The sequence below is a fragment of the Furipterus horrens genome, unplaced genomic scaffold, assembly GCF_987537825.1.
Source record: "Furipterus horrens unplaced genomic scaffold, mFurHor1.1.pri manual_scaffold_1, whole genome shotgun sequence".
Taxonomy (NCBI): Eukaryota; Metazoa; Chordata; class Mammalia; order Chiroptera; family Furipteridae; genus Furipterus; species Furipterus horrens.
The window spans coordinates 175,401,400-175,526,808 of NW_028327171.1; the positions used below are offsets into that span (position 1 = coordinate 175,401,400).

The window sequence follows — 125,409 nt, forward strand, 5'->3', positions numbered from 1 at the left end:
GATTAGAAAGGAATTTTTATCCTCCAGCAGTAACAGATTTATATGTGTGGACAAGAGGAGGGTTGGGGATTGAGAAAATTCAGAAGCCAGGCTTATCACTTAAGTCAGTGGTTCTCAACCTTCCTAATGCTGCGACCCTTTAATACAGTTCCTCAAGTTGTGGTAACCCCCAACCATAAAATTATTTTTGTTGTTACTTCATAACTGTAATTTTGCTACTGTTATGAATCATAATGTAAATATCTGATATGCAGGATGTATTTTCATTGTTACAAATTTAACATAATTAAAGCATAGTGACTAATCACAAAAACAATATGTAATTATATATGTGTTTTCCAATGGTCTTAGGTGACCCCTGTGAAAGGGTCGTTCAACCTCCAAAGGAATCGCTACCCACAGGTTGAGAACTGCTGACTTAAGTGATCAAATGGTCCAAATATGTGGACTGAAGCTATGACTTTATTGGAATTGTTTTGTGCTGGATATTGGCATTTGAGTCTTCCTCATTCAAACCATTTTAGAATAATGATTCTATCAATACTTTGGAATACTTTCTATGATTGTTTCCCCAGTTGGAAAAGTCCACAGTTAGAAATTCTATTATTGCTGGATATTCTAATTCTCTGAAGCAAGCATATGAAGTTTGTTGTGTTGGCGCCAACAGGGAAAGAATGATAAAGTAGGGAGAGACCCCATGAGATCATCTGATCCATGCTAAAGTCATTCAAAATAGATGGCTCTTTAGTCAAATGTTTCCAAGGAATCCGTCATACCCACAATTGCAGTATGACTGGGCTCGTAACAATTAAAGAGGCTTGCTTGATTTTCTGATCAAGAAACAATATCAAACAAAGGATAAATTCTTTCCTAAGAAGCTTATGACTAATTCAGGTCTCTACAAGCATTCCAGGAACAGGATTCTTTCTGGTTGGTTACCAAGATCATAAGTGTGATTTTGGCCCAGAGGCTTAAAAACCGAAGCATGTTATGTTGTATCTCATTTGTTCTGTGGGTCGTTTCTTTTTTCCATTCTATGTGCTAGATTTTTTTCTATCCTTATCATATTGAGAAACATCAAGTACAAATATTTTTAGTTGGCTTACCTGAATTTATCTCATATAGCACCAACATTTTTGGACTAACAACTGCAAAATATAATTAACATAGGAAACTTCCCTGCTCTATATTTTCTAGTTCCTTTCCCATTATTATTATTATTATTATTATTATTATTTATCTTTGTGACCATGGAAAGGCCATTTAAATTCTCTGGGCCTCAGTTTCCTCTTCTGTATAAAGTAAGAGACCCTGGCTGGTTTGGCTCAGTGGATTGAGCGTCGGCCTGCGAGCTAAGTGTCGCTGGTTCGATCTTCCAGTCAGGGCACATCAGAGAAGGAAAACTCTGATTCCAAAAAACCTCCGCTGCCTTGCGGCATACCTCTTCAGGGGAAAGGCTAAGGGAGTAAACCCCGACAGAAAATCCGGAGCCGGAGTCCCTAAGGCGGTTTGACGTTGTAGTCAACACCGGCAACTCCTGCGGTGCACCTGAAGCCAAGCTGTATTGACTCCGTCTTTCCCTTGGATCCTTCAGCTGCGAAGAGAGAGGGGGTCTGCTGCATGGGCAACAGCAGACCCTCCATATCACCCTGCCCAGGCTCTGTAGCTTCATCGCAAGATGTCGATTCAACACGGGAGGAGACAGATACCGTGTCACTCCCGAGTCGGACTGCACAGCCATTCTCGGTGGTGCAGATAGACTCTTAAGAAGCTACACCATCGTCTCTGGAGACGGACGGCTGCCGACGACGGTATAAAGTAAGAGAATGAGTCTAGACAACTAGAAGAGTCACTTTTAGCTCCAACAGCCTATAACCAAATCTATCATAAAGCAAAATTGTGACCTTTATTATGAAGAAAAAGACAGTGGGAGGCAAACACGTTAGGAATTTTTTCTCATTTTTTTCTACTCCCATAAATGCTACAAATGACTAAAGTTGGTGACTTGAAACTGTATTAGGTATGTTAATTATTTGGGTAACATTTCACACAAAGATTAAGTATTTGAAGCTGAAAGGGAGAGAGAACCTAAACCATAATCTTATCTTTTCCATGCTTGACCATTTTCAAGACTTGAAACCTGTCCTATTTTAGAATAAAATGCTGAATAACATATCATGTGTTAGTTTCTTAGGAAATAAAAGCTAACTGAAGTTAACATTAGTATTGACATCTTCCTTCTAATTAATAAAATATAACTTTTCACTTTTTCTCCCAGTTTTTTGTGATAAATGTACTTATTCCTGCAAATGTCCAGTATTTCTTTCTAACACTTCTTTTTGAAATCATCCCCAAAAGTTCAAAATTGTCACACTCCGGGGAGAAAATATTGCTAAAGATGTAGTTTTAATGATTTCATTCCATACACACAAACAAATAGAATCTTTGCTTTAGAACTCCAACTCCTTATCTATGACTTTGAGGATGAAGAAAGGAGAAGGTATTTTATTGATAAATTTCTTATTGCTATTCTTGATATTTTCTTAAATTCCAGAAAGAACTGTGATATGAGAAAACTAGTGGAGAGGACTGATAATAAAATATCCAGTTTTGATTAGACAGTGTAATTAACAGACTGGGAAAAGGAGCTAATATATAAAAAACTGGTTGTGTTTCATTTCCTGAATTTTTATGTCAAAAAACAGAAGCATTTGTCCACTTCCCATTTTGTAAAGCTATTGCAAAATTTTTCTGCCAATGAAAATCTTAGAGGTAGTGAGTTTTACTTAAAAGTTGTATGTGGAAAGCCTATTAAATGTATACCAAAGTGCCAAAGTAGACTTGGTTCCCTGTAGGAGATCTAGGAGTATCTTTTCTACTAGATGATTAGAATCAACCTTGGTGACAAGCTGAATTTTTCAAAGATGAAAATATTTCATTTCAATTGTCACCTGATTAGTAGGTCAGGCTGATGTAGATTTGGTTGGGCTCAGTGACACCACTGACCACTGCAAATAATTGCATATGCACAGATAAGAGCTGCAAGAAGAGCTGGTGGCCAATTACGGTCCTCGTGTTTGCATTTTTCTATTGCTACCAAAAAAAAGTAAATTTAATTTTAAAATTTCCACAGAATCTATAAAAACCTGGTGCAAAGTTTGAAAATTTATCCATAGCATTGAAGCAACTTAATGTAAATAGGTTTATACCTTTTGCTAGTAGAATATATAAATTCAGGGAACAATCTAAACCACGCATCTATTGCTTTCAAATTGAGACAAAAAACAAAAAACCCTCATTTTCAAGTTTGCTTTCATGGTAAACTCTATTAAATCTTATTTAAAATTTAAGAGGATATTACAGATCACATTTATCTCAACAGGAGAAAAAAACAATCTAATATTTCATTAGAGTTGCTGGTGGTAACCATAGAGCCAGTAACTTGGAAAATACAATAATGTCTGTGAGAACTACAAATGAAGGACATAATTTTTACAAGATTAACCCATGAGGATAATTTTTAGGCTCTGCTTCTAGGATGTGTCTTTGGGGAATAATTCAAACAATAAGAAAACAAACTTTAAAAAGTTAATTAAGACATTCCAATATATTTGATTTCCTTAAAAATATATTTCACTGGCTTAGTAGATAGTCCAGGTAAGAAGTCACAAGTTGTATACTAGAATTCAGAAATTTTCATGAGTTTAGAGTCTTGATTAAGAAAATATATATCTTGCTGAAGCATTAAGAGTCATAAGATTAAAAACTGTACAATATTATTTTTCTACTTCAGACGATATTATTATCCTGTATTCCAAAACTCCACCTAATTGGTATATCTCATCCATAATACAAGTAATAGCTATTTTAATACTCTGAACTTCAGATGTGTGTCTAAGATAACCTACATTCACAAAGAGAGAAGTACTTTCATTTTTGCATAGAAATGAAGAATGGGGAAATTCAGAAGTTAGATTTCTGAAAAGATAGTTGAAAAGATTCTCATTTAGGTGTTTACCCATGTGTCAGTTGCCTGGTGACCCTAGCCATCCAGTTTGCTCAGAGTTAATTGCCTTGTCCTACCATAGCTGACTGGAAATGCTCTGCTTTTGCCCCTATGCTGGCCCTCACAGAGAGCATGGAAAATAATTTTCTTGTTTCCCTGCTCTGCAAACCCCCATCTTCCTCCCACTTCCCAGTAGATGTGGTGAATGTCAGGGGGTTTGCCCTCCCCACTTCACTCCTCATTCTCAGTTCCTACTACTGCTGAATTATGTCTCTCACATTCTTCCTCTTATAGCTATCCTTTTATCCATTCTGCATGCACCCAAACTTGAAACATATGTATTTTTATTTATTTCCCAAAACAGATCCCCACCAAGCAATTGGGTTAAAGATTTGGGTGCATATCTTGGAATACGAGGACATTGTATTACCACACAGCATGGCAAATAATGGTAAACTGAACATCTGCCATCCTGTTCATCGGCAGTACTTGCCACTAGCCAGCACTTTGCTCAGGACCTAGCTCTTGATGTCTTGCTGGCTCATCTTCCCTACCTCCTGCAGTGCCCCACTGCTTTTTCTGATCTTGAAGCACTTGATTCATCCATCTCTGGCTGGAGCAAAACATTGTTTTCACTGTATTATGCAGGCAATGTTATCTTTGTCCAATGGTTAGCTCATTTTAAACAAGCTCCAAATGCAGAATTAAAGACGGCTCACTGAGCTATTTTTGCTAAATAAGGCAGTTTTTTTCTATGAGGAATTATGCTGCTTACTTAACATAAGTTATCGGCCCACATCCTACCTGCCCACCCCCAACACACACACACAGAGGTCTTGTAGCACACTCTACATTTTGCAAGCCATTTAGACAGCAGAAGATTAGGTTTTGAAGGACCCTGGAAAGACACCTGAGATTCAGTCCCATGTTCTGTAGTCCCTACTGACCATATCCAAATCCCAAGCCCTGATGATTTTGCTTGATATATCTTCCTTCTCTCTGCTGCTAACCTGATCCAAACCAGCGTTGTCTTTTCACCAGGATTAGTGTAACAGCCTACCAACCCATTGCTGGCAGGAAAAACTTATCCTCTACTGATTCAGGTCTGAGTGCCCTGGGAATTGCAATATAACAGTAGAAAGGTCTATTTTCACATGCATGTGGGAACACCCCATGAGAAGTAAACTCCCTGAACAGCTAGGAGTAAGGGTTTCTATACAAGCTTAATAAAGGGGGTGGATGCTTTCAGGGCTTCAAAAGATGGAAGGTTCTGAAGAGGCTTGCTTGTACATTTTGGAATGTCCCCGTTCCCAAGGCCAGTCACCTCCCTGACTTGCATATAGTCCTGCTTTAGTCAGATAAGGAAAGTTCAGAAGAGATTTTTTTCTGCACATGGTTTCATTTTGGAGTAATTTTCATACTGTTTTGCTGAGCTGTTGGTCTTTATACTATCTCTCTACATCTATTCCTGTTCTGACAAATCTGTTCTCCACAATGACATTTCTAAAACACCCCATCATGAGATTCCATTTCTTAAAACCATTTCAGTGGCTTTGCTCTGCCAAGGATTATGATTTATAATCCCAGATTTACCACTTCCTTACTAAAGATTAAAGAACAAAAGAGTAAAATGATACAAACCTGGTTAAATGGCCAGAGATTTACATGGCAGGAAAGATAAGGTAAGATGGGTCAGTTAAGATATATGACAAAATTAGTCTTCAGAGCCATCCTATAATTTGTTTGTTTCTTAGATTTTGCTACTCAAATCAGTGCTCCAGGCCATGTGCCAGGTACCAAAATATTTCTCTCTCCTTTTAATTTTAATTAACATTTCATTCCTTTAGGGCCTCACTGAAATGCCTGACTTAAGTTCATAAGCTTCTTCTTCTGGGTGTTAATAAATTAATGCACTATGCATTTCCACATACAGTGTTTCTATTTTAATAAAGTCTTTTGTGACTTAGTCCACAGGATGACCTATAAAAGTGATTTCAGACCCCGAGGCAACAAGCTGAGGAGAAGGTTTGAGCAAATGGGCTTTGGAACACTCTTAAATGTCAGGCTCTTGCTCTGACTATGAATAGAACTAGTCCTAAAAGGAAGAATGCTATTGCCTTTGTATAATTTGAACCGTTCAGGTAAGGGTTTTTTTTTTTTTTTTTTTTAATTGTTCTATTACAGTTGTTCCATCGTTCCCCAATTCCTCTCCCCTGCCCTGCCCACCTCCACCCTCTCCCACAGTCAATCCCCACCCTGTTGTCCATGTCTATGGGTCATTTACATTAGTTCCTTGACTAGACCCTTCCCCCTTCTTTCCCTCCTTCTCCCTTTCCTCCCTCCCCTTTGGTCAGTGTCTGTTCCTTGTTTCCATGTCTTTGATTCTGTTTTGCTCCTTTGTTTGTTTTGTTCATTAGGTTCCTGTATTAGGTGAGACCATAGAGTATTTTTCTTTCACAGCCAGCTTATTTCACTAAGTATAACATTCTCCAGTTCCATCCATGTTCTTGCAAAAGGTAGGAGTTCCTTCTTTCTTTCCGCTGCATAGTATTCCGTTGTGTAAATGTACCATAGTTTTTTGATCCACTCATCCACTAATGGGCAATTAGGCTGTTTCCAGCACTTGGCTATTGTAAATAGTGCTGCTATGAACACAGGGGTGCATAGGTTCTTCTGAATTGGTGTTTTAGGATTGTTCCAGTGTAATCGTAGCAGTGAACTCACTAGATAAAAAGGCAGTTCCATTTTTAGTATTTGGAGGAAATTCCACACTGTTTTCCACAGTGGCTGCACCAGTCTGCACTCCCACCAACAGTGCACTAAGGTTCCCTTTTCTCCACATCTTCACCAACACTTGTTTGTTGATTTGTTAATGATGGCCATTCTGACCGGTGAGAGACTATCTCATTGTGGTTTTAATTTGCATCTCTGATGGCTAGTGATGTTGAGCATTCTTTCAAATGCCTGCGGGCCATCTGTATATCTTCCTTTGAGAAGTGTTTGTTCAGGCCCTTTGCCCATTTTTTAATTGAATTGTCTGTCTTCTCCATGTTGAGTCATATAAGTTCTTTATATATTTTGGAGATCAAACCCTTGTCCGAGGTATCATTGGCAAATATGTTTTCCCATATGGTTGGTCCCCTTTTCATCTTGCTGATGTTTTCTTTCACTGAGCAGAAACTTTTTAGTTTGATGTAATCCCCTTGATTTAGTCTTTCCTTTATTTCCCTTGCCCTGGGAGATATATTGGCAAAGATACTGCTCCATAGGATATCTGAGATTTTACTACCTATGTTTCCCTCTAGGACTTACATGGTGTCACGGCTTACATTTAAGTCTTTTATTGATTTTGAGTTTATTCTGGTGTATGGTGTAAGGTGGTGGTCTAGTTTCATTTTTTTGCATGTCCTTGTCCAGTTCTCCCAACACCATTTGTAAAAGAGGCTATTTTTACTCCATTTTATGCTCTTTCCCCTTTTGTTAAATATTAATTGAACTTAAAGACCTGGGGTTTATTTCTGAGCTCTCTATTCTATTCCATTGATCTATATGTCTGTTCTTATGCCTGTACCAGACTGTTTTGATTACAGTGGCCTCATAATAAAGTTTGATATCAGGTATTGTGATCCTTCCTACTGTTCTTCTTTCTCAAGATTTCTGGATCTTTTTTGGTTCCATATAAATTTTTGAAGTACCGTATTTTTCACTCCGTAAGACGTACTTTTTTCCCCCCCAAAGCGACACTTTGATGCTGGGTGGTGTCTGTGTCAGTAGAAACACCTCCAATCCCCAAATCACTGTATCTCAAGCTCTGCCAATCATGAGAGGCAGATGGGTGGAGCTGAAGTAACATGTTCTTGGCTGGCTACTGGCTCCATTAGATGCTACAGCTGTCTCATCTACCTCCATATTGTTTCCAGTGCACACCAGATTTCTGTGTGAGGAGACCAGCAGTAACTGGGTGAGCAGCCATAAATGCTGAAGTTTGTAGTATATAAAGGGAGTTATGGTGAGGTCACTATTCTAGTAGTAACACAGGAACTGAGGGGATTAAGGGGAATCACTAGCCATAACAGGCACTGGGGATAGTCTGCCAGCACCTGTAACTAGGATAGTGATACTCTCAGTAACTGTTACAACTAGTTACACCTCTTAACTCCCTCAATGCCTGTTATTAAAGGCTTCCATAAATTCTGACACTAGCGATGATGAGTTCTTGGAGTTCCCCAAAAACTAGAAGAGTACTTGAACCTTAAAGTCTCTCCTCATTTGTTAATGACAGTGATGATGGTTCTTAATACCGCTATTGACTGCTGTTCACTTTACATGGTTGAAATAGTATTCTGTTATATTTTATTAAATATTTTAGTACACTTTGGTTTAGTTTTTTTTTCTTTCCCTGTTTTCCTCCTCTAAACCTAGGTGCATTTTATGGTCAGGTGTGTCTAATAGTGTGAAAAATATGGTATTTGTTCTAGGTCTGTGAAATATGCCATTGTTATTTTAATAGGGTTTGCATTGAATCTATAAATTGCTTTGGGTAGTATGGACATTTTAATGATGTTAATTCTTCCCATCCATGAACGTGGTATATGCTTTCATTTATTTGTATCTTTCTTAATTTCTTTATTCAGTTTTCTATAGTTTTCTGAGTATAGGTCTTTTACCTCCTTGGTTAAGTTTGTTTCTAAGTATTTTATTTTTCTTGTTGCTATAGTAAGTGGGACTTTTTTCTAGTTTCTATCTCTGATATTTCATTGTTGGTATACAGAAATGCCTTCAATTTCTGAATATTGACCTGGTACCTTGCTGTTTTGCCAAATTCACTTGTTAGATCAAGTAATTTTTTCATGGAGTCTATAGGGTTTTCTGTGTACACGATCATGTCATCTGCAAATAATGACAGTTTTACTTCCTCTTTTCCAATTCGGATGCCTTTTATTTCTTTTTCTTGTCTGATCACTGTGGCTAGAACTTCCAAGACTACGTTGAATAGAAGTGGAGAGAGTGGACATCCTTGCTTTGTTCCTGATCTTAGGGGGAAAGTTTTTAGTTTTTGCACATTGAGTATGATGTTGGCAGCAGGTTTCTCATATATGGTATTTATTATGTTGAGGTATGCTCCCTCTATTCCCATTTTGCTGACCATTCGTTTTTTATCATGAATCAGTGCTGAACTTTATCAAATGCTTTTTCAGCGTCTATTGGTATGATCATGTGATTTTTGTCTTTCATTTTGTTTATGTGGTGTATTACGTTTATTGATTTGTTAATATTGTACTATCTTTGCATCCCTAGGATAAATTTCACTTGTTCGTGGTGTATGATCTTTTTAATGTACAGTGTCCCTCTCTATATCGCGGTTCACTTATCGCAGCCTCAATTATCACGGGATTTTTAAAAATATTATATTTAATTATTTATCGCAGACTTTTCACTGTATCATGGGATTTGCATTACTGTATATGTATGTTGTTAAAGTTACGTAGGTTTAAGAGTGTAGAACATGTTTAAGAACATAAGTAGTGTTTATAAAAGTGTGGGAAAGGTTAATAAGGGACTGGGAATGGTTTGTAAGTGTGTGGGAAGGGTTTATAAAGCCTTAAAATATATATAAATACTAAAATAAATATAAGGTTCCTACTTCATGGATTTTCACATATCATGGGGGGGTGTGTCTAGAATGCAATACACACGATAAGTGAGGGATACTGTATTGCTGGATCCAGTTTGCCAATATTTTGTTGAGGATTTTAACATCTATGTTTATCAGCGATATTGGCCTCTAGTTTTCTTTCTTTGTTGTATCTTGACCTGGTTTTGGAAGCAGAATAACACTGGCCTCCTAGAAAAAATTTGGGAGTCTTCCCTCCTCTTGGATTTTTTGGAGTAGTTTGAGAAGGATAGGAGTCAGTTCTTTCCTAAGTGTTTTGTAAAAGTAGACTATGAAGCCATCCAGTTTGGGCCTTTTATGTGCCAGGAGTTTTTTGATTACTGCTTCAATTTCAGTAGCTGTTAGCAGTTTATTTAAGTTTTCTGCTTTTTCTTGATTCAGTTTTAGAAGATTGTATGTTTCCAGAAATTTGTCCATTTCACCAAGGTTGTAGAATGTCTTGTCATATACCTTCTTGTAGTAATTTCTTACAAGCCTTTGTATTTTTGTGGTATCAGTTCTGATTTCTCCTCTTTTGTTTCTGATTTTATTTTTTGAGTCTTCTCTCATTTTTTCTTGATGAGTCTGGTTAAAGGTTTGTCAATTTTATCTTTTCAAAGAATCAGCACCTAGCTTTTTGATTCCTTGAATTGTTCTTTTAGTCTCTATGTCATTTAATTCTGCTCTGATCTTGATTATTTCTTTCCTTCTTCTCACTCTGGGCTTTGTGTGTTGTTGTTCCTCTAGTTCTTGTAGCTGTAGGGTTAGGTTGTTTATTTGAAATTCTTTTATTCTTTTTAGGTGGGTCTGTATTGCTGTGAACTTCCTGCTCAGGACTGCCTTTGCTGTGTCCTATAGGTCTTGGTCTGTTTTGTGTTCATTTTCATTTGTTTCTTGAAACTTTTTGATTTCTTCCTTTATGTCATTGTTAACATATTCATTATCTGAGAGCGTGTTATTCAGTCTCCATGAATTTGAATGTTTTTGAGCTTTTCCCTTGAGGTTGGTTTCTAGTTTCAAAATGTTGTGATATGAAAAGATGCTTTATATAATTTCAATTATCTTGAATTTTTTAGTCTTGTTTTGTTTCCTACTATGTGTTCTAGCTTTGAAAATGTTCCATGTGCATTTGAAAAGAATGTATATTTTGATTCTTTGGGGTGAAAAGTTCTGTATATATCATTAAGTTCACTTGATCTAGAGTTTTGTTCAGTGCCACAATACCATTGGTGTTTCTTTGCTTGGAAGATCTGTCCATTGTTGACAATGGGGTGTTAAAGTTCCCTAGTATGAGTGTGTTGCTGTTGATATCATTCTTGAAGCCCTCTAAGATTTCCCTTATATATTTGGGTGCTTCTATGTTTGGTACATATATGTTTACAAGAGTTATATCTTCTTAATGGATTAGTCCCTTAAGTATTATGAAATGTCCTCCTTTGTCTCTTTTTATGGACTTTGCTGTGAAATCTGTTTTGTCTGATATAAGTATTGCTACCCCAGCTTTTTTTTTTTTTTTTTTTTCATGTCCATTTGCTTGAAGTACTTTTTTCCATTCCTGCACTTTCAGTCTGTGTAGATCTTTTGTTCTGAGCTGGGTCCCTTGTAGACAGCATACATGTAAGTCATATGTATGTCTTTTGATTGGTGCATTTAATCCATTTACATTAAAGATTATTAATAATAGGTAGTTATTCATTGTCATTTTTCCCCTTTGTATCTGTGTTCCTCTCTGTTTCTCTCTGTTTCTTCGTTTTCTTAAAACATTCCCTTTAGCATCTCTTGCAATGCTGTTTTGGTGGAGATGTATTCTTTTAGCCTTCTTTTGTCTGGAAAACTCCTTATTTCACCTTCCATTTTGAATGAGAGGTTTTCTGGGTAGAGTAGTCTTGGTTGTAGGCCTTGTTTTTCATTGTTTGGAATATTTTTTGCCATTCCCTTCTGGCTTGTAGTGTTTCTGTTGAGAAATATATAATAGCCTTATCAGAGCTCCCTTGTATGTTATTAGCTGTTTCTCTCTTGCTGCTTTTAGGATTCTCGCTTTGTCTTTGAGTTTTGCCATTTTAATTATGATGTGTCTTGGAGTGGGCCTGTTTGGGTTCATCTTCACTGGGACCCTCTGTCCTTCCTGGACTTACATAACTTTTTCTCTCATCAAGAAAGCAAAGTTTTCTGTCATTATTTTTCAAACAGGTTTTTATCCCTTACTCCTCTTCTTCTCCTTCTCATATTCCTGTGATATGGATATTATTACATTTCATGTTGTCCTGCAGATCTCTTAAAACATCTTCATTCTTTTTTCAGTCTTTTATCATTTGTTGCACTGTCTGGGAATTATTTTCTATGTTGTCCTCCACCTAGCTGATCTGATCTTCTGCTCAACTAGCCCATGTTTTATTCCTCCTACAGTGTTCTTCAGTTCAGAAATTGTATTCTTCATTTCCTCCTGGCTCTTATTGATAGTTTCTATGTCCTTTTTAATGCTGGTATAGTTCTCAGTAAGTTTCTTATAGCTTCCCTGGAGTTCTTCGTAGTTCCCTTGGAGTTCTCTGTAGTTTTCTTTGAGCTCACTGAGCTCATTGAGCTTACCTACAATTGTAATTTAGAATTCCATGTCTTATAGTTTGTTTGCCTCTATTTCATTTAGCACTTTTTCTGGGGATTCTGCCTTTCTTTTCTATGAGGGTTTTTTTTTTTTTTTTTTGTCTCCCCATTTTTGTGACTGTTCTTATTTGTTTCTGCTTCTTAGATTTTTCTGCTTTGACTTCCTGTATTCATGTTGTGACCTTCTGTGGTAGGAGACCTGTGGGATTCAGTGGTGTGGTCTCCTTGATCTCCTGAACTTGATGCTCTTGGGATGTCATTTATGCCATTTATTTGGGCTGTGTAATTGTACTTGGGTTTTGGTTGTTGTTGTATTTCTCTTTGGTGGATCCTTTCTGCCAGTTAGCCAACCGAGAGTCACTCCTCCCACCACTTCTTATATACTGTTTTAGAGTGCACTTTCATTACTTCCTGGATCTGCCCCTGGTGGCGTCTGATCATGTCCCAGTCTGGGCCTAGGCATCCTACTCGAGACAACCAGAGATCTACTGTCTTTGTCTCCTTTAGTTGTTAATCTCTTTAATCAATGATCAGTTGTCAGGCTTAAGAAACAAGGGTAGGGCAGATTAATTCCTGTGGGCAGGGCTATTGCTTCCCCTCAGGCTGATGCCACTTGGAGGGGAGCAGTCTGCCAGCAGTATGGGGAATGAGTCAGCACTGTGACCCAGTTGGTTGCTCCCTCAGTTCTCTCTTCAAAGCCAATGCCCCAAACTCACCTTAAGTATCTCTGGTCCACTCTGCCCTCCCTTTGCTGGAGCCTAGGGTAAGTGGGTGCCAATGTATTTTTGTATGTGGTCCCTTTAAGGGTGCTTTGTCTCCAGACGTTTCTCTCAGACCAGCAAAAGATGCCATGGCTTTTTGATTTTCACAGCTAGATGCTATTTTACTTTCCGCTCTCTTGCTATAGGCTGGGAGCTAGCGGTTTAGAACCCACCCTTCTTAAGGGGAGCCCCCAGCCACTGAGATGTTTCTCTGTCCCTTCAGCTGCCACCTGTGGGAGCCCAGCCAGCCCTCTTGCATCTCTGCACTTCCTACCACACTCACATTGTGATGAAGCAGCCTTTTCTGTTTGTCTGTGGTTATAAGACTTCTCTCCAGCTAGTGTTCAGTTGGTTATTCCATGTGATTTCCCCACAATTAAGTTGTAATTCCAGACTGGTCCTGGGAGGAGGTTAGTGTAGCTTGCACTTACTCCTCCACTGTCTTGGACCCAGGAGAGGGTTTTGTGCTACTCTTGTATAACCCCGTTATGTAGCACAACTCCAGTATACCAAAGCTGATATTTTGCTGTCCAGCTGTGATTCCTTACTTGAATTATCCATATCACTTTTTAAACAACTTTATTCAGATATAATTTACATTTGTAAAATTGACCACTGTAAAGCATACAATTGAGAGTTGTGCCCCATCACCTCTAATTTTGAAACATTCTCAGCATCCTGTATACATCAGCAATCATTCCCCATTCTCAGCCCACTACCTCAGCCTAACATTAGGTAATAAATAATCTATTTTCTGGCTTTATATATTTGCCTGTTCTGGACCTGGCATACAAATGAAATCACACCACATGTGATCTTTTGTGACTGGCTTTTTTCACCTAGCATCATGTTTTCAAGATTCATCCACGTTGTAGCATGTATTGTAATACTTTATGCCTTTTTATTGCCAAGTGATATTCCATTATATGGTTGTACCACCATTACTTACCCATTTATTAGTTGATGGGCATTTGAGTTATTTCTGCTTTTTGTCTATTATAAGTAATGCCGCTATGAACATTAAAGTACAAGTTTTTGTGTGAACATGTTTTTAATTCTCTTGGGTATACACCTCACTGTGGAATTGCTGGGTCATATGAAAATTCTATGTTTAACATTTTGAGGAACTGCCAAACTGTTTCCAAAATGGCTACACAAACTTATACATCCGCCAACAATGTATGAGTGTTCCAATTTCTCCACATCTTTGCCAATGATTGTTATTGCCATCCTAGTGGGTGTGAAGTGGTATCACATACTTTTGATTTTCCTTTTCCTAGTGACTAATGATATTGATCATCTTTTCATGTGTTTGTTGGCCATTTATATATCTTCTTTAGAGAAATGTTTATTCACATTCTTTGCCCATTTTTAATTGTGCTATTTGTCTTTATTATTGAGTTGTAAGAGTTCTTCTTTTTTTCTAGAAATAGTGATAAAGATTTAGTCAAGAATCTTAGGGTTTGCAAATCAGAACCATAACTAGGTAATACCTAGAGTGTTCTGAAGAAGAAAATAAAGCTAAGCCCATTTAGAGTAAAATGTCCATTATTGCCCCAGGCAGTGTGGTTCAGTTGGTTGGAGCATCATCCCATGGACTGAAAACGTTGTGGGTTTGATTCCCAATCAACGTACGTATGCAGATTGAGGGTTTGATACCCTGTCAGGGTTCATAGGAGGAGGCAGCCAGCCAATTGATCCAGTTGATGTTTTTTTTCTCATATTGATGTTTCTCTCTCTCTCTTTCTCTCTCTCTTGCTCTCTTCCCCTTCCCACCCCCCAACACCCGCCCCCCCTCTTCAAAAGCAATGAAAATATGTCCTTGGGCAAAGATTTAAAAACAAAATTCTTAAAAAGAATCAGACCACTTTTCATCTGAATTTGTCCAAGATAGTAATTCTCTAGAAGACAAGTGCTTTGAATAGTGGATGTTAGTTGGTCTGGATACTTGAACATTCATTCATTTCTTAGTTCTTTAGGAGGTAGTCAGATGATTATCTGTGAATATGTCCATGCTGTGACTATTGAATCTCAAAGAGGGAGGAACCAACCCCACCCCACCTACCAGTCATGATTTCTTCATCGGAGACTATGTGTGACTAAAAATTCACTCTAGTGTCTAGTGACTTTTCCAAATGACAGAAGGTCTGTCTCAAGAGCATTAAATATTTTCACTGCCATGTACTCTTTCTTAGAACCACATGAGGATATAGATCAACCTGTCATAACATCTTTTAGAAGTAGAATAATCAGCTGTGCATATTTCTGAGCTCCTGAATTTCATCTATCAAGTGTTCTTTATATATTTTGAATATAAGTTGTTAGAGACATAATTTACAAATATTTTCTCCCATTCTGTGCTTTGTCTCTTCACTTTTTTTTTTTTAATTAATTATTTATTTATTTACAGAAAGAGGGGAAGGGAGGGAGAAAGAGAAGGAGAGATACATCAATGTGTGGTTGCCTCCTGTGCATCCCCAAATGGGGACCCGGCCCACAACCCAGGCATGTACCCTGATGAAGAATTGATCCAGCGACCCTTTGATTCACAGGCTGGGGCTCAATCCACTGAGCCACTCCAGCCAGGGCTGTCTCCTCACAGTTTTGTTGGTTTTTTTTTAAAACACAGTATTTTTTATTCTAAAGAAGTACTATCTGTCTGCTTTTTTCTTTTGTTGCTTATTTGTTAGGAGTCATATCCAAGAAACATGGCTTAACCCAAGGTCACAAAGGTTTACTCCTATGTTCTTTTTTAAGAGTTTTAGAATTTTAGTTTTTAGTTTTAGGTCTAGGATCCATTTTGGATTAATTTTTGTATATGGTGTGAAATTGATGTCTAACTTCATTCTTTTTTCATGTAGACATTCAGATATCCAGCACCATTTGTTGAAATTGCATGTTTTTAAACTACACTATGAACCTGTTATGTGAGCTATCACTGAATGTCTTAGCAAGCAAATTCAACTCTGAAAAGCTTCAGATATCAGTATTTTGTTCTGTACATTTGTGTATACTTTACATCTCTTCATGCTTCTGAATATTTTCTGAGTTTTGTTCTGTTGAATATCTCAGATGTTGAGATGTATTTCTCTTTTCCAAAACAAATACATCATTTATGATATTTAAGATTAAAGTGGGTGACAGCTGTTACAAGTAATTAATATTGATCTACAAAGAGCTAACAATTCCTCCATTTATTTCCTCAAGAAAAATTTTGAGTGCCTATTAAGAGCTATGGATATAATGGGAATACAGTAATGAAAATATAGTTCATGTTCTCAAGGAACATATTCTAGAGAGAAGAAGCAAAAATAAGTACACAAATAGAGGTACAGTATGTGCGGTGTTGATAACACATTAAGAAGAAAATTAAAGCAGAGTAAGAGGACAGAGAGTGATCCAGAAGAGGCTTTCTAGTTTATATAGAATGGTCAGAGATCTCTGTGATTAAGGGAACATTTAGTTGGAGGTTTCAGGGAACTATCTATGCAAATATCTTCAAGAAAAGTGTTGTGTGCAGTGGGAATAGCAAGTGCAATGACCTGAGGAGAAATGTGCTTAGCTCAGTTCAAATTCTCCCTTTCCCTCTGTATTTCTACCATAAACAGCATAATTTCTTTACACATCTGAATTTCACCAGTTTCTTTTCTAAAAGTATTTTGCCATAGTAGATTATACATTGTACCATACTCAAAAAGATTTACTTTAAGAAAGATCTCAAAATTAGATAAATTAAAAACTAATACTAAAATTTTTTTTACATTACATTTTACATTCTTGCACTATGTCTGATGTTGCAATTTCAATCTAATTCAACAATCTCAATTGAATGCCTATGGTGATAGTTCTCAAATCATAATTTGTGGACCATATTTGTGGCTCAGAACTTTCCCTAGAGACACCAGTCAGGCCTCAGGAATTTATGATACCTATATTTGTATTCTGTCAAGACAGAATGTAATGAACACCACCAAACTGACTTCATTCCAAGATGCTGTATATTGAGGAATTCTGGATGGCTTATGAACAGCCTACCCTAAGCATCATTGGCTATGAATCACCAGGTGTATGTCACTGGGTCAGTTCATCATTTATGCTATATATGGCTGTGGCAGTTCAATGACTCACTGGAATTAATGTTAGAAAATCAGATCTTATAGACTGTATGCCCACGAAATATCAATATCCAAGGAGAAGATAAATTTTCAATGCATTTTATAGCCATTACTTTTCCTAAAACATCATCACTTTTCAGAAATAATGCCCTGAAAATCAATGCTCAACCTTTGTCTGTTTCTTTTTGCTAGTGTTTGTGACCTCTATTTCAGATCGCCTTAGGCAGTTGGAAGATCTTAAGTGGCCTGGATATGTGAATGTGTAAGATGCTCTAATACCTTTAATATTTAAACTTGGAATATTCAGAAGGCCCGGAATATTCAGAAGGCCCTAAACTAATTTAAAATACAATTATGGCATGCCCTCTTGCCTTTTTGCCAAATGTATTTAATTCTTACCCATTGCCTAAAGTAAAATAATTCTTCCTGCCCCTGAACTTACATTAACTCTTTTCTCTTGCCTAGCATTTCTTCTGTTTTATTTTCCACACTGTGTTGTACATACATCTCTTTGTTACCAGGCAGGGGCCTGGCCCTGAACGGATCTGCCTAAGGCCAGCTGTGGTGTATGGGTTCTTGACCCCATACTGTAGGAAAGATTTCACAACATGAGTTCAGGTGACTAGGAAGATACATTTTTTAAGCTGGGGACAATGAAGCAAGCATAGAAGAAGCAACAGGAGAGCCTAGGCTGGGCTGCCTTAGCTCACTGGGAAGTCAGAGAAACGGGGGCTTTAGGATGGGTTCAGAGGATCAGCATGGGACAAGCTGCCAGCTGCTCATTGCCTTAGAGTTTAGGAGACTTGTGCCTGTGAAGAAAACAACAGTGGAGAGAGGGGAGAAGAAGGAAAAGGAGAGGCTACAGCTGCTCCCCCCAGAGGGAGAGCTCCAGCTGGGTGGGTCCTTTGCACTGAGGTCTTTATCTCTTTCTTGCAGGTGGAATTCTTAGGGGAGGTCTCACGGTGAGTTTCAGTAGAATATTTGGTAGTTTTCCAGGTGTGCCCTTTCAGGGTTGTAGTCTCCACTGATTGGTAAGTGACAGGGCAGGGGGTCTTTAGTCATTGCAGTTGGTTTTGGCATTGCCCACCTCTTTGGTTTTGCTGCTTTTCTGGGCCTGGAGCTGAAACACAGCTGGGGCCTAGATGTTATCAGCAGGGAGGAAAGGTCAGGGAAGAAGAGGTTACCCTGGAGGTGAGGTCCTTGTCTTCCCAGTTTTGTCCCTGGCTGGGCACTTGGGGCCTTCCTCCCTGGTAACCATCTATACCTGGCTGTAAAATTGCTCAGCCATTGTGTTCAGCCATCTGTCTCAGTTTCCCTATTCCACTCACCAAGGAATTTTCCTACCTTCTTACTATCCTGTCTCAAATTGACTGCCATCACCTAGGAGCATAACCTAGGGCTGTAAAGAATTCTCAATAAATATTTACTAGTGAATTCTTATTGTGGCTTGAAAGTATTAGGGAGATTAATATTAGAATGATCCCATGGGGTTCAACTGTGTTTCTATTTTGGTTTTTTAGTTTTGTTTGTTTAATTTGCATGGCTTAGAGAGGAGTGAGTTAGAAGAAAAGTGAAAAGTACGTTATTCTTTTAGGGATATTTTTTTCTTTGGTTTTACCTGCCCTGTAGTCAGAAATAGAATTAAACTTAAAACAACAACAACAACAAAACATTGTATTGAAGTATAATGGCTATTTCTTTTAAATGTGGCTAGAATAATGACGTTTAAAGGGTGTTACCAGATTAAATCTTTGCCAAGCAAGGAAGGTGGAGCTGTGTGGGAATGAGGCTTTGTTTAACCAGGTTGTCTAATGTTCTGCTGAGACATGTTAGGAAAAGCAATTCAAAGCAATGTGGACTCAGTATGAAATCACAGTTGGAAGCACACTTTAGAAAATCTAAAGATTTTTCACCATCCTCTTGGAAGTTCATATGCCAGAAAAAACTAGGGAAGTTAACTCTATTTATTATATACATATAGTCCCTTCCCTAACATTTGTGGGACTTGAAAAACTATAAATACATGCCCACATACAATATATCAAGTTATAAATCATGATAACTATCTTTAAATTAAGTGTCCCCTGGGTCCTCTATCCTCCTACATTAAAAAGTATAAATTCAGACAAAGTTCAAATTTAAAATCCTTTGATGTGTTGGAACTTCGTGTTTATAAAGTGGCGATGCTAGTAGAGCCTGTACCAAATCCCACGGCCTAACACCTTTTCTCTTCCCCTCCCACAAAGTAAAAGGTCTCAAGTGTACGCTTGTGGCCACACTCACTCACAGATCCCCTGCAGATACCTGATGGCTTGGGCGTTTCTCAGGCTGTCGTCCGCAGCCGTCCGTCTTGAGAGACGATGGTGTAGCTTCTTAAGAGTCTATCTGCACCGCCGAGAATGGTTGTGCAGTCCGACTTGGGAGTGACACGGTATCTGTCTCCTCCCGTGTTGAATCGACATCTTGCGATGACGCTGGAGTGTCCTCTCCAGTGAAGCTGAAGCTACAGAGCCTGGGCAGGGTGATATGGAGGGTCTGCTGTTGCCCATGCAGCAGACCCCCCCTCTCTTCGCAGCTGAAGGGTCCAAGGGAAAGACGGAGTCAATACAGCTTGGCTTCAGGTGCGCCGCAGGAGTTGCCGGTGTTGACTACAACGTCAAACTGCCTTAGGGACTCCGGCTCCGGATTTTCTGTCGGGGTTTACTCCCTTAGCCTTTCCCCTGAAGAGGTATGCCGCAAGGCAGCGGAGGTTTTTGGGAGTCAGAGTTTTCCTTCTCTGATGTGCCCTGACTGGAAGATCGAACCAGCAACACTTAGCTCACAGGCCGACGCTCAATCCACTGAGCCAAACCAGCCAGGGCCATTCTCAGGCTGTACAGATAAAATAATACTTGCCTGGGAACAGATCTGGGGAAGCAGATGCAGCAGGCTGCTGGCCATCTGGACAGGGTTTCTGGGATGCCTAGTAACCAGAGAAGGCATAGAAGGAAGTATGGCTCAGGGTCTGGGTGGGCACAGTCCTTCAGTTCCTGGTTTAGTTATCTTGTGCACAGGTCTGTAATCAGGGGAAGTGCAACAGTGGGAAATTGTAACCCATCCCACCATTCTTTGGACATTGTGCCTGTAAGTGCTGACTCTGACTAATGTTGCTTATAGATAAACAGCAATTTTGTGTAAGAATCCTAGGAATTAATTGCTCAAAACATACGGACTCAGCCTTCAAGCAGCCCAGTTCCAGGAGATCTGCTGACCTTCAACTGTGACTCCAGGATGAGGTGAAGCCGGATGACTAAGCCAGGATGATGCACAGCGGACATCACTTGCCTTATCAGAATGGACTGTGCTCATCCGCACGTAGAGAACTGTTCAACCCCCTTCTTTGATCTCTTTGCTCTGTTCCCCTCTCTCTCTTGATAAAAACCACTGCCTCCACTGAGAGGAGGAAATGGGCTTTGAGACATGAGTCCCCCATCTCCCAGGTTGCTGGCACCTAAAATTAAACCACTTTTCTTTACATCAGTACATGCCTTTCGAGCACTGTCTCTCCTAGCCAATGGCAGCCCAGACCCACATTTGGTTGCAGAAGATCAGAGAGATTCTCTAAGCATGATGTCAAGAACAGCGGCCCCTGTTGCCCTGATCAAAGAGCTATACTCTGTGAGTGTATATATATGTGTGTGTATGCCAAGCACTATTGCCTATATATGTTTTAAAGATACTTAAAAATTTAGCGTATAATCACACATCAATTATCTTATGTAAAGGAGTGGTATTACCTTATGAATGATCTAAAAGGGTGAGCAATATAACACATCTCTTTGGGTGTACTACAATGATTCATTGACCGCATATCTAAATACCTCAAACAAATAATGATACACTATAAAATAATGAGATTAAAGCCCCTCTCCAAAAGCCTGGAAGGTTGTCAAGTTTCCCTCATTTATGTACAGAAGGATAAACTTCATCTTGTCCCTTGTTACACTGCTCTGCACCGTGGGAAAATGAGGATCATTCTCTCTGCCTGAGTGAAGCCTAGCAGGATGCTGATGGGATGCTCCTTCAGCTGGGTGCCCCATCCTCCTTGGTGCCTTTACATTTTCTTCCCTTGAGTGCCCTTGTTCTTTGTTGGGGACCCCTAACCCACAGAGATTCCCTGGTGTCACAGATGAAATGAAGACTTCCCAGGCAGCTTGCACTAGGGGAGAGAAGGCCAGCAAATGTCTGAGAGACAAATGCTTCGATTGCCTTCCTCCAAGGTCTTGTATTGAGTGCAGTAAACTTAAGGGCACATAGCATGCACGTAAGCTGTGTTAAACAGTGCTAATTACAGAAAACAGATATTGTTCAGGGATAACAATTGAAGGATCATTGAGATCTCCCTCAGGTCAGGGTGTGTTGGACACAAAGACTTCAGATGGCCATAAAATAGGGAGGGTAAGTTAATTCTGAGTTAAAGTTAAAACCTCTGCTGCTGGTATGATAAAGCAATCCAGTGAGGTAAAAGAACAGGGCAAGCTTCAAAGGACATAAAGCATTTTCCCCTGGCCCAATTCCCACCAGGGCCCACTGGCTATAGCATTGAGGTGCGCATATGCACCCAGCTTTCCCAGTTTTCCAGTCAGGTATTACAGGCTTCATTTCCTTCACATGGTCTGCGTGGGGCTCCAAGTCTCAATATTTTCCCAGGGGACCCCGACAGTTCTTGTATGCACTTTGGAAGGAATTTTCTTAAAACCTCATAACCTTTTAACCTCATAAGCTGCCAACTATCTTTGGCAATAGAGAGCTGAAGCTCAATCTTTAGTCTTCTGAACAAAAAACCCTGAAGCCATAACTATATTTACTTTTGTGGTGTTATGATATTGAAAGAACATAATCAACAAAATAAAGCATGTGAATAAGAAAAAACTACTTTTTTGTGTGTTAATATGGCTTTTAATTTTTAAGAGGTAATGTTTCAGCTGGTGTTTGTATTTTGGAAGTGAACAAGTCAAAGACTTGAGGGGAGGGTAAAGAAACCATTGAGGTATATAAGATACAGTAGAGTATTATAATTCTTATTAAAATGAATCAGATGTTTGAATAGATATTACAGATACATGTATGTGAACTACCCAGGTTTGGTACTGTTTAATAATCTTGGATAACTTGAAGTAGTAAATTTAATCTGTTGTGATCTGATTTGCCAGAATTTGTATGAGACAACATATTTTAAGTGTCAACCCCCTGGATCATTATCATAATGACTATTAGTGGGTTTCCTTATCAGCTCAGTATATTCTTATTGTTCTGTGAAGAAGAAAGTGGGTAATTGACATATGTAAACAGAGGAAGTGTGTAAAAATGCAAGCTCCCTGTGGACAAGGACATTTCACTGGCTCAGCACCCTATTTCCATAACCTAGAATCCAGAATGGCCCATAGTACGGTCATTGGTAATTTTTGTTGGCTAACAAAACAATAAGTGAATTAATGTAAGTAATTATATCAAACACTGACTCTGGCCCAGGGATTTGTGTTTTACTTTGACTAGATTTTTTTTTTTTTTTTTTGTATAATGTATGGCATTAAATTTTCTGTTATAGGTGAAGAAAAAATGAGAATCAACAAGGTTATATAACCTGCCCATGACTATACAGCTTGTGAAATGATGGACTTACCTGCCAACTACTGTCATTTTATTATTTCCATTCTCACCAATTTAAATCTTTAAACCTGAGATCCAAGTTCCTCTGCCCTAATGAGGGGCACAATTCCCAGGCAGAATTCTGACTTCTCTCTGGTACCAATGAACAACCAGGGACCTGTCAAGGCCACACATAGCAGGAAGAACAAAGTGTCACCTGTTCTCCAGAACTTTCTTTCCAGCTTGCTCTGACTTCCTGGACTCCAGGCCTTGGTTACTTAGAATGATGGCCTGTGCCAGCTACGCTTGGCCTTACCTGATTTCCCTGGACTCCAGCCAAAAGTATAACAACTTTTTGCCCCACCCAGCCTGTGTCCACCTCCCATGGCCTTCCTGAGGCCCTTGAAGTTTGGTATCTGCTGTAACCTACCTGGCTAGTTTAGACTCCTCTGTGTGTTTTCTTGACTTGCGTAACCTCAAAACCGCCTAAGCAGTGAACTGCAGAAAACCATAGGAGTTTTTAAAAATCATTGGAAAGTAAATTAGATCTTATTCTAAACTTTCTTCTCTGTTACTATAGTATAATACCTATGAAGGTTTACCTCTGTTCAGATAGGCCAGAGTGATGAATCCTCAATAATAGAGTGAGTATTGGGTGACAGTTTTCTCTTCTCTTCAGGTTTCTGATATTTGTAGAAGGGCCGTAGAATACGTGTGTATGGATGAGGAAGGGCAAGTATATGATATGTGGGGGTCTGTCTGGGGGAGGGTGTGTATTGGTTCAAATTTGGGCTATTTTGCTAAGGTGTTGTACATGTTAGCTTGACATGATATAAAATGGTCTTGTGAAAAGTGAAACAAAATCTAAATTGTAAATACTGAGAAAAACCAAATAAACCAACATCAGATATTGTTTCTGCCATTAGCAGAAAGTATCTTTACGTGGGATAACATAGTGATTGCTATGATTTATAGAGAGAGTTAAAAAATTGCCACATATTTTTAATGATTTTAGGGAATTGTTTTCCTTGACATGGACAAAGAGGGAGAGAGAGGGAGAGAGAAAATGTTAATTAGCTTTCTTTAACAAGAACTTGAACTAATATTACTTATACTGTCTTACTGTAAAGTAATGTGTATTCAAAAAGATTTTAGTTTTTAAATTAATCTTTAAAACCTTTTCAAACCTCTTGAGAAAGATAAAGTGTTTTCTAGTGTCTCACCTGTGAAACTAAACAACAAGCAGATAAAAATCTGGGAAGCTGTTCAACCAAACTAATTTGTTTTAAACATCTGATATGAAATATTTGATTGAAATTGTGCTTACCATGACCCAGTTTGGAACAGTAGAAAATGTTCATTCTAGAACGTCTCAGACACTGAAGGGACTTGCAGGTCGTACTACATTGGTTTATATAGAAAAAAAGCTATTTTTAGAATATATCAGGGCTAAAACTATTGGCATCTGGAAGTTCTAGTGTGAAGGTGGTGTGGCTTATATAATAAGCAGGGTTCTGGAAACAAGAATTACATTTGACTTCTTGTTCTAGTTTTGCCAATAACTAGTTTGGTGAGCTTGGATAGGTCATTGGACCTAGCTTGGCCTTAAAGTTTTTCTCTGTAAATGAGGGCCTGGGCTCTGATCTCTAAGGTCAATTAAAGTTATGAAATCCTGTAATATTTCTAGAACTTTCTTTCAAACTGCACCTTCCTTTTTAAATTTATATCTGGGCCTATCCTAAAAGTTTTACTGGACCTTATCCAATCATAGCTTCAGCAAACAATACAGCCACAGAAAATCTACTTGCGTCACTTGATTTTATTTTTTCACACTCAAACAATACCTGGCAAATAAATAAAGGTTCTCGAACTGTGATTGGCATTAATACATGGTCAGCTACATTGAGAATTTAAGCAAATGTTATATGTTGTCAGGGTGCAGAATGAAGGTGAGGGCTGATTTGCAATTACCTGCATTTGTGAACCAAACCAATGTTGTAAATTCTGGGTTGTGGGACAAATGCCAAAAGCCCAACTGTATAACAGTTTCTTTATGCATATATCCAGTTTCGTTATGTTAGCACAATTTCCATCCCCTCCTACTTACTGGCTTTCCCACTAAAATTCACACATACTCAGCAACTTTTCTTAGCCCTCCCGCTCCTAGATCTTTTACTGGATTTACCACCATCGTCTATCCTTTAGACTTTGCATTTTCTCATTTCAGTGACATTACCTGATCTTCTCCCTGGACTCCCACACGTCTCTCCATACCTCAAATTTAGTCATAATGCAAGATATATTTCTAGATCCTTTGCTCTTTTATATTGGATCCCATTCCTTTAGTGTTTTCTTGACTAATTATCACTAATATCTGGATAGCTCCAAAATTAACATCCTTATTTTTTTATCACTTCCATACAGTTTAAAACTAACTGCCCACCTGGCTATATTCTCATCCATTCCCTCATTCACTAGATAGAGCACGTGCCATGAAAGGGCTATTTTAGGACCATTGGAGTATTTGAAGGATTGGTTTTAAAATATGTCATTTCTACAAAGAAGTGTTATGTGATGTATCTCAATAGTTGCTGTATTTAACAAGCACTCCTGGTTTTTCATAGGACTAAGTAAATTAGATGTCCTATTTTTTAAAAGTTAATCACTCATGATTTTTATGATTTAGAAATTACTTAGGAGAAACAGAACTCAAGAATAAGGCTTTGAGTCTTTAGAATATATTAATTTTCAACTTGAATAGTCTTGCTCTTGTACATAAAATATAAGATGCAGACGTACTGCCATTTCGTGAAACATATCTGTAGTCAAATGACTCCTCTTGCTCTTCTTCTCTTGTCCAGCACCCTAAACCACTTTCATGCCTGCTGCCCAAATAAGCTCTCCCCATCTCTGTTATTTTCATCATTTCTTTGGTCACCCAGCCTTAAAATAGAGAAACCCATGGCTTTTCCCTCTCTCTCTTCATGTGGACACCTGTATTCTGTCAGACATTGCATAGCTTCTTGCTTCACGTTATTTTCAGAAGTGCCCCTCTGCATTCTCTCTGCCCCTCCCCAGGTGAGGAAAACACCTGCACCTGCAAAACTACAATAGTCTACTAGGTGCAGTCTCCATTTCCCAACTCCCTTCCAAACTCCCCTGACACCTGCCAGCAGAATCTTTGTGAAGCATTTTCCACCAAACTCATGGACCACCAGTAGCTCTCCAACTTTACATTCAAGATTCATCCCAACTATCTGATCTCTTCAAGAATAGTTACATTACCAACATAATCAATAAAATATACTTAAAAAAAAAAGGATAGTTACATTACTATGTTTTGAAAAAAGAAAGGGGATTATTTAGAATTGAGGATTTTAATGGAAGGGGAGTTTTGATCCTTAGCATAGATTGTCTATCTCCTATCTACAGGTCTTTTGGGAGATAATCTTCCTCTGCAAAAAGAAATATTGTAAGAATCAACAACTTTGGAAATATATTTTTACAACAGACAAAAGGAATAAGAAGGCAGAAAGCAGAGAGGTTTGGCTTCCTGTCTGAGTGAACTTAGGGGCTTCCTAGGCTTTGGAGGCCTAAGGAGGTCATATCTTAAATGAGGGCATTTAGTATCAAGGTCAGACAGCAGTGAAGCAATAATTTAATGTATCTTTGTATTAAGGCCTATGAGAAAGACTTATGAGTTAAAGTGAAAAAACTGTAATTATTCTATTTGATATCGCTCCTTCAATTGGAATAAAATACACATTTTAAGAAGGAATTGTCCAACCTAACAACCAGTGGGTCAAAGAAGAAGTCAAAAGAGAAGCAAGAATACCTTGAGACAAAAGAAAATGGAAATGTAACATCCTAAATTTATGGGATATAGCAGTTCTAAGAGGGAAGTTCATAGACATAAATACAAACCTTTTTGAACCTATACAATTTAGTTTAAATTACTCTAAATAGAAATAAAAAATACTGCCTCATGAGACTTTCTCAAAGCTGAAATTGAATATCCTCAAATACAATATACTTACGCTTTGTAGTAGAATTGGCAACACAATCCAACAATTTGAACCATGATCTAGAAGTTATGAAAGAAAGTGAAATGTGGTATAGAACATATGAATACTCCGGAGTCAGACTGCCCAGGTTCAAATCCTGGTGAAGCCCTTTTTAGCTGGCTAACTGTGGGCAAGTTATTTATCTTTCTATGTTTCCTTTCCTATAAAATATAAAAAATAACACTACCTACCTCATAGGCTTGGGCTGAGGAATAAATGAGATATTGCATGTAAAATGCTTAGAAAGTAGACAAGAGTATATCTATTTTAGAGATGATGAAACCAAGACACAGATTGGGACTTACCTAAAGTAACACCGCCACTAAGCCCTACGGCCTCAGCCAACTCCAGATCCTCACTCTTTCCCTACCGTGCCTCTTTGCTTTTGTACTGCCAGAGATATGGTCATGGATAAGACACTGGCCCTGTCTTTAAGATCAACACATTCTAAAGGAAGAAAAACAAGAAGTCAGTGGACAATTCTGCATAGACACTCCAGGAGCACTGGTTAAGGACATTTAACCCAGGCTGGAAGGCCTGGAATTGGCTTCCATAGAAGTTTACAGCTAAACGAGGTATTGCAGTGTGGGCACGTGGCCTTGGGGTGGAGAGGGTCCCCAGCAGAGGAAACAGCAGGCACAGGAGTGGAGAGGATGCTTTGCATGCAAAGCTGCAGGCCTTTGAGAGGACACAGAACATTTGATACTTACAACAGATGAGCTCAGCTGGAAAGTGGAATTTGGAGTAGGGCAGCGGCCTGGGTGTAAGGGGAAGAAGTTGCTTAGAGACATAGGTCAAAATAGTTTTATTTTCTATATATTTTTTCAAAACCCTTTTAAATATAATGTTTTGCCCATGTCTGCGGAGGTCAGCATGTTTATAGGTGCTGTATATTTTTTAGGGAAAATAACCTTATTAACAATTGAAAGAAATCTCCCCTACTTCCCTCTTCCAGGTATTCTTTCCTAAGGAAACGTATCTACCTTAGATTATACATTCAGATTCTTTTGTTTCTAATGAAAAAGCATCTTGCTGACCTCTTGTGTGAAAAATGCTATTTTTAGTGTTTTAATATAGCTATTGTCATGGTAGTAAATGTACAGAACAAGTTTGTCTCAATGTCCTACTCCTAATGAGAGGTTATCTCAAGACACCAGGGGGTTTCAGTAGTCAGTGCACATTTATTAGTAAAAGCATTTATTGAAAAGTAAGTAAAATGTAAGCTAATTAGGCACCTTAGGAAAGTTCAGCACAGCTCCTTCTTTACTCTATAAGACAGTTTTGTTCCTCTAATGCCTCAGTGAATAGTTTATAGAAAAGTTATTTGCAGGATGCAAGCATGTTGAGAAAACATCTGTCTTAACAATGTTTCCATCGATGACAGTGGAGCTCCTTGCGGTGTAGTCTTTCATTCGACTGAACCAATAACGTGTGACTGAGTGCCAGGGATATTGTGAGTTAAGCACTAGGGATGTTATGAGTAGGATATATCTCCACCCTTAAAGAACTCATTTTATATGTATAAAGATATATGAAATATCCATGGTGTGATGTAAGTACTAATACAGAAGTATGCATCAAATCTATATCTCACTTGAGAATCTAGAGAGAACATCTACCTGCAAACCTGGAGGAAAAAAAATGATAAGCAATTCAGTGACTTTTTTTTTCCTGTGGTAACTGGATGTGGGAGGGTTGAATCATTTTATATAGGTCAGAAAAACATCTGATTAGCACTGACTTGTCTAGTGTTTAATGCTAATTCAGATGAGTGATAATATTAACTGGAATTGTTATCTTTTAATTAAAACATTCTGGTCTCCCTTATAGGTGTCCTAAAATGCAAATTATGGAATATACACCTGCTTCCCTAGAAATGTTTTCTTACATTATGTAATATATCACCAAATATTTTTAAAGTCAAGTCTACCTAAAGTACCATCGTGTTCCTGAGAATACAATGTGGATATCATAATTTAAGACTCTGAAAGTTACAAAACATATTTCTCTAAAACTATAAAGTAATATTTTTGTTGTCTTGAGGCAGAAAAGTTTTTGTGTGAATCTGTGAGCTACTTGTCACTGTAATCTGAATTCTTTAATCTACAATGTATAATTTATTATAGGTAAATCACAGTTTTTAACTGAACCTTCTTTACATTAGAATAATTTAAAGGAACATTTTTTGTCTAGACTGGGTCAGAACATACAGTTCCCAATTTAAATGGGGAATTTCAGGTTTAGTATGTTTAACTTTTCCACATAAAGATGACATCAGCTTCAGTTGTCAACAATGCTGTTACTGTCATTTCTTTAACTGATTTTTTTTCTAACTTCTTTCCCAATAATCATATAGCATGACACTGATTTTACAGTATATTAATGGGATTATTAGATATGGAATATATATTTCATTTAAAAATTTGGTACTTTCCTCTTTTTTAAGTGTAGAAGAGAAAAGAAATAGTGGGGGTTCCACGTATTTGAAATGTCATGTTAAAATACACCAGATTAGTTTCAAACAACTTTCCTGTTTATAATAGAATTCATTATAACAGATATTTCTAAATATCCCTATTAGAAACATGAAATAATTTTCATTCATTATAATATTAGAAAAGGTATTCTGATATGTTTGAAGGTAGACAATGCCCATTTTACATAGAAATATTTGAACATTTTATATTTGTAACCATACTGCCTTTCACGAATACATGAAAATGCTTCTGGCTTTCTTTTCTAGCTTTACTGACATATAGCTGACATAGGTGTATAAGTTTAAAGTGTATGACATGTTAATTTGATGCTCATATATTGCAAATGATAATCACCCATAGTTTAGCTAACAACTCTATCACATTACATAATTACCACTTTTTTTGTGGTGAACATTTAAGATATACTCACTTAGCAACTTGCAAGTATATCGTCGGCAGCCGTCCGTCTCGAGAGACGATGGTGTAGCTTCTTAAGAGTCTATCTGCACCGCCGAGAATGGCTGTGCAGTCCGACTCGGGAGTGACATAGTATCTGTCTCCTCCCGTGTTGAATCGACATCTTGCGATGACGCTGAAGCTACAGAGCCTGGGCAGGGTAATATGGAGGGTCTGCTGTTGCCCATGCAGCAGACCCCCCCTCTCTTCGCAGCTGAAGGGTCCAAGGGAAAGACGGAGTCGATACAGCTTGGGTTCAGGTGCGCCGCAGGAGTTGCCGGTGTTGACTACAACATCAAACCGCCTTAGGGACTCCGGCTCCGGATTTTCTGTCGGGGTTTACTCCCTTAGCCTTTCCTCTGAAGAGGTATGCCGCAAGGCAGCGGAGGTTTTTTGGAGTCAGAGTTTTCCTTCTCTGATGTACCCTGACTGGAAGATCGAACCAGCGACACTTAGCTCGCAGGCCGACGCTCAATCCACTGAGCTAAACCAGCCAGGGCAACTTGCAAGTATATAATCCAGTATTATTAGCTATGATCACCATGCTGTACACTAAACCCCCATAATTTATTCATCTGTAACTGGATGTCTGTGCTCTTTAACCAATACATCTAGATTTCTTATTTATTTTTATTGGAATTTGTTTTTTTAAAACATCCATTGAATTATTGGGGTAACATTAATTAATAAAGTTAATAAAATTATATAGGTTGCAAGCGTACAATTTTATGATCCTTTGTATATTGTACTGTGTTCACCACCCAAAGTCAAGTCCCCTTCCATAATCATTTATTCCCCCTTTACCCTCTTCTACCTCCCTCTTCCCACCTTCTCTCTGGTGATCACCATGGTGCTGGCCTGAGTTTTTTTAATCCCTTCACCTTTTTTACACAGCCCCCAAAACACCCTCCCCTCTGAAACTGAAAGACACACAAAGACATGGACGCTAAATAATATGTGGCTAAACAATGAATGGGGCAACAATGAGTGGGTCAACAAGGTCAAGGAAGACTTCAAAAGTTATTTCTTATTTTGAAAGTGATTTCCCATGTGTTCTTTTTCATCTTCACACATTTCAGTATGTTGTATACTATATTATATTATATATAACAATAAATAATATATAACTTTGCCCTGGCTGGTTTAGCTCAGTGGATTGAGCGTCGGCCTGCGAGCTAAGTGTCGCTGGTTCGATCTTCCAGTCAGGGTACATCAGAGAAGGAAAACTCTGACTCCAAAAAACCTCCACTGCCTTGCGGCATACCTCTTCAGGGGAAAGGCTAAGGGAATAAACCCTGACAGAAAATCCGGATCCGGAGTCCCTAAGGCGGTTTGACGTTGTAGTCAACACCGGCAACTCCTGCGGCGCACCTGAACCCAAGCTGTATCGACTCCGTCTTTCCCTTGGACCCTTCAGCTGCGAAGAGAGGGGGGGTCTCGTCGTCGTCGTCGTCGTCGGCAGCCGTCCGTCTCGAGAGACGATGGCGTAGCTTCTTGAGAGTCTATCTGCACCGCCGAGAATGGCTGTGCAGTCCGACTCGGGAGTGACAATCCCTGCCGCACTTGGTACAGGTGAAGGCAGATGGCTGTTGTTGCTGCTGCTGACGCTGCTTCCGCCTCGATCTTTTCTGGACCGCCTCCTCCTTGCGCGCAGCCTCTGCACGTGACGTACCTTGCCTGACCGCGAGCCTCCAGGCTAGGCAGTCGTCTGCTTGAACTTCCCATGTGTTGAGATTGATGGAGCATTGTGTCATGTCCTTTTTGCAGATGTCTTTGAACCGCAGTTTTGGGCGCCCTGTCATCCTCTTGCCTTCTGCTAGCTCGCCGTAGAGGAGGTCTTTGGGGATACGGCCTGCATCCATTCTTTTGACATGGCCGAGCCACCTGAGGCGTCTCTCGCTAAGAACTGCATGCAAACTGCTCATATTGGCTCGCTTCAGCACCTCGGTGTTGGGGACCTTATCCTGCCAGGCGACATGCAGGACGCGTCGCAGGCACCTCATGTGGAAGCTGTTGAGTTTCCTTTCGTGCCTTGCGTAGGTGGTCCACGTCTCGCTGCCATAGAGGAGAGTGCTTGAGTACGCAGGCTTGGTAGATGCACAGTCTGGTTTTCTCAGTGAGGCTGGAATTGTTCCACGCTCGCCGGTTCAGTCTGGCCATAACTGTGGCTGCCCTGGCGATTCTCCGGTTGACCTCCAAGTCGACTGACAGAGAGCTCGAGATGGTGGACCCGAGGTAAGTGAAGTCGTTGACAACCTCCAGGGTGTGTCCGTCGATGGTGATGCATGGGGGAGTCCCCATGCCTTGAGCCATAACATTCGTCTTCGTCAGGCTGATGGCTAGTCCGAACTCCTTGCATGCGTGGGAAAGGCAAGTGACTAGCTGCTGGAGTCCCTCTTCGGAGTGTGATGTCAAAGCTGCGTCGTCGGCGAAGAGCATCTCACGGATGAGCACCTCTTTGACTTTGGTCTTGGCTCGTAGACGGGCCAGGTTGTAGAGCTTGCCATCGGATCTGGTGTGAATGAAGACACCCTTGCTGCAGTCCTTAAAGGCGTATTGGAGGAGCATGGAGAAGAAGATTCCGAACAGCGTAGGCGTGAGGACGCAGCCCTGCTTTACTCCGCTGCTGACTGGGAAGGCCTCAGAGGTTGCGCCGTTGTAGGACACCGTGCTGTGCATGTTGTCGTGAAAGGACATGACCACAGCAAGCAGATGTGGTGGACAGCCAATCTTCCGTAGCAGGCTGAAGAGTCCGCTTCGACTGACCAGATCAAACGCCTTCGTGAGGTCAATAAAGGCGAGGTAGAGTGGTTTATGCTGCTCGTGACACTTCTCCTGCAGCTGGCGTAGGGAGAAGATCATGTCCACTGTTGATCGGCCAGCTCTGAAGCCACACTGGGACTCTGGGTAGACGCAGGAAGCAAGGGTCTGCAGGCGGGCAAGAGCGACCCGGGCGAATACTTTGCCGACGACGCTGAGGAGAGAGATGCCCCGGTAGTTGTTGCAGTCGCTGCGGTCTCCTTTGTTCTTGTACATGGTGATAATGTTGGCGTCTCTCATATCCTGGGGGATGTAACCCTCCTTCCAGCAGAGACAGAGTAGATGGTGGAGCGGCTGTAGCAGGACTGGTTTCCCGCTCTTTAGGATTTCTGGAGGGATTCCGTCGCTTCCTGGTGCTTTCCCGCAAGCGAGGCGGTCGATGGCTTTGCCGAGCTCTGCCGCAGTAGGTGGGGTGTCTAGCTCCTCCATGACTGGTAGGTCTGGGATGGCGTTAAGAGCAGTGTCTGTTACGGTGTTCTTCGTTGCGTACAGCTCGAGGTAGTGCTCGGTCCACTGCCGCATTTGCTGTTCCTGGTCAGTGATGACCTCACCTGTCTTGGACTTAAGGGGGGCGATCTTGGAGGGGATTGGGCCTGTTGCCTTCTTGATACCCTCATACATTCCTCGTGCGTTGCCTATATCGGCGGCTTCCTGAATGCTTCTGCACAGGTTTAGCCAATAGGTGTTGGCACAGTGGTGGGCGGTCTTCTGGACTTTGTTCCTGGCAGCCCGTAGAGCTTGAAGTGTACTGGGAGTGGGCGTGACCTTGTAAGCCAGTAGGGCCTTCCTCTTAGCCTCGATCACGGGTTCCATTTCTTCCCAGTGAGCCTCGTACCAGTCAGCGTTCTTCCGCTCTTTCTTCCCGTAAGCAATAATGGCGGAGTTGTATATGGCGTCGCGGAGACGTGGCCAATTGGATTCGATAATGTCATCTGCCGCCACTCCCTCACCGAGTGCATCTTCCATCTTGTTGATGAATTGCTGGGTCTTAACTGGGTTGCTGGCACAACTGGTGTTGATGCGTGGGCGACCCTTCATCTTGGAGTGGTGCAACCTCTTCGGCATTATGCGCACCTTGCTTACCACGAGGGCATGGTCCGTGTCACAGTCTGCACTGTGGTAGCTGCGGGTGAGGAGGGTGCTGCCAATATCCGTTCTTCTGGTGATGACGAGGTCAAGCTGGTGCCAATGGCGGGAGCGGGGGTGCCTCCATGACACCTGGTGGATCTCTTTGCACTTGAAGAATGTGTTTGTCACGCACAGGCCGTGGTGACACAAGAGCTCAAGCAGTCGCTGACCATTCTCATTGATCTTTCCTCTGCCAAAGTTTCCAAGGCAGGTGGGCCAGGCCATGTGGTCGGCTCCTACTCTTGCGTTGAAGTCTCCAAGGAGATAGAGAGTGTTACTTCTGGGAATCTTGGATAACGCTTCGTCCAGTGCATGGTAGAACTGTTCTTTCTCTTCGGTGGTGGCGCAGAGGGTTGGGGCATACGCGCTAAGAATGCTGACTGGGCCGAAAGTTGTTGACAATCGGAGGGTAAGTAATCTCTCTGTGCCTCCTGTGGGTGGCTCTATGGAGTTAACAAGCGTGTTCTTCACAGCGAACCCAACACCGTGCTGTCTTGGTTGGTCCGGAGACTTCCCTTGCCAGTAGAAGGTGTAGTTGGTTTCTCTGATAGTTCCGTTGTCGGCCAACCGGGTCTCCTGTAGAGCCGCAATGTCGATGTTTAGTCGTGCCAGTTCCCTATCGATGACAGCGGTTTTCCGTGGGGGGTCCGAGGGGGGGTCTGCTGCATGGGCAACAGCAGACCCTCCATATTACCCTGCCCAGGCTCTGTAGCTTCAGCGTCATCACAAGATGTCGATTCAACACGGGAGGAGACAGATACCATGTCACTCCCGAGTCGGACTGCACAGCCATTCTCGGCGGTGCAGATAGACTCTTAAGAAGCTACACCATCATCTCTCGAGACGGACGGCTGCCGACGACGACGACGAATATATAACTATAGAGAGTAGAAAGTATGGTTCAATCATCTTTGTTAAACAAAGAAAACTTTAAAAGTTTACATGTTTTACAACAATGGTCAGCAAACTATGGCCCAGAGGCCAAATATGACCAAACACCTATTTTGGAAAATTAAATTTTATTGAATGACAGCCCTGTTCATCTATTTACATATTTCCTATGGCTGCTTTTGTGGTACTATAATAGAGCTGAGTAATGACAGAAATCAAATGATGCACAAAGCCCCAAATATTTATTTTCTGGTCTCTTCATAAAAAAGTGTTTTGACCCTGCTCTATAGAAGTTTGTCCTTAAGAACTGTATTTAAATAGCCACATTTAAATAACTTTTACTCACTTAATGATCTCAATTAATAATGTGTGATACATTATAAGTACATTTTCTATGAAAAATCTGCATACTACAAGAAGTGAAATATAGAATTTTACAGCATTTGATGTTGATATTTTATCTCACAGTATAAGAAGCAGAATGTCAAAACATGCATGTTGACAATAAAATAATTAGAAAAATTTTTATTTGTTGATGATGCGATTAGCACGAACTCAGAGAAGTACAAAAAAAGTCTCATCTTAAAGTGAAACTAATATAATTCTAATTTAGTTTGGCATGCAGTACCATTCCTATCAATATTTCAGCTTAGCTTGCCTTAGCTAGCTCTTAATAGAAACAATTATGAAATAACTTTTATATGCACTAAGGCTGTTTTAACCTTACTTCTAGGTATCATTTCCTCTCAGGGACATATACACTTGAGCCCAAATATCTGGCTCCTTAGACAAGATGTGCTATGATTCTACAATATATAATGTAAAACTGTGGCAATGATAATATGTTCTCACAAGTCAAACATTCAAATGAACGACATATAGATTTTATGAAAAGCATATATAACTTCTAATTATTGCATGCCCCTTGTTTTCCTACTCTGAAGATGTTTAGCTTTAGAGACATTGGAAAAAACAGATTCCCCTTTATTATAGCTGGAAATTTGAGGACAATTTAATTGGGAGCATAAAATAGAGAACCAGTGTAGATAAATGAAACACAAATGTATATTAAAGTTAGAAATTACTTTTTAAAAATGAAACTAAAACCTTGTAACTGTAGAATGATTTGCTTTTGGTTTTCATTTTCGTGTATTTACACTATTGGAAAATAATGGGATCTTTTCCTTTAAGATCCCAAAACTCAAAGAAATATGCAATAAACTTCCAAGTGTCTTTTTATGTCTGTACTATACTTCTTGTGGGCCTTATCAATAGCAATTATATTTAACTGCTTGTGAGTGTCATCTATTCCAAAAACATATTCCATATATATATATATATATATATATATATATATATATATATATATATTCTGAACATTACCTTTATTTACTTATTTTTTTCGTAACTTAACAGCTTAATTAAACCACATAAAAACATTGGTCTACTAAATTTAAGGCATGAATACAATTTGAAACTAATTCTTATTTGACATGCTTCATTAGTTTGGTGCTAGACACTTTTCCCTTAAAGAATGATCAATTGAAACAAAGTTGAGTAGGCCAAGATAAAGAACATTATTCTATTTATCCAGTTTCTCGTCCTGCTTATACCTCAGTGGTTTTAATAGCTTTCTAGGTGGGTCCCTTTAAGAAGAAACATAATCTCATAATAGAAATAAAAGCTCAGTTGCTAAGTACTGCATAAATGTTAGTTCCCTTTCTTTCTTATCTTATTTCTTTACCCTCCCTCACTCCCTCAGGCTTTCCCAAGTCAAAAATCACTCTTCTCATCCTTGCCAGACTTTTTCTTTTTTCTTTTTTTAAATTAACAGTGCTTTTAGAGCTGGCTGTGGGGTTCTGCAGGAGGAGGGAGGGAAAGTGTGACCAGGACTCTCTCACTGCTTCTCCAGGCAGAAACTTGCCCTTTGATTCATTTCAGACCTCCTTCACTTTTTAACATTTTTTAAAAGTGATATTTAAAAAACACTTGCCTGTACCATTAAAATGATAATTGCCTTATAATGCGGTTTCTCATTATGGTCCTTATTAGTTTTCAGGTTTTCTGGGTATCAGAAACAAAATCTTAGTACTCAATTCCTATCTGGGTCAAGTAAATCTCCCTGTATAAAAAGCACAATACAACTATTTATTGACTGAATAATGATGTGCATGGACTGAATGATTCCGAAGTTAAGTGTACTTAAAACCTTACATAACTTGTTAGTATTAAGGACACTATGGTAAAATTAAATTTTTAGTAAGTTGTATAAATGCATGGCTGTATTTGCAAAGTTTTATTCACCAGAAATAATTTTAACAATAAATATTTCTAAAATTATATATGTGTACACATATATGTACACATGCATACATACACATAGATAAATTTGTTTTATTGAGATTTTTATATTATAAATTGTTTTTAAATTAAAACTTTTTGGTGAAAAGATTGTAATATCAAAAGTAATTTTGATCAAGCCAAATTGGCAACTAAGGCAGTCTTGTATAAATAGCTGAGTCAAATTTGTCTGATGGGAAAACCAGGAATTCAAAAAAAAAAAAAAACATTACAGACATTGGCAATTATATTTAAGTACTCTATAGTTAAAGACAGCAACAGTTTGTTTAACAGGTTGCTCAGAATCAAGTGGAACTTAGTGTTTTGGTAGTTTGCCTAACTTTTTTCCCCCCTTTACAAATGAATCAGTGTCCTGTAGAAATCGTTTTTAAATGTAGCCAAAATGTAATATCCTAATTGCACTAATACATTTTATTAACTGGAATGATAGTATTCTTTAATGGTATTTGTCTGACACTGGGTTTGTGTATTTCTTCACACATTCTGTTAGATGAACACCAGCCAAAGCAAATACCTGAATGATATTTATACCAGATTGTTTCTATGTAGGAACACAATGTTACACTGCTTGCTTCCTTGAAAGAATACAGGAGATTAGAAGTTGTGAATACTGAATACAAACTAGTTTCTTTTTTTGAAATGCTACCTCAAAGTAGAATTTTAAAAACTAAAATTTACTGATAATAAAAGGTATTCACAAGCCAGAATCTAAATAAACCAAAAAAATTGTTCACACTGTTAATCAACCCTCAGGACTACTTTTTATCACATATTAACTGATTTTTTTCTAAAAAAATAATCTAAAAATATTGGCCCAATAAAATAATAGATCATCAAAATAGTTTAGACATGAATTTTTTTCATTTGTTTTGAGTGCTGCTTGAATTATAAGTCTTTGTAGTTTACATGAATGATCTCTGAAGATCAAGTTCATTGTTTTTAAGGTTGAGGAAAGAGGCCTGTTTGAGTCCCTTGAACAGAGAAAAGACAGCAGAGCCACAGCTAGGCAGAGTTCCTGATCGTTCTGTAAAGTGCCTTGAGAATTCCTCCAAGGAGCCACAGGAGCTACTGCTGTGGCTGTGGACCAGCCAAGCAGGTAGGACCCCTCAGCTTTCCCTCACACACCGCACTCTGTTGCTCCCCTCATATCTCTTTTACATATTTGAAATTCTGGGTAAGAATGAGTTTGGGGGAAAAAAGGAATTCTGTTCCTAAAAAACAAATTTGAAAACTACTATAATTACCTCATGAACCATGGGGAAAAAAGAAGAGAAATACTATGTGGACCCAAATCTGAAACAATGTCTTTGTCAGTAACTATTATGGAAATGCCTAAACATTGCAGGCCAACATAAGGGGAATGCGATTTTGAATGTAGCTTTTATTAAAATACAAGTAAAACCTTGCACAATTTTTTTTTCTTGTACTTTGGCTGTTTACTTAAGTTCTTAGAAATTTGAATCGTACAGAAATAAACAATGAATAAATGGTATTTAGTAGAGAAATTACTGGTGTGTTTCAGAATGCAGGGACAGGTTGAGCATATAGAAAAGCATAAGAATAAACTAGTTAACAAAAATCAGAACAATGGAATCCTAAATGGACATACTGTTTCTTCACTATGCAAGACATGGACGAAAAGGCTCAGGAAGAGCTTTCTGGAAAAGAAGTGCTCTAGTAAGAATAGAAGATAAAGGAGATGGCATGCCTAGTGGAGAGAACAACAGAGATTGGGGGTGGGGAAAGCATGTTTTTCAAAAAGAAAGTAGATCTAAGTGGAGGGGAGTGTTGTGTGAGTGGGCTAAAGTTTGAATTGGTAAAATGGGATTATATTTAAGAAGTACTTTGAAAACAATAGAAGAGGTTGAATTTAAAGTACACATAAAGGCACTCAACAAAAGAAGTACTTATTGCTAGTTGGAAGGCAATATGAGATCTGTCCAGAAAAAGTCCAGCTGTTGTTACTACAACGAGAACATTTTGCACAACATTGATGTAACCTGGCAGCCAAGGAGGGTGGACTGGAATGCACATACATGAATAATGATGGCTTCATTGTACTAGTCAGTGGGGGTGGCAGAAACAGATAAGTATGTGTACTGTGTGGCCATCACATTCAAAATGAGCTAGTAGAGCAACAAATCGGCATCAGATTTTGCATTAAGCTTGAACCTTCTTCTGTGGAAACTATTTGGATGATTCAGAAGGCCACAGCTATAATGAAACATCGAATCTCCCAGGTGACTCATCCCCCTACAGCCCAAACTTGGTGCCCTGCAACTTCTGGCTTTTTCCAAAACTAAAATCAACTTTGAAAAGGAAGAGATTTCAGACTGTCCACGAGATTCAGTAAAACCTCAGGGGGCAGCTGATGGCAATTGGGAGAACAGTGTGAGGTCCCAAGCTGCCTACTTTGAAAGGAATTGAGGCATCATTTTCCTCTGTATAATGTTTCTTGTATCTTGTGTCTTCTTCAATTAGTGTCTCTATTTTTCCTATTATGTGGATGGATACCTTCCGGACATATCTTCATATATTCTGAATATTCAAGGGAGTATTCTTTTATTGTATTAAATAACTGGTGGGAAAAATTAGGTCATACTTCTAAAGATGCTAGATTGCTTTCATAGATTTAAAAATCACATATGTAATAGATGTATATGAACATTTGATACTGCTCTTAGTACTGAGTTGGAAAAAATAAAGCTTAGGAAGGGTACACCATAACCTACTCCATCTCATCCAGGTCAGATTTATATAATTTTTATTTTTTATCTTTCCTAAAGAATTTAGAAACTGATTATTTTTTTATAATGTGTTATTGTTTGAGTAATAATATTTGAAATAAAAGTCTATCAAGGTAGTGTAGAAATATTATTGGGATACATTAGAAAAATAATGGTTATTGCTAGATAATTAAAATCGAGGAAAGACTTTCCTTAGGAAGATTTGGACTAAAAGAATAAAAAGTGTTCTTTTTAAATTTATAGCTTTTATTTCGGCTTCTTCACTATGCAAGATATGGAAACAAATTTTACCTAGTATAAATAAATAACTAATATAAAGAAGGTATCAGTCAACTGGAAATATCCTTCCAGAGTCAATTCAGTGAATGATCATTAAAAGGAGTTTATTGTATGATTAATTTTTAAGAGGGAAACAGATAAACCATCCTTTTTAAAAGTAACACATTCTATTTCATAGATTAAAATAGATCTCAAGTATAAATTATCATATAAAAAGATTTTTTAGATTCTAAGTATATTTCCTCATTTTCCAATGTAAAATGTTCCCTCTTTTCCTTTTTCTCTCCCAAAGTTCACTGTAAAAGTCACCTGGTTTTGTTGAATAAACACTACGATATACTTGTTCACGGGTGTGTGTGGGATGTCTGTCAAGAGGTATGTTTGAATGGAATAGTACTAAGTGGACAGTATTCTAAAAGGTATGCTTACATAACTGCAGTGTTTTTGTTTTTCTTAGAATGCAAGCTTGGGAAAAGAAGAGCTGAAGTACATTTAAATAAGGCTGTGTTAAAACCTGAGGGGAGAAGAGTGAAGAGATGGTTAGTTTCAAATCAGAACATAATTTTGAAGAGTACTAGCATGCCAGATAACAATGTCTGTTATAAACTTCTTCTTGGTAGCCTCCCTCCATTTACGAATCCTGAAAATCTTTAGTAAAAAGGACTTCAAATGCTTTGGTATTGTGCATCTGGATTTGCCTAGAGGTTATACATGGGGAAAAGAGCAAAGGCTTTTTAAAAAAAAAATCAAGTTCTTATTTTTTTTAATAAGTTTATTGATTTTAGAGAGAGAAGTAGGGAGGGAGAGAGAGAGAAACATCTACTGGTTGTCTTCCATACCCACCTCAGCCAGGGACTGAACCTGCAACCTAGATATGTGCCCTGTTTAGAATCAAACCTCCAAACTTTTGGTGAATGGGGATGATATTCTGACCAACTGAGCCATATCAGCCAGGGTAAGTAGAGACTTCTTGATCCAATAATGTCTGGGTCACTCACAAGTATAAGTGTGCACACATATACACAGACGTGTGCACACCTTGCCTAACTGTGCACACGTGCACACAGATATGCATATCACCATGTAAAAAGGTTCCCACCTATCAGCTTAAGCCATTTCTACGTTGGCCAGGGGAGGTCAGTTCATGTAAAACTTACAGTGTTGTTGAAACACTGTGGCTATACTCAACGGTAGAAAATAGAACTTAAGAGCACACACACTGATTTGGCTTTCTTACAAGCCTTTGGAAATGGATGGAAAATGCCAACTTTTGGTGCTTCCAGAGGCTAAAATTATAATCATTTAGAAAATTTCCATTGTTCTATCTTGTTTTATTTTGATTGAGGTTACTTTGTACTGTAAGATATTAAAAATCAAAGCTAAATATTTATAAGGATAAAGGACATCATGCTTTTTGTAATTATAACTCAAGAACACAATATTGAATTTGTTAAACTATTGCTTTTGTGGTGGTAGTATTATAAATATAACTTTGTTAACCCTTAAAACAAGTGACTACAGTCAATAAAAATATTTTCTTAGAAAATTAATTTTAACATTGGGTGATCTCTGTTGTATGGCCATATTATTGAATGCTTAAGTAAGAAAATATCTGCCCATATTTATACAACATTTTAATTTGTTCTATATTAACTAATATATTCTTAACTAGAATAGGCATTAGAGATCATCCAATAGAGCTAAACTATGCAGAGGAAGACATTACATGTAATGTAATTCACAAAAATAATTTTTATGGTGTACTATACCAATATCTAAAACTTTGAATTCCAAAAACATCGATGTATTTCATACTAAACAACTTTCACAAAGAGACTTATGAAAATACTAATTAGTACTTGCAAGTTGATAGTCACAGATGAATAATATGTGTTATTGACTTGCTCAATGAGAGGGGTGATAAACTGCACTAGTTAGCGTGACTTTGACTGTAAGTAACAGAAAATGCAACAAGAACTGGCTTAACAGTAAGGAAGACTTAACCAATAATAAAGTGTTTTGAGTTAAGGTGTTCCCAGAGCAGTCTAATTCAGCAGCTCAGTTACTTCATCAATGATTTAGGATCTATCCAACTTTCCATTTTGTCATCCTGAGTATCTAGGCTTGTCTGATTAAATATAGTACATCCAATTAAATATGAATTTTAGTTAAACATTATATGTCCCATGCAATATTATTCACTATTTGAAATTTCAAATTTAACTCGAACCCTGCATTACTGTTTCCTAAGTCTGGGACACTTAGCAGCATCTTGGTTTTTCTTTGTAGGCTAGCTCCATTTATGGTCATGAGATGGCAAGTGTATCTCTTAGAGTTAGGTGTAGATGCTGATATCCAGTGGTATCCAAAGGATTCTGTTGGTAAGGAAGAAGGTGTAGGAGTGGTGGTTTTGTAGGTAATTTACAAAGTAAGTCACCAAGGCAAATCTAAATTTTTGTTGACTAAAACATAATTTCCTCTAAGATTTGCTAGTTAGTTCTATAAATAGTATGTAATTTATCCTGTCTTCTGATCCAAGAATAGGATCATTTTTTTCTGCCAAAAAATTTTTTTTGAAGCTCTTCGCTGTTAGAACTATGAAAGTCCTTATCACTGCATCTGAAATAATTTAAATAGATTTTATTGAGTATTTTGAACTGGGGGGGGAGAATAGGGCTCACGTTTCCCTTTCCACATCATTCCTAGGGCACGAATTAGGGTTCTTGATGTTTGAGGCTGTTGGGTCTTTCCTCCTCTTTATGTTAGTTCACATCACTCATGGCCAAATGGAACCTCCATATCCTGCATTCCCTTCCTCCTTCCACTCTTCCTCCACCTTTTAAAACTTATCCATATCCTTAGGGCCCTATTTGTACTTTAGTGATAATGGTTTTATATGGGTTAGGTAAACTAATCTGTGTTAATATTTACTTTGCTAATGTGTTGGACCTCTGAGGTCATTTAAGGCTTTAATCATTTCAAAAAAGTTCAACCCTTTTTAAAAAGCTCTTCAGGAATGCTGCCAGTTTAGGCATATTAGTAGTATGGGCACTTTTGGCTTCCCCAACACACTCACAGAGACCAATAGTTACAAGAAAGTTTGGCCTAGATGACTCCTTTGCCTCCTGGTCTCTCATCTTATGCAATCTTTCATTCCCTCATCAAAGCCACATTGCAATCCACTGGTTTCTGCAGCGTTTTCTCCACCCCACTTCCTGTCTCATCTTGAGTGATTCATACAGGACTTCAACATTTATAGACATGCCGCACCCAACACCCTAGACTCATCATTTCTTGATCTCTGCTGCACAGGCCTTGAAGTCTTAGACTTACTTCAGTGACCTGCTACCAGTGCCACACCCCAGTGCTACCTCATCATCAATTCCTCACCTCTCTTAATTCCACTTTACAATCATACTATCTTAATATGAATTCCTGCTCCTTTCAACTATCCCTTTCCCTCACTTCTATCAAACTAAGTCTTTGACTTCATAAGGAATGTAAAACCACAGGAAAAGTGCAAACATGCTACAAGCTGCTTCCTTCCTTCCTGCCCTACCTCTTCCTTCTAGCCTGCATTCTGTGGTTTAGCTCATTAACTAGTCCATCAACTTCCATCATACTCAACCTCTGAACTCCTATTCTGGGTGAATCTAAAAGTTTATCTTTTGAAATTCAACACCTGTGTACCTAAGCCTGCTAAATAAAGTCATGTATCTTTGTCATCAGCCTTGTGAAGCGGTTAGAGCATAGACTCTGGAGCCAGACTGCTGCTACTAAGTTCCTACCTCCTCCACCTACGAGCTGGGTGCCCTTAATATATGTAATGACCATTTTGTGTCTCATTTTCTTCATATGCAAAAAGGAGGATAATAATCAAGCATATCATGGGTATATTACAATGAATAAATATTAATTCAAAAGATGTTTAGAGGAGTATATAATTGCCTAACAAATATTTGACTTCTCACTTATAGTTTATTTTTGTTTTTAATAAGAGCTATTCTAAACTTTCACTTTTTAATTCTCCAAACAACTCAGGTTTTATCACTTCAGTAGATGACCTGGCCTAATTCTCTAGGTACATATAGGACATTAGGTGTGAACTACTTTAAATTAAGAGCCCTGGCTGGTTTGGCTCAGTGGATTGAGCATCGGCCTGCGAGCTAAGTGTCGCTGGTTCGATCTTCCAGTCAGGGCACATCAGAGAAGGAAAACTCTGACCCCAAAAAACCTCCGCTGCCTTGCGGCATACCTCTTCAGGGGAAAGGCTAAGGGAGTAAACCCCGACAGAAAATCCGGAGCCGGAGTCCCTAAGGCGGTTTGACGTTGTAGTCAACACCGGCAACTCCTGCGGCGCACCTGAAACCAAGCTGTATTGACTCTGTCTTTCCCTTGGACCCTTCAGCTGCGAAGAGAGGGGGGATCTGCTGCATGGGCAACAGCAGACCCTCCATATCACCCTGCCCAGGCTCTGTAGCTTCAGCTTCACTGGAGAGGACACTCCAGCGTCATCGCAAGATGTCGATTCAACACGGGAGGAGACAGATACTGTGTCACTCCCGAGTCGGACTGCACAGCCATTCTCGGCGGTGCAGATAGACTCTTAAGAAGCTACACCATCGTCTCTCGAGACGGATGGCTGCCGACGACGACGACGACTTTAAATTAATATCCCCTCCCTGAAAATCAACTACATTTGTTTCTTCTTTGCATCTAAGAGAAAGAAATTACATTCTAAAGTTAATTTTCCTCCTTTTTTCAAGATCTTATCCCTTCAAACACCTAACCTTTTCTGTGTATATTTAACCTTTCTCTGTCTACTTGTTCCTGTTTTATATCCATGCATTTCTCCTCCAAAATAACCCCAAATCCTTTTTCAACCTTGCATTTCCTTTTATCCTTTCCTTTGCCAGATATTTATATTTACTGTTTCTGCCTTTACCTGTCTCATGACTGCATTACCAAGAAATGATAGCACATAATTGCAAGGCATAACACAAAATTCACCGGGAATAAATTCAGAGGGATCAAAACTTTAGAACTGGCTTTTTTTCTTTTTTTCAACCTTACCAGGCATCAGTATTCATGATTTTGAATGGCCATATATTTATATAATGGCTTTCCTGTTTTTTTTTTGTTTGTTTGTTTTTTGCTCAACTTAACAAATTGATTGTTCTAGTTTGAATACCCTATGCTATTTCCTGTTTCACTCTTCTGAAAGAAATCAGACCCACAGATTCCTACCGTAATCAAGGCTTCGCTTTTCACTATATTATCATAATTATTTTTAAGGTCAGCAGTAACATCTCTATTGCCAAACCCAGACGTCACTTCTCAGTCTTCATCTTAATCAACTAATCAGGAAGCTGGTAGAATTGACCATTTCCCCCTCTTTAAAACCTTTTTCTCTCAGCTGCCTTCTAAACACCGCTTTCTCTTAGTTCTCTTCCTGCCTTGCTTGTGATCTTTCTCAATCTCCTTTGCTGGATTCTTCTCATTTATCTGCCTCTAAAGTCGAAATACCCCAAGACACTGTTCTTGAGCATCTCTTCTTTTCATTCTTTACCAATTTGCCCCTGAGACTACAATTGTTTTTTAAGCTTCAGAAACCATCTATACGCTGATGACTTCTAAATTTATATTTCAGTGCAGATTTTTCTCTTGAACTCTATATTCATATATCCAGACGCCTACTCAACATATCCACCTGGGTGTCTAACAGGCTTTTCACACTCCTTCACCTGAAACCTTTGCCATCTCAGGTCGGGGAGAGTGTGTGAATGTAAGAGAGGGACACTCTCAAGAACAAACTAAAAATAAAGCTGATAAAAGAATGAAAGCCAGAGAAGGAGACTAAAAAATAGGAGAATCAGAAAATATAATATAAATGAAGAAATGAGAATAGTCAACCCTGACAAAATCTGTAAATATGCCTATAAAATCAGGGCTGAAAATCATACACCAGATTTGGCATTTTAGAGGTCATTGATGACTATTGTCTCAATTGGTTTAATTTAGAATAACTTTCTTAGGAAATAGGAAAAGGACTGACCAGGATCATATAGAAAGATGGCCATCTGGTATTAGTGAACTCCACCACCCCCTACATGCACACACCCCTATAATATTTAAACCAAACTTTTATCCAGAGTTCCAGTTCAGTACTGTATTTCTGAATGCTTGGAGCTACATTTCTATCAGTGTATCATATAAGCATCTTATATCCAACATGTCCAATAATAAACTCCTTTCCCTTCTTCCCTCTTGTTCTCTTTATGCCAAAAATTAACATCAAATACCCAATGCTCCTATATTCTCTCTCATGTTGAATGACACCAATATCTACTCATTCACTTCAAGTAGAAAACACATTTGGAGGATGTTCTCTTTCTTCCTCCATACTCATTTCTAATCTGTCTTCGCTGCTCTAACTCACTGGAGTCTTGTTCAATCTCCTTCTCTATTCTAATCAGCCTTTTAACTGGTTCCCTTGCCTCAGACTTTCCATTCCTCACTCTCAACTATAGTTACTAGTTAAATTGCAATAAAAAACTTTAGTTAAATTCTGAAAGCCGCTTACATTTTCCCACTGGCAATAATACAGTCTCTTAGAATAGCATATCATGGCCCTTAAAATTTGGTTCTCACCTGTTGTTACAGAGTGGGGTACACAAAGTCCCCACAGCCCATGGTCTTGGGGATGGGGGAAAGAAATTATACAGCTTTTAAGGTACTTTGCATATCTATGGCTGGTAGCTAGTTTCTTAGTTATGCAGATAGTTGTGACCACTGCCTGGCATCTGGGAGATGGGAGGAACTTTGACCACAGAGTGGTGGTGCAGAGCTCATGGGGCCTGTGCAAGATTCCTGCAGGCAGTCACAACTGGTCACCATACCCACTGCATCACAGGCCGCAGTTAAGATTTAAATGAAAGGCTGCCGTCATTTTGGCGCGCTGGGCCACACAGTTTGAAAGACTGCAGAGGGACCCCACCAGCTTGCCACAAGGTGTGGTGTATGACAGAGAGCCATGATGTAGCAGCTATGTAGTTTGTAGTGAAGCTGGCCAGTGGTGAGAAAGAAGCAGTAGCAAGCAGCTATGCAGTTTGTAGGGATGATTGGGTCATGTCGCCTAAGCATGCTGCCTACTCTAGCTGACTCCAAAGCCACCAAGGACTCCACCTTGCAGACCTGGACTTCTCTGGACTCTTGGAACTCAGGACACATGGAGAGGACTCTCCAAGGACTTGTGCCTTTCCTGGACTTCACCATGATCCAGTGTAACATGGCACATGCTTTTCTGGACTATTATACAGAAGCTGATGACAATGTACCCCAGATCCCGAAGGAGGGAGCTGACATATAAGGGATGGGGAAGTATTAGTCTTGGTTTTGGTTTATAGCCTTTTGGGGAGCAAGGGAAGTGCTGAGTCTCATGGGAAAACAGAGCTCTGAGCAGGAGTGCTCCCAGCCCTCCCCAGGTTGGAATATTGTAAATAGAGACCTGTTTTTCTCAACACTAATTGTTGGGTCTTACACCAAGGCACCATGTGAACAAGCTCCCCTTTGCTTGGTAATACTACTATTCCAATCTCATTTTAGGACAGCTCCCCACTTGCCTTAATATAATCAAATTGAAGTACATCACATGGGTCATGCATATACTTCCCACATTTCTTCTATATCTGTAATAAATAACTAGAGCTTTCAAACTTCAAATAACTTTTTCACCTTAAATTATAAATATAATATTTAAAATTTTGTAAAATCAAAGAAAAATTAGCCATAACATTGCTATTTTAACAGAACATCTTTATTTCCCTCCTAATATTCCTCTATAAATACACATATTTGTACAGTAAACATAATTCTGCATAACATTTTATTTAGTCATTCTTTCTCATGTTGCAAAGAAGAAATATCAAAAATTACAAAATATTATTTTGAGAAAAAAGAAAGTGAAAGAAGAAAGGAATAAAAAACAAGGGTGGGGACAAAATAGAGCTATGAATAAGGTTTAAGATGCATACCATCATGACCTACTCATCTGCCATGAGTGAGCCACACATTTGGCACTCAGTTTTCTAGTAACCAAGGTACAAACAGAAACTTTGTCAATTATCCAAGTCCCAGTGCCCTTGAGATTTAAAAAACGTCCCAGTAATTTTGACTCTTCTTAAAACACATATAGTAAAAAGATATTTCTCCTGAGGTCCTCTTAAAGAGAATACAGGGTGATATACTTAACTTCTGGGAAGACTCTTGGTTAGACACAGTGCGTCTCCACTCACGTCATCTCTCATACTGGGAATCAATACAGGTGGGCACCACTGCACAAATCACAGAGTGATTTTGTAAAAAACATATTTTGGGAAATCATTTGACATTATCAAGGTACCCAGCTCTTTGCAAGTCTGCTTTAAATCATGGGTAAATACTAACATATTGAAATACTCACATATAATATATATTATTCACAGTAATGGCTGAATTTTTATCCTTTAGAAAAACTTCCTGACTGTTGTTTCTCTTCAGGATAAGGTTTCAAATAATTCTGTGAAATCTGAAAACTTCAAGTCCCATTTTGGGCAGTTGAGGCTTGCTTAAAAGGCCAGAGTTTAGGTTGAGAACAAAAAATCTCGCTTTCTGATCATAAACAGCATTCCCCTTGGGAAAGTCTTCTGAGTAGAAGAAGTGGCTGGGCCAAGAATGTCTCTCCATGCCTCAGCACTTGATCATCCTGATATGTAATCTGTGTCATAGACAGGAAGCCACTGTCAGGACAGAATATGGAGAGACAGTATGATTTCCTCTAGGCAAAGGTGTCAGACAAGGGTGCATTTTATATTCCTATTTGTTTAAGCTGAATGCAAAATGAATCATTTTAAAAACTGGGCTAGTCTCAAAGGAAGGAGGAGTGAAAATTGGTAAAAGAAAAATCAAAAACTTAAGATGTGCAGATGATATCATCTTACTGGCAGAGAGCAGCAATAATTTGAAGTGACTTCTGAGGAAAGTATAAGAAGAAAGTGCCAAAGCAGGACTTCATTTGAACATAAAGTCAAAAATAATGACTACAGAAGAAATACACAACTTTTACATAGACAATGGAAAATCAAAATGGTTCAAGATTTTGTTTAACTTGGTTCAACCGTCAATTCAAATGGAGGCTGCAACCAAGAAACCAAGAGAAGGCTGAGACTCAGAAGGACAGCAATGGAAGAATTAGGAAAGATAATCAAGAGCAAAGATGTGTCATTAGAGACCAAGGCTAAGATTACCCATATCCTCATATTCCCAGGTACTATGTAGGGATGCAAAAGTTGGACAGTGAAAACAATGATAGAAAAAAAAATTGATTTATTTGAGTGCGGTGTTGGAGAAGAGCCCTACGGAAAACCTGGACTTCCAGAAAGATGAACAAGTAGGTCCTAGAGCACATTAAGCTTGAAATCACTAGAGGCAAAAAATGACAAAACTGAAGCTGTCCTACTTTGAGCACATCATGAGAAGGCAGGGTTCTTTAGAAAAGACAACAATGCTGTAAAAAAAGAAGGCAGCAGAGAAAGAGAAAAATAAAAAAAATGAGATGGAGCGACTCCATAAAAGAAGCCATAGGAATGTGTCTACAGGAGCTGAGCAGGGCTGCTGAGGGAGGACAGGACATGGTGGATGTCACCCATTCACAGTGGTGCCAGGAATCAGAGACGATTCAACTGGCATATAACACAGAAGAAACCTGGATACTAAAATCTTTGATTTTACAGTCTCTTGAGTTGTTCAGATTTGATAAAATAGAAGCAGTTTTTCTAGCTTTGCTTTTATCAATATTTGTAGGGCCACTGAGATATGTATGGGTTGTTGTCCCTAATGCATTGTCATTAACTAGATGGCTAGCCTTAGGCAAGCTACTTCAAGTTTCTGAGCTCAGTCTTCCTCCCATGTAAGATGAGGGCATTGTAGTAAATAATCACCTTCCTACGACTCCTTCCACTTATAAGTCACACTGACCCTCTGACCCTCAGCTCTAAGTGAAGAATCCTCTTGGAGAAGAATAAGTGATTGCTAATGTTTCTGTAATCATGGGCTTGGAGTCCTCTGAGGCAGCCACACATCTTAGGTAAGAGCATGAGCTTTACAGGGGAAAAGTACAGGACCCACTCTGCAAATTACTAGTATGTGGCTTGGGGCATGTATTCACCTTTATGAAGTTTCCCTATCTGTAAAGTGAGAATCGTCAGCAGCCGTCCGTCTCCAGAGACGATGGTGTAGCTTCTTAAGAGTCTATCTGCACCTCCGAGAATGGTTGTGCAGTCCGACTCAGGAGTGACACGGTATCTGTCTCCTCCCGTGTTGAATCGACATCTTGCGATGACGCTGGAGTGTCCTCTCCAGTGGAGCTGAAGCTACAGAGCCTGGGCAGGGTGATATGGAGGGTCTGCTGTTGCCCATGCAGCAGACCCCCCCTCTCTTCGCAGCTGAAGGATCCAAGGGAAAGACGGAGTCAATACAGCTTGGCTTCAGGTGCGCCGCAGGAGTTGCCGGTGTTGACTACAACGTCAAACCGCCTTAGGGACTCCGGCTCCGGATTTTCTGTCGGGGTTTACTCCCTTAGCCTTTCCCCTGAAGAGGTATGCCGCAAGGCAGCGGAGGTTTTTTGGAATCAGAGTTTTCCTTCTCTGACTGCTCTAAAATACTACATGTAGTATTTTAAAGTGAGAATAATACAGGAATAATAAGTCCTTATAGAGTTGTATTAAATGAGACGCTGTAAATCCAGCTCTGGCAGAAAAGAAGTACTCAGTCAAAAGTATCTGTTTTTAATATTGTTATTTCCTTGGGTCCATTGAAATAATGGCTCATCTAACAGCATTTCTACGAATGGAATATCAGCACTATTATAATTACAGTGGTTAAAACTTGGGCTGACTTGCTTAGAAAAAAATTGAAAAGACATGGACTCAGGATTTTTTAAAATAAGCAAAACAACCTGTATGCTGACCTTTACCCTGTAGTTCTTTTATTTAATAATAGTCTATTAATAAGCACAACTTTAAGTTGTTTGGTTTGTACTAAAGTAATCTGGGCCAAGTAAGCTACCTAACAGCAATAATAAACTTTCTTGCGCCAAAGAAATTTTAATGGAGGTTTGCTTCACTTTTCTGCCTGTTTTGAATCAAGATAATGGGGAAATTCTTAGTTTTGAGTTCCCATCTATAAATGTTTAATCTCTTTAACTTTTGATTCTACGTAGGTTATATTTAAATACAACTAAATGTGATAAAATCATTCTTAGATGGGTAAGTTTGAAGCCTGTATTATTATATTTTATAATTTAAAAACAATTGTTTAACAAGAAAAGGAAAAACGAATTCCCCCAAATGTGGGAAACCAGAGTTCTTTGCTACACTCTTAACTACAGCAGGAAATATGTGTTTGTTTATTATGACCTTAGTGCTTCCATAGCCAAATTAACTTTCAAACACTGAGTTTTCATTCTATGTAACCAACAGTTGTCACCCTGCCTTGTAGAAGCTGATAATTTGAAAGGAGTTCAAGGAGAACACTTGCATAATTACATTTAGCAGAGCCTAGTGTGTCCCCACAGCTTGGTGACAGACCCTTTGTGAACAGGGAACACTTACAACCGTATGGCACCCTACATGGTGTCTTCATTTGCCGATAGGAACTGGCTGGGTTGAAGGTCACCCTCATGGACTGTCAAATTTTACAGCCAAAGGGTTCTGAATTACCATTATGTTTAAGAATGTCTCTTTCTTGATTCTAGGTTTTTCCTCATTCATGAGATGTGAACCTCAGCTAGCTTCTAGCTGGTTGTAGAAGAGCAAACACTTGTATTTCTGCTAGAAAGTTCTCTGTAGGAAAAAAGGTGAGTAATATATTCTATACATAGATAAAAATCTACACTGATTCATCAATCTTGAGCACTTACATGTAAATATCCAAAATTTATCAAGCCATGTATAGACTGTTATCACATCAATTCAATTTTTAAAGTTTCTTAGAAATTAGCTTATTTTCTGTCCTATAACTCTATTAAAATTTGTTTTGTTTGATTAATTCTCATGGACCTTATTTTAAAAGCAATTTAAAAAACTGCATACTAAATTTATAACAGCTTTCTAAAAATTGCCTATAATTATTATTAATTTGTCAAAATTGACTTAATCAGAAGAGATTATTAAGTGCATACAACTTATAGCTTCTGAATTAAAGAATGACAAAAAAAGGAGATTTAAAACTGTTGCTAAACTATCAGAGATCTACTGATTTTTCTCAACATCACAGTGCTGATTGAAATGGAGTGTCCCTGTTTTGATGTCCTTCCTACCTGTGCACTCTTGCATTTTTTGGTTAGCAATGGTAAAAGAAATGGTGGAATTAAATGTAAAGAATAGCCAAGAATGGTTTAGCAGAATCTTGTCTGAGTCTGGCAGAACCCTGCTCTCTCCCCATTTTGTCCACCTTCAAACTTGCCAAGCCTTGTTCACTTTGGCTTTATTTTAAAAATGCATTTCTGGTGAGTGAGGAAAGGTTTTGTACTCTGTTTTCAATGACTCACCCGAAATAACTCCATTCAATTTGTAAAGGGTCCTGTTCTGAATGCAGATTGTGTTTGTTCTGAGATGGACATGAAGGAGCTGCAGAAGGGAGATTAGAGAAGGGAAATGTGATGGGAGAGGCCAGTGCAGTTCAGGCACACACCAGAATTATTTTTTAAAAAGACATTGTGTGTATGTGCCTGTGTGTGTGTGCATACGTTTTCAAGAAACATTTATAAGATCTGCACCATTTACAGCTTTAAAAGATACATTAGTAGTAGACACATGGTTCATCTAGTCACTAACTTCTTTTTATCTGATCCTCATAAAATGCAGGAGTAGATATTTACATGTAAATGCATAATTCCAAAGGTATGCAGAGTGAAATAATAAAAATTTTTAGTAGTTCTAAATGGCTTCATATAGGAAGTAATTATAAATAAGAGCTAGAAATAATCTTAACTTAGGAAGAAAATGTGTAATTGATCACATAATAGGACAGCGTTAAAACTGGGAAATGATAATGACGTCCTCTCGTTTTGTTGTGTGCTGCAGGAAAGTGTTTACTCTCAAGTGGTATAGTTTGAGCATGTGATGGCAATAGATTTATCTCTTTCAAAGCTTTTATGATTCAAAACGTCAGAGATCTTTAAAAGCAATATTTTAGGGCAGGACTAAAAAGAAAAAGAATACAATAAAGCACTGACCTAACCTTGAGCATTAAGATTTCACAGCTGAATTAAAAGCATTTTGTCATTTCTATGTGTAACGATATCCAGATATGAGGATTTCAAACCCTCTTTTGAGTTGTTTCATTAATTTATGAAATACACCAAATAAAGCTTATTCTATTATATAATTTTGCTTCATGCCATTGTTGATGAAGAATAGATGAGCCATTCTTACGTGTTGCTCAGAAACACCAAAGAATTGAGCCACTGAAAATAAAACAAACTCTCTTTAAGGTTTTACCATGGAGAAGGTAGATTTAGCATTATATGGTAAACTGAAGAAACTGTGATCTGGAAATGATGAAACAAGGGATAAAATTATAAGTTTTCAACATGCAAAAAATCAGAAAGTATATAAATTTACCCAGATTATGTAAATAATTTTCAAGATAAAGTTCCTGTGGTATTGACACCTGCTTCTCCTTCCAGTGTGTACTTGGGAAAATAAGGAAATCAAAACATCAGATTGTTATGCTATGTCAATACTCCCTTATGAGGACAATGAACTCGTATAATAATCCTTAAATTTCTGCTAATGTGAAAGAATACATAATAGATGTAATTATAGGCCTTAAGTATGCAATTTTATTACTTTAAAATATATACCAAAAAACCCAGGAATACTTTAATGATTAATAATGACTTAAAGGAATATAGTTAAAAAGAAACAATCTAAGTCAGACAAACCACTTTTCCTCATAGTTCAATTATATAATTTGTAAATAAATTTTTTAAAGTTTTTGAATAATTCACTTGCTGAATAACACATTCTTTTCATTCTCTTTTATCCTGTGACAAATGATTCCACTGTTATCCTTGAGAATGTTAATAGTTATATTGAGATACCCAAAAGATTTCATGTTGAAATGCATTTTAGAAATAGTGAGTAAAAGAAGTTAAACCTTTCTCTTTTTTTAAGTAAATCTTGAGGACTTCTGAAGCCTTTGACATTCATTATGACTGGGTTGTGGTAGGTGGAGATGAGGATATAACATGTAGTGTTATCCAAGCTTATTTTATATAGAATTTTTTTCTCCAGGTAATTTGATTGAAATATAAGATGCTGCTCTGTTTGTTTAATCTGGGTATTCTATTTCTTATACACTTTCTAGCTCCCCTTTGTCTTAATCAACGGTGAGAATTTGGTAAACTGCATTGCTACCACTTCTGATCAGATTCGGAATTAAAATTTTGATGCACAAAATAAAATTTTGATTCTGTTAATATTATTAAAGAAATATCATAACTAGAACCAAAATGCTTTAGCTTACCTAACAGCAAATCTTCTTTTGTAATTTTGAGTTACGTGTTAAAATATGGAAAAGCAAGAAACAACTAAAGTAATTGGACTGAGCATAATATTTCACTTTTGGTATAAGCTTTTCCATTTAAAACTGCCTAATTTAACCAGAGTATGTTTTCTGTTCTAGTCTGAATTTATGGCATTTAAAAAATTCAGCTGCATAAGCATGAAGATACATGCCATGTACTAGTATAAGAATAATTTCCCCATATGAAATTGATTTTTGCCTTTTGCAATATCATAATTCCAATAGCTATACTGAATACCTACTTCATTCCATGTGCTCCTCACATCACCTTGGGAAAGTAGTCATCACAATTGCTATTTCACAGATGAGGAATGTGATGACTGGAGATATCGGCTGTCTTGGCCTAGGCCACACAATTAGAGAGAGACAGAAACAGATTTCAAGCTTCAGTCTGACAGCAAAGACCCTACTGTTTCCACTACATCAGGCTGGATGGAATTATCCACATGTAATATAAATTTGTTTCTTTCTCCATCTTGTAAGCATTAGTGACTTAGACATTATTTTTTATGCAGAGCTTCTGCAATGCGAATTTGCAGTTGGTCTTTAATATGGTAGTTGTATGGAAAAAAAAACCCTTGAAGAAGCAAACGGCTAGACTCTGGTATGGCATTCATTATTGAATAAATGAGACACCTTGGGTATTTTTTAAAAATGTAAAGCTGAGAATACAATTATAACTTCCTACTTTTTAAAATTGCTTGCTCTTTCAAGGATTTTCTTCTCTATTACTTTTGTGCTTAACATATTGCATTAAAAATCACCATGTAGAAGAAAACATACGATGGTGCTATTGGAGATTCAACAATTGCTATTACCTATCGGCATTTTTTTCTTTGATTATTTGACTCTGGTGGTTTCATTTTTAAATATAAAATATGGTTTAATTTTGCTTTTTCAACAATTCTTTGTTGTCTGAAAGTGTAAACAATAACAAAACTAAATAAAAGATAATAGGTCTTAAACAACATGAGGCAAATATTTTATCCATTTTACTGTCCATTCTGAAGAACATAAAGAATAGAAAATTTACTTCAAAAGAACTGTTTCTTGTGGGACTGGCACTGTACTAAAAATACAAGAGATGTAGGAAGAACTCTGAGAAATGATCTTTACTCTCACACAGTTTACAATTTGGCTGGGAAGTCAAATATACCCTCACAGGCTAGTCGTATTATTTACTGTACAATTCAATCCCTAAATAAATGATATAGACATTCAATTGCCTAACAGGAAGTTGTGGGAGAGATGTGACTGGGAGTAGTGAAAGATGTAGTGGAGGCAATGTTCTCGCTTAGCGGGATCTTGAAGGTCATGAAGGTGCTGGGGCAGAAAGAACGGGAGTGAATTGAGAATTGAGGCGGTAAGAGTCAGCAACAGACTGTGGAAATGATGCAGTTGAAGCTGGGAGCAGCAGCTGAGTTGGGTGGGTTCTCCCAGGGCCCTGAATGAAACTGAAAACAGTACACCTTGTCCTCTGTGGCTGTTGACCAAAACCTTTGAGTGCCTCTTCCCTCACTCTCGCCTTACCTTTCTACAGACTGGCTATTTTGAAGGGCCATTACACTGTCAGCTGCTTTTGCTATAGGACTCTTGAAGGCTGAAAAATCTTTAAAACTCAAAGAGTGAAATTTCAAACCAATTAAGATGAAAAAAACAGTTTTAGATCCCTTAATATTTCACAGACTACATAAGGCCCAGAATGATGGTTCTGGAAAGTTAGTTTGGAGACTTCGGCTATAATTTTATAGCTACTAGTAAATAGTAGTTCGTGTATGATTTTGAATAGGATTTTATAGTCTACCTATAAAAAACGTTTTAAAACAATAACAAAAGAGAATGCTCAAACTCATTTGAAAAATAGTTCTGCATCTTCAAGCATTTGTTTCTTGCAGCATCTTGTTGCTTCAAAGTCCAAGCACACTTTCCCAACTATGCCTTTGCTCTATTTTTCTTTATCTCTCCATGTGAAACTGCCATGTGGAATTTCCAGATTAAATTTTTTCTCAAATCATTTGCATACATAACACAACCATCATAAATAACTTTCTTAAACATGAATGCAGCACTCCATAAAGCAGTCCTTCCCAGTTTCGGCATTTTGAAAAGACGAGGACGCGCCTCTTTTCTTTCATCTTTTTCCACAATTTCTTGAACACAATTCTTTGGACTCCTCGAATACTACGTATTCAGCAAGCAGACACTTGTTTTGACGTGCTGAAAAGTCCCTTTAGTGAGACCTGGCCTGTCCACATTTTGCTTTGGCGTATAGAACTCGAGAGGAAGAAAACACTACTAACAAATAAACTAGCAAACAAATCTCGCCCACTCCTCACAACCGTGGGTCCCACGACACAGAAGCCACGGCGCCCGCTGCGCCCCGCCCCGCGCACCCCCAGCCGGAAGGGGGCGTGGGACGCTGCTGAGGGAGGGGCGCGCAGAGGCGCGGCGGCTGCCAGGCCCCAGGCGCGTAGGGCGGGAGGCGGAGGCGGGAGGCGGAGGCGAGAGGCGGGAGACAGGGGCCGGGGGGCGGGGACCTGGGAGCGTTGGCCGGCGGGTGCTCGGCTCCCAGCCGCTCTCGTTCGGGCCACTTGCGCTCCAGCGCCCAGCCGGCTTCATGTGAAGCGCCGGCCCTCCGCCTCCTCCCTCCCCTTCCTTCCCTCCCTCCCTCCCATCCCCTCCTCCTCCTCCTCCTTCTCCTCCTCCTCCGGCGCCCGCTGCCGGGGGACCCCAGCCTGGCCAGGCGCTGACCACAGGGGCGGGGGTCTCCGCCGCCGCCTGGTCTCGCGCAGGCTCTGGCTGGGGCAGCGGAGCCCCCGGTGTGGCCATGGACCGGTCCCCGGTGGCGTCGGTGGAGGTGGAGGAGGAACTAGAGTGGCAAGTGGCGAGTCACAGGAGGAAGGCCTGGGCCAAGTGCCGCGGGTCCTGGCAAGCGTCGGAGACGGAGGACCTGTCCACAGAAGCAACGACGCAGGACGAGGACGAAGACGACGACGAGGACGACGAGGAGGAACTCCCGGAGGCGAAGCTGCCAGCTGCTGCGGGGAAAGGTCTGTGCACCCCTGCGGGCTGCTGCGGGCGGGGGACTCGGAGAAATGCGGGCTGGACGGCGGGGGGAGTCTCGTGCGCCTCCGGGCGACTCCAAGATCCTCAGATCCTCCTGGGCGAGAAGAGAAGAGAGGAGACGCCTCCGACCTTTTAAACACGCGAGCTTTGCAAGGCGTCTCCAGCGTCCACATAGACACCCCAGTGCCGTCTGGTTTCTCTCCGTATGGCCCCTAAGACACATTGCCCAGCCTGCATTTTGCCCCCAGTAGCTTTTCCTATGTGAAAATGTCCATGTTTACCCCACCGTGGGAGCCCTCCTGGTGTCCGTAACGACCTGTCCCCTTCCTCTGTCCCGCAGGAAACGTGCCCAACGAGAAGATCGCGATATGGCTCAAGGACTGCCGGTGAGTCCTCGCTGGCGCCGCTGGCGTCCTGGCGGGAGACCCACGTAGATGGGATGCCCGAGCCTAGTGGGTCCCTCTGGGTCCCATGGCCATTGTAAGCTATGAACCGGAGCGGGAGCCTGCGAATTGCTTCCCCTTTAAGCGATTGGAAATGGAAGTACTGAGACCGCGGATTATTTGGGGACCATGTTACCTTTCCAGTTGTTAGGACTGGAGCCCCGGTGCGTGATGTTGGTTTGCATCAGAGATCGCATACCTAAAACAGATAATCATGCCATGCTCTTCTACCTGCCTTGTTTTCGAAAGGATTTTCACATTTCATACAATATTTCATTGTGATTTTGTTTTGACATCTGAACATCTGGCTTCCAATCATTTCCCTTTCAAATGTGTTTTAGATGGGTTTACTTAACTACAGTATACTAACTGGGCTTTAATTTTTTGTGTGTGCCTTAATTCTGTTTGGAGAGCTATTAAAACTAAATTTGTTCTTGTAATTCTTGAAAATACATTTGTCAGATGGCGCTGGAATTCACAGAAGGGAAATAGAGCTTTGAAGGCATTCAGACTGCATAAATCTGTTTAATTACATGCTTTGGCAACTGGTACAAACATGTTTGATAAAGTACAGAGAAGCTGAATCATATTGCAAGTAAATCTTACCACAATAAAATGTGCTTGCTTCACATTTTATTTTTTTCCAATTTATTTGCTACTTAGAAATCTCATATGAAGAACGCTGCTTTTTAACTTGGTTTAAAATGTTTGTGTCTGCACATAGTTTTTGCCATGTCATTTTGGGCTTTTCTTAATCTTTTGTTCAAGTAACAGACTGAAGGAGGGAGAAGTGATTCTCATATGTACCAGTTTATTTTTCTTTCCTAAAGACAGATAAAATAATGGCCGCTACTCTGTTGATGTCCTGTTTTGATGAATTGCCTGGAGCCTTCCTGAACACTTAATTACAGAACTTCTTAGCCTTTATTGGAAGTTTCATAGACTGTGAGATATGATGAAATACATGAATCTTCTCTCTAAAGATGCACAAACAATGTTTAAGAGCAAGGAAAGCGTCATATTATGTTTACTTTATGATGTAAAGGAATTAAGGTTGTATAAGAGATTATATTAAGTATCAAGTAGATCTCCTTGATTGTTTCAAGTAGATAGCAAATAAGTGCATCTTTTAAGATAAATGCAGTAGACCAATGCTAGTATTCACCAGGACATATCATGTGTGAAAATTCCAGAAGTTTTGTTGCTAATCTTGATTTTTGTAGGCAAATTCTATAATCTGCTGCTCTCTCCCTGAAAGGTTTCCTTTTTGTTCCCTACATTTGCACCTGTTCTGTACAGAAGTGGCATTCCTTTGTAATTGGGAAAACTAAGCAAGTTTTTTAATGTTGACTTTATTATCACAGATTTGACTTCTAGGATATATGCAACTGTAATTTTTTTCTGTAATAATTTAGCATCTATATACTTTGTACATTATATTCTAATGATCTAAAGACAGCATTTTTCCTGGATTGGTTGTTTTCTTATTGCTATCAATATCCTGAGTAAAGATATCATGCTGTCTTTCCTTAAGGGGAAGCTTTATTATAATAACTGTTTCTTGTTTGTTTTTTTGCTAAGTGGAAATAATTTGCTTGAATTAACATATAAGAAGGGACAGAGTTTTTGATAGAATTTGGAAGAGAGCAGTTATAAGAGAGACTTCTGTTGGAAGGAGAATGCCAGTAATATTCTGCTTATTTGCCACTTGATGTTAGTGCACATACCAGTGGATACATCTGCACAAGGAATAATACAGTGTTTTGTCCTAAGAAAGTAGCCATCGAGGAGAATGACTTTTAGTGGCATGAATTAGAGTTTTATTAAAATACATGCAAAAACTTAAGTCAGTTGTTTTATTAATATCTTTATGATAGTACTAATTTTACTAAAGAAGCACTAATTTTGAAAGAACTACCATTGCATGTAAATTTGTGGAAAGTCAACATTTAATTGGCATTTCAGTAACATTTAATTTGAAACTGATATTTTATGTTGATCCTATGTCTGATAGATTTTTTTAACAGATAAATTGTTATGAAAGAACTTTTAAAATAATGTTTCTTTTAACACAGTTTTGAGAAAGAAGTGAAAATATTTTTGCCTTAAAAAGATTTCAGAGTTATCTGTGAACTACAAGAATGAGAATAGATTTTAGTAATGGCTAGTTCTTTAGATATATTCTCAAGCTGACTTTTTAGTAATTTTCAGAGTTAAGTGAATACTATATAAACTCTTTAGTTTAAAAGCAGAAAATAAATCCAGCTTCTCCATTTATATAAAAAAAGATAGTAGTTGGGGTAGGGGCGTTACCAAGTGGTGCTCCAAAATGCTGGTGATAGACTTAACAGATAAGGTTTCAGAAAACTGTTGAATCTTATTTCTAACTAGAGTCAGACTTCCATTTTTTGAGATAAAGATTTGCCTTCTTTTAATTGTTTCCTGTTTCTAGGGAGAGGGTTGAGGGAAGCAGACATTTTCTTAATTCCTGTTATCACTCTCTTTTTCTGTTCTTGTAAAGAAACTGCCAGTTCCTATCATTTGTAATTGTCATTCTTGCTCTTAATTGCTGGCAGTTCAGATGTGTGATTAAATCATTCCTGGTAAACTGACTTGACATAGGTATTTGCTTAGTTAGTAGCATATTACTTATGTAATCCGCTTGCATTCCTTGTGTGTTTGGGAGGAGAGTAACACTGTGATTAGAAGCTTGTTTTGCTCTAACCCTTTAAGTGTTAGATTGTGCCCTGACAGCTCTCCAAACAGTTTTTAAGACTAAGGTTTATGTGTTTATGTGGTTTCAGTACCCCTTTGGGAGCCTCACTGGATGAGCAAAGCAGTAGTACACTCAAGGGTAAGAAAAAGTTGCTTTTCCATATCTTTTTTATGAGTGTCCTGCTTCCTTTGTCCTCTGAGTGAAAGTGTGTATGTATATGAATTATAAAAGCAATGTTCATGTTTAAAATGCATTCTTTTGTGATGAAAGCCAAAAGGGAGAAATCTTGTCAATAAACTTTAAAACAGTGGTGAGTTTAAGCCAATTACCAAACCTTTTTACAATGTGAAACTCATATTTTTATTGTCCAGATAAAGATATTATAAAGACTAATTAAATATAAAAATATGGGACCATAAGGAAAATATATATTGTGTAAACTAGATCAGCTTTGGTGCTGCATTTCTTCGCTTACTTTAACTGAAAGTGCCACACCTGAAATTTACCACCTGCGCAAGACAGAATTCTGAAGTTCAAAGTACAAGAATATGCAGGTAGTGGCAAGGCGTATAAGAAACATTTACAGTATCAGGAAAATCTAGCTTGAGCTCCTGAAAGTGGAGTGAAAGGAATAATTGCTCCAGGATCTGGTTTTCCATGAAATTCTTGGGCAAGATATGTTATCTGTTTGAACATCTTCGAAGTTTAAATGGCCTTAGTAGATTAGCTTCTAAGAACAGTACCTGCAAATTGTTTCTTTATGATGAAATTGTATAATCAGAATAATTTCTGAGGGCATTCAGGTTTGAACCACTTTATGTACCTTATATTTTGTTTTGTTAGTTTGGTTTACTAAGACAATGATTTTACATGGGGGTCAGGAAGAACAGAACACCAGGATGAATCTTCTAATGTTCCTTTCAGGTGTGCTTGTGAGAAATGGAGGGAGTTTTGAAGATGATTTGTCTCTGGGAGCTGAAGGTATGTTTGGAAGAGCTGTATTTTCATATAGTTATAAAATTTAAAAAAAAAGAAAGTTGATCACTTTCAAGTTTACAATCTTCATAACTAAACTTAAAGGTCTTGAAAATGGCTCAGACAGATTTTATAGGACCTTTTATATGTTAATAATCTAGTCAGACCCTATTGGATAATACAGGAATGTCTCTGAAAAACCATGTGCAATGTCATTGTGTCTTCCTTGGACATAAACGCTTAAAGGAACCGTTTGGAGGCAAACAATGGTGATATAACTAAGGGAAGAATTGTCCCGCAGAAGGAAGGAAACTTAAATATTTATACATGAGAAAACTAAATTGAAGCTTAGTTTTAGTGTGAGGTAGCCTGTGTCAGACTTACAGCTGCAGCATGTATTCAGGTGTCTCCTGTCTCTCTCTTCCTCCTTTCAGATTTCTAGGAGATTAAAGGGAAAAGACAAAATAGAGTTACTAGAATGCCATTAGTAATAATTATGCTTATGTCTATTCCAGACTTCATTAGCATTTTAAAAGTATATTGTGCTATATGTAAATTTTCACAGATTATATAAACTTGCTGTGGGTTCATAATAAAGCTTTCCACAACATAAAATTAAGATTTTATTATTTTATTATCTCTCTGGTACTTTAATAAGATTATTGGTAGCCGTATAGCTGGGTTATTAATACAGTATGCTTTTTATTTAAAAAATTAATGATTTTATTAATTTTTTTCAAATTGTATTTGATCAATAGTGAATTTATCTGCTGAATTTAATATTCTTGATCTTTAATATTCTTGCTGTTTTAAATCTGTATGATTTAGAATCTTCCAATAAATATTGAAATATCTAGACTATATTAGTTTTTATTATCACTGTTAATATGCTTTCAAGGAATAAACTTTATTATAAGGAGGTTTAGCTTATTGCTTTCCAATTAGTACAGTTGAACATGTTGTCAACCCATTTTTAAATGTATTTCAGTATTATAAATAACACTTAGACATATGTCTTAGTAGTTTCTTCACAATATGGAGTTATTTTTTAAGACTTTATTTTTTTAGAGCAATTTTAGGTTCACAAAAAAATTGAAAGAAAGTTACAGAGATTTCCCATGCACTTCCTGTCCCCTTATGTGTATCTTCCCCCATTACCAATATCCCCCGCCACAGTGGTGCGTTTGTTAGAATTGATGAACTTACAATGAAGCATCGTAATTTCCCAAGTGCATAGTTACATTAGGATTTCTTCTTGGTCTTTTGCATTCTATGGGTTTGAACAAATGTATAATTACATGTAACCACCATTATCATATCATATAGCATGTTTTCACTGTTCTAAAATCCTCTGGGCTCTGCCTGTTCGTCCATATTGAATGATTTTATAAGAAACCATATCCTAAAAGGATGTCGAAGAGAAGAGTAGAGTTATCATGTTGTTTTACTGAAAATTATTTCGCAACTATTTTTATTCCTTCAGTAAATATTTATTGAGTTGCTTTGTGTTAGGGATCTCTCTGGTTGATGTACAAGGAGGCATAGAAATTATCATGGCTTTGCAGATCAGAAATAAAAAAATCTGGTGTGCTGAAATAGGTGTTTTAAATTAATTTCATTCTTCATGTTTGTCTAAAAAAGTTAAATGAAGTATACTAACTTCCTCTAAACATAACATTAATGATGTTTATCTGTTTAGAGCTTGTAAGTCTGGGATCAACTTGAAAAGCAATTTTTAAAAGAAAACTTATGTTGAAATGAGTATAAATTTTTCAAGTATATGCATTAAAAAGTGGTTGTAACTAGAGTGAATCTCTAGCCTTAAAAAAAAATTGTTAGAAATTGATGCATACTATAGTTATACTTAATGCTGAACCATGTTTTTGCTTTCCAGATATTCTTTATTAACAGCTTTGAAATTTAATAATTAGAACCACATATACTACATGTGCTGTATATCTTCTTACCACTTATTTCTAAGCTGTTAAAGAAGTTTAATTGATTATATGTCTTTTTATTTTAAACATTCATTGGGAGTAGTTTTACACTGCTGACTCACAAAAACAAAAACACCCAAAGCTACTGGTTTTGTTCTTACCAATCTGTACATTGCTTTTAATGATTCAGATTTAATGAGTGAAGACAAGAATGTGGCATAGTAGGCATTTAGCAGTAATATTGTGGCTAATTTGCTTTGCTTTCTTGAAGACTGTATCATAGTAGTTACTGTCCTACTAACAGTTGTACTCCACATGTATTCTTTTTACCTATAGCCAACCAACTTCATGAAACTGATGCTCAAATTGAAAACTGGTATGTAACTGTGTTTCTTTTCTTCCTTTTAAAAAAAGCGAAGGACAGCTAGGAAAATAAGGTTTTTTATAATCTAATTTTGTTTACAGCAGTAATATCTTGGCCAAAGAGAGAAGACTACAGTTTCATCAAAAAGGGAGAAGTATGAATTCCACTGGATCGGGGAAAAGTAGTGGGACAGTCTCAAGGTAACTTATTATGCAATTATGCTATAATTACATTGTGTTGTAGATGACCTAGTCTTGCTACTTTCAAACTTGGATTTGGCTTAATAGTATGAAATCAAAAGGAACCCAAAGTGCTTCATGGTTCCGCATGACTGACAGGAGCTGCTTTTTAAAAAATAAATATTAAATAAAAAGCAACAAATACGTTTATAGTGCTATTGGAATTCATTAATAAATATTTTGAGCCCTATCGAAAGAGGAACTCCATAGTGGAGTGACTTCTGCTTCCAGAATTCTTCATTCTGATAGGGTCTTGAGTAAATCTGACATAAAATCAGAATAAACCTTTCTAATTTAAAGCTTGATATTTAGGCATAGATTTTTTTCTTCGTACTAAACCAAAGCTCTTTAAAATATATATGAAAATAAGCAAATACACGTACCTCTGGAACCAGTTACCCAAATTATTATATTAGAATCCGAGCATTTTCTCTGAAACAAATAGAAATTTTCTTCTGTTCAAGTTCTACCTCTAACAGTCCTATTTTTCTCAGCGAGTCTCAGCTTGGATTATCAGTGGTGTGAGAGAAAGAATGATCAGTATTCAATTTCCAGTGGAATTAGCGGGAGAAGTTACCTTTGCGTAACCCACATTCACCTTACTCCTCCTTCTTCCGGAGTGGAAGTGATTAGGGAAAAATTGAAAGGAAGCTCCTCCCTCCCTTTCCTGAGATCAGGTTGTTACCTGCATTGCCTCTTCTGGGGCATTCAAAGACAGCGGAAAAGCTCAAGTTCTACAGAATTTCATTTGGTACCAAAGTTCTGCCAGCTTCCTAATGTGTTTCCCTTTTCCTTTCTTCTTTGATCTTTTTCTTTCTTATTCTCCCCCGTCTTTCCTCTAATTGTTTTAGCTGCTTTACTGGGACTCTCTTAAAATGACAAAAAAAATAAGGTGAGGAATCACTCAGAGAATCTCTTACTGAGTATGTTCTTAGGGGTTGGCTCTTCTTTCCAATACTAACAAGCCTGAGAGAATAGACATTTTTTAAGGGTTATTTATCACATTTAGTACACAGTGTAGAAAGATACTGTAATAAATAATGGTTTAAAGCTGTACAAAAATATTTCATCATAAGGAAGCAGTAATATGAATTTATAATGTAATGTGGATTTATAAACTAACTCTATATTTTGGTGTTCCTTTTTTTCCCCTTTTTGTAGTGTTTCCGAATTGTTGGAACTTTATGAGGAAGATCCTGAAGAAATTCTTTATAATCTTGGATTTGGACGAGATGAACCAGATATTGCTTCTAAAATTCCGCCCAGATTTTTCAGTTCATCATCATTTGCCAGAGGAATAGATATTAAAGTATTTTTGAGTGCTCAAATGCAACGGATGGAAGTAGAAAACCCAAATTATGCTTTAACAAGTACGTTTTTTAAATGTTAGCATATTATTTTAAAAATTATAGCATCCACATCAAGGTGGTCTTATTTTTATAAAGCCTTACTAATTTCTAAGAATAGTACAGATTTAATTATTGAAGTTATCATAATAGTTATTTTACCTATTTGAAAATTTTATAATTATTAATTTACCTATTGTCCCAAATTCTTGACTTGTTACCTTACAGAGTGACACTTGCAAAATAGCATGGCTAATTTGGTAATTTTTAGTCATATCTTTGCTTATTTTTCTCTGTTGACCAGAGGTTCTGAAAACAGGATCTTTAGTTAGTCCATGGACTATCTTTAAGAGATCTATAAATCTACCCTGCTCCTGAATTAAATATAAAATATATACTTGTGTATACTTTATTAGGAGAACATTTGGAAGAGACTTAGTGGAGTTTAAGACCTAAAAACAGAATCACAGCTGTAGATCAGTACCTAATCCTTTCTATTTTATTCAGTGTTACTATGCTTTGTACTTCTTTCTGATTTTTAAAACCATAAATTCTAGCGCTTAGAATAAAAAATAGTCTCCACAGTAAATGTAGAGAAGTTTCAGGTGTTCAGTAAGGGGGAGGAAAAGTTGATTTCATAATCTTTATGATCTAAGTGCAATTTTTGGACTTCTGAACAATAGTAATGGCTAAATATATGTATTTAATGAACTTTTTTTTTTTTTTTTTTTTTTTTTGTAGGCCGTTTTCGTCAAATTGAAGTGCTTACTACAGTGGCCAATGCATTTTCTTCTTTATATTCCCAAGTCTCTGGGACACCCCTGCAGAGAATTGGAAGCATGGCCTCAGTAGCCTCTAGTAAGGAGACAGACTCACCTCCACCTTTAACCCGAAGTAACACTGCAAATCGCTTAATGAAAACACTATCAAAACTAAATTTATGTGTTGATAAAACAGAGAAGGGAGAAGGCAGTACTCCTTCCTCAGCAATTGAAAAAGGAAAGATTCTGAATGTTTCAGTGAATGAAGAAAGTGGCAGTAAAAATGATCAAAAGTCTCAAAAAATTGTAAAGAAGAAGGATTCATCTTATATGTTGGCTACAGTTAAAGAAGAAGTATCAATTAGTCCATCATCTATTGTGGAAAATGCGGACATTGATAGACTTTCTGATGATGCAAACAGTAATTTTAACCAAGAAACTGAAAGAGAACAAAGTAAAGAATCACAAAGCCATGATAAACTGGGTGAGGAATCTGGAATTAGGGAATCTGACGAAGGTAGTGGTTTCAACAAGGCCAGCCTCAGTGAACTGGAAAACAGCAGTGAGGTGAAAACTGTCCCTATGTCCACAGCTGAAAAAGAGCCATGTGCACCGCTGACGATCCCATCCATCAGAAATATAATGGTACAACAGAAGGACTCCTTTGAAATGGAAGAGGTAGGTACAACATTACTAAGACCTGTTTCAAATGATAAGTTAGGGAAAAAAGTGCCACGATTAGGTGAAGTCAAGGTCATGGTACAGTTTATTAGCTCTACACCCTCTGTCATCCATTTCCATTACAGTACTTGGACTTGAATCCCCTGTCTCTCAGTTTAGATTTTGATGCCCTGAGAAAGTCCTGAGAGAATATTCATATTCAAGTCAATATTGCTTAATAGTTAAAAACACAGGCTTTGAAGTCAAACAGGTTTGAGTTCTGTCTCTGCACCCAAGTGGTTATGTGCCTTTGGGCGAGCCTTTATTAATGTATCTCAGTGGAAAGGGCAACTGTGAAGGAGGCTTTGAGGATAGGTTTCTGTATGGGACTGGAAAGAACAGAAAGGTAGGTACTTGAAGAGGTGAAGAGGGGATAGGGAACCCCAGGAAGAAGGTTGTAGAGGTTGCTGAATAGGATTTCTGTAAGCTCAGCAAGGTTTGCTTACTTTTCTCTTACCTGGCTAGTTTACATAAATTTTGAATTGGATAAGATAAAAATAATGATTTTGATTAGGTTCCTGTAACCCTGCTCTTGAATCATAGGAGCTGATATTTAGGAGTTGGAGCTATATAGCTTGTGGCAGAAAACTGAAGTTTAATCAAGCACCTGGTCCACCTTGCAGCAAGGTCTGCCCTAGGCCCTTGAAGTGGGAGGCAGTCAGTGGTGGTCTCCTTTTACAAAGGGGGAAAGTGAGGCATATATGTACTGCTGAAGAGTTGTGGCTATAAATGTGCAATTTTTCTTTTAAAAGTTTATTACAGAATAATTTTACTTAGAGTTCACAGTAGTATTAGAATTATGTCATTATATTAGGGAATTGAAAAATGGGATAATTGAGTCTTTCCATAAATGCCCTCTTAGGTGAGTTGTGTATCTCTCATTAGCAAAGACTTTTTACCAATTGCAAAATTTCAGTTGTTGACATAGCTTTTTACCTCTTCGAGGTCTTTTACTGTATCTTTTAATACTTTTATTCCAACTAAAAAATGAAACTGAAAGGGCTGGAGCAGCCATTTGAAATATTTTTTTGGTAAGCTTCTTCATTTTTTATACATTTTTATATTTTACTCTTTAATTCCTAATATATTAATTATAATTCAGAAAATGACTTCTATAATTAAAATTTATTTTTGTTTCATTCCATTGTTTGGTTTCTTTTTTGACTTTGTTGTGATCAAAACTTGTCCTAGCACTCATAATTGAAGTCTAACTGCTTACCTTCCATTCAGGGCCCTCAGTGACAATCAGATATGACAATTTTTGTTTTGTTTTAATACAATAGCAGAGTATGAGAATTTAAACAGATTATGTTAAGACTTTTGTAAATCTAATATCTGTGACTCAGATGAGAAGACACTCTCTTATGCTGCCTTGTAATTTCTAGATTCCTGAATTCTAAGATGTAGTTTAAAAAAAAATATTGATGCCATACACATATAAGGTCTTTAAAGCGTCTGTAAAGTGCTAGATAGATGGTCTTTGGCCACGAGTTAACATTTAGTGATAGACTGGGCTTTTTTTGCTCCCTCTGCTGGCAAAATGTTCTTAATGAAAAGAAAGTAACATTGAACAGTTCTTTGAGATACAAGATTACACGCATTGGTGGTTGCAGAATAGTGGAATATTTTGTTTTCAAAAAAAGAATATATGGTCAACCATAGCTACATTGTAAATATGGGAAACTTTAAGAGGAATGAATCCTGTTCTTTAGATTATTTGAAATACAGATAAAAAGCTCTTAGAATTGTGGTTTAATCTTTTCAGGAACCTTAGAGAGAGCTTTAGAACAATGGATAAAGAAGGGAAATAATGTGTTTCTTAAATTTCCTCTCCTCCCAAGCGTGATTTGCATCATACTGACAAGCTAAGAGAACAATCTTACTGAAACAAACTGTTAGATCCTATTCTAAGTGTCGTTACTGTTTTTCTTTTGGATTTTTTTTTTCCCCTTGGGGTTTGATTCCTATTGGGAAATTTCTTCTTGTAACAACAGTGAATAAATATAAGTCAGAGCACACACACTATCCCTCAGTAAGCCAGTTGTCAGACAGATTAACGAACTGCCAGCTGCTTTGGAAGCTAGGTAGGAGAAAATGTTGCAGACTTGGCTCTGTTGATGAACGTGCCTGCTCCCTTTGAGGCAGAAGGTAAGATCTGACAGTCACCAGGAGCAAAGAGAGGAAGTATTTAATTGTAAAGAGCGTTAAGTAGATGACAAGAAATGGATATGGCTATTTCTTATATTAAGGGAAAAACAAACAAAAAAAAGGACCATAGACTTATTTTCTATGAAAAGTCAATTTACGTTATAAAAAATATCTTGAAGATCATTTAAAATGTTTCAGTGTGTCTAAAAGTTGTAAAATCCTATTCTTGAGTTTTCTAGTTCTTAAGACTTGCCTGGGTAATTCCTGTGTTTTTGAAATGCTTTATTTTAAGTAAATGCATCATGGTAACTCTTTAGAGCCATAGATTAGTGGTATGAGTAATTCACATTTAAACCAAAATGATTTTACTCATTAAGCAATTGTTCTAATTTTAGGTATAAAGGAAAAAATTCTCATACTTCAATGTGAGAGGAAGGAGGACTATTATCTGTGCATTTTTATAAATAGATTGTTTTATATCTTCTCACTCTATAAATGAATTTATATTCAAATACAGATACTAATAGAAGTATACATTATTTTTTAAGATATCAGAGTTTTACTGTTTCTAATTCCTCTCTTCACAATTATTGTTGATTTAACTAATGTACCTCATTATAGCAGGTCTTCAATTAACATCATTTTATTTAACATTGTTTTGTTATAATGTTGATGAGATGCCATAGGAACTTAGCTCTTTTTTGTATCAACTATCTAGCCTATGGTACATTTGGTTTTGTTACACATTGTTTTGCTTAAAGTTGAAGAACCTGTCAGCAACATTAAATGAGGATTTACTGTACTTTAGCCATTGAGTTTAAGGATTCTTTTTATTATATTTATTGGCCTGAGTTAAAATAATCCCAAATCAATCAGTTAAGTTGTACCTTTGACCTTTCATATTTAATTGTATGTGTTTTGAAGGCAAGTATTGATTCTGCAGTAAAATATGAATTCTAACCCATGGTGTATGTTTCAATGTCTTTAAAGCCCAATTAACCACTAAGTTTTGTTTTTAGATATTTATCTAAAAGAGTAAATTAGCTTTTTTCTTTTTTTAAAAAAGCATTTACCTAACAGTAAAAGTAAACCATATATATGTATGTGTTTTTAAAACTTGGAAGGTTCTTTTTAAAGATAAAAATTTGCAATAATTAGCACAAAATGAATTCTTTGAATTCATTTTCCAGTTTTTTATCTTTACAGATGAGGAATCATTTTCCCCTCCCTAACATTTAATATTACTTGGCAGCAGGGGTTCCTCATCACCTTTCTGAGGGTGGTTATGATCTCTTTACTGTTGGTGCCGTACTGGGGGGGGAGGGGCAAGGGCGTGTCCGTATAGGGAGTTCCTGGAGTGGGGAAGAGAGAGACCTGTTGTAATCTTTCACACTTTCTGTTTCAAAATACTTATAATCACTTTGATCATCCTAAGGACCTGTGAGATAGGCATTTCACTGTTTATTTTGTAGTTAAGAAGACTGAGATAACATCACAGGTACCGAACAAGAAGTCACGTGCTGGATACATAACCCATACTACTCCTTTGCAAAAATAATGCTTTCTTTTGAATTTTTTGAGATGTCATTAAAAATGAGGCAGAATCGTAATTTCTGAAGATCCAATTTTGATTTTTCTATTTAAAAAAGCTGCTATACAGGTCTTTTTATACCTTAGAGGAAGGGTATTTGAGTTAGAACATTCCACAATAGTTGCTCTGTAAAACACAATAAAATAGTATTGTGCCTAAAAGATAAATGTGATAGATGTTAAAAAAAGCAAAGTAGGTGTCTGCCTAACAGTAGGACATCTATTCAAAAGTATGGTCTTTGTTTTATTAAAATGCTTTATAAATGAAGTAACTCAGATGTGTGGGTTACTTCTAAAGCTGTTTTCATACATTACATCCCAGAACACCGCAGCCAAGCAATTTTGTCATTTCGGTTTAGTGAGGGGCTTGAGGTTTTGTTTCATTTTGGTTTTTTTTTTGTAATTTTTATTATGTAAAGTTTCACATAGCATAATATACAGATGTTGTATTATAGAGTGTACCCCTAAAATCTATATAGTTTTATTAACCAATGTTACCACAATAAATTCAATAAAAAGGTTTCAAGCTTACCCAAAGATTAGAGAAAATAGTATAATGAACACCCATTCTCTATCGCTCAATTCACTTATTATTGAGTTATAGTTAATTTAATGAAAGGCACCCTATAGTAAATGACCAGATTTGTACTTGGAATTGAAACCATTGAATAGGGAAGATCATGCCATGTAAATATGAGTTGTACATTTGTGTCATAATTGTCTGCAGTGCACCCATCTTGAATATGACTGCTTTCCTTTGTGCATCTCTGACTAATAATAAAGCGTAATCAGCTATGAAATTCAGCCATCAACACTAGTTTGTCTCCTACCTTCAACAAAGTGATTGATGATTTTGCTGAGTAAGTGCGCAAAAGGATCCCGACTTTATAGTTTTATTAGTAAAATATGACACAGCTTTTTTTTTTTTTCAAAGGGCCCTTTTCTTTCAATTACTTCTTTCAATTACTTATGGGGTTTGTGGTGAGAGTGGAGAGGGAATAGATTGATTGATTATTTTCTGCCATAGAGAAGCATTTTGAAGGATTGTATACTAAGGCTACATATTCATTAAAGTCATGGGTATTTTTTGTGCCTAATTTTATAAATCTAAGGAACAGAATGTATGATAATTCTATATTTAAAAATGAGAGTTTATAATTTGTTATATCATCACACTGTGCCTAAATTGAGTTTCCTAGAGTATAATTAAAGAGACATTTGTATTTTATGCTTTTTTGGTCTATTTGATATTTACTTTATAGAGAGCTTTTTGAAGGAGGCTAGGCCTGAATGGAGACTAATAATAGACCTTTTGTTGAATATAAAAAGAAAATGCATTTTGTTTCCTTGCACACAAAACAATGGTTTTCCTGATGAACTTATGTCTGCTGCTTTGAAGAATATATTATGTTTCAATAACAAAGAAAAGTAGAAACTATTTTATATGTGGTTTATAGGTGATGGTTTTAAATGGTCAGTGTGCTTTCAGTTTTCTCAAGATTTATAAACTTGTATTCATGGAACTGTTTAGAACAAAGACATCACAAATCACATTAGTTTTTTAAATTAGGTAATAGTATTTTTAACCTCTGAGCTTTTTGTCATCTTGGTCATTCCACTCATTCGTGTGGAATATTTTTTATTCTTGAGTGGATTCATAGCTCAAGAATATGAGGGTTTTACGCAAAGCCTGTTTGCTAATTGCTCTCTGACTTGATCAAGATTGAAATCCCATATGTTTGGCTAGTTTGCTATCATTACCAGGATTTTATTTATTATTTTAAGTAATAAATTTTAAGTAATTTCAGGCTGTAAAGTGTTGGGAATTAGTATTCCCCCCACCAGTGGGCCAGTGTTGAATCTGAATATAATATAGTTTGCTATGTTAGAATAGAGTATTTGGAGGGTGGGTATGGTGAATAAGGAATCTGAAAATTTCTTAATTACGTAGTTATGCAGGTGGTGAGAAAAAGACAGGGTAAAGGGACTTTTGTGGATTTGATACCTTCTTTGGATAGTTTTCAGGGAGGATTTATGTTTAAGGGTCTTTCAGCATTTTTATTCTGTAATGAAACTTGCTTTTCCACTTACAATTCCCAAGTTATGTCTTTTTTTAAAAAAAGATTTTATTTATTTATTTTTAGAGAGAGAAGAAGGAGGGGGGGAGAAAGAGAGGGAGAGAACATCAATGTGTGGTTGCCTCTTGTGGGTCCTCAACTGAGGACCTGGCCTGCAACCCAGGCACGTGCCCTGACTGGGTATTGAACTGGCGACCCTTTGGTTCACAGGCCGGTGCTCAGTCCACTGAGTCACACCAGCCAGGGCCAAAGTTATGTCATGAAAGAACAATTATGTCTGGACAAAGAAATCTTACACATAAGCGATTTTGATACCTAAAAAATTGTGGGATTTTATAGAATTTTGCAGTGTGAGCACAATGTGCCATTTTTCAAACATGTGTGGGACTTGCATATGCTTCAGCTGTGCTCCGGCCCTGCCACGGTCTGCTGCAGTGAGCCTGTCACCGTTCTTCTTGGGACTGGCCTTAGGCCCAGAAGTGTAGCATTGAGAGAAGAACATTCTTTATGGATCTATTTTTCATATAATAGGAACTTTTTAAAAAATGAGGTAGTTTATACATGTAGTCACTTTTCTTTCCTGGCTGCAAACTTGAACTCCTATTCTTAACTGGAAAATAGATTTGGGACATTCTAACAATTTTGAGGTAAGATGTCTTGCAATTTTTAAATATATGAAGCTTTGGTATTCTTTTAGTTAGGTCAGTTTGCTTAATAATTATCAAGAGGTGTTCTTCTTTGCCATAGATTCTTTAAGTTTTAATTACTTAAAATTCTTCTTTAGGTTCAAAGTACAGAAGGAGAAGCTCCTCATGTTCCAGCCACTTGCCAGCTAGGTCTTACTAAGTCAAAAAGAGGTAAGTAGACCAATGTCCTCTAGATTCCACCCACATTACCAGTGTTATGAGTTGATTTAGAAAAGGGGTTTTATCCACCAGTATTTTTAGTACTTTAAAAAGACAATTAAGAACACAGGTATGCATACTTCATTAGGGTTTGGTTATAGAATTTTTGGTGTTCTTCTTGAAGACTTTTGTGCTCATAAAGTAATTTTAGTTTGCTTATCCTTTAATGACCTTGTTCCACAATTCTGTGTATGTTAATATTTTCCTGTTCTGCATGAGGCTAGATGGAAAGTGATAGAAAGAGAAGCAGATTCAAGCCTATGTTTTTACATGGTTATGATTAAAATATACACTTGTATTATCTACCTCTGGGTTTTCATTTCTTAGATATGGCTCCTAGGTATAATACCTGTATATGCCTCTGGCAAAAAACACCAACATCTCAGCAATAGTTAAAGGTAGTTAAATTAAGTTCAAACTATGGATCAAAGGTGAGTGGCTGTAGATATTGTTCTTCTCTTGAATTATTAATCATTGACCAAAGAACCTTTGAATCCATTTCTTTCACTTTTAATTTACAACACAAAAAAGCGTGTCTGATCTCCTTTTAAGTCACAAAGCTTTTGAGATGTAGAGAAAAGGAGAGCGGAGGAAGTTAAAGTGACCACTGAAGGTAGGACTGTTTATTTTTGAAACTTTACACATGCTGAACCACCCTGTTTTTTTTTTTTTTTAAGCAAAGATTCATATGTATGTTCCTAGAATAGGAAATTACATGTTTGTTTTCTTCTGATCTCTGAAATGACTTCATAAGAGACAATTTGCATGTAATTTTTCTTTTATTGCAATATAGTACTGAGAAACAAGAGCTCTACTTACTAGGTCACTGCAGTTCTCATCAGACAAAGAACAAAATTTACTGTTTAATTTTCCTCTCCTTGTAAGTCCATAAAGATATGTGTGTTTCTGAGCTGTAAGGCAGAGTTCACAGCCATCAACGAATCTTTGCTTTAGATAGGTAGACAGGGGATACCTTCGAAAAAGCAGCTTACCCTATGACAAAAGGGGTAATAGTATCTTTGACCTTGGAGCTTTTTTCTATGTTGGTCATTCCACTCTCATGCCTGTGGAATATTTCTTATTCTTAAATGGATTCATAGCTCAAAAATTCCAAGATTCTACCTAAAACTTGTTTGCTGTTTGCTCTGATTTGTTCAAGGTTGAAATCCCTTATGTTTGGCTAGTTTTTCCACATTACTAGGATGTGGGCAAACTTTATATATTTAAATAAAAACAGTATAATTACTTTAAGATCTTTGAAGTGTAAAGCTTTCTGTGGTAGGAAAGATGAAATATGGTTTGTGTTCATATCTGGGTTTCTTCCTCTTAGGATATAACGTCTCTTATTTCTGGTGGCATAAGTAAAAATGTTAACATTTTTATGAATCACTTTTTTATAAATTTACAGTAAAGCGGTTTTGTGTGTGCATGAGAGAGAGAACAATGTAGTCTTTTAGTCATTTTTGAAGGTAGCCATCAACTTTTGATAATGCAAATATGCGAGTATCTTAAAATCATAATTGCAGAATTAGAATCATTGGAAATATAGTTACTTAACAACTTTAGTACAAATACATATAGTGTATGTATAAAAATATTTTATACTTCACTAATAGCACTTTTGAAATTACAATGATCTTAACCTCAAATGCAGTTTGGGATTCATATACTGAGGCCCAGAACAGTTGAGTGACTGAACTCATGTCACAGCTGCATTCAGTAAATATTTTGGGAGCAGGGCAAAATTTTCCTTATTACAAAAGAGAAACAAGATTTTCTTTAGCAAACTATATAGGAGTTCTGTTTTGTTCTTTTATGATACTGGTCAAATAAAATTTCCATATTAAAAGTTTTCTTTTGTTCTAAGTTTAATTTGTTTGCTCCCACTTCCCAGTTTTTAATTAGAAATGTCTTATCTCTTCAGCTAGGGCAAAGGTCTATTTTTTTTTTAGTTCTACCTTTTTCTGTGGAGAACGGTGCTTTTTGTGAAGCTGAAATAAATGTCTAACTAAAGAACCTAGATTGTGATTTATAGGTTACAGAATAGTTTTACCTGTGTTGGACTTAGTTCCTAAAGTAAGTCTGGGAGATAGATAGGGGGATTATATTCTCTTTTGCAGAGGAGTAAAGTTATTGCTTACAGAAATAAAGCAGGAACTTGAACCCAGGCCTCCTCCTTTTTTCCACTGCCTGACACCTACTCTGAAGTCTGAGCAGTCTACACTCTGAGCTAACCTGTGTGAACTTGGACCCGGCTAATCACGGAGGGGTGAACTCAGCACACGCTGTACTCCACTGTGGAGCAAACGCATCTTAGCAGAGAGAACCTGAGCATAGCTGGTCACTCAGGCTTCCCTAGACTCTCTGGCAGCTTGCCCTTTGCCCAACCAGATAGGCAGTTTCACTTCTAATTCCTTTGAAGTGATTGCATACTTCTCTCATTTCTTTAAGGAGACTAGTTACCATCGATTCATTCAGCAAGCATTTTTTTATTGTTAGCTTGTACTAGATACTGGGATACAAAGAAGAATAAAGAAGGCTCCTGCCTTCAGCATGCTCTCAATGTAGTTTAAAAAAAAAAGAAGACATACACATAATTAAGGTGATATGCTGTAACATAAGATGTGAATCATTTTCTCAGTTGATATACATGCATAATTAGTACCTGTGGTAACTAACCACTTATTCCAATTCAGTTTCACAATTACTCCAGTCTGCCTACACTTATCAAGGATATGGATCAGTTTCTTATATTTTATTATGCAGTCTTATTTACTTCCAAATGATATTACAGAATTATTCTGAATTATTAATGAGAAAAAAGTTACTCCATTCCATGATGCTCTAGGTTGAAATTGAAGCTACGGTGAGATATTTTTTAAAGTCAGGCAAACTGTAATTGATTTTGAATTTTACTCCAACGTACTGTGGAGTTTTTATTTCTATCATGCAACTCTTAAATGAATGTGGATTTGGTAAGCACACTTCATTTAGCCTGTTGCTCTTGAAGTCCTACAGAACTTGACTACCTCATGAAGAGTCTCCCTTAGTAAATGCAGTGGCTGTAAAGTCTCTCCCACTGTGGTGCTTGCAGTGTGGCTGGGCGTGCGATCATGCTGCTGTGCTCAGTTGCCCTTCTTACATACTTAACAATTTTGTTTTTAGGTTTTGCTGACTGGGAATTAGAATTTTGGGACCAAAAACTGAACAGGGGTTTTATAAGATTAACAATATTATGTAATAGTTGAACCTGTTTGAGTTTTATGTAGTTGTTATGAAAAAATTGTTTCATGACTTAGAAATGTTTGTATCATTTGAAACACTAGTGACATTCAGGTATCCTTGCATACAAATTATTTAACTTACTGGTCTTAATTATATTTTTATTTTCTTATTAGCAATGTAATAGAAGTTTTTACACACTACATTTAAATTTCTAATTTCACCTGCTCCATATTTACATATTTCATTTTAACATATTTACATAATGGAAATGGTTTATTTTAGGACTTTTATTTTTATTAGGGACTTTTTTATTTCAAGCAGTTGTCCTCCAAGAATGAGACATTAATTGGACTGACCTAAATACATTGTAATTAGAGCTTAATTAGCAATTGAATACTGAGAATTTCTGATAGGTCCAATTCAGTTTTTGTTTGAATTGGACTTAACTCCTGTGCTTTGAAGCCACAATTTTGCATAAGTGATGCATATTTTTCTAAAACAGAATCAATGTTGTGTATCCTGTATCTGTCGGGACTCATGTATGCGTTATAATATTGTTCTCATTGACGTCTCATTTAGCAGTTTCATATAAGTACATTTCCTTTCCTAGATCATCTCTTACGTTCTGCCAGTCAGCATTCTGATAGCAGTGGTTTCGCTGAAGACTCCACGGACTGCGTCTCCCTTAATCATCTTCAGGTACAGTTATCTGTTGTAGAGGCTCTAGGATTAACTTCTTCATATTCAGGTGATTTTTTTAGTATATATGTATTTCAAGACCAAACTGTATTTTTCAAATGACAGTAAGGATAAATTTTTTTCTGGGACGCAGATGTAATCTGAGCTACAAATTTTAGGTTTCACTACTTCTTTATCTCTCTCTGGCTTGATATTTTAAAAACAGCAAAAAGAAAAAAATGCTCTCCTTTATTTTTGGACCACCAGTAAACAGCTTATTTTAATCATTAACCTAATCTGTTATTTTTTGTCATCATTCTGTTTTACTATTTTTCAATAATTGTTTATTTAATAACATGAAGTGTGAATCTATAGCTTGCCAGTTATTATATGGCTCTTATGTGAGAGTATGTTAGATAACCTAGAAGTTAAGCAAATCTTTATTCTCACGGAGAATGTAGTCTATGCATGCAGTACACAGAATGTATGTGAAAAATGTTCGAAACACCTCTGCAAATTTTAAAGAAAATTGTCTAAGAGAAGAACCCCCAAAAGAGCCCTTAGGAACAGTGTTGGGGTAGACATGGAAAAAATGTCTAAGGAGACTCAGAAAGAAGAATCCACTGGGTAGAAAAATTCGGAGATGGAAGAGAAACTTTTCAAAGGAAAACCATGACCATTGGAGTACAAAGATGAGAATTTGGTTGCTTGGAAATTGAGTAGTTGCATGACAAGTTCTGATCGATTAATGAGGCAAAGGCACGATTGGAGAGTAAATTGATGATAAGGAAGGGAAGATAGGAATGTTAACTTCTTTCAAGTAAGAATGATAGCTTAAGGGGTGATAGGTCTTTTTGTCTTTATACTGCAGTGACTTAGGGGAGTTGTTAGGGGAGGGCCCCAATAGAAGAGAGTTGGATGCAGAAAAATCTGGAATGAAACTTTGGGGAAGTGCCCTAGTCCTGGAGAGGATGTGATCAGGACAGGTTGGAGGGATTGGTTGTGAAAAAGTAGACTGTTTCCTTTCAGAATGGAGAGGAGGGAACGATGGGAAAAGATATGGAGAAGTTTGTAGGTGTTGGGAAGAAAGTTAAGCAGTTTTTGTCCATTTTTTCTGAGTTATTGTCATGTGTGGGGAGAGAATGAGATGGGTGTTGAAAAGGGAATTTAAGGAAAATAGTAAAGGTCTTGAATGTACTTAGTGAGAGATGGAAGGACTGCTGATTGGGGCAGTAGAAGCAGTCTTGACCAGCACCAGGGTCACAGCAGAGGTGGGAGACCCTAAAAGAATAGGAGCATCATATCACTTTGGCATTTTGTTGATTATACTTATTTGAATTTTTCCCCCTTCCACCTGTGTTTCTTTCACAGGTTCACGAATCATTGCAGGCCATGGGGAGTAGTGCTGACAGTTGTGATAGTGAGACAACAGTCACTTCGCTGGGTGAAAACCTTGCCACTCCGACAGTGCAGGACCAGCCTTACTTTAATGAATCAGAGGAGGAGTCTGTCCTTCCTCGTCAGAAGGGAAGGGGGATGGTAGCAACAGGTGCCGAGGAGATAAGGTCAGGTAGCCAGGATATCCCCCCATGTGAGCCTGTTGAGAATACAGGAAATCAACAGTCCACCTGTGGTGTGGGGGATCAGGCCACTGAAGTTACTGAAATGAGAGAGAACTCATCTCCAGCACAGCCAGAGGAACTGCGGAGGGAAGCAAGTGCTGAAAGTGATGTGGATAAAAGCACGGACTGTGAATTTGTCCAGTATACCACACACCATATTCTTAAATCACTGGCTTCTGTTGAAGCTAAATGCAGTGAAAAGGGCTCTGAAAGTAAAACTGAGGCTCCCTCTTCTGTGGACAGAGTTACTACAGCTTTGCAAAGAGCTCAAATGAAGATCTGTGGTCTGTCTAATCAAAGAGTGGGGCGGAGCTTGATAAAATCAAAAGACCTGTTAAAAAAGAAGTACTTACTTGGAAAAGCTGGCTATCCTCTAAGAAGGTCTCAGTCTTTACCGACCACCTTGTTGAGCCCAGTGAGGGTTGTGTCCTCCGTCAATGTTCGATTGTCCCCAGGAAAAGAGACCAGATGCAGTCCACCTTCCTTCACCTACAAGTACACACCTGAAGAGGAACAGAACTTAGAAAAAGAGGTGATTGACCTCGATGGTCAGTCTTTAGTTAAATCCACTATTTTCATCTCTCCGTCCTCTGTCACGAAAGAAGAAGCCCCCGAGAGGGAGGCAAGCCAGTCGGAGGAGTGTCACCGGCGAAGGACTCCCACCTGCTCGTTGTATGCGCCAGCTCCTATATCTCAGTCCACCTGCTCCCTCCACTCTCTTTACTCGGAGTGGCAGGAGCGGCCGCTGTGTGAGTACATGAGGACTCTGAGCACTCGGAGTGTGCCCAACATGTCTGGCGCCACCTGCGGGGCCTTCACGTCCCCGTTCGGGTGTCCTTACTCACATAGACACGCTGCCTCCCCTTCCCGAGTGGGCTCCGTGAACCCTCCATCTACCATCGAAATGCAGTTGCGAAGAGTATTGCACGATATTAGAAACTCACTGCAGAATCTATCACAGGTAGGAAAAGAAGCATATCTTCCTTAATGTTCCTTTTTCCTTTTATCGACCTGAGCACCTCTTCATTCACTAAGAACCCAAGACCCATTAGGCATGAACCTCTTGAGCTTCATTTTCTTCCATGGCTGGATTTGTCTGTACCTGCCCTCCTCCTATCCCTATACTCCTCCCTCCTGTCTCAGGAAAGGCTGTAACTCACGCTGAACAAGGTTAATTCCTCTGCTCAGTCTCCCTTCTAGAGAAGAGATGTCTCCCTTAGGTATCCTCCCTTCTCTAACCTTGGCTCCATTCTCTGTCTCAGCCAGGTTGTCCCTGTTATTAAGAAATCTTCCCTCTCAAGTACTTTCTCTTTCTCTCCTTTCTAAGTGTTCATCCCCTTGGCTTCACTGTCGCCGTGTGTTCTGGTTCTGCTTGTAGCTCTCTGATTAAGCTTTCCTCTTCACCTACTGACTCCTGGCGCTGTCTCCTGGCACAAAATCAGTCTGCTTCCTCTGGGTTCAAAGGCTGAAACTACCCCAGCAAAGGAAAAAAAAAATCAGGTAAAATGTGAATTTGAATAAAAATAATCTATGTGTCTTGTCACTTTTAAAGCCATTCCTCTCAACTGTTGGTAGGCTAGAAAAAATTCCCCCTAAAAAGCTTTGAAAATAAGTAAATCGTCCTTAGGTTTGCTTTTCATATTTCACATTTCTTTTACAAATCTCTTTCTAACTACTTATGTTTAGATAGTTAAGGACATGAGGAAAATGACAGTGTAATGCAATGATCAGTGTTCAGCTAGCAGTCAGGAAGCCTTGCATGTATGTCATAGATGTCTTATCATGGTGACAGTAGCCAGGAAGCCACCTTGAAAGTAAAAATGGAAGTCGTAACTTTTTAAGTTATGTAGTAAAATATACCTTCTTTTAAATGTAGATTTTTTTCCCCCCTCATAACAGTTTTCTCCTAATGATTTTTAGTCTAACCAGAATGTGGGTGTTTTTCTTCCTCCTTACAAAATTTAATTTTATCTTTGAGTGAGACATTTAACCTTTCAAACTGTAATTGCATGAAGCTGGGGATTCCCAGGGCCCTGTCTACCTGTGCCTTTGTTTCTAGGCCAGCTTGTTCTTCTGCTCCAGGTGTGGCCTTGTCCTCTTGGATGTCCCATCAGTAACTCATTAATTTCCGCTCCCCACCTCAGCAGACAGGTGGTCTTCATGACCTGGGCTCCGCCTGTGTCTCCGGACTCACTCCTTATGTGTGTGCTCCAGCCATTATTGGCCTGCGCGCAGGCCTCTAAACAGTCGTGCCTGCCTAGATGCCTGTTTTCACACATGCCACTTTCTTTTTAAACCTGCAATGCCCCGCCCTCCCACCCTTGCCCTTCTTTGCCTGACCAGGTCCTGTTTACTGTTAGGGCTTAATAAGCTCAGGCATCAGCACAGCCGGGAATGCATACTCCCCTAATCTGGAGTTTTTCATGTTTTCATCATAGCACTCTCCTCCAATACTATTAATAATTTTTTAACTACTCTTTTATTTCTTTCTCACACTGGGAGAACACTTCAGGGCTGGGAATACCTGTTACCTTTTTCTCCTCATTGTGTCTACAGCGACACAGTCGATGCTCAGGTGACTGGGAATGAGTGTGATGAGCGAGTACTGCTGTCGTGACCCACGGCAGTACTATTGTTTCAGAATGAGATCTGCTGTTGCTCCTACAATTTTGAGTTTTGTTTTCCTGCCTTCTCAAGGCAAGAGGCAAGTCCTGTAAGATATAGATGAACTATATCTGTTCCTTTGCTTCAGCCTTCATGCAAATAGACTGACTTATCCCTGAAACAGGTAGGAGGTAGGAGGTAGCCTGAGGGACTGATTTATTTGGCTCTTGCTTATAATATGAAGTGTTCTTTCTTTTTAAAATTATTTTTGCCTCAAAGAGAATGATGAAGGCCTCAAAATCCACCTTTTTAACACTTTAAATAATTGGGAAATAGTTGTTATAACATTGATTTGTAACCATACTTTCACTTTTTTGAAGTATCCTGTGCTGAGAGGTCCTGATTTTGCTGCTGCTCCATATAGTACTCAGAAATCATCTGTCCTACCTCTTTATGAAGTAAGTTCTCACCTAAGTCATTTTATTACAGAATGATTTGTATGATGCAGCAGTATGATTTTGTTATGTTGTATTTTAGAATACTTTTCAGGAGCTCCAGGTAATGAGGCGGAGCCTGAATTTGTTTAGAACGCAAATGATGGATTTAGAATTGGCAATGCTGCGTCAGCAAACCATGGTTTATCATCATATGACGGAGGAGGAAAGGTAAAAGTTCATTTTGTCTTAATGTTCCTCAAAATATGTTTTATTATAGAAAGCGTTGTCAACTTTTTTTTTAAGCCAGGTTTTATTTCTATTGTTGTGCACCCTTTACCTATTTTGTGAACCAGTGTAAAAAAACAGGCATAGTGTTTCACTAAGTAAGCTTCGCTGCCTTCAGTGTGCTAAGGGAGACAGTGGCCGTCATCTGTTTTTAGTGTCTGGGATGTTTGTGAGAAACGGCAGAGGGAGAAACCCCAGTTGTCTTGGCAGTCACACCGATTGCAGCTGCTGCTGGGCCAGTTCTAGAACTGGTATTTCACTCCCTGCTGATCGCTGAGAGAATCATGACTGAACCCCAGACTTCTTTATTCTAACTTTGTGCCTGTCACCGTGCTGATAGGTATGAGGTTGACCAGCTCCAGAGTTTGCGCAATTCAGTCCGGCTGGAACTTGAAGACCTAGAACTGCAGCTGGAGGACCGTTTGATGGGCCTGGAGGAGCAGCTGCGTGCCCGGCACAGTCCTCCCTTCCGCTCTGCAGCACTGGCGGTACGTACGGTGCCATGGGCATTGTCGTTTTCAGCAAGGATTTGTTTATAGTGTTCCATAAGATTTAAAACAAATGCCTTAACTTAAAAACTTCTTTTTTTTAAAGATTTTATTTATTTATTTTTAGAGATAGTGGAAGAGAGGGAGAATGAGAAGCAGAGAAACATCGATGTGTGGTTACCTTTCATGTGTTCCCAACCGGGGACCTGGCCCATAACCCAGGCATGTGCCCTGACTGGCAATCGAACCTGTGACTCCCTAGTTTGGAGGCTGGCACTCAGTCCACTGAGCCACACCAGCCAGGGCTAAAAACTTACTTTAATGGCGTTAGAGGCATGCAGACTGTTTAAGGAATCTTTCCTCAAAATCAGTTGAATGTACATGTTGTGATTATGTTCTTAAATATTTAGTGTATTTAGAGATACATTGAAAATTTTTAATAATAGGAAGCAATACAAAAGTTTAGGGGTTTTAAAGGAAGATGATAGTGGATTAATGTATGACATTTAGATTTTAATTACTGCATGTAATTACAAAGAACACAAATAAATACTTCCCTGTTTTTCTCTTAAAAACTTCTCTTTATTTGGGATTCTTTTCATTATTCTCTTTAAGGACTCAAATGAGATCTTTGTAAAGGTAGAAAACGCATACCATCAAGATAATAAAAAGAAACACTTTATACTTATAAAAGTGCTACTTTTTTTACTTCTCATGTGCCTTTCCATGAAATGTGAACTTCAACAGTTGTACTCTTATTTTTGCTTATATCTTGCAGTTATAGAATATATTGCTTTGAAATGTTGAAATAGTGAATTTTTCTTTGTTACCTGAACAGCATATTTGATTTTGTTATAGATAAAGGGATGATCACACACACACATATGTGCACATATGGAGTAGAGTCTGTAAAATAGACATTGTGTGTGTACACATATGTATGGATAGCAGAGAATAAGAATCCTCTATATCATTGATGAATATCTTTTTTCATGAAGGTTTTGGTCCATTATTCTGAGAAATGAGTGTCGGTGACAGCAGGTGTTATGTACCTTCAGTCATAATAGCACATTTTATAGGGTCCCATGATAGTCGAAGATGACCTTTGTGGCATAAAGGAGTACTTCGGGGTAATAATTAAAAAATATACACACATACACATATTCTCTCTTTTTCAGGGAATGTGTGGCAGTCGAAGCGCTGATAACTTGTCATACTCTTCTCCGTTGAATGTAATGGAACCAGTAAGCCTCTCGCTCTTTATAAACCACTGGGGAAGGGAGTGATACAACATTTTATAAACACACAACTTTCCTAGTGTAGATGAAATAATTTTTTAAATACACAATTTGATAAATTATTTAAATTGATTCGAAGTGAGTTTGGCAGTTAAGTCTGAATTTGGGTCCTTTAGGTAGTTGGATCTGTAAGATGACTACTCTTCAAATAAAAGTCTGAGTTTTATTATACAGTAAACAAGTTAGTTTATTTGGGAGCAAAAGCATTATAAATAGCTATTTTGTTTTTCACTAGTTATTCTTACAAGTAATTTGGTAACAAGTAAAATTTCATTAAGCTAGATATTCTAGTTACACATTTTATGGCTTGATCTCTGAATTTAAATTTCCTTTGCTTTTATTGCAAATGAAATTGAGTAGTTACTAAATCAATGAATTAGAATTGTATCTTTACAAGTAAGTGACTTTCAGCAACAGTTAGGATTTTAATTTTTTTAACTACCAATCCTAATTTCAAGAGAGAAAAATTACACTTTTTCTGATCTCCAGGTCACTGAGCTGATGCGGGAACAGTCATACCTGAAGTCTGAATTGGGCCTTGCAGAAATGGGATTTGAAATTCCTCCTGGAGAAAGCTCAGAATCTGTTTTCTCCCCAGCAACATCAGAGTCCTCTTCCGTGTGTTCTAGTCCCGCTCATGCTCATAGAAGAACTGGAGTACCGTGTAGTGACTCAGCACACAAACGCAAGACCTACCGGGTACCACGCAAGAAAGTATTCCGAGCATCAGTGGCCCTAACGCCAACCGCTCCTTCTAGGACGGGATCTGTGCAGACACCTCCAGAAGGGGAAAGTTCTGAGGAAATTGGAGCAGCTGAAGAAGCTTTAGAGGCTGTAGGATCTAAATTTGAAGTGGAAGAAGGGTATGGAAAAACCCTGTTAATGCCAGCTGCTGAAGAAATGCATAAAAATGTGGAGCAAGATGAGTTGCAACAAGTCATACGGGAGGTGAGTAAAATCCATGCTTAATATTTTATTTGGTGATGAGTGTTGGAGGAGGTTTTATTTAAACAATTATGTATAAGATATTCCTTTGATTCACTGTATTCAGTAATTTTCAGAGGGCTTAACCTTCTCTTTGGTCCCGCTTATGGCTATTAAGATATTTTTTAAATATTTGTAATGGCATTTCTGTAAATCTCATAGTACAGTGAAATTGCAGTTCTGTATTACTCACTTTGGTGAAGAAGGGGTTTGTAGATTTTGAAATAAACATGTGACAAACTATTTAGATCTCTGTTTCCACATTTATATTAATGAGGGGTTATAATTTAGATCTCTTCCAGGATATTATAATGTCATTTTATAGTGTCAGTTGACATGAGAAAATGGTGTTGTCACTGTAAAAAGTGTCAATAATTTGATCTGTTTGGTTTTGTGGGTGGAGAAATATGGAAATTATATGAATTACTCAGTGATAGAAATACAGAATTAAAAGGTTTACCCTGGAGGATAGCAGTGTGCAAACCTGAAGCATTTAATCATCGTTTTAGGTAACCAAATGGACTACAAAAAATTAGGAAGGTGAGTAGTAAAAGGTCAAAATCTAAGTAAGAAAATTAGCAAAATATTTGTTTTTAGCGCTAAGATCAAGTAGTAAGAAGGAATAGTATATACGAGGTCTGTCTGGAAAAAGTCCAGCCATTGTTAATATAATGAGAATGCTTTGGACCATGTCGATGTAATCTGGCAGCCAGGGAGAGTGGAGTGGAATTGCACATTAATGAACAATGACAACTTCACTGCACTAGTCAGTCAGGGTGGTAGATGCCATTGAGTGAGCATGTGCACTGTGTGGCCATTGCATTCAAAACGACTGAACGAGTAGGGCAATGAATCTGCATCAGATTTTGCGTTAAGCTTAGACATTCCTCCATGGAAACGATTTGGATGATTCGAAAGGCCACAGCTATGGGCAACTGGTGATTGGCAGTGTCATCACAACAACACGCCTGCAAATGCGTCAAGTCTTGTGCAGTTCTTTGGCGAAACATCAAATCACCCAGGTGACTCTGCCCCCTACAGCTCAGATTTGCTGCCCTGTGACTTCTGGCTTTTCCCAAAACTAAAATAACCTTTGAAAGGGAACAGACTTCAGACCATCGATGAAATTCAGGAAAATACGATGGGGCAGCTGATTGTGATTAGAACTGTGTGAGGTCCCAAGGTGCCTACTTTGAAGGGAACCGAGGTGTCATTGTCCTGTGTACAATGTTTCTTGTATCTTGTATTGTCTTCAATAAATGTCTCTATTTTTCATATTACATGGCTGGATACCTTCTGCACAGTTAAAAAGGGGAACCAAGTGGTTTCTTAATATTTCAGTCATGTTTGAGACAAATTGATGTTTTTAATGCAAGCATTATAGCAGGAGAGACTGGATGTGTACGTAATTATTTTTCCTGACATGAGGTACCAAGTTAATTTAAAAGGTCTTAATTTTTTAAAGTTATTTGTTCTACAGGTGTAATTATTTTTATAAGTTGGTAGTGGCTAGCTAATGTTTATCTAGCTCTGTATATGTACCTTGCTCAGTTAGGTATGATGGATTATCATCTGTTTTTATTTCTATGTTTCATGTCAAAGATCAGTTTTTGAGTGAAATTAAGTAATTTTTTTTAATGCTGTAATTTGTTAACCAAGGAAGTAAGTTTTAAAGTACTTTATTTTCTTCTTAGAAATGTGATATTTTTGTTCCATTTAGCTTGCTTTGGTTTGAAAGTTTTCCTTGAAAACTCAACTTTATGTTACTCATTTGTCACAAATACTCCCTTAATGCACACTTGAGTCCTCATTTTTAAAGTCATTAATGGATGGCCTGATGTGTGCTGTAAGTAATTTCCTAGGAGTAAGTCATTTCTGGACAAGAGTGTTGAGTCAAAGACTCAGAACATAGCATATATAAAGGTATTTGTTCTACTGGTCCTAGAGAATTTCGTAAACATCTGTAAGAACCTCACATTAAATATGGAAGATTTTATTTATTATTTGAAGACATTTAAACTGACATACAAGGCAAATGTTTCAAAAACTTTTCAGAATTTGGTGCTAAACTTGTTAATTAGAAACTCCCTAATTCAGAATTCGGCTTAATTTGGAGGATGTTAGGCTTAACATTTACCCTTTTACTGTCTACAAAAAAAGGAACGACTTACCAAATAAAATACATAGCGCAAACAAGGTGAAAGAGGAAATTGGTGTACTTAATAAAATAAACTATTTTGAAGCACTTTAAAAATATATATTAATTGCTAAATTAGTCCAGTGACATTTATAATTAAAAATAATAATTTCTTAGTATCATTTTAGCTCAGTTGCAGTGGTATTCTGTTAAATCTTGTTTACAGAATATTTAAAATTCAGCTTAGTTTTGATTCCATTTATTTCAAATACATAATCTTTTTCTCTTGGTACTAAATTCCAATTTTTTTAAAGCTTATTGGATCAGCCACCAAGAAAATTAAGTTAAATTCTGTCTTCCCAGTAAATTCTGGGCCCCTGACCCCATTAACAAAGCTGCTATTCAGGAAGCAAGCTTAAGGTTGGGTTGAACAGTTTTGCAGGTGAGGATTAAGCATGTCCGGCAGACACTTTGAGGGAGGTTTTCTTATTGCACCATGGGTGCAGGAGAACAGGGATGTCTGTAAGGTCTTTGTTTCTATCATTTCACCATATATAAAGTTTTTTAAAAGAATGCATTTATTTATAATGTATTAATACAATAAAATTATTCTTTTGAAGGAAAACATTGAATGAAAGTCTTCTCAGGCAAATGTTTGATACACTCATTCAGTAAGCTTTTCTCAGATTAAAGATACCCCTTTTCTGTGCAGATTGTGTATGTTGTAGTGCGGGAAAATACAAGTGGTCTGTGATATATATAATCAGTGGCCTGGACCTGTTTAGTTACTTTAAAAAATGTAAATATATAAAAAGATTACTTAATTGAATGAACGAACATATGCCCACAGTAGCAGATTCAACAGTATTAAATGGTTCAAATGTAAACATAGATTGCTTTGTGTTTAGAGAGTTGTTCTTTGTTTATTGAAGTTCCTAGGCTTGCTTCATGCCATTTAGCATCTCCATTACAGGTCATCTGACATGCTTTAAACATGCATCGTGGTAAATACCCAGCTTGACTGTGTTCCTATTATAACTTCTGTTTGTGATTACTTGACAGAAGGGCTGCCGCGAAGTTGGCACTCAGTGGATGCATATTAGTAAATGGCTCTGTTGCCCCACGCTTCAGAGTTGCAATCAATCTGTTTATGTTGCCCGTGAACATTCCTTTCTTAATCTCTAGTACCCTGTCTTCAGCCTGCATCACTTTTTGGAAATTATGCTCGTAAAGGCAACTTAACCATCCATCCCAGTAGAATTTTCTCACTCCTATCCTTCCAACTTCTCTGTAGCATGTGGGACTTTAGAATTAATTTATTTGTCCATACATTATTTCCTTCAATAAATTGTTAAAGGCATTTTATTGTTTTCAGTGCTAGTCTGGAGTCTTGTTTTTTTGCTTTCTGTTTCTTGTCATGTGTGATATGTTTCTCACTCTTGTGCTTTCTCCCTGTCTCTCTTGTCTGTCATTGATTCATTCGAAAATTAATTGAACACTTACTTTATGCCAGAATACATTGAGCGGAGCAAAGGGGGAAAAATTGGGACAAGTGTAGTAGCATGAAGAGTAAAGTTTAAAAAATGATCTGAACTGCTATGAATGTCAGAAACTTTTGATGATGTTTAAAGTTTAAAAATATTGGTAGACGGTAAAAAAGAAGCTTATATTTATTTGAATATATTAAAATACAGATGGTTGGTAGCTAAGGAGCATTTATTTCTTTGTATACTTAATGTATAACTATGTATTATATATCAATTTTGCATGACAGGGCCATTTTTGGAAAGACTTCAATGGAAATGTGCTCAGGATGTACTTAGAAACATTTTAGGAAATAGATCGGGCTGACAGGAAACTGTGGAAATGTAGAATTTTTAAAAGCTGGTTGAGAGTGTCTCAAGTGCTAATTTAGGAAGGCATTATCAGTTTATTTCAGGAAATACACATTTAAAGTCTTCACAAAGAGCTATTTGGAGGTAATGTTATAAGAGAGAAAAGGTTATAATAGGCATGTGTAGTGTTTGGGCATCTGGAGAAGAAAATCTTGATGGAATTGTCATTGCCCCTAGGTCTGTTTGCCTTTCCCAACAATAAGTTTCAGATAGGTGACAGAAGTACCATACAACTAAAGAAAAATTCATTTCTTTAAAATTTATGGTCGTTTACAGAATGGTTTTCATGTTTTAAAGTAATTTGTAATAAATAATCATTTCTTTCCACTTAAAACATGTATGTTGCATTAGAACAATATATAACTTCTTTAGATACTACACTTTCAGTTGGTATAAAGAGACAGTATACCTGTGTATTATTTTGCCAGTAATGGGTTTTCTTAACAATGAGAAAGAACACTTCATCCTGCTGATTACATAGAAAGATGGACATTATGAAAACAAAAGTGTACCTAACATTTAATCACTTTTTCCAGGTTATTTTGTGTCATGAAGCAAATTGCTTAATAGAAGTTTTTTAATCAATAAAATAATATTTTTTAATATTCTCAACTTAAATGTGATACTTTATAATGTAGCTGTCTGAATTAAGGCAGACCGGAGCTAAGTCGGATTTGGGCTTGAGGGTAGATGAAAGTGATCCCCCACTCCCTCTCTGTGCTGCTTGAGGGTTCCCATGAAGGTTGTAGTTTTCTTAATGGTTTAGATGATTGCAGAAATTAAGTGCTATTTTGGTCTTTTTAAAAAAACAAAAAACTGGATCACAGTCATATTGCTAAATTCTTATTTTTGTCTTTTTCCATTCTAGATTAAAGAGTCTATTGTTGGGGAAATCAGACGGGAAATTGTAAGTGGACTTTTGGCAGCAGTGTCTTCAAGTAAAGCATCTAATTCTAAGCAAGATAGTCATTAAATGGAATTAATAGGTAAATTTACTGAATTTTTTGTTTAGATAAATGTAAAGTAGTACTAATGCTTTGTTTTTTTAGTACACAGGTCTGTTTCTATTGCATTTTTGATTTGTAGGATGTATGTAATATATCATTCTACAGTGTGAAAACCTCATACAACCCCTTCCAAAATGTAAGCAAGTCAAAACTCATAGTACCAACCTCTAAGGGGCAAAAGTAGCTTTACAATTGTTTGTATGGAAAATAATACAATAATTAATAAATAATTATATAGAATAAACTGTGTTTTCCATACTCACAACTGTAAACCTACTTTTGCCCCACCCTTTATTACATCATTTCACTGGAATTATTATTGTAAATAACTGCTAGAATTGGGGAAATCAGGACCTTCAAACCCGAGTTTTATTTTTATTGCACTGGTTATAATAGTATTTAAATGTATAATCTGTGGACCAAGATTTTGCGAATTAATCACACAGTTCTTAGTACCTTTCTAAACTTTAGTCTTTTAAAGAAATATATTCCATAAGTTCCTATCTAGTCATGTCATAATATATGTAGAAATCTTTTGTGTTTTATTAAAATTACTTTAATTTTGTCTTATAGCTTTAGCTATATTTTATAAAATATATATTAATAGTAATACTTGGTGAATGCCAAAGTCAGTAATACACTTTTGTAGAATGATGCCTTTTATGGAACTAAAAATACTCATTCAATAGACTATGAGAAACAAATATATACTTTGAAAAATATAATATATAATTTCTGTTGTAGATAATAAGAAAAATATCTTTATAAAATATTTTATAAAATAACTAACAGGGTTTTTTTCAAAGCCAGGGATAAAAGAATGAACTCACAAGGAGATGTGTAGAGATCACAATAGGATCTTGTTTTTTTAATATATATATGTTTTTTATATTTATATTTACATATAATATTTATGTTTATACTTATAAACATATATATTATATTACTTATATATATTTAGAGAATATTCTTATTTCACTTTAAAAGAGCTTTTTACTAATAGTATTTGGAAGATGTTTAATGGTCACTTCTTCTTTTTTAAGGTTGGCATGGACCATATTAGCTGCGTAATATTGGAGTTATCAATGATATACACTGGTGGAGGTGTTATTTGTGCTTCAGAAGATACTTGCTGCTGAGCTGGGCTGCTGTATACATTGTATAATTGTTTATTTCTTCTATGCATATCTTTTTAAAAAACATACATAGAAACTTAGGCACTTTCCTTACTTTATTTCTTTTCCAAACTATCAAAACTGTAGCCATTTGAAAAGCCTAATATTTATTTGTATGTCAATATTTTCCAATCGATTCCATATGTAGAATTAATTTTAAAACTTGAAAACTTCCAGACTTAACCAATGTATAAATAACATTTCTTCAGACTAGCTTTCTTAAACACTGACCTCTATGAGGTATTTACTGTGCAATAACTGATTTTTTTTTTTGAGAGCTTGAAACAAACAATGATTTTCTCTCTACTGCTGTTAATTAGTGTCACTTCCAAGAGGAAAAATAGTTCTGTTGTGAAAATTTACTCTTAGTTCTTGAGGAAGTTACTAATAGCAGTAGGCTAGAATTCTCATACGAGGTTTCCTACAACTACTTAATGTTCTTACACTGTAAGCATTGTTACTTTACCCAAGACAAATGTAATTTTATTATAGCTTATGTAGTATTTTTCTTTTGGAAATGTGCCTTACATTAAACACTATGTACTTTTTGCATCGTTCAGACTTCTTTATTATAAGGAGATGTTTCTTCTTCTGTCTTTTAGACTAAATAGCAGAAAATTGCCAAAATAATGGGGCCTGTGACTTGAATGGGTAGAAATAAATAAGCTTTTTTTCTTTTTTCAAAATGGAAATAATTTAGATTTATTCTCCTTATAATAGATGGTTTTAGTTCACTTTCAACCATTGAGAACTGTTTGTTTTTCTGGAAAAAGAGGAAGATGGTTTCCTATTTGGTTATATATGTGTTAAATAAATATGTAAAGTAACAACCAGATGTTGTTACTAGAATTATTCCTTTAGCATTTATAATTTTCGACTCCTATTATATTCTTTGTGTGAAATTTTAATCAAAAGTGGTTGAAGTGTTAACAATATTCTCTGAAAAACTATCTAAAAGTTTTATAAATGTTTGAATTATCACACAAAGGCCGATTTCTAAAAAAATAAAAATTAAAACAATAAAGTATTTATTTTGCCTAAAATGTTTTTAGTGGTTTCTTTTCTGGAACTACAGCAAGAAGAAATTTGATTCAATTTGATGAGTAACAAATAAGGTTCAAAAGAATTATAGCATATAACCTAATAGGTTGATACTCTTTTCCTGAAGAAGCTAAAATGCAGTTTAGACCAGACCACCCTGGAGAAAGAGTATACTGATGCTTCTTGGTCTCATCTAGTTCTGTGGTCTTAATGATTGCCGTCTGAGGCCAAATAAAACTTCTTTAAAATATACTGTTAAACTATTTTTTAAAAAGACATAAAACTTTTTTATTCTTTGCTCAAATTATTCAGCAATTTAGTTGATTCTAGTAACGGTAATGATATGGATAAACCAAACACTCTATATTAATAGTAATATAGCACCAGTTATTTTTACTCAGCATTGTAGCTGCTTTTAGTTCATTCCTGACAATACAAGATACCCAGAATTTGCTAATGAAAATTAGAGATATAACAGTTGCAATAAAAGAGTGAGCCAATGGGCAAATTGCTTAATAGTATACATGAAATGAACTTCAACACTCTTAAGAGTTCCATCTTTCCCCATTTTAAACCTTATATACGTGAACCTTTGAAAGCTGCTATGTAGGAATGAATGAGAGATACTTACCTGGCAGGGGAGATACTGTGATCATAAGGTGGTTTTCCCAGGGCTAGGCTTATCCTTTGCACTCCAGATGTGCTGACAACTGAGATTTCCCCAGATGTGGGAAACTTGACTGTATAATTTGTGGAAGAAAAAGAAAGGAATGGGAGAGGGTCTACAAACTATAAGTGGAAGATAAGTCATATTTTTATTTATGGGTAAGTTTGGGAGCACCAAATGAACAGTATGAAGAGGACGAATAAAAATAGTTTGAGAGACTCTTCTTGGATGGTCAGAAATGTCTTTACCAATGATGTGTGGTTTGAGTAAAGTCTTAAAGAATGGGGAGTGGGAAGGATGGGGTCCAAGTGGTCAATAACATTAGCAAAGATTATCCAGAATACATAAACTCAGTTTGAATTACTCTGCATCATGAAAGGAATGTTTTTAAGAACCTACATTGTCTATAGCTTCTGCATATTGTGCTATGAGCCTAAGTGCAGAAGACGCAGAAGAAAAAGTACCTTGCAATGGTGATTTGGAAGTTGGAAGTGACTGAATGATGTTATACCATTGTCAATGGACAGATTCTCAGACTTGAAGTACATATTGTTCCTCTAAGAATACTCAGTTGAATTTAAGTAACATTTAAAATAATGCATTACATCAATTAAGACTATTTGCTCAGCTGGCTATCCTCAACTTTTTTTTTTTTTGAAGACTGTCTTTTTAGAGCAGTTTTAGGTTTATGACATCAACCTTTTAAAAGGAAAATACTGTATGTCAAATGACATAACGAAAAAGTATGTTTGGGGGATTCTTGAAGATACGTACTGCCCGTGCTCCTCACCTGTCCAAATGGAACGGTACCAGTGGAAAAGCAGCATGAGAACAAGAAGCATAGATTCACCTGTTTTTATTTTTCCACTCCTGGGAAGAAAGGATTTATAGCAGTTCTAGGAAGTGGGAAGAGGAAACATGCTCTTATAATGAAAGCTAAGGATCTGAATTTTGTAAGTTATATATGGCTGTTGGAATCATAAGGATATTGAAAGCATTTAATTAGTCCATATTTTGGCTGTATCCCTAATGTATAAAGTTAAATTGTCATATATAATTAATAGCTCCTCTCATATAGTTGTAAAACTTCTATTGATTACAATTAAGTCAGGTGCTTTGCCTGTTTTCGCTGTTCTCATCACAGCTGGTGCTGTGATACTCATATGAATAATGGCTTGCATACAAAATGTCAGTGTACTCGGCAGTAAATTGGAAATGTACTCAAAGATAAACTTAGCAACCAAATATGAGGGTCCATTTCCCTTGAGTGTCTTTCATACCCCAAAGGAGACTAAGTCTTTTGTGAACTTATTAACTGGCTTATTTGCTCACTTCCTTCACTCACTTATTAAAATTTACTAGGTACCAACCCTTAAGAAGATAAATTTATAAAGAAAGAATGAATAACAACATGTTCTAAGGAAAGATAAACTTTGAAAGAGTTTATATATTTAGGAGTTAGATTGTCTCTCTTTGGTAGCAAGAATTTAGAAGAGCAGGCTTTCCTCTCCTTGCCAGATACTTCAAAGGGAGTTTGTTAAGCAGAAAAGGGACATTTTATCTCTAAGGAGATTCCATCTTAGAGAAAACTTCATTATAGCCCAAAGTTCAAAATAAAGAACCAGTGTAAGCACAGCACATAGGAAGCACAAGGCGAACTGCCTAAGTCCTCATGGAAATGTGCAGTGGTCAAGGAGGCCTGTGTGGCAGCAATAAGACATGAGCAAAGACCTGTTTTGTTGTCAATGGTAGCAGGTAATAAGTCTTTATACTGTGTTGGCTGGACATAGAGAAAATGCAAAGATAGTCTGAGTCAACCAGCCAAGAACAAGAATGAGACCCAAAAAGGAAAGAACTAGCTCTCAAGATACTGCAGAAAGAGATCAGCTGTAACATGTGGAATTTGTTTCAGTCACTGGTGTTTGGAGTTGCTTACCATTCCCCCAGGGAAGGGACTAGTGATTAAAAATAATTACACCTGTGTTGAACACATTGTAATAACTTATTTCTGTTCTTGAATTAAGTGTTTAGTAAATCCATCCACAGGTGACTCATATTTTGTTTCAGTATATCACAAATAATTCCTTCTATTATTTATCCAGTCCCAAGGGGGAAAACAAAAATCCCTTGTATTGCAATGGAGATTATCGGATGAGTCAACTCAAAAACATCCCAGTTTTGTGTCTGGGCAGAGATTGCTCTTGATTGCATCACAAGTAGTCATCAGATAAATTTCAGTTGTGCATGTTTTCATTTGTTTTTGGTGAGAAAGTACTTATATCATTATTAACCTGCTAAGATATGTAAAATAAGATCACTCAAACCTGTGAATAAGAAATGGAATGTGTTCAACCAGGTCTCATCAGCTTGTGGGGACACATGGGATTACACTAATAATGATGGACATATTTTTAAATCTTTAACCATCACCTGCTGAGGCATATTGTCTCCCAAATCTCATCCATTTACATTGAGGGGATCCCCGAGAGTTATTCATATATCTTCACAGCTGCTCTTGTCAATCAATTCCAAGTGACTTCCTCTTCACAATTATATTCATTCAACACATATTTAATGAACAACTCTTGAGTACAAAGCACTAATAACAGTTAATATTTTTATGACTATTTTACTATGTTCTAATTCTACTGGCATTTGAGTCAGGTTTTTTTTTTTTTTTTTATGATTTACAAGAAAGTTTTTATTTTGGTGCAATTTATTACTGCTGTTGTTGTTACCTCTTAATTGTTCTGTGGAAGCCAAAAGCAGATCACAAATGACATCACAGTCCTGTCAGGTGTAATCCTCAACTTTTTAAAAAGTGGATATTAACTTCCTAGAAGAATCTTAGCTCAATCCATTCTGCCTGTAATGTCCGTAATGGGAAAAGAAAATAGATGAAACAGCCCATATCTTGTGAGAAGTTTTACTTCTTTAAAATCTAGATATATATTTTGACAAATTATTTGTAAAGAAGCACAATAGCAGGGAAGAAAATTTAATCCATGATCAAAAATTATGTGGGTTATAAAACACAATCTAACTATCTCACTCACAATTTCTCTAAAATAGGCTTAACCTCCCCCAAAGATTTTAGATTTGTGTCTACCCATAGGTAAATTCCTTTTATTTTTAAAGAAATCCATCCTGCATTTCTTTTAAAAAAAACGATCTGGAACTTTATGTGGTACATCAGTGTAACTGATAACCGTCCATTTACAACATGTCTTGGTTTATGGATTAGGTGAATTACAGCAAAGCTGGCAGCAAAGCAACTTTCTTTAAAGTACTTAATACTTTCCAATTAATAAGCATGAAGGGAAAGAGGAGAAGGGAGTGGGGAATCAGTAATAGCCTGAATTTAAGTCTTTTGGTGAGGAAATATTTCTATGATGGAAAAATTCTAACCACAGATACCTTTAGAGTAATATGGATTTCTTTTATAGTGTATTCTCTGTTTCAGCATTTCCTGTCTGCTTTTTCTTTTACCTCTCTTTCTACAAGACCTAGAAGTTATTTCCTTACAGAGAGATTTCTTGAACCCCACTTTTCTGCCCTGAGCATTTTTTTCTTCCTCAAATCTATGTATTATAGTATCTGATAGAGCTGGATAGAAATGTCATATTTTGCCAACAAATGTCCCTTTCAATATAATTCTACTCTGAACATTGTTTGAGTTTGAGAGCTTAGATTGTACAAAACTAGTTCTTACATGATCCGACCTGTATGCTTGAGTCTTTACTAAGTTTGCTAAAAACTGAAGACATCTATGTTCACTTCTTTTTACAAGAAAGTATTGCTAAAATATATATAACAGAAGGGAGATGCCCTGTCTAGAAGCAGACAGGCCTCTATTTCAGGCTTAGCCCTACTACGTTCTTGTGTTAGCACCACTCTCCTGAAAAAAAAAAATAGCACCTGCCTTTGGTTTATTGGGGAAATTAATAAGATGTAATATGAACATTTAGCATGCTGCATAGCATATGGTAATAGCTCAATAAATATTATCTATTAGCAAGAGGGAGTAATGATAATAACAATATAAAGCAGAAATATATAGTAGTGAATTAAAATATCCAGAAGATAAACTGTATTGGTTATCAGAGTCAAATATAAGTGAAAATACAGTTGATGTTATTCCAACTTTATGTTAAATAAACCACTATCAAAATTGTGTGATTTGTCCTGCCTAAGCTTTATTTAATTCAGAAAAGTTCAGTGTTAGCTACATTCATCAGAACTCTGTCTTTTCTATTATCTTTAAGAATATACTTAATTGGCACCACAGTAGAAGGTTTCTCAGGATGATTGCCAATGATCAGATAGATGCATTACTGTGTCATTTAAAGTACTTGAAGCTTCAGAAAACTGGAATCCTCAGTTCTGGCTATCTGTAGCCCTTTATTATCATTTTTATAAAAATGCCATTGACAATAACATTCTCTTAGCATTATCCTCCTGTCTCTTTTTCTTTAATTCTCATTTTTGATAATAATAAACAACTGGGTTGCGCTTTGAAAAACTCTCTAATCGTAGAAATTCTCAATTGGGCAAACGCAATTATCAGAATATGTGTGTGTGTTGTGTGTGTGTGTGTGTGTGTGTGTGTATCTATGCACACCGAATGGGCGAGTGTGTTGTTTTTATTCAATTTTATAATTTTAAATTTGGAGAAATATGCCTTTGAAATACAAACTACAGAAAACACAACTCTTTCAAATTTTCTAAACTGGTAGGGTATGGGCCAAAAAAAAAAAAGTTGAAAAAAAATTGGCTAACAAATTAAGCCAATTTTATTGTCAATATAGAAATACTACAAATAAAATGTACTAGATACAGAGCGCCTTAAAGTTATTTACTTCTGAGGGGTTCTTCTATACAGAATATTAGTATTCTAATTGATATGTATCAGCCAAATGATTTTCAAGTGAATATAATTCTGAAAGACAATCTCAAGTTAAACAAATATTCAACTGGCAGAAACCGCCCATAATGTGTACAACAATTTTTTCAGGCACCACCATGGAACAGTCAGCATCTCCTCTCCAGGGGGAAGAATTTACAGCTCTGGGTCATGAGGATTGCTGAGAGAGTAACACTTACTTAACTGTGACTTTTGTTTTTTAGAGACTGAAAATCAGGAAGTGTGGACATCAGTGTGTCATGACCTTGACATCTCATTACAGGCAAGAAAATGAAGAGGCACTTTTGAGAAGTGGTGGCCACTGCCAACTTCCTGGTTTCTTCTTTAAACAAGGAACATTTAGGTATCTCCACAATATTCTGGTACAATGCTAGAAAAACATCCCATATGCAGAAGGTGCTTCTTTCTAGCCCACCTATTTTTATGGTTACTGCAGGGCTGCGTCCTCGCGCCTACGCTGTTCTGAATCTTCTTCTCCATGCTCCTCCAATACGCCTTTAAGGACTGCAGCGAGGGTGTCTTCATTCACACCAGATCCGATGGCAAGCTCTACAACCTGGCCCGTCTACGAGCCAAGACCAAAGTCAAAGAGGTGCTCATCCGTGAGATGCTCTTCGCCGACGACGCAGCCTTGACATCACACTCCGAAGAGGGACTCCAGCAGCTAGTCACTTGCCTTTCCCACGCATGCAAGGAGTTCGGACTAGCCATCAGCCTGACGAAGACGAATGTTATGGCTCAAGGCACGGGGACTCCCCCATGCATCACCATCGACGGATACACCCTGGAGGTTGTCAACGACTTCACTTACCTCGGGTCCACCATCTCGAGCTCTCTGTCAGTCGACTTGGAGGTCAACCGGAGAATCGCCAGGGCAGCCACAGTTATGGCCAGACTGAACCGGCGAGCGTGGAACAATTCCAGCCTCACTGAGAAAACCAGACTGCGCATCTACCAAGCCTGCGTACTCAGCACTCTCCTCTATGGCAGCGAGACGTGGACCACCTACGCAAGGCACGAAAGGAAACTCAACAGCTTCCACATGAGGTGCCTGCGACGCGTCCTGCATGTCGCCTGGCAGGATAAGGTCCCCAACACCGAGGTGCTGAAGCGAGCCAATATGAGCAGTTTGCATGCAGTTCTTAGCGAGAGACGCCTCAGGTGGCTCGGCCATGTCAAAAGAATGGATGCAGGCCGTATCCCCAAAGACCTCCTCTACGGCGAGCTAGCAGAAGGCCAGAGGATGACAGGGCGCCCAAAACTGCGGTTCAAAGACATCTGCAAAAAGGACATGACACAATGCTCCATCAATCTCAACACATGGGAAGTTCAAGCAGACGACCGCCTAGCCTGGAGGCTCGCGGTCAGGCAAGGTACGTCACGCGCAGAGGCTGCGCGCAACGAGGAGGCGGTCCAGAAAAGATCGAGGCGGAAGCAGCGTCAGCAGCAGCAACAACAGCCATCTGCCTTCACCTGTACCAAGTGCGGCAGGGATTGTCACTCCCGAATCGGACTGCACAACCATTCTCGGCGGTGCAGATAGACTCTCAAGAAGCTACGCCATCGTCTCTCGAGACGGACGGCTGCTGACGACGGTACAAAACTTCATAGTTACTTCTTTTAAAAATTAAAGAATTTCTAATTAAGATGATGCTGATCTATAAAAGTAACTATAAAAAGAACTTCATAATATTCATAATAAGCCCCTGGTTTGGTGGTTAGGTAGTTATTAAACTAACTTCTCTTCATGAAGAAATGTGTGAACATTTTTATATACTTGATTTTGTTTAAAACTTATAGATTCTAAGCACCTAAACATACATTTATAGATTGTGCTATGTTGTTTCTTTTCCTTCAAGGGAATATTATATGCAAAGATTATGTCATTTGAAACATAAGCTATTTTAGACTACCATTTACAGTTTTCCCTTGTTGAAAAGTAACAAGCCCTACCAGACTTCCATCTCTGCTTACAAATCTTTATTGTCTTTTTTATGCCAGGTACCTTGCTGCTTTCCACCAAGTTCTGATTGTCTAACTCCTTCATATCTAGCAGTCTTCACTGCTAATATCTTAGTTCAGGCTGTCTAACTTCTTGCCTGAGTTATGGCGCTATTTCCATGTAGGCCTTCTTGCCTATAGCAGTTCGTCTGAAGTCCATATTCCCCCATATTGTTAAAGGGATTGATCTGCATGCAAATATCATTCCATTACCCCTTCACCTCTATTTCTCAAAGAATGACAATGACTCCCCATTGTTTTTGTGTTAGTCTCTTTTTACATCTCCATCTGTGATTGGAATATTCCCCAAAATATTAAAATATGTATGCAATCATTTTTCAGTCAGTTTATCAGATTATATTTTCCATAGATATCCAACAATATATCCTGACCCACATGTTCTTCTAAAACCTTGCAATTTTCCCCTTACAACTGGTTGAAACTATGGTTGCTTCAGAGAGTAGAGTGTAGTAGAAGTGAGTACCTGTGACTTTTAAGGTTAGGATATAAAAAATGCCAAGCACTGCCTTTTGGTTCTTTCCTGATGCCTGGTTGCAGAACCCAGACACCATGCTGTCAGGAGGCCAACATACCTAGGTGAAGAGCGGAAACTTTAGCCTTTGGTCCTGGCTGACTTCCCAGCCGATGAACAGCATCAAATTCCCAACCGTCTGAGTAAGTTATCCCAAATGTGGGTTCTCCAATTGCCAGTTGAGCCACACCAGATGATGCTACATAGAGATGAGACAGGTTGTCTCACTAAGCCCCATCCAAATTACAGTTTCATGAACAAAATAAATAATTGTTGTTGCTTTAAGACACTAAATTTGGGGGGTTAATGTATGTATAATAGGTAATTGCTACTATTTAAAAATTTTTTATTTATTGATAGAAATATCGATTTGTTGTTCCACTTATGTATGCATTCATTGGTTGATTCTTATATGTGCCTTGACTGGGGATCAACTTTGGTGTGTTGGAATGATGCTCTAAACTATCCAAGCTACCTGGCCAGGGCCAGTAATCACTACTAATTTTGGTACCCAGAAATGGAATGTTGCCATAACAAAAACCTCAGCTGTGGCATTGGTTTTGGAATGGTACTGTGGGAAGAAGTCAGAATGGTGTTGAGGTGACTGGGAAAGCCAAAAGGGTCTAAAGTAGAATGTTAGTGGAAGTCCAAAATACCTTGAGAAGGCTATCTGCAAAGCCTTAAAAGAAAATATTACTGAAAATTGAAGAAAGGGGACCCTAATTAGGTGACGGCAGAGAGTTCGTCAAAAGAGTCATCTGTGGTAATGTGGCAAAGTGGAAACGTATCTAATAAACTCAGTGATCTAGTTAAGGAGATTTCCAAGTAGAATATTCGAAATGCCACCTGATTTTTTTCCTCATTGTTTATAATAAAATGTGAAGAGCTAAAGAATAAATGATTAAATATATAAGAGTCAGCACTTGCTGGATTTGAAATAAAATTATTTCTCTAAAATCAGTTATTAAATTGAATAATGGTTTATGAAAAAGATCAAATCTAATATCAATCTCTAAGCTCTGTGTTAATACCTCAGCAGTAATTAACACTGTTGCTCGTAAAACATTTTAAACATAGAAAAGGTTTTTTAAAAGTCTTAATGCCTACCTGGCCACCTCATTTCTGTTAAATGATAAGGCTTCTAAGATTCTTAAGGGTGTTCTTAATAGTTTGCCTCAAACACACAATACTCTTCTTGATGATCATGGATGCTAATTGTGTTACTAAATTTGGTGTGACTGAGAAATTACATAAATATCTTTAGTCATAAATCCCAGAACAAGGAGATTACAGTGTTAACTCCTTCTGTTAGAAACAGTTCATGGGTTATGGGAAGTAAAGTAGGAAGCAAATATCCTATTAAATGCAGCTAGCAGAAACAGTAAGGACAGAATCCTGTTTTTTTTTTTTTTTTATTCACTTCAATTTATGTTAAGTTTTAGGAGGTGAATTAGAGTTTTAAATGTATCTGATGTAATTCCCTTTGGATCTGGCACTTGGGGATTGGAAGCTGGTGCTGTAGCATGTACTTGTTTGGGATTGTCTCCCACTTCATGTGGCGTGTGTTTTTCTCTATGCAGTTTGCATCTGCAGTGGCGACAGTAACTACACAACGACCAGTTGAGCTGCATTCCTTGTGAAACAATCTAATTATGGCGAGCCCAAAGATTTCGGCCTTGCTGATAATTTCCAGAGTAAAATGTTCACAGGGTGAAATGGAAAAACGTCAGCAGCTCATTCTTTTCTCTGTCATCTTGTTTATGGAAACCTAAATACGCGAATGAGCTCCCCTTGTTTGTGTTTCCCAAACTCAGGTAGAGACATATATGGAATTCAACCCAGTGAGTTTGCGTTTCTAGGCAAGTTCTATAGGAATGGCTTTTGTCTGTAAACAACTAGTCACTTTTTCTGATTTCAAAGTCATTTCCTCACAAAGAAACAAACCCAATTTGATCAAATTGTGAATTTAAGACCTAATGCTGAGTGAAGGTGGAATTTCACTTCTTAGTTGTCTGTCATCTGATTAGTCCAGTTTTAGATAATTTAAGAGAGTCAATGTCTGTCAGATTTTTATTCCTAATTTGCTCTGGCAGGATAACCTTTTCATACAAATTCACGCTTATGTCCTTAGTATTTTTCACTCTTTAATAAGAAGACACTAGCCAAGACTTACACTTCCTTGCTTCAGGGTTGTGATGCCAGGCTGATGCCCCGACACTAAAGAAGGAGTGGCAGTTGTCTTGGGCTGGGCACTCCGGGGGGCCCCACTTTTGACTTTTTGGGAGAAAATCCACTACCACCACATGACAGCAGCTACAACCATTCCATGTCAGAGTCCCTGGAGAAATGGGTATGGTGCAGGATGGGTATTCATTCTCAGAACACACACACACTGTTCAACTATAATGATTTTTATAGAACATGGGCTTTTATAGAAGGATGTTCTGCAGAAAGAAGACCACACACACTTTGTCTAGGGAGAACTTTTGTGAACATCAAAGTTCATATAAAAGGAAATAGTCTAATAGGACATCTTTTCACCAGGTCAGAAGGAGGCCGCAAGCTCTAGAAAAAGAACGATGCCCAAAAGAATCTGGGAATTTTTTAAGTTTATAGTTTTCTCATTTTTTTCACATTCATCTGTTTTCCTAAAATGAACATCTGTGAGACACATACACTGAAAAAAACTGTACTTCTCTTGGGGGTCAGCTAATGAGACTGTACCCACTGTTACACATTCTTCAGAAATAAGATTAAGGGAGAGTGTGGAAGAGACACTGATCTATTGAAAGTTGAAATTCCCATGTAAGTTGACTGATCCTATGACACGAGGTGGCTTTTAAATTAAGTCATTGTGAATTAAATGTACAAAAAATGCAGATTTTTATTTCTCTAAAACTGTGATTGCTCACCATCTCTTGCATTTGATGTTCATCAAATTATAATTTTCAAAAAATTAAAAACATGATTCTTCTACAATTATAAAATTTGCAAGTGTCAAAGATTGACTTAGTTAATTACCGAGGGAACCAGAAGAATGATAAAGTCAATTAAAAAAAAGTATGATGCTTAGCAGTGGACCACTCAGCTCGTGCGTCAATGAAGAACGCAGCTAGTTGAGAGAATTAATGTGAATTGCAAAAAAATGTTCTAGACAGACAGGAATATTATCATTGAAAAAAAGAATACCAGAGTAAGATCATTACATTCAAATTTAAATCCTTGGTTTTAATCTTTTTGACCTCACAGTAACCATTTACACATCTACAGAATGAAATTCATTTGCAATACTATTTGACAAAAATAATTTTTAAATGCTATCAGTTTTCTATAAGTTAATATGTACTTTTTACAGTTGTAAGATACCTTAATTAATGAAAATAGTAAGTCAAAACAAAAATATAAACCCTTAAGTAATAAATCTTTTGCCTGTTCCCAATTTGGGATTTTTCTTTTTACTACAATGATATAGTTAATTATATTTTCTCTCAAAATAAAAAATATGGAGTAATTCCTCCTGAGCTGTGATTCCAGTGAGGCAGTGAAATTATGACACAAATATTTTGGAGTTTTTTAATGTAACTAAAAACCGGTATTGGTACTGTTATTTGTTTTATTTTAAAAGTGTGTTTGGAAGTCAAAGTAAAATAGTCAGTAAAACAAAATGCTTAATAACTTTAAATATAAAACTTATGAAAACATTACAAATCATAATTATAAAAATAAATTTATAAAAATACAAATGTCACATTCTGTCACTTTACCATAACAGATAAAATATAAGATGAATAAAAATATTATATCAAAAACTCATTGAATGGTGAAAGTTTAATAATTACAATAAATAATATTTAATTTTTAATTACAGTTAAGGAAAATAAAGCCCCTGAATACTGAAATAGTTATATACAAGTCTGCTGTTGCGTAGATTGTTACAGATACTGAAAAGGGGTTTTGACTCTTAATTAATCAATGTAATGGGAAGTGTTAACTCTAAGTTGAGGATTGCTTAGTGATGCAAAAGGATGCCTTCTAAATGAGGGCACTATAGCTCAATGCAAAAATTTAAAGGAATGTCATGACTCTTGGGAATATCTTAAGATGTAAATGATACCAATTCCATATCCTTCTTAACACTGACTGCTTTTGAGATTTTTCTTTTTTATATTGGTTTTTAGCAACTTGCTTATAATTTGCTTTGTTGTGGTTTGAGTTTCTTAGATGAGACTCTTGGATCTGTAGGTTTATGCTTTCATCAAATTTGAAAATTTTGTAGTCATTATTTCTTCAATTTTTTTTCTGTCTTTCTACTCCTCCTTTCCTTCTCTGACCTAAATATATGTATGTTAAATTTTTGATATTATTTCTCAGGTCACTGTGGTTCTGTTCTCCCCATCCCCCATCACCACTCTGTGCTTCATTTTGGATATTTCTATTTCTATATCTTTAAGTTGAGGGATTTCTTTTCGCCCTGTAATATCTAATCTGCTGTTAATACCATTCAATAAAATGTTCAATTCTAATATTATATTTTCATCTCTAGAATTTCCACTTGGTTTGTTTTATATCTTTCATTTCTCTCTTCACTATGTTTCTGTTTTTCTTTGAATCTTTGAACCTGTGTATTTACATTATTTATAATGGCTGTTTTAGAGCCTCTGTCTGCTAATTCCACCATGTCTGTCATTTTGGGGACTATTTCTGTTAACTAATTTATCTTTTGGTTTTGGGGTGTATTTCCCTCCTTTATCATATGACCAATAATGTTTTTAATTTTGATTTTATGTCACTAAGTGCTGGATTTTGTGGTATTCCTTTAAAGAGGATACTGCTCTGCCAGGAGAAACTGCTTGCAGATCAGCTTGGCCCTTTCGAGGCTGGCCTTTCCACTTGTCACACGGGTTGACAACAGCCTTTAATCCCACTATGAACCCTGAAACTTCTGGTTTCTCTAGTGAAATGCCATGTGTATTCAACAACATTTCTCCACCCTGACAGATGTGAACTCAAATGATTCCCAGGTTTACATCAGTTCTGGGAATAGTTTACTTTACGGCTCCCTCCCTAGTAACTCTTTTCTTCCAGCAGTAGTGTTTTGGTCTGGCCACATTGAATTTCACCTTACCAAGACTGGTATTCCGCTGAAGACCTCTATGGAGCGGATTTCTGGAGCTTGTGTTTGGCATAGCTTCCTTCTTTCTGTTAATCTTCCCTGCAAATTCCAGCTGCCTCAGGCTCCCTCGTCCCTGAGCTCTGTCTCCTCACCTGACTGTAACTACCAGGAGCTGTTTGGGAGTCCTCCTGGTGCTCCAGTACAGAAATTGCTGGGGCGATCATAGGGTTCATCTTGTTTAGTTCCCCTCTTTTAGAGAGCAGTTATTTAATATATAAAAATAGCTGTTTCATCTATTTTGTCCAGTTTTCTAGTTGTTTGCAGTAGGAGGGTGAGTTCTGTAATCAGTTGTGCTTTCATAGAGGGATGTATCCATTTAACAATACCCAGAATAACAATACTGTATCAGCAAAAATATTGTGTTTTCTTACTTAAATATAGCATGGTATATTGGAATAGCAGAATGCCAACAAGTTGTATAGCAACATCTGGAGGAGGTAGACCAAACTCCATCGTTGACTAGAGCCTCCACATCAGCTCTTGTTAATGTTTTAGATGCGATGAGATTTTCTGTGATTCCCATTCAATGTCTAGTTTAGGAGACTCTTTCTCACATTCTCCTGCTAAGAGCTACAGCAACTCCAACTTGAATGTGCAGAAATTTCTGTACACAGGTTGTTCTCATAGGTCTTCTCAGTCTGAATAGGCCCCATTGTCTTCTATTTTATAGCACCCATGCCAGTTTGGCATGGAACACTCTTTGAGGATGCCTCCAATTAGAATTCCAGGCCCCAGAGAAGTAAATGTTCCTTCTGCCTATAGAGCTGAGGTATTTGCCCGTCTTCTCCCATCTAGTTTAATGTCTAATCCACCCTCCTCTACATGTGGGGAGAAGGCAGGGCAGAGGCCTCTCTGGAAACTCATCTATGACTCAGTTACTTGTTCTGCTCACCCTCAGTATCATGCCCACAAGCTTTGTACTTGTTTCCCCCTCAAATTCATATGTTGAAGCCCTAACACTCCGACGCCTTGGGGTAGCTATGTTTGGAGAAAGAAAGTATAAGCAGATCACAAAGATGTTGAGAGTTCAGTTCCGGACCACCACAACCAATGCCCACTGCCCCCCCCCCCCTCAGCCCCCTGGCCATGTGAAGACACTCAGATGCAAGCAGGAGGATGGTCCTCACCAGGAACTTTCTGGGCTGCACCTTGACCTTGGACTTCCCAGCCTGAGAACTGTGAGAAATAAATTTCTGTTGTTTAGCCACCCAGTCTGTGATTTGTTGCCATCACTGCCCCAGCAGTCTAAGACACCACACCTAAGGAAGTTTTTGTTATTTTTTTGTTTCCTTTTTGGGGGCTAGAAAACTGCCCTCTTGCCATCTGCTGTATTCTTCATATTTATAAGTTTTTAGTAAAAACTCTATTCTCAGCCTTCCAGACTTTGTTTCTTGATATTTAAAGGAAAAATTGTGAAATTAAAAACAAAAAACATAAAAAAATAAAAGCTTTCTCTGTCTCAATCTTTTGCCTGGCTCTTGAAATTTAAAACTAAATTCAAGTCTGTTCTTACTGAAATTGATCTAAAGAAACTAATTTTGGAATCCAAAAGCCAAACTCTGACTACTGACTCTTTTTCTCTTTTAATTATGATAATCTTAATCATCCCGGAGGTAACTCCAGTTAAAAAAGAGTAAGAGTTGAAAAAAAACAAGCAAAGACAAAAAACAAGGAATACCAGGAAAATAAAGCCTAGTAATGCATTTCAAAATATTATTTCATTACATAAGTATAAAACAGGGTTGTCTAGTCATGCATAAAAAAATAATTGAGAAGAATTAAGTAACAACAAACAATGTTTTTTTAAAAAGTGGTATTCTGTTATAAGCTCTTCTCTTTCCTCTCTCCCTACCATGGTACCTCTAGAACTCAGATCAAAAACTTCTCCTCTTCCTCAGCAGGATCTCTGGTATGAAGTTCTGAGCAGCCCATGCTTGGCCCCTACATGGCTCTCAGGATTGCTGCCTGTCTGGCATTTTCCAAGTCTTACCTTGGAGTGTAACTTGGACACGTAGTGAGGTCTCCCCATGTCATCTTGGTTCTGGGTCCTGGTGTCTAAGAGATTCTCTAGATTGGGCCTGTTAAAGATAGTAGAAAATTGTGCCTCCCTCCCAATATTATTTTATGTGGTTTCTTTGTAGAATAGTCTATTTTATTTTCTCAGGTAGCCCCAGGTGATATAGACTTCTTGATGTTACTTCAGTTTCTTGAAAAATTTATAACAATATTCTTCATGGTCAGAGTTGGAAGATGATCCATATGGCACCACATGGGGTCACGTTGAAATAAGACCTATTAGTATAAAGTCAGCCAGTTTCCTATGATTCAATTCAATCATCTTCCTATACATTTCCCTGATTTTCTGACATATATTTTACATTCCCTGAGAGATTTGAAGGTTCCCTTTAGCCTAATCGTTTTTGAGAATTTTGATTTTTTTCCCTAGGGTCCATTTTCAACTTCCCCTTGAGGAATATCACAATTTTTTGCAAACATATGTACTAACGTGTTAGGATTTTGGGTTAGTATACAAAGTAGATCTTTCTGGAATCCAGTCCAAGCAAGTTAAAATGGCATCAAAGATTTATTGGTTCATATAACTGGAAACTGACAAATAATTGGCTTCAGGGTTGGTTTGAGTCCGCTGTTCAATCATGTCTTCCAAGATTCAGTTCCCTTTATCTCTTCTCTGTCTCTTGTAGGTTCAGCTTTTTCTTAAGCCTGGTTCTACTTTGTGGTCTACTTTGATGGCTGTACCCATTCCCAAGGCAATGTGATTCTTCACGCACATCTATGGAGGAAGAAAGGATTGTTTCCAAGAGTGCTCTCAGAAGAGGGAGGGAGCTTTTTCTCCTGAAACCACAAGAAAACCTGTCCTTTGATCTCATCAGTCTGACTTCAGTCATCCTGGAACAAATAACCGTGACCAAGGAGAGGGATTATGTTCATTAGTTTGGGCTTCAGCCACTTGCCCCATTGTTAGTGTGATAAACTCAGGGGAGGTGAGGAACTCTGAATTAAAATTGGGATAGGACTAAGGAAAGGGAGAGTAATGTTGGAGAGTAAGCACAATGTTCAGTTTGTCTAACTACTCAGAAGATAATAAATGTCTTGGAAGTGAAGAACAACATACTATGTATTGACTAACACTAGGCTTGGTGCCAAGCAATATATGTGATTCTGACACTGTTGGAGTGTATCTGCCCAGACTACTGCCTCTTTTCTTTGAGAACTTCCCTGCCCTCAAGAATGGGCTCAGATAGCCTGTTTGTTAAACACTCAGTACAGATTAGGCCAAATGTCTTCCTTCTCTAGGAATTTCGTAGTGAGATTCAAACTAGTTAGTCTCTTCTGGTCCTGGGAGCAAACATATAAAACTGGAAGCTATGGAGCGGCTGTTGTTGTATGTGCCAAGAAAAACAAAGAAAACCAGTTTGGGGAGAAGGAGGAGAAAAAAGTAGATTATGAACAGAGAGAAGCAGAGTTAAGGTAGTTGTTTGAACCCAGAGAGGGAAAGACAGAAAAAAGCTTCCTTGGTTCCCAATGACTTTCACATTCAGCTACTAGTTCAGCTATTCAAAGGTCTATTGTCTGTGTAACAGGTTGTTAAAATAGAACCCAAAGACAAAGAACAATATAATAGATTCCAGACAACAGTACCTCCCTCTGCCCAATGCCCCAGGTACTAAAGTGCCAGACGACTGCATGATTTGTTAGGGGATAAAGAATTATTCAGCTGGCTTAATCACATACCCCAGCTGGTGTATAAGGAAAAAGTTGGGAAATAGAGAGATTTCCTTGAGTGAGCTTTATGTGGTATTCTCTGATGCCTCTTCATGGGCATAGAAAGATGTTTTACCTTCACCTGAAGCCAATGATTGAAGACTAGGAGGGGATTTTATCTCAGTGTCTTGGAGATTGAAGGTGACAGATACTGGTGTTTGTCTTAGGTCTGTGAAGTCTAAAGTCAAGAGATGTGAAAAAATCCACGGAGACAGTATGCACTTTCACTCAAATTGGCTCATGGGGTCAAAATGAGACATTTTCCCAAAGTCATTTGACCTGGGTTATCTTAAAAGGAAATTTTTCCAAAAGGACAGCGTCAGTGGATTATGATACACGAAGAAATGGTGAGCTGTTGCTAGATGAGCAGAAAAGAGTTACCCAGAAGAGGGCACTGTCAAGGGTAGGGGAACTTCATTGGTGATTCTGAGTAAGCGTCTCTAAAGAATCAACACAAGTGTCCAATAGAAGAAGAGTCAACAATGCTTGCATCCAGAGGGCACTGAGGTCAGATTACATTATACAAGCCATGTAACCTGTCCCCTTTTTTCTAGCCCCCTCGATTCCTAGACTGACTTCCCAGAGGCCAGAACTGGGGCTTACACAGGGGTAGAAGAGGCAGAGGAGGAACTGCTTAAGAAGCCAACCATGGTCCTCTCCCCTCCTCACCCTGAGGCCCCCACTTTGGGCATGGGAAAAGCTTGACATTAAATAAGAGTTTAGATATGTCCTTTCTTTACTGAACTAGACTTTAGTTTTGCAATTATTAGGCTAGATTAAAACTTTTAATGCCAACACATTATCTAAGAGTGAGTATAAAAGCTATGGGCCTACAAAAGTTTTATTTTTAACAGAGACAAATAACGTATTTTCTTTTTTACATTTTATTACTGACTGAGGTGTCATATAATCATGTTAATGACTCTGCAAGGTAGATATGATTATCTCAGTAGGAATTCTTTTGTGTACTCTGTACTTGAGGAAACGGAGGTTCAAATAGCCTCATTGGAGGGCAGTGACTCATAAAATGGACTTTAAAAGGAGGTATAGGATTTTAGTAAGCAGAGATGAGAGAAAGGAAATTCTAGGAGGGAAAAGAATAAAGAAGCCAAGGCCGAATGGAGTATATTCCAGGAACTGTGGCAGTGTAATTTGGGTACAATATAAGATCCAGACTAAGATAAGTCTGAAAACGTTTTCAAGCAATAGGGTGGCAGTTATTTAACAGATCTTTACCCCTCATCCTCCTCCACAATGGATTCCTTTCTGTTCTCTAAAGAAGAATAAAGGTATCCTTTCCATTTCATCTGTGTGAGAATGTACAATTTAGAAAGTGGGGTTTATGTGCTAGATCCCACAATATATAGAGGAAAATTGAAAAAGCTTTTGACATAGGTAGACTTAGTTTCAAATCAATTACTATTGTAAGAACATACCATTTCTAAAACTCAATTTCCTTGTCTGTAGAGCAGGGAAATGACTCCACAGGGCTACTGTGAGGGCTAAATAAAATAAGATTAAAATAATGCAGAAAATAATTTTGTGACCTTAAGTAAATCACATATGTCTTAGGTTTGCCCCTCAGTTTGCTCATTCCATTGTGTTGACAATAACTCTTCATGCCATTATTTGAAGTACATCACAGTCAAGATTTATTTTATTTTATTTTTTTTTTGGCTTAGCAAGTAATTGTTTTCTTATAAATGCTCAGTATCAAGCTTAACTGTTTATGTGTCCAAAATTAAACTTTTTGTTTTAGTTACATAAGAAAGGTCCTTTTGGTGAGGGTAAGAAGGACAATTAAACTGAAAGTTATGTATATATTGGGCCTGAAAATTTGTAATGACCTTATTTAAAATGAATACAAAGGTACTTAAGGAAGGTAGCAGTTGTAGGCTTTCTTTTCTTAGGAAATCAATACTCACAAAACTCTAGGTTGGAATTGAGAATTAAAAACCACAGTGAGTTTATTTTAAAACATGCACTCTGTCATCTTTATTTCCCCTTTGGATAACATAGTGTTTATACCCGGAGGTCTATTTATGTGGCTGCAATTCTTTCACTGACTTCGAAGTGAACTTCATAGGATGCTAGAATCAGAACACTGGGACTTTGAGATTCCTGCACTCCAACTCCTTCATTTCAAAAGAGTAAATTGAGATCAGTAGGAAAGTGAATGCCCAGACACCTCCTCTGTTTCCTCGGAGGTGTAAAATGGAGACTCCTGCTGTTCTTCATCACCAGGACCAGCTGTGTGAGCGTAGGACTCGTCCTTTCCCCGGCTCATCCGGCCACCGTCGTCATTGCTTCACAGTGCCTGGCACTGAATAGGCACTCTATCTAGAGTTCTTGAAAATATTAAAGAAATTGCATTTAATTCGGGTCAGAGTATTTCGTTCTTTCCCGTGCCGGATTAGAAACTGTGGCATTCTTGGAGTGACTTAGGTGAATCACTCATCGCTTGTTTAAAAAAAAAAAAAAATCCCTGCTGCTCTTCTCCCAGATACGTGCTTCACTTCACGGAGTTGCCTGTGCGAGAAACGCCTCCACAGCTGATCAACGCCTGCAATTTAATGCTTTCTATTCTTGCAGCTTCTCACCTGACATTCATTTAAAACCACCATTTCCTCTGTCTAGGTCATTTTACTAAGTTCAGCACCTCTAATTCAACTGGCAAGCGCACAGGTTTATCAAAACTCATTCTCAGAGGCCGTCAGAGGATTGCCCATTGAGTGTCCATTCAGGACCCCGGAAAAAGTATTTCATTTATGCTTATGTTTAAGTTTTGGCTGTTCCAAGTGAAGTTTCAGTACTTACAAAAAAAAAAAAAAAAGTTTGTCTTCTGGTGTTATTCAGATACAGAGACTGATTTTATTTGTATAGTTATATTTAAGGTCTGTGGATGGGAGAATGATTCATAGACAATGAAAAGTTAATGGTTGAATAGAATGAATCAAATTAGATGGTTTGGAATCTTGGAGGGTTTTGTTTGGAGAGGAGACAGCGAAATCTGATATAGCAATAGGCTGCCTGTATGTTCTGTGTGGGAGAGACCAGCTCTTGGCCGCTCTCTCCTCAGGTGAGCACATAGTAATTAGGATTAAAGGGTAGCAATTAGGCATTTTTATTAGAACTAGAGAACTTTATGGAGTTCCTATAACGAGAGAAAGCACCTCCATGGAGTCATGTTCACTTGTTTTCAAATCCCATCTACCGAGGCCCATTCTGCTGTTCACTCCACCTTGTTTTGGGATGACTTAGAGCCATGGCTCACAAACTGAGCCCAGGTGCCCACGCGCACCTCGCTCCTCGTCCCTCGCAGTGAACCCACAGCACCTCGAGGGTATAAAACTGTGGCGAGAAAGGCACAGCGCCATCTTTCGGAAATCAGACCAACTGCTAATTAAGTTGTTTGGACCTAGCAACTTAATAAACGGAACTGTTAGGTATTTCTTCTGCCCTGGGGGTACTGTGGAAAATTTACTGAGACCTCAGGGAGCCATCAGCCAAGAAAGTTTAAGAACCTCTGAACAAGTATTAATAGACATCAGAAAGATAATAATTCACAAAGAAGTTAACCGCTTCCCCCGAAACTGGGAATATTCCACCTTTCTATTTATTGCTTACAGGCCTCCCCATTCTGTTCTCAACAATAAAAACAAAGGCAGATATCTATGTCCAGCAACCAGGCTCCAACTTCTGGCTTGTGATCAGTTTATGGCCACTTTACTGCTTATGAATTCCTTCTATGTATATCTTCCTATCTGTATGTATAGATAGATGATATCTGTCTGTATGTGCATATATAGATTTTTTTTTCCTCTAGAGAAGTCTTAAAAAAGTATTTTTAAAAAGTTAAAGGTATGGGTTTCATGTTCCAGAATGCGCTAGAATGGAGCTGTGGAGTTCTCAAAATCCTAATTGAGGGCCATGAGAAGTGTTGATACAGGATCAGTTTCATCCTAGGTGACCTCTGTCAACTCTGCAAGTTCTTTAATAACTTATTAGTCCATTTATAAAACAGAGAAAATAAGCAGGTGTTATTGAGGTTCTTTTGTTTATAAAATATTCTGAGATGCTCAGATGAAAGGTGTGACTCAGGAAATGCCAAGTATGAGATAAACTGTCCCACAGATTCACAGCTAATCCCTTTCAATGTGATGGAAACTTGATTTTTGACAAACCCCTTTATAAGAATCCTGTTCTCTGTGTGAATGACTCTAGAACATGGACAACAGAGAGGGGATTGATTGTGGGCTAGAGGACTGAGCTGGGTGGAGGGGGGACAAAAGGGGGAAAATTAGGACAATCATAATAGAATAAACAATAATAATAAAATAAGAATCCTGTTCTCATCGGCTGTGCCTTTTCTCTGAAATTTGTTTCCTTTTTTCTTTTCCCTTTACCATACTTCAAATAGGTTTAAGTCATTAAACAATTACCTAAAGGACACTTGCACAAGTATGTATTTTTCCCATCAATTAAGTTCATGTGTGTGCATTTAAATGTGTACAACCCTTCCCTTTCAGTATTTGTCCATCAAAGAAATAGATATTTAATCTTACCACTACCAACAAACCAACAAAAACAGCTCTATTTTGGTCTGTAACACTCCCTTATTTTAAAATGTTTTCTAGACAGTCGTCGTCGGCAGCCGTCCGTCTCGAGAGACGATGGTGTAGCTTCTTCAGAGTCTATCTGCACCGCCAAGAATGGCTGTGCAGTCCGACTCGGGAGTGACATGGTATCTGTCTCCTCCCGTGTTGAATCGACATCTTGCGATGACGCTGAAGCTACAGAGCCTGGGCAGGGTAATATGGAGGGTCTGCTGTTGCCCATGCAGCAGACCCCCCCTCTCTTCGCAGCTGAAGGGTCCAAGGGAAAGACGGAGTCGATACAGCTTGGGTTCAGGTGCGCCGCAGGAGTTGCCGGTGTTGACTACAACGTCAAACCGCCTTAGGGACTCCGGCTCCGGATTTTCTGTCGGGGTTTACTCCCTTAGCCTTTCCCCTGAAGAGGTATGCCGCAAGGCAGCGGAGGTTTTTTGGAGTCAGAGTTTTCCTTCTCTGATGTACCCTGACTGGAAGATCGAACCAGCGACACTTAGCTCGCAGACCGACGCTCAATCCACTGAGCTAAACCAGCCAGGGCAATTTCTAGACAGTACGTATACAGTAATTCACAGAGATTAGAGTAAATATCTACTTCATAATGTACTTTCAGGACATTCTTATGATTGGTTGACATTTGCCCATTAAGCCTTTATTTGAGAGAACTTAGAATTTTAGGGAAGATCTTATACATTACCTTTTTCATAAACAACACTTTTCCTGATGAAGAAAATAAAATGACCCTCAATCCTAGCACACAGAGATTAATGTTATCAAAATGTTGGTGGCTTCAGTCCAGCCTTCATCTATGCACATTTTTATGTTATATACTGATTTTATTCATCTCATTATATGTCACAGTTTCCGTGGGTAATTTTGAATACCATTCACTCCAGTATAATCAACCATGTAACATTTAATGCCTTTCTTTTTTGCACAAGCTGTTTACAAAAGCCAATTTAAGATTATTTTAGATACACATAAATTGAAGTTGTGAGGAATAGTTTTAAAAATATATTATTTTTAAAATTTTCATCTGAAATGTTACATAATCTTATGTTTATTGACTCACTCTGTAATTAATTCTAGAGCTCATACTACCAGCTGTTCATATTGTTAAACCTTAAAATGGATTTTGGGCAAGAAATAATTTGATCAGCAGTTTGAATTGGAATAAGTAGTATTGTTGTGCTTTTCCACTAGATAACTGTGCTATTAGCTTTTGATAACAGATTTGTTTAATCACATGATTTGTATGTTCATTTTTCTCCCTACAACTGAGGAAAAGTCTTGAAAAATAAAAAATAATGTTTTTTATTTAATGCTGCCTCAAAAATTTGTAATCAAGTGCCATGAATCAGTGAGGATACACTCTGAGAAATGTATCTTAGGCAATTTTCTCATTGTGTGAAAAATCATAGCAGGACCTAACACAAACCTAGATGGTATAGCTTACTGTACACCTACGCTATAGGGAACAGCTTATTGCTCCTAGACTACAAGGGCTGTAAAGCTTATTACTGTTCTAAATACTGTAAGCAATAGTAACATAATGGTAAGTATTTGTGTATCTAAACCTATCTAAACATAAAAAAGGTACAGTAAAAATACAGCATAAAAGATAAAAATAGTACACCTGTGTAAGGACACTTACCATGAATGGGACTCACAGAATAGGAAGTTGCTCTAGGTGAATCAAGAAGTGGTGAGTGAATGTGAAGACCTAGAACATCACTGTATCTTACTCTAGACTTTACAAATACTGTGCACTTAGGCTACACTAATTTTATTTTTAAAATTCTTTTTTTAATAACAAATTAACCTTAGCTTACTGTAACATTTTTACTTTATAAACTTTAGAATTTAAAAAACTTTTTGACTCTTTTAATAATGCTTAGTTTAAAACACAAACACATTGGGCAGCTATACAAAAATATTTCTTTCTTTATATCCTTATTCTATAGTGACATGTCATGCTGCAGCTGTTACTACTGCTGTGATGTTATGATGGCTACGACTTTACAACTATGGTTTATGATGTCATCACTAAGCAAGAGAAAATTTTCAGCTCTATTAGTATCTTATGGGACCATCCTCATACATGCAGTCATTACTCTCTATGTGGCTATATAACTCTATAAAGCCTCTGCCCTCAGTCTTTATCATTTAATGCTTCATCAGGGATGAGTAGAATCAGCTACAAAACAAAAATGGTGGCTAAAGGAGAGAAAACCAAGGATAAAAGTATCCGACGAGGAAAGAGTCTCAAAATCGCAGAAAAGAAGAAAAAGAACAAGTTATTTATCGTTTTGTCAAAGCCATTAAAATTTAACAGACACATTTTAATGATCATAATTACAATCTGCATTTTTTTTTTTTTTTACTTTTTGGTACTGATTACATGTTCCTATAGAAACCTTCTTTAACCTTGGTTTCCACATTACCATTCTTTCCTGGTCAGTCTGCCTCTCTGACTAATTTTTGTTTGTTTCCAGTCTGTCTTCTCTTTCCTCATTTAATCTTTCGGTTCCTTGAAATTCTATACTTCCTTCTTTTTGTATCCTACATACTGTTTGGATTTATTTATCTACTCCCATGTCTTCAATTACTTATTTGACAATGACTCACATGTTTATGCAATTACTTATTTGACAATGACTCATATATCTTCAAGATGCACCTCTCTTCTAAGTTATAAACCTAATTATAAAATGCCAGCTGTTATAAAAATGTTTAAAGAGTAGCCAACAATTATTGAGTTTTGACTATGTATGCCTGTTCCAAAGTTAGTGGTATAAACTACAATCAATTTACATGTTGCTAAATTCTGTAGGTCAAGAATTCAGACAGGGTACAGTGAGGATAACTCTGTGCCTTCTGGGGCCTCAGCTAGAGCACACAGACAGCTGGAGGTGACTCATATACTAGGGGCTAGAATCATCTGGAGGCTTCTTCATTCACATGTCTCGTGGGTTGGCTGGGATGACTCAAAAGCTGGTCTTCACTGGGACAGTTGTCTGGAGTCAACATTTGACCTCTTCTTGTCACTTGGACTGCTCATTGCACTTGGATTCTGAAAGTGTCCGAAGAGCAAGCACCTGGAATGTAGGCAGATGAAGCAGAGCAGGAATGCTTTCTTTTACACTTTTATGTCATAAGCTCTAAAGACACAATCAGCTGGGGGAACTTGTGGACTTAAGGACAAGAATGTCCTGGGGATTTTTAACTTACAAGTCTGGCATCTTGGTAAGAATGACTCCAAGGTTAGGCTCATTGGGGCTGCAGAGCAGAGGGCTTACCTGTACCTTCCACATGGCTTTGGCTTTTCAGAGTGGTGGCCGGGTCTAGGAGGGAGTGTTACCAGATGGAGGGACTAGAGAGTGAGTTATTGCAAGAGAACTAAGTAAAATTAATATGGCCTTTTATGACCTAGCCTCAGCAGTCACAAGGCATCACATCCTCTGTATTCTATTGGTTACTGATGGGTCACTAAGGGGAAAATAATTAAACTCCACCTCTTGGTGAGTGGTAAGAGCACATTGCAGAAAAATATGTGGAATGGAAGATGTTGTAACCATCTTTGCAAAATACCATCCGATCAGGCAGCGGGGGCACTTTCCATGAATTATGACTCTGACTTCTCATATCCCACCTATGAAATGGTTATAATTTTCAATTTTATTTTAAAATTTAATTTTCACTGATTTTAATGATTACAAAATGTAAGGAACATTATAATTTAGAAGGCTCACTGGCATCAACCCAAATTTAAATCAAATATAATTGACTTTTTGCCTTATAGTTTATGTTCCTCACATTCTCTCTCTTAGTGAGTGATACCCCATATGCTAAGCTGCTGAATCTGAAATCTTGGATCCATCATTCTTCCATGTCTCTCTTTTCTTATCACCATTCAATTCCATTAAATAACTATATTCTGTCCATCTTTCTCTCACAACCATCACTGCTACTTTAGTTAAGGCTTTGGCATCAGTTGAGTAGATTATTATAATGTCCTCAGATGCTCTTACATCTGATTTTGACTCATTCAAATCTATGCTCCACACAGGCACAACAGTGACCATTCTAGGACTCAAATACAATTACTGTACTCCTACTTAAATCTCTCTAGTTCTACTTGTTGCCTTCACAGTAAATCTTACATTTCTTTGCATGCAATAGAATGTTGTCATGCCTGTCTTCCTCTAGCTCAGGGATTAACTGGAGCTAGCTGGGTGTGAATACCATGCCCACACTGTGTTAGAGCCGACAGAGCTCGTCACTTTGTGGAAATCACTCTCATGTTTACAGAAGGTAGCTATATGCTACTGGAGTTATGGCAACCTTATGGATATGAGAACCCAGGTTTTCCAGACTTTATTTTATTAAGAGAAGGTGGATGTCTTTATTTTTATGCTTTAAAATATCTCAATTTTATTTTCCCCCTTTTTAAATCGTTGTTCTTTTACAGTTGTCCCAATTTTCCCCCCGTTGCTCTCCCCTTCCCAGTCAATCCCCACCCTGTTGTCCATGTCCATGGGTCTTTTATAAATATATTTTGACTAGACCCATCCCCTTCTTCCCCATCTTATGCCAACCCTCCTCCCCTGTTACTGTCAGTCTGCTCCTTGTTTACATGTTTCTGATTCTATTTTGCTCATTTGTTTGTTTTGTTCATTAGTTTCCTGTATTAGGTGAGATCATATGGTATTTGTCTTTTGCCACCTAGCTTATTTCACTAAGCGTAATACTCTCCAGTCCCATCCTTCTTTCTTTCTGCTGCATAGTACTCCATTGTGTAAATGTACCACAGTTTTTTGATTCACTCTTTTGCTGATGGGCACTTAAGCTGTTTCTAGCACTTGGCTATTGTAAATAGCGCTGCTATGAACATAGGAGTGCATAGGTCCTTTTGAATTGGTGTTTCAGGGTTCTTCAGGTATAATCCCAGCAGTAGAACTGCTGGATCAAAACGCAGTTCCATTCTTAGTTTTTGAGAAAATTCCATACTGTTTTCCACAGTGGCTGCACCAGTCTGCATTCCCACCAACAGTGCATTTTTCATGTCATCTCAATTTTAAATAATGTGTAGGCAAACCATAAATATCTGTTGCCCAGAGCCAGCTATCACCCTCCTGCCTAGGTTCATTTTTATTTCCTATCACCACTTTCTACTATAGCACTTCTAGTTTTGTGATGCTTACCTGTTTAGGATTTTGCCTTCTTCTCTTAATGATAAGTTCTTTGAAGGTTGGGACTTTATTTTGTTCATGTTTATATCACAGTGTTTGGCATAGAATAGAATGATCAATAAATATTTCTTGGATGAATGAACAATATTTATAAAAACATTTTAAAACTAATATATTTTATGTAAACTCATTAATTATAATTTCTATATTTTATGTAATATTCACCCCCCCAAAAAATGGCTAAATTAAATTATGAAAATGAGTAAAACTGAAAAGTAGCCAAACAAATGAAAAAGAAGGATGGGAAAGGAATGAACCCCATGTCTTCTTCTCATGACTCCTGTGCCTTTACTGGACCTGAGTCAAAAATCTTTGTAACAGTCCCTATGGTCCAAAATTTCAAAGGCCCTTCTTCCATACCAGGCTGTGATTGACTCTCTGTCTTCATTGACTCTCCTCTGCTTGGATGGTCCAATGAACTACTTCCCCAATGGAGACATCAACAAATCCCACAGTGCCGAAGGTCCCTCAGATCAGGCTGCAGCTCAGCAAGTCCCTGCAGTTCCCTCTCTCCGATGTGAATTTACTGCTGTAGTCACATGGCTGATATGAACTTGCTAAAAACCCTTCATGGGTTTCTGTTTTCTTTAGTGAGCCTACCTCTACAAGAAAGAAAGGTCAAACACAGTGAAGTGATGACCCAGAAAAATATTATACATTAAACAAAACAACGTGTCCATAGTTAAGAGAAAAAATAAAATCCTGAGTATTTATATAACAGTAGTAATTCTTCAATTCAACACACATAAACAGCATTAATGGATGTGGGGATTCTTGAGTAAATCTAGATTGTTTGAGTAGGCGAAGACAAGAATATGCAATCATGAAAAACTGACACAATTTCAAAGGGAATGACAGGCACTACAAAATAAATAAATGAATCAATGATGTCAGCCTTTAAACATGAGAGTGACTGCAAATACACTTTTGTACTTAAGTATTGTGGAGGTTTAGATTTTACTAAAGATTACAATTTAGTGAGCTTAGTCAAGTCTAGAACTTGAAAACTGTAAGATTTAAAATGGCAAACATTTCCCTCCTCTTCCACACCCCCATCTCACTACCTCTGCCTTTCCCTCCCCTTTTACTTATTTTTCCTCTTTCCACAAATAAAGCCCTTATTATATGTCAGGTGAATGCAATGGACTGAATGTTTATGGTCCCCCCAAATCCATATGTTGTAATCCTAGTCCCCAATGTGATGGTATTAGCAGGGTCTTTCGGAGGTGACCAGGTCATGAGGGCAGAGCCTTCATGAATAGTATTAATGCCCTCTTATATAAGAGACCCCAGAGAGACCTTCTCCCATGTAAGGTTACAACAAAAATATGACTGTTTAGGAGGAAGGTTCTTACCAGACACCAAATCTGCTGGCACCATGATCTTGGACTTCCCAGACTCCAGAACTATGGGAAATGAGCGTTTGTTTTTTATAAGCCATAGGTCTCTGGTATTTTGTTATAACAGCCTGAAAACACTAAGACAGGTGACAATTAAAAAATGACTATTGATCCCTGGCCCCATGGCTCAGTTGGTTGGGGTGTTGTTCTGTGCACCAAAAAGGTTGCCAGTTCAATTGCTGGTCAGGGCACATGCTTAGGTTGCTGTTGGATCTCCAGTAGGAGTGCATATGGGAGGCAACTGATAGATGTTTCTCCCTCTCTCTCTTTCTCTCTCCCTTAGTCTCCCTCTAAACTCAATGGAAACGTATTCTTGGTGAGGAAGAAAAAAGACTATTGGCAATGACTAGATAAAGAAAAATTCAAAAATAATTATCAGAACTTTGGATCAATGGAATTTGGAGGCAGCTGTGGAACAAGATACACCAGTAGCTTTGGATGGCATCTTTGTCTATGACAGAGTACAATGACTGATGTTTTACATGAATGCTACAAAGTAAGGAAAAAGGGCAAATAATGTTTGATATATTCTCCTTTAAAGGGCATAAAAATAGAATATATTTAAGTGCCAATTAAAATATTAAAATAAAAGTAAGTTGCGGCACTTAAAAGCATGAGCTACAGTTTGGGGGAGATTTCAGTAGGTGGGGACATCTTATGTTTTCTGACAATATCAGGTGATGAAGCCTTAGTGGAGTTAGTAGCTACTAAGTGACCAACACCTTGCTTGTTCTGTTTATGTTTAAGATAGGATGGAAAAGGATTTGCAGTCTAGGGGTAGAAGCCGAAGGAATACATAAGAAATTCTTATAGAATAATAAAAAACCACATATAATTAAATACCAGGAGAAGAAAAAATGGAATGATTCTTCTTGTTCAGAGAATCTGAGTGTGCCTTCCTAAGGAGGTGGAGGATGAATCCAATTTGGATGAAAGGAGGGAAGTCAGGAAAGCTTTTCAGGAAAATAGGAGGAGCCACAGAAAAGCTGGCACGGGGTGGAGAGCGGCCTGGGTGGGAGTCTGTAGGAGCTGTGGAAAATAGGGTCAGATAGGTATTAAGAGTAAAATTAGGAAGGCCTAATGGCCTATTTTCCGAATGTTTTACCTTCTTTAATCACAGTAGCACATATCTTGACGAGAAACAGTAGTTTTTGCTTGTTCTATAGGCACTTTTAATCTTTAATTATAGAAACTATCGCTTAACATAAGAGAGAGAAAAGAAAAGCTACCTTCCTTTAAGTCAGTTTGGTGACATGCTACCCAACTCTAGAGATTTCATTCTATATTGATAACTAATTTGAATGTAATCGTCGGCAGCCGTCTGTCTCGAGAGACGATGGTGTAGCTTCTTAAGAGTCTATCTGCACCGCCGAGAATGGTTGTGCAGTCCAACTCAGGAGTGACACGGTATCTGTCTCCTCCCGTGTTGAATCGACATCTTGCGATGACGCTGGAGTGTCCTCTCCAGTGAAGCTGAAGCTACAGAGCCTGGGCAGGGTGATATGGAGGGTCTGCTGTTGCCCATGCAGCAGACCCCCCCTCTCTTCGCAGCTGAAGGGTCCAAGGGAAAGACGGAGTCAGTACAGCTTGGCTTCAGGTGCGCCGCAGGAGTTGCCGGTGTTGACTACAACGTCAAACCGCCTTAGGGACTCCGGCTCCGGATTTTCTGTCGGGGTTTACTCCCTTAGCCTTTCCCCTGAAGAGGTATGCCGCAAGGCAGCGGAGGTTTTTTGGAGTCAGAGTTTTCCTTCTCTGATGTGCCCTGACTGGAAGATCGAACCAGCAACACTTAGCTCGCAGGCCGACGCTCAATCCACTGAGCCAAACCAGCCAGGGAAAATTTGAATGTAATATGCTCTTGATTACTAGTAATTCATCATCTCTTTTTCGTTTTGTTCATATACCATGTCATTTTAAGATTTTTTTTTTAAACATAGTGATCTTGTGACCCACTGTAGAGGTTCTGGTGCCTTGCATCAATTTCTCTACAGTTCCTTATGTTAGAGTAGTCATCATGATTGAAAGCCCAGGCTCCAGGCAAAATTGCCTGGGTTTGAATCCTGGCTCTGCCATTTATATATATATATAAAAACCTGGATGACCTTGGGCAAATTGCTTGAACTCTGTGATTCTCAGTTTTCTTACTTTAAATCAGGGATGGGGTGGCAAAAACATCTATCTCAAAGGGTTGTTATGAGTATTAAATAAATTAATGCAGGTAAAGCACTTACAAAAGTGCCTGGTACATAGTGTTATATAAGAGTTAGCTATTAGTATTATCTCTAACAGGGAGAAAAATGTACACCTAATATTCAGTATAATTATACTCCCCATATAAACACATTAAGTTTTTTAGATTATTTTAAATTTAAGTTTCATTTCAAGTGATTCTTCAAATAAGAATTTAGCTTTGAAAGGCCCTTAAGTACCTTTGAACACAGTCTCTTCTCTAATGCCATAGACCGTAATATCTACTCAACAAATATTTACTATGTGAATCAGTGGCATTTCAAAATGTTGAACAGTTAAAAGATAAACAGGTTATTGTACTAAGTGGAGGGATACTGCATGTTTTGGAACACAGAAGAGGTGGGTATAAACCCAGTGTGGACAGAAATGAACCTATGAAAGCTTCCTAGAGGTGGCAATACTTAGCTGAGTCCCGAAGGATGGCATAGGAGTTGGTCTGGTGAAGAAGAAGCTCAAAGCATCCAGGTATTCCCCTGACAGTATAATATCTCTGGTCAGACTATTCAAAACAGAGCAATTAGTTAATGAGTAATTATACCATAATGCATACATAGAATTTTACTTTATCACCTATTATCCCTATATCTAATCTTTCCAGATAAGTAGCGATTGAGATAAAATATATACCTTTTGAAAAATCAAATTGAACGAAAAATAATAGCTATTGTCTACTGAGCAGCTATCACGTACTGAACTTGGAATGAGTTTTTTTTTTTAAGTTAATTTATCTAAACCTCACAAGTAGAAAGTTCTATTAGTGCCTCTTTGATAAACTGAATAAGGAGCAGACCCAGGGTTTGTACATAAGGCTGCCAGGTACATCATGCTCTTCGTCACTCCACTAAATGGAGTTTTGAATTAATTCCTCACTAGAAATACTTTCCTGTGTTTTTTTAATATAATTTGAAAAAATATTCAGAGAAATAACTTAATTAATAACATTGACTTAGATTTTCTTTTAAGGCTGTTCTAGGCTGTTACACATCTTGTAATTTATAAGTTTTCCTTCAACACAAGAAGGCCGAACCATCACAAAATTTCTTGCTGGTCAGCACTGTTCTTCACCTGAAAGTGCTTTCACATGCACCTCTTCATTCGCTTTTTTCCCTGGTGGGTGTAGAAATCTATTTGAATAATGCATATTACTTTCTATAGTCTTTTAACAGAATGTTGCATACTTAAATCATTAAGAGAGATTCCTGGTATGGACTCAGAATTATAAAAAAGAAAAAAGAAAACTTCATTTGTTAATGATTAGAATAGTAGATGATCTCTAAATGTATTATACAAATCCAAAAACATATAAGAATTCTAGTATTTATTGAACAGTATGCTTCAAATAAGGAAGTAGAAAACTCAAATTCTTTCTTCCATTAAAGCTGCTTCATTTTCAGGCTTCCTTCACAAAGGAGCTGAAGGCCTCTGAACCATGTTACTGCCTCCCTTTTAACATTCACTGATGTGGAGATCAGTGTTTCTCCCTCTGTATCTGTACCACTAGCCAATATGACCACCATCCTGTATCATCCCAGGGAGAGCCCCTTTTATGCCTTTTTTTTTTTTCAAGTTCTTATCTTTACATGTATCCACACCACTGACAACAAAACACAATGTTAGATACCATTATGTTCCCACTAATGTTTTCTAATCACGTCTGTATTCTTCCAAATCAGAGAATATAACCACCTCTACCAGAAAATAAAGTAGAGGTCATTGCAGAAGCAGTGACTTCCAAACCGCTTGCTAAATTTAGCTGTCTGATAATTTCCACTCATGAAAACTGTGAACTGCGATTGTAGAATGCTGAAACAGAGCAGGACCTTAAAGGTCATTGAATCCAACCCCTTGTTTTTCTGATGAGGATAGGGTCCTAGACATAGCCTGTGATTTGCAGAAGGCTACAGAGCTTGCTAATGGAAGAGACGGAACTTGAACTGAGATCTGTTCAGCTGGAGGCAATACTGTCCTTGCTACACCACAGATGCTCTGCCTGTATGATCAATCTCACCTAGCCAGATACAGCAGATATTGTTGGTGT

At 37.7% G+C, this 125,409-nt stretch overlaps 1 protein-coding gene, 1 long non-coding RNA gene and 1 pseudogene across 4 annotated transcripts; 2 read left to right on the forward strand and 1 right to left on the reverse strand.

Moving 5' to 3' along the window:
• Positions 1 to 57,271: 57,271 nt before the first annotated feature.
• Positions 57,272 to 92,568, forward strand: ITPRID2 (ITPR interacting domain containing 2). Of its 3 annotated transcripts, none has more exons than XM_090281317.1 (18): positions 57,274 to 57,665; positions 58,022 to 58,067; positions 60,929 to 60,978; positions 61,765 to 61,821; positions 64,089 to 64,128; positions 64,221 to 64,316; positions 65,517 to 65,725; positions 66,443 to 67,140; positions 73,783 to 73,855; positions 77,739 to 77,827; positions 79,178 to 80,389; positions 82,413 to 82,490; positions 82,570 to 82,697; positions 83,095 to 83,242; positions 84,421 to 84,486; positions 85,030 to 85,488; positions 90,425 to 90,542; positions 91,607 to 91,672. In XM_090281317.1, the coding sequence occupies exons 1-17, from the start codon at positions 57,443 to 57,445 to the stop codon at positions 90,527 to 90,529; spliced, it is 3,777 nt and encodes a 1,258-aa protein (XP_090137443.1). In that variant the 5' UTR covers positions 57,274 to 57,442; the 3' UTR covers positions 90,530 to 90,542; positions 91,607 to 91,672. The 3 variants fall into 3 exon arrangements, with proteins under 3 accessions (XP_090137464.1, XP_090137443.1, XP_090137454.1); XM_090281328.1 differs by having other exon boundaries at positions 57,282 to 57,665; positions 64,218 to 64,316; XM_090281338.1 differs by lacking the exon at positions 90,425 to 90,542 and having other exon boundaries at positions 57,272 to 57,665; positions 64,218 to 64,316; positions 91,607 to 92,568.
• Positions 92,569 to 93,402: 834 nt separating this feature from the next.
• Positions 93,403 to 93,541, forward strand: LOC150022329 (U1 spliceosomal RNA; annotated as a pseudogene).
• Positions 93,542 to 116,871: 23,330 nt separating this feature from the next.
• LOC150022330 (uncharacterized) lies at positions 116,872 to 121,583 on the reverse strand. Its single transcript, XR_016509353.1, has 3 exons — positions 121,077 to 121,583; positions 120,082 to 120,323; positions 116,872 to 117,567 (listed from the first exon to the last, which is right to left on the reverse strand). It is a non-coding gene; the product is annotated as an uncharacterized LOC150022330 (long non-coding RNA).
• Between the last annotated feature and the right edge of the window lie 3,826 nt (positions 121,584 to 125,409).

Bases quoted from the DNA above. Each gene is read 5' to 3' on its own strand.
- ITPRID2 (XM_090281328.1), top strand. From the start codon at position 57,443: ATGGACCGGTCCCCGGTGGCGTCGGTGGAGGTGGAGGAGGAACTAGAG. The intron at 57,666-58,021 runs GTCTGTGCACCC...TCTGTCCCGCAG, and splicing joins GCCAGCTGCTGCGGGGAAAG to GAAACGTGCCCAACGAGAAG. The intron at 65,726-66,442 runs GTACGTTTTTTA...TTTTTTTTGTAG, and splicing joins CCCAAATTATGCTTTAACAA to GCCGTTTTCGTCAAATTGAA.